Source organism: Rhamphochromis longiceps, linkage group LG20 (assembly GCF_057381845.1).
Source record: "Rhamphochromis longiceps isolate RC_006_pf linkage group LG20, R_longiceps_female_GT1.1, whole genome shotgun sequence".
Lineage (NCBI taxonomy): Eukaryota > Metazoa > Chordata > Actinopteri > Cichliformes > Cichlidae > Rhamphochromis > Rhamphochromis longiceps.
Genome location: NC_140576.1, coordinates 14690257 through 14819238, shown reverse-complemented (window position 1 = coordinate 14819238; position 128982 = coordinate 14690257). Strand labels below are relative to the sequence as shown.

Sequence of the window (128982 nt, the reverse complement as noted above, 5' to 3'; positions counted from 1 at the left end):
AAATGGGACCGAACAAGGTTTTTGACTTATTCAGGGTCCACCTGTTTATTCGGCTCATTGTAATACTAAATATAAAATCTTCAGAATAAATTTAGGGAATACTTTTGGTTGTTAGCTTCACTGTGTTGCTGCGCAAGCTAAAAGCTCACTGCACTGCAGTGGTCTGATCTCACTTATGAAAGTCAGTAATTTAAATGGTAAACGTGCTGGTTGGTGTGTTATATTTGCGCCGTATTGATTAGTGGATAGATGTTGTACACTGTTTCTTAAGCAATTCATTGAAGTTTGTCTGTCATTTTATTTAGTATAACCAGATGTGAATAGCACGCTAATCTTAGCGCAGCTAGCATAATTCAGCAAATCTAGAAAAGCCATTGTGGTTGTTATTTAATAAGTACCTAGTTATTTAAGACCAAATTTTCACAAGACGAGTCACTAGTTAACCTCCTGTTCCCATTATTCCGTTGACTTAGCTTAATGGGAAACGCTGGCTAACGCCGGGTTAGCTAAACGATGCCGGGTAGTCAATCTGATGCAATCCCAGCCAGCAACATGTCAAGTCAACGTCGCCCTGTAGTGTGACTACTGAGATAGTCAACATGATCCAGTTTTAATAATTTCTTCTGTACATTATTACAGGTATGAAAGTTGCCAAGATAGTGTTATGTTTATATTATTATTTTGGGCTGTTTAATACTTAGTTACTGTAAATCATGTCACCAGGTTATTAGACCAGCTGCTGTGGCACACACACAATCTCATAATGCACTGAGTCACTGATTTTACCCCCTGACAGGCCGCTTCACTGCAGACAACCTGAACAAAGCAAAGAACCTTTGCAGCAAAAGCATCGGGGAAAAAATGAAGGTATTTCAACATAACACTAAATGGGGACTGTTGAGCATTGTATTTGTTTTCCAGTCCCTTCAGAAATAAACAAGGTTTAGCATTGTCTGTCTTTAACCCTCTGCTTTGTTGCTCATGCAGAAGAAGGAACCAGTTGGAGAGGATGAGGCTGTTCCTGAAGAAGCGCAGAACCTGGAGTCTCTTACGGCTGAAGTTCTGTCGGTATGACTGACTGCACTCTTTTCTGTCTACACAGCATAACTGTTTGTAAGATGGCAAACAGATCTAACAAGCTTGTTTGCATTTTTTTTGTCCTGTGCCAGGCCCTGACAGTAACCCAGATTAAAAAGGTGCGTTTGTTGGTGGATGAAGCGATAGAGAAGATGGACAGTGAGAGAGTAAAGCTGGAGGCGGAACGTTTCGAGTACCTGAGAGAGATCGGCAACCTTTTGCACCCCTCTGTACCCATCAGCAATGATGAGGTGTGTGGTTTGGTTTGAGGGGGGGTTAATACTAGAGCCCAACATTGATCTTGAATGTCTGAAAAGAAGACCGCTAGACTTTTTTTTTTTTTGGTTTGGGCATCAATCGTACTACATGGTCAGTGCTAGAAGCAGCTTTTTCTTTGTAAATAACATCCACATGTCTGTAATGAATGTGGTTATTGATTTATCATCCATTAAATGGACACAGCCCACGCACAGATCAAAACACCATCATATCATGATGATTTTTCTGTCCTAATTTTCTGCCTTGTTCATTTACCACATCCATAGCAAGGGAAATAGAGCCACCATGAGGGGTCCTGTAAGCCAGCAGTGAGCTGGTGTTGTACACTGAAAAGTTGCAGGCAGGGGAAGAAAAGTATAATCATTTATTTAGCTAACCCTTCCTGTTATCAGCTGCACCTTCTAATGCTGATCACCCATAAAGTGAAAAGTAAAACTCGATGACACAAGACTGGATCACCAGCAAATAGCAGGGTGTCTCGCTGTCAAGTCCTGATAATTGATTTAATGTATTGTGCTGTGGGGAGTATTTGCTGGCTTAATCTGGGTCCACATCACCCAAAAGTGAAAGGTCACTCACCATTCGTGTGAAAGTTATTCATATGCTATAGTCTTCCCAGATAAACAGTGCTCTCCTCACAAACAACATAAAAACACTGATATAATTCCAATAGTTTTTCAGAGTTCCAGAGGTTTGGAGAGTGTGGCTTTCAGGCAATTCTGGCAGCATAATACAGCTTTAACACCTCATTAAAACCTTCAAATAAACTTTGAGCTTTTTGTGAATCTGAAAATAAAAACACATGTTTTCCTTATTAGTAATTCACAGAATCTGGTAGTATGATAAATGTCTTGTCAGTTCAAGATTTTCTGATCATACAATCAAATTGTTTATTGTTTGCTGTCAGGATGCAGACAATAAGGTGGAGCGTACCTGGGGTGACTGCACTGCCCAGAAGAAGTACTCCCATGTTGACCTGGTGGTCATGATCGATGGTTTTGATGGCGAGAGGGGAGCAGTTGTAGCTGGCAGCAGAGGTTATTTTCTCAAGGTATGTTTTCATATGAAGAAAAGTAAGTAGAGAAACAAAGTAACACATAGTAGCATGACCAGGTTTCCCTTTCCTCTTCCTTTCCTTTACTGACCAGCTGTTTATCTCCTCTCTGCTGTGTTCAGGGTCCCCTGGTGTTCCTGGAGCAGGCTCTGATCAATTTTGCCTTAAGGATCCTCTACAGCAAGAACTACACCATGCTGTACACACCTTTCTTCATGAGGAAGGAGGTCATGCAGGAAGTCGCCCAGCTCAGCCAGTTTGATGAAGAGCTTTACAAGGTATGGAGACTGTCTCTGAATTGGAGCATGCAGTATACTTGTTCCAAAGTGGTAAAAATATAAAACCTGTGCATTAGAGATGCAGCAGTTGCATTTTTGTAGATATTGTGTGAATAGTTCTCGTTATTAGATTTACAGTCCCAACCGTGTCAAACTGGTATCCTGATGATGATGACAGTGAGTTGAGTGGACTTGGGCAGCCTGCCTGCTCTGAATCCAGTAGAAGATAATTGGAGTGTGGCAGAAAAGAAGATTGGCAACCAACAAATATGTCTATACATGGATTTAGGTTCCCTCTTCAACCTCTCTACGTGTTTCTGTCAGGTCATCGGAAAGGGAAGTGAGAAATCAGATGACAGTTCCATAGATGAGAAATACCTCATCGCCACCTCAGAGCAGCCCATCGCTGCCTTCCTGAGGGAAGAATGGCTCAAACCAGAGGACCTGCCCATCCGCTACGCTGGCTTCTCCACCTGCTTCAGACAGGAAGTGGGTTCCCATGGCCGAGACACCCGTGGGATCTTCAGAGTGCACCAGTTTGAGAAGGTCAGTTTTGTTGAAATTGTGATATTTTTTTGTATAATTACACTTTTAAATTTATTTTTATTCAAAAACAATATGTCAGATTAACACTAATATAGTTTCAAAAACATTAATAACAAAAGTACTTTTTGCTTTTAATTTTAAACATTGTTTCTTCTACGTCTGCTTGTAGATTGAGCAGTTTGTCTATGCCTCACCGCATGACGGCAAATCATGGGAGATGTTCGATGAGATGATAGGAACAGCAGAAGAGTTCTACCAGTCACTAGGAATTCCTTATCGTATCGTCAACATTGTCTCTGGTAGGTCAAATACATGCACTCTCACTCCTCATACCACACTGAGCATTTTTAGTTGCTGGACACACACAGACAACACAATACAAGGAATAAATATTTAATTCAGGTCTTTTTATTTTTTAGGGATATTTTTTCTTCTCCATCATTTACTCAGATCTTATATTTTGTAGATGGTCTCACTTTGTGAATATCACAGAATCACTGTATTGCAATACAGTAATATTATACCATGAGACTACAGCTAACCATACCACAATTGAAAGTGACAACTTTAAATATATTATAAATATTACATATCCAAGTGTTTTGGTAGGAAGGAAGAAACACAACTGTTGGGCCATCCTGTGTACTACATATTACTGATTTCTTATATCCACACACATTCAGTCTCACCCTAAAGTGAGACGGAATAAATATCAGACGTGAATGTGGCCCATTCTTGAAGGTACAGCATCAAGTCTGTTTGTGTTGGAAACTAAAAGAAATCATCATCCAGCACTACCTGCTAGGCATTCACCTAACTGTGCTTCAAACAAGCAGAAAGAGTTTTAGATGATTTCTTTATAACTCAACCATGACATAAACCAGGGCTGCCCAATCCCGGTCCTCGAGAGCTACTATCCTGCAGCTTTTAGATGCATCCCTACTCCAACACAGCTGAATCAAATGGTTTGATTACCTCTTCAGCATGCCATCGTGTTTGGCAAAGGCCTGATAACAAGCCATTCATTTGATTCGGGTGTGTGGGAACAAGGATGCATCTAAAAGCTGCAGGACGGTAGCTCTCGAGGACCGGGATTGGGCACCCCTGACATAAACTAACTGCTCTCTCCTTCATGTGTACTGTAGGTGCCCTGAACCATGCAGCCAGTAAGAAGCTGGATCTGGAGGCCTGGTTCCCCGGCTCAGGGGCCTTCAGAGAGCTGGTCTCCTGCTCAAACTGCACAGACTACCAGGCCAGGCGGCTGCGCATCCGCTACGGACAGACCAAAAAAATGATGGACAAGGTGAGTGCTCAGTTCCAACACAGCGTACAAGAACTAATGCAGTTTGTGTGTCTTGTCTGCTATTTCGTAAGGGATCAAAGATAAAGCGAATTACTGGGAAGCAGAAAAATCTTAACTTGCTTCCCCCTGCACATGCGTTTCACTTTTCTGTAGCCACACTCTAAATTCATATCTCTCGTTGTCTGTGTGTTTTGTAGGCGGAGTTTGTGCACATGTTGAATGCAACCATGTGCGCCACCACACGTGTAATGTGTGCCATCCTAGAGAACTACCAAACTGAAGAAGGAATCATTGTTCCAGAGAAGCTCAGGGAGTTCATGCCTCCTGGTAAGCTGTGCTGGCTTTCTTACCTGTTTACTGCACCTAGAGACTTTTGATGTTAATGTACACTATCATCTCAACTGCGTTTGTCTCCATATAATACTTAGCATTTGGAACAAATTTCAAATGCTTTGCAGCTTTCTTAGAGGAAAAAAAATTGACATTTTTGGAAGTGCTGTCCAGCTGAGAGGTACATGTTAACATCCATATCCGTCAATCGTATGTGTATCCAACACTTGAAGCTGATCACAGGGACTGACTGCTACCCTGCCTCTGTCCCAAGTTAAACTAAGATGACTCCTAACATCTCTACATATCATATTTGACACAGTGTCATGACAGTGATTGTTTATATTAGAGATGGTTAGTTTAAAGGCTCAAGGCTTCCCCCTGCTGGCCATTTAAAAAAAATTAAAGTTTAAGAAACGTGACCACAGACTTCACTTCTCATACCCAGAAGCTGCATCCATGCTTTATATATTTATTATTTATTATTATTATTTATATTATTTACTTTATATGTAGTCTGTGCGCCATTAACATTCTTGTTCAGTGACTGTCAGCAAACAGCTTGCAGGAGCGTAGCTGTCACCCTCTGGTGCATTCTACCAGATGGTTGGAAAAACAAGGGAAAATATGTTTTTAAGACAAGAAATGTAAAATATTGGATATATTAAATGTTTGTTTTTGTTGTTTTTCCCATCTTCAGGTTTGACAGAGATCATTAAGTTTGTCAAGCCAGCTCCCATTGATCAGGAAATGTCCAAGAAATCAAAGAAACAGCAGGAAGGAGGGAAGAAGAAGAAGCAGGGAGGAGGCGGCGGAGACCAGAACCTGCCCGATGCCATAGAGAACATGTCCGTGAACGATTCGTAGACCCCGGCACACAGCAGCAGTGTCGCCTCACCAGCCTCACAGATGCACACTAATAGAACAGACTGTTGCTTGAATTGTAATGATCAGGGATTAGTTTGTCACGTCTCACAAACTAAACCTGAAATTGGCACTTAACGGTAATGTGAACGCTCGGCTCTGTTCCATCTGTGTCCGTCTGAGTGGGTGGTGTTATGTCATCTCATCATTCACATAAAGCTTGCCACAAAAAGGGATCCTTTAGTCAGCCATCCCCAGGTCACTTCACCCCTCTATCACTGTATGACATCACGAACACGAAGCCTAAAGCACAGCTGCCGACACCTCATGGAGCGTGTCGGCAGCTGTGCTGAGAGTCAGGCTTCTTTTCTGTCTATTTCTGTCATTGATTTGATACAAGCAGTCTTTTGGGAATATGTTATAAAAAGTATGTTTGCAGGATGTTGGGCATTGTTGATAATGTGTTCAAAAACTGTCTGAACTCACCGTTTGTTGACTGTGAGAAGTGAATGGTTGGGTATTTTAACTGTCTGGTTTAGGCTTCTCTTTGCGTTGTCTGACCACAATCATCATTTTCATCCACTGTTTAACACGATGCTCTTCTCCACCTCGAGACGTTGATGTTTCCTGTATGTACTTGCTAAGACAAATATATATATATATATATATATATATAATTGCGCATTGATGAAGTGGCACGCACTGTAAACAATAAATACAGTTGAACTGGAAGTTCTTGTGTTTGTTTGTTTGTTTTTAAGTATATGCACAAAGCAGACTAGATCAGTGGTGATGGTAATGTGACTAACTACACAGCAAGCCAGGCTGTTTATTAACCAATAAAATGCTTTAATAGGCACCCAGTTCACAAAGTGGAGAGATCTGGTTTAGGAAGGCAAATTAGATGGTAGCAGTTGTTTGCCTGTATATATGTGTGTCCAAGCAGCCGTGCCCCTAATGACTTCAAGCCTGACTGCATTAAAGTTATCAAAGCATCTGAATGTGGTGTAATGAGCTGTGACCGCAGTAAAGAAGGCTAAATCAAATCTCAAGGTGTCAATATGAGATCACCAGTAACCATATGAAAACAAATTCTGAGCTTTTTCTAACACAAACTTCAGTATTCTATAATATTATGGCTGTAAATAGATATGTTAAAGATGCTCTCAGTGTCAAAAGGTTCAGGGTTTTCCTTTGACTTGTCACCGGTCTGGATTTTCTAATACTGCAGAGGTGTTAGGGTGTGTACTACCACATGCCACATCCCCAGTTTCACTCTCAACCAGCGGCACCTTTGTTACCTGTGTTTACTCGTTTACTGTCTGTTTCTACAGCAACTATTCAATTACATCCCAAAAATAAAATATCTTAAAGAAAAAGCTTAGCTAAGCAAAGAGAAGAGTTAGTCTACCTCTACTTTAGAACAGTCCACACATATGTATGTATTTATATTTATATTTAATTATTTTTGTCCTGATCTTCGTGTCACGAAAGAGCTTTTAAACACAATAAAACATCTTGCTTAGATGTCTGGCTGGCTGGTTATCAGATAGATGTGCAATAAGCAATAAGGAAGACAAATCAGTTATTCATTAACTCTGACAGACTTTACACTCCCTGCAGTTGGAAGCCAATTCACTCCGTTTGCGGTATATTTACAAAAGGTAAGAAGAAATCTCCAGCACTTCTTTTCTTTATATAGTTGATTAGATCATTTGTATAATATATATTTATTTAAACCTAATTTATGTCTGTCTTTGACAGATCCAGGCTTTAGTTTGGTACGAGTGTTGAGATGAATGACGTGGAAGACGACGTTGAGATCTCCTTTCCAGTAAAGGTAAATGCTGATCTTTAACAGCCACAGTTTTGTTGCAGAGTGTTGAAAAATATTCTCAGCTCTGAGATTACTTATTTTTTATTCAACTTTATTTGTATACTTGATAGGTAGCAACCAAATATATATATAAAAAAACATACTGTGTAAAGTAAAATGCTAAGTAAAGTTCTTATTATTACTATTATTAAAAACAAAAACAACACTTGTTTCTGTAAACTGTAGTTTCTCGGTCGAGTAGAGGTGGTCCGCCCCGATGGAATACAGATCCTGGAAGAAGCCGCTCAGAACCTCAAGGTGAGCCACCGACATATTTAATACATTTACAATGTTATTTTTAGTCGTGCTGGTGTCATAGATCATGCATTCATGTAGTCAGCGACCATCGGCTCCACACTGACAACATGAAGTGTTGAAAAGAGCGCCCAACACCTCTGCCACGCCACATATGAGAAACTGTTATTGAAATCATTTACACTGCTCTGTGGATGTTTTACACAACTTTGAGATCATTTTTCACAACTTTGTAGTTGTTTTGTGTCTTTGTGGCTATTGTTGTCGCTTTTAAGTTGTTTAGTGCTTTGTTGTACGTTTTCATTGTTTGTAGTTGTTTTTCAGCACTTTGTATTTGTTTTGTGGCACTCTGTAGTCATTTTGCATCTCTTTGTGGTTATTCTTCCGTGTGTGGTTGGTTTGTACCCCTTTGATGTCCCATTTTAGCCTTTTTATGGTTGCTGTGTATTTATTTGTAGTGCCCCGTGCCTCTTTGTTGCTTTGCGTCTCTGTGATTATTTTGTGTGAGTGGTTGTCTTGTTCCTCTTTGTACTTGTTTTGCTCACTTTTATGATTTCTTCTCTGTGTTTGTGGTTGTTTTGTATCCCTATTTTGTTATGTCCTGTCTCTTTATACTCATATCAAGTCTCATAAACCCTTTTACTGCTCATAATAATAGAGCAGCGTCAATGTATCCAGTGCATTGACTCATGACCAAATATGTAAATACCACCCGCCTCTGCTCCACCTAATTGGGCAGCTGGTAAGTGCTAGCTTGCAGACATGCATATATTGGTTTAATTATGCTTGAGCTATTAGAGCCACCGCTTCAGCTCCTACAGGGCTGCTAACATGGCTGCAGACTCTCATTATTGTCTATAATGTACCCCTTTAAAATAGTCTTGTATTCTAGTAGGGAAAGGCCAACTTTGTGTGCATCTGCAGGATTATTTATACTGTTTAAATGAAACAATTTTGTGTGTTTTTGTCATTCCTAGACTTCAGATGAATTCTCCTCTGAGAAAGCTGCAAAGAAGAGCAAAGTCCATCTGTTCCTGTCTCTGAGTGGGATAGACATTTTGGAAAACAAAACCAAGGTGTGTGACAAAAGTGTCCTAATTACAAAACTGCTCATTCTCATGATGTATTCAGCTTTCATGATGTTTTAAAATGTTAATTCTCATCATCTTCCCTTCCCTCAGTTCCTATTGTACTCGTGCAACCTCTCTACTATTTCCTTCTGTGCTGTCCATCCTTCTTCACCCAAAGTTTTTGGGTTTGTGGCCAAGCACCCTGCAGCGGACACGTACCACTGTTATCTGTTTCAGAGCGCAAAGTTTGTGAGTATTCCCAAGGCTGAAACTAAAGACCAACTTTGAAGTTTGATGTTGGTAGAGCAGAAGACTACAAATCCACAGCTGAATGACATATTCTGGCTTCTAGTGTCCCAGATGTGATTTTTTCTGAATTACTTTTTAGTCTCACGTGCTGGTCTCAGTTATTGGGGACGCCTTTCGGGTTTCAAAGAAGGAGGAGACACACAGAGTAGGACGAGACATAAAAGTGGAGGCGCTCCAACATAAGGTCAGTCCTGAGTTGTCATGGCTGTTTTTTTTTCTATTTCTGTTAAAGAACTTACAGAGCTTATGAAATTAAATATTTCCAATATTCACGAAAGCTTTAAATGAGTCTCTCAGTCTTTTTAATACTTCTTTTTCAGAATAAAATGCTGCAAAGAGAGAATGATAAGCTGAAGAGGAGGCTTGCAGGAGAAACTGATGACTGATGATTGCATACAATGTTGCTGTTGTGGGTACATATAAGTACGTGAGAGACTGCTTCCTATTAAATTTTACATGATGCTGAAATAAATGTCTGTAATTTTCTTTTCTTTTTTTTCTTATTCAGCGTAGAATCCATTTTAGCTGCTTTACCCAAATCCTTTCTACTAGATGGCAGCAGCGAGTTGTCATTCTCACTATGTTGGCAAGTCTCTGGATGCGTTCAAGTGTTTTAAAAACATAATAAATATTGCACTTAATTGTTTCACTTACAGTTAAAATTAAAAAACAAACAAATGCTTTAACATCACTCAGAACACTGAGATGTTTGATGAAGTCTGTAATTTTAAAGAGCTGTCTTGTAAGAAATAAAAATGTGTTTCATTTAAACGGCCATTTGTAGTGTAGATGTTTCAAACTGTGCTGTGTGTCAATAATAGATTAAGTTCAATTTTCCAAAATAATTTATGGCTAAATGTCATAATGCTTGACTTGTAAAACACGACATAACTGAATTGAAAATTCGTTTCGTTACCATTGGTAGCAGTAGCATTTCGTTAGCTTCATAGCATAATTGCCTAAGTCAATGACTTAGGCAATTATGCTATGAAGCTAACGATTTGTTATGCATTTGCTGTGTATTGGATCGGACACTTAGGTTACGTGAAGGCAACAATATGTAAACTTTATTGAGAAAGTAACAGGGAGCGGCGGGAGTCCGAGGCTGTTTTGTTGGAAGATGTGACTTTATGCTAACGACAGCTAGTTTTGTCTAAAGGGTATTTAAAGTTTACTCAGTCATGCTTACGGACGTCTCCCATAACTCACCACAGGTGCTAACCGAGAAATTGTGCGTTAGCAGATTAGCTAGCCGAGAGACGTCACTCTGAGGCACGGCGTAAACTTTGCGCGTTCAGCGACATTTGGTGTGTTTTCGTTTACCGAACACAATTATCTGTAAATCACCGAGTCTTCACTTTTCTGGGGGGGCTCCTTATTATCCACCTCCGAACGGGAGACTCTGGCTCTGCTGTCTTTACCACCCACAAACACCCGCCATGGGGACGCGGTGGTCTCGTAGCAGCAGCAGCCAGTCTCTCCTCCCGGAGGAGCAGAGGGTAACGCGGTACACTGAACGCAGAGACTCCGATAACGACTCTTTGGATGGACTAGTCCGGCGGGAGGACATAGCCCAGTTCCCGTACGTGGAGTTCACCGGCAGAGACAGCGTAACTTGTCCGACCTGCCAAGGCACTGGACGCATACCTTCAGGTGAGTAGAAAGAGTTGATAAATCAGTAAGCGTTAGTGTCGGACAGTCAGTCTGTGTTGATATGAGGACAGTTTCTGCTCATTTAACGCCAGAGATGAGGCGCAGAATTCCTAAAAGGTGTTTTCAAGTGTTTGGCACGGAAAAAAACACGGTCAACATTTTAAGTGTCGTAAAAGGCTTGTTGGTCTCTAATCTGTGACGTTTAAATGTCCTAAAGTTTGACCAAGAAGGACTGGATTGTGTATAATGTAGGTACAGTAAAGCAGAGCCATATAGAGAAAACAAATAATTTCTTTATTTTACTTTTAACCCCTTCATAAATCCTGTTGACTACAGTCTAGTTACTAATATAAGAAAATATATTAGACATAAAAGATGCAGATATCAGCCAGCATGGTCAGTGTTGGCTCATACTGACATTTAGCTAAAGTTGTGCTGGTAATTCTGAACGAGACACATTGAGTTTGTTTTGCAAGGTTTTGAAGCTCTGTGAACAAATGGAAAAATCAAGAAATTACTAGATTGTCCAGAAAACTGGTCTGCACTTATCCACTAAGAAAACACTTAAAGTAATGTTTTTAATGGAGTTTATGACCCACCGTGCATAACGCAGAACTTTGACCTCACATGAGGCCATGTGACACCAGCAATAAGAAACGTGGGCGCAAACACTAGTTTAGAAGATGCTGAAAATGTACATTCGTACAGATATGAAGGGGCACAGCTGTACAATTATGAGCCTGTCAGACATCAGAGAGGCCAGGGGGTGATGTCGGCATTTAAGTGCCATTTATTGAGTTTTTGTTTTCTCTCACCATCCCTGATCCTCCCGTATGGAAAAACTGCTCTAGAAGGTGAAAGTGAAAGAGCTGCATGTACAGAAACAACCGCATGAGTTGTTGTAATCACACATTCCTGACTTCTAAATTCCAAATCTGGAATATCTTCAGAAGCATAATCACCTTGTCCATCACAGAGGCAGGAGTCCCATTGTTTGCTTGGCTAATGTCTGAGGATGATGGTCTATGAGATGTACCTCATACATCTGGTACTTTTTTGTCCATAGTACTCCCAGAGCAGATTAATGTAAGTAATGACATATAGCTATGCATGGTTCCCTGTGCTCAACATAAAATAACTTGGTACTATGCTGTATGCTTCATACAATTTTGTGTCTCACCTAAGAAAATGTGTTAGAGTAATGATTAGATTCATGAAGAGCTGCACCAGTGAATCTGTTAAACAGAAGCTATTATTTTAAGTTGGGGGTTCGTTTGCTTAGCTGTAAAAGGCTGACGGGGTATTGTCATCACCCTGCCAAGTGGGCGGGCAGGCAGGCTGTATGGACAAGTTTGTGAATGCAATAACGCACAAATGAGGGGAAGTAGGAGCTTCAAATTCAAATACCATTTGTGTTTCTACTAAGATGTCAGATGAGTTTGAATCTCAGTGACCTCAACATTAGGGTCAGAGTAAGTTTTCTGTATGTAAACAAGGTGACACAGGATCTTGAACTTGATACCACAGGTGTGTTACCTGGGAGGCGGAGGGGTAGCACTTTTAGCTGATGTCCTGTGTTTAATTTCTCCGTCTTTGTCGTGTTTCCAAAAAAACAGTTTTAATGGGAAATGCTAAACATCATTTTTCTTCTTGCTCTGCAGAACAAGTGAATGAACTGGTTGCACTGATCCCGTACAATGACCAAAGACTGCAACCCCAAAGAACGTGAGTAACTGCAGCACACTGATGTGTTCCTGTGTCTGTTCCCTCTGGACGTGTGGGTCTCTCACTCTGTCTGAGGTGATGTAGGAGGTGAGTGCATTGTCTGGAGAGAACCTTCCCTCTCTGTGTCGTAGGAAGCTCTACGTGGTCCTGTCAGTTGTGCTCTGCCTGCTGGCCTCTTCGCTTGTTGCCTTCTTCCTTTTCCCACGTCCAGTGGTTGTGGTGGACGGAGGGATCCGCTCGGTGACGGTGACGTTCGACCGCAACAACACAAAGGTCCTGATGAACATGACGGTAGGTTTCATATCACAGCTTCTAATAATCTACACAAACAGCATGACAAAGCATAACTCTCAGCCTCTGCAGGCTCAGGTCTCACTTCACTAAGAACTCCTCTGTGGGATCAGCACCGATGTGTTTCCATACAAATGTGTCTGAAGTGACTAATGAGTGGAAGGACGGGTTTGCAAGCTAGCAACAATCTTCAGCTTCTGTAACGCTCTTCTTTATCACATGTGGTCAGTGGGTAAATACTTAGACAGTTTCATTATTTCAGTTCAACTTTGGGAAAGTACAGCCAGTTAAGCAACACAACGACCACAGTGAATTTGAAATGCTAATAGCGTGATTCAAGTGTTGAGTCTTGGCTTGAATTCAGCTGCTACAACTAAAACATCACATTAACACCTTAGGAGTCATTTTTTGTCTGTTTTCACTTGCTCAGCATTAACCAGACAAATGAGTCTGGCAGTTTCATGGCTAGAAGAGCCCTGCTTTCTTATTATTCCACAACAAGTTAATGTAAACAGTGGTCAGGAGATGAATCCGAGTGTTGAATTAGCATTTGTTTGCTGTTCAGAGCCTGATATCTCGCAGTCTGAAGTCCAAGGAGGTGTGGCAGGAAATGATGATGCTGATAGAAAACAGACTGTATCAGGAAGATGACAGATGTTCTTTTAAAAAGCAAACAAAACACAATGAAGTGGTGAAATGTATTATGTTACCCTGCCTGGTTGCTTTAGAGTCTGTGGAAATAGAGGAATTGTCTAACAAGCACTTGGTACTTTGATTGCATGTTGATCGGAGCCTTTCAGATTCACTGTGGTGCTGTACAGAGGCAAAGCTTGAATAAGTGTCCAAAAACATCTGGACATTTATCTTTTGTAAATATAGACACACAAACAAGATTAAAAAAAAAAAACCTCCCCAAAAAACCCAAAACTGTAACAAAAAACATCAAACGTCACAGATGACAGCTAAACACATTTTAGTGCTTTCTCGTGTTGTTTTGTAAAGAAGGGAAAAGATTCCATTCTTTTTTTGACCTGGAGGAGCTCCACTTTATAAAACCAAATAAATATTTAGTGTGCAAAAATGACTTTGACAAGAAGGGTTTGATTTCATCTACTAAATGTGTATGCTCCCTTGTGCTGCCAAAACAGCCCTGAGCACTTGAGGCATGAACTCCATTTGACCCCTGAAGGTGTGCTGTGGTATCTGACACCAAGATGTTAGCATCAGACCCTCTAAGTCCTGTAAGCTGTAAGGTGGGGCCTCCTTGTTTATCCAGCACATCCCACAGGTGCTCTATTGGAATGAGATCTGGGGAATTTGGAGGCCCAGTCAACACCCCAGGTTCATCGCTGTGCTCCTGGAATGAGTCTTGTGGTGCATTATCCTGCTGAAAGAGGCCAAAGCCATCAGGGAACATGGTTTCCATGAGAGGAAGCACATGATGTGCAACAATGATTAGGTAGTTGGTATGTGTCAAAGTAACATCCACATGGATTCAGGACCAAAGGATTCCCAGCAGAACATGGCCCATGGCTGCCTCTCCTGGCTTGTCTTCTTCCCATAATGCATCCTTGTAGCAGGTGTTACCGAGTTTAAGCGATAGAAACGCAGTACCAACCGTTAGTGTGATTCATCAGACCAGCCTCCTTCTTCCATTGCTCCATGGTCCAGTTCTTATATTTGCATATGCATTGTTGTGCTTTTGCTGGTGGTTATGGGCAACCTGACTGCTCTGCAGCTGTTCAGCCTCATTCACAACAAACTGTGATGAACCTTATATTTTCACAACTTTTCTTTCAGAACAAACAGTAACTTATGTTTTTTTTTGTTTTTTTGGGGAAATTTAAGCTACAGTAGCTCATCTGTTGGGTCAGACCACAAAGACCAGCCATGGATCTGTGCCCATGATTCCTGGTTCTCTATTGTTTCCTCCCTTGAACCACTTTTGATAGATACTGACCGCTGCAGACTCAGAACAGCTCACAAGAGCTGCTTTTGTTTTGGGGATGCTCTGACCGGGTCATCTAGCGATCACAGCTTGATCCCTGTTAAACTCGCTCAAATCCTTACACTTGTCATTTTTCCTGCTTCTAACTCATCAACTTTGAGGACAAAATGTTCACTTGCTCCCTAATATATCACACCCACTAACAGGTGCCACGATGAAGAGATAATCAGTGCTATTCACTCCACCTGAGAGTGGTCATAATATTATACCTGATCAGTATACACATTTGCTTTCCTTGTTTTTGACAGAAGAGCAAATCCTGCGCTCTTGAATACATACGAGATCTTAGAATGAATGGTTGAGGTTAATTCAGAGTCGTACTTTGCTATGTGACTATCTTCATGTAAAAGTTGAGCGTGTGAATGACAAAATGTTGTCTCCCTCATCACGATAGTGGTTCTAAACCATCTGAGGATGTGAAACAATCGTCAGGTTTCATTTAAGCTGTGCACTGTGTAAGAGCTGCTTCACTAGTCTAGTTCAGATCTGCACTTTAGTGCACTGAAGCACTCTGCAGGCCACGCTTCCTTTATGAAACCGCAAAACGTGGCAACAGCGTTGACATTTTTTAGGATTTAGTTTAGAAAACATGTTGATGTTGCTGCTTTTGCCACTTTCTGCTTGTGTAGTAAATGGATGTTGATAATAATAATAGCTTCTGCCATCTGAGTGTCTTTTGATGAAACTTAACTAGAAGTGTCAAAAACAGGCTGTGTTGTAGGTGCTGTCTTTTTATTCCTCTGTGTGTCTTTTGTTCTTTATTTTACTCAGAGCACGCTCAACTTCAGCAACCCCAACTTCTTCTCGGTGCATGTGCAGAGCATCAGCTCCCAGGTCCTCTACATGAAGTCGGTGATCGGGACTGAGCTGCTCCACAACGTCACCACAGTGCTGCCACTCAGCGCGTGTCAGGTACAGGATTTCAGCCACTCAAAGTACAATCAATCAAGATGCTTGTCTCCTTTGCTGTTTTACACAATTTTAATGTTTCCGCTCCATCGATGCCGATACATTATCACTACTGCTGTCAGTGTTCCTTTCCATATAAGCCATATCACTCTTATGGCTATTTTTAAGCAATTTGCAAGCTCCCCTATTAGTGTTGTTGGTTTTTTGTGTGGGTGTGTGGCAGCTGGTGCCAACAGCTGTGCTAATCTCCCCACAGCTGAAAATAGTAACCATAAACATGACAGAACTAATAATCAGTGGTTGTCAGGACCGCTCACTCTAACTTCATAGCAGGTAAGGTGAAGTTAACTAAGTTAGAGGGGGATACATACAAACGCCCCTGCACGCTTGTGTCAGGCTTACAAACAAGTGGCACACTGAATATCGACAGCAGATCAGAGCACAGCAGCCGCAGCATGATTCATTCATCACACTTCTGTGGTTGTGTACAGCTACAACAGGATGCTGGATGGCAGCTTATTTAAGCATTCAATCACACAAGCAGTTTGATAATTAGGACTGTTTTTTGGCCTTTGATTTACAGTGAGATCAATAAGAACATTTCTAACTCCACCCTTGGCTGTCTTCATGGCATCGTGGCCTGGGCCTGTTCACCGTATGTTGTTGTGTGTCAGCTCGAGTGGAGCGGCCGCAGCTGCACATATCCACCTCACGCTGAAGTGCTTCTCACAGTACACTTGTTAGTAGCCCAGAATTTTTCTTGTATCATTTCCCCACATGTGATCGAGAACAGGTCTGCCTCAGTAAACCAGGCGCTGTACCAAAGCAGTCAAACTCCTTGTGCTAAAGAACTGAATGATTAAAATCTGAAGAGACGACTGATACTATTCCTCTAACACACAGCCTGAGGATGGCTTCAACCAGCATTTGTCACACTGGATGTGCCGGTCACTGAATAAGCCATTTGGCACTGGCAGAGAAGATTTGGCCAGTTTTTCACACAGCCCACATACTCAGCTCTGCTGCTTCAGTACAGCGCTGTGGCTCAATGAAGCAGCAGATCTTTAGCTAAAAGTAAACGCCAGATAAAATCACCATTTCCTCTTTTTTTTTTTTGAGTAATGTTTGTTGTTATCTACCCAGCATTTACAGGAAATCAGTGTTTTTGTTTTGTTTTCCCCTCTTGTTTTAACAACCTTCTGTCTGCAGATCACCTCAGCTGAAGCAGTAAACAAAGCTCAAAGAGTTGCTGTGGTTGCTTCATTCTGTAGTTTCACTGCTGATAATGGCCTGAATTGTCTTCCTGTGCTGCTCTTGAAATACTTCTGTTGTTGGTGTGACGTATTGTGTCAATCTTCTGCAGGTGAACTACACTGTCAGCGTGGAGATCGGCAGTAACGCTCCGTACGTCTAGTAAGTGTCTGCGCCTGAGCTTGTAGAGGAAATTAAGCTTCTTTGCAAACCTACACATGAATTCCAGTTCAGTAATCTGAGCCTTTGTGTTTTGTTTTTTCAGTACGTTATGCACCATGTCCAGCATCAAGGTTCACAACATTCTCGTACTCATGCAGTAAGTGTCCTTACCCCGACAGATATCTTTATCTTCATTTTACTTTGTTACTTCTGTCTTTTATCTTAACACTTGCAGCAGAAAAATCACTGTGATGTCTAATAGACTATGTGCACGTTAGCATATGCTACTTCCGGTGCGGAAACTCCTGTGGGGAGCTTTGTTTCCGGTGTCCTATTCGCGCCTTGTTTACAGTCCAAAACAAGTTAAGCAAATGAATGAATCAAGCGGCGATTTACATTTCTATAGATGTCTTTGGCATTTACCCAATATATCTGTAAATGATGTTCATCGACTTGTCTATATTTTTTCCCCGCGCCTCAGAGCAAAAGAGAAAAGGGATTCAACTGTTATATTTCTCAGCTGTCCCTTGTTTATCGCGGGTGTTATGTTCTAAAAATAACCAGCGATAGGTGAAATCAAGTAGCCAATTTTATTTTTTGACGGTGCAAAATGTTTCGTCGACATACAGCACTGCACTTCAGAGTCACACTGCTAGCGATCGATGCAGCGATTCTGTACTGTACAGGAGAGACGTCACGGAGGAGATCGACTGCAGCGATCAGGACGCAGGACACAATGTGACGTAAAAAAAAATAAGAAAAAAAAATAAGCATGCAAACTTGCACTAAAAAAATCTGCGAAACAGCGAGGTGAAAGGTGAACCGCGTTATAGCGAGGGACCACTGTAATTTTGAAGGTAAGTCACAACATACCCTTCGTAAATACTAATGTATAGAAACCGTTACCAGCAATCATTCATTTTTTGTGTACCTTTTTTTCACGGTTTGTTAACATGCTGTGTAGGTGTGTACTTGACTAGCTGATATTGACATAACGGGGGAAACATCTGGTTTGACTATTCTTCACCTGTAGTTTGAATGCTGAACATTTTGCCTGTTTAAATCATAATAACTATACAGAGATGTGCTTCTGAATGTGGACGATGTGTCTTCTGCTGCAGTAATGCAGTTCTGCTTGTGTTGAGTGATGTAAACAACTGATCGATCTAAACTCTTTAAACGTCAAAATCGATCATTAGATTTTTTTATGACACAACAGTGGTGAGTGTTCCCACCTTCTCCTCTTTGTAACTTAACATGATCTTTCCGTTTTTGAGTTTTGGACATGATTTTGGAGTATATCCTCGCAGTAGCGATTGATCGCAAAGTGAAGCTACCGGAAATGTACACCCCTACATCTTGTCTCAAACCAGGAAGTTAGCATTTTCTCGTGCACAGGGTCTATATGGTCATATGAAGCAGCATGCGGGGGCAGCCAATCAGAACAAGTTGGTCTAAAAGGGGGAGGAGCTAAAATGGCTTGTTTCAGAGAGTGGATGATCTGATGAGCTGTGCCAAAGGCCCACATAAATAAGGACGTTTTAATGAATCAAGAGTGAAGGAGAAAGAGTGCATCATGGGAAGCCCCCAGCAGCCTAGGGAGGGTTCAGGGTCACCTGATCCATCAGGAACTATATATTTAGAGGATTCAGGATTTATACATCGGGGAAACCAAACAACCTCTGGCGAAGCAGATGGCACAACACAGAAGAGCTACCTCGTCAGGCCAGGACTCTGCAGTCTATTTACACCTACAGGGCAGTGGACACTCTTTCAATGATGAGGATGTGCACATCCTGGACAGGGAGGAACGCTGGTTTGAGTGCGGAGTCAAGGAGGCCATTTACGTGAAAAGGGAAAGACCATCTCTAAATTGAGGAGGGGGCCTAAGGGTACATCTTTCACCATCTTACAATGCTGTGATTGCAGCCATTCCCCAACTCTCTGTGAATGGTACTCATGGCCACTGATCAGTGGTTATTGATCAATGGTCATGAGAATTTGCATAATTAAGATTAAGGAACTGACCTCCCAGCCCATTGTTCCTTCAGTGGGCTGGTTTCAGTCATTATGCAAATGTGCTGTTTATAAGAGTGGGGAAACCTGCAGTCAGCTGAGACTGAAGAAGTCACTTGGATGAGTGATCAAACGTTTCTCCCACTGAAAGTGCGACGTCCAGATGAATCAACTTTTGGAGATTTACTTACCTGGATGATTGAGCATGCATCAAGACGTTTTAAGCCTAGTCTTACAAGTACAGAGGGCGTCTGCCTCGTGAATCAAAAATGGGAGTTGGTTTCATAGAAGAGGGGCTTGAAAGAAATCACTGAGCTGAACCAGATTTACAGGATTTAAAATCAGGGACAGCACCTATTGCTGTCTGCATGCGCTAGCACATGTGATCAAACTTTTGTCGTGCCGTGCAGTTTGTCAGGGCGAGAACGGCGAGCATAATGGCCCCATAACAGTTATTAAGGGTCAGTTTGAAGCTTCCTGTCTTCAGCTCTCACTGGTTCTGTCTTGTAGCCAGTGGCTTCTGCACGAGTAGTGTAAACACAGCCTTAGATAAGAGATGCTGTTAACATATAAACCACATTGTCAGGGTGAGGTACTTTGGGGAAACTGGGTAACCCACTGCTTTTTCTTTCTTTTCCCAAACCCTTTAATTCTTGTTTTGCAGTCTAGAGAGAAGTCATTTGTGCAGGTGCAGTTTCGTGCCCTGTGGTTCTCGATATCACACTTACAGAGCTGTGAGAAATCATTACTGTGGCAACGTGCTTTTCTTCTGTGAGCAATTAACTGGTTGAGATGTGACAGCAACATGGTAAACAGCCTGATTCTTACATCTCTGTCCTCTCCTGTTTTCAGAACCTCAGTGAAAACCTCGTACATGGTGCGAACGTCCCAGAACAGCCTGGAGGCCTATCGCTACATCGACTGCGGCTCCAACACCACGTACCAGCAGCCGGAGAATTACAAGATCCACTCCTCTGGTGACACAACGGCCCTATCCCTCCGTCACTCACTTCCGTGAGGGGCGCAGATCTGGGACTACAAGGACTGTGTTAGTGTACACTGCAGGATGGACTAACAGCTCGGCAGCAGGGAAATGCTTAATATCGTCTCATTTTCTACACTTGCTAAAAAGAGCTGACATTGACCCGCTGTTATCTCGTGCTCATCCAGGATTTGGCTGTATCTCGGAAAACAAGGGCTCTGACAAGGGAATGTTGTTCTAGCCATCAACAGATAAAGGGTCTTTGATGGACTTGTGAAATGTGGAATTATGGCCTGTAATGTCAAGCTCAGCACTGTGTTTGTGAAATGTTCTTGCCTGACTTCCTGTCCAAGTCCAGAGAGCAGTTTTGCTGTTTCAGAGCAACACGAGTCTGAATGAGTCACTAGCAGCGAGCACTCCTTGTGTTGTAAGCAGGACAAAGGTCACAGAAAGCTCTTTCTTTAAGGGAACATTCTCAGCCAGGATGCTATTCGTGTTAATTATGGCTGCAGAGCTCCCTCTCTGTGCTGCTGCTGCAATGTCATTAGAATTCAATCAAAATTCCTTAGTGTGGCTTGAATGACTGTTACACTGTGATCACTACTGACTGTTGTTGGTTTTTTTGTTTATTTGTTTTTGGCAGCTTGAAACTGGTGTGGATTGTAGATATTTTTTAATGGTTCGATAAGTTATTGCTTGCCAAGTCTCATTTGAGCACATCTATAAGGAGAGAGGGATAACATCACATGTTTTCTTCCATTTAACTGCTTTTACTATTCACTTAGTAGAAATCTACTCACAGAATCCTTAATACAGATCCAGTTAAGCTACAAAAAGAAGTCCCACCACCATACCACATGAGTGCAATTTAAAAATGAAAAACAATGCCTTTAGATAGTGAGAGAGCTGATTATTTGCAGTGAGACATTATTTCCAGCTGAACCCACCAAGCTTTACACATGCAGATAAATCTCAGGCAGGCTCAGAGAAGACTGTTATAGAGGATTTAGAAAGTGGCCGTACCAATGCTAATAATTATAAAGGTAGTATATCCTGCTGTATACGGTTCCCTGTGATTCCCACCTCTTTGTGCAGAATAATATGCAGCGTCCCAACCAGAAGACGGCACGTCCTCTACAATCACAGCCAGGGTTGTGCAGGGAGTGACCGTCTGTGAGACCTGCAGTAATGTTCTGAGACGTCTGAGGGGCGTTTCATTCAAACATCTTCAACTGTAGTGCACACAGTAGATTTAAAAAGGCTGCAGGTATTTGGGCATCAACAAAATCTTCAGCCGCCTTAATATAAAACTGATGTTAGGATTCGAGTTACAGGTGTTCTTTAATGGGTTAATTGGTCAAACTTTGCAATAGAATCTTGCTGTGTGAAATTAGTGTTTTGTTGAAAATTGGTCTTAACAATTAGGATTTGCAGCTGCACTCAGCGTTTACTCTGCTTCTGCCAGACTGACTGTAATAGCGTCACATGCATTTCCTTCTGGTTCGCAGCTTTTCTAACTCCTTGTGTGATGGATTTCAGCACATTCTCACGCTGCCTGGAGGCTGACTGTAACTTTGCCTTTAGACCAGCTTCAGTGTGGAAGCAGTTTGATAGATTGATTTTTACTTTAAAGGGACAAATGCTGTAAATTTCTGAAACATTTTTACCTATTTTGTTTGTGGGGTTTTTTTTGTTTTTTTTTTATTGCACCAATTAACCTTTTGGTTTAAGTTATCAAAAAAAAAGAAAAGACATTAAAGGGATTTGTGAATTAATAAAATGAATAATGAATACCAATAATTGTTTTGTTCTTGCCCACCACTTACAGTGGACAGAGTACACCACGTATGAGCTACATTGCCCAACGTATTCACTCAACCATCCAAATCATTGAATTCAGGTGTTCCGGTCACTTTCTTGGGCAAAGGTATATAAAATCAAGCAGCAAGCATGCAGACTGCTTCTGCAAACACTTGTGCAGGAATGGGTCTCTCTCAGGAGCTCAGTGAATTCCAGCATGGTACCGTGATGGGATGCCACCTGTGCAACAAGTCCAATTATGAAATTTACTCACTACTAAATATTCTACAGTCAGCTGTTAGTGGTATTATAATAAAGTGGAGGCAACTGGGAACAACAGCACCTCAGGCACAAAGTGGTAGGCCACGTAAAATGACAGCAGGGTCAGCTGATGCTGAGGCACATACTGGGCAGGGGCCACCTGCTTTCTGCAGACTCAATCACTACAGACCTCCAAATTTCATGTGGCCTTCAGAATAGCTCAGGAATAGTGTACAGATAGCTTCATGGAGTGGGTTTCCATGGCCAAGCAGCAAGGCAAAGCGTCGGATGCAGTGATGTAAAGCACTCCGCCACTGGACTCCAGAACAGTGGAATTGTTTTCTCTGAAGAGATGACTCACACTTCTCCGTCTGGCAATCTGATGGACTGGTCTGGGTTTGGTTGCCAGGGGAACAGTACTGGTCTGACTGCACCGTGCCGGGTGTAAAGTCTGGTGTTGTGGGGTTGTATTTTAGGAGCTGCGCTTGAGCCCCTTATTCCAGTGAAAGGAACTCTTATTGGTCAGCATACCAAGACATTTTGGACAATGCCACATGGGAACAGTTTGGGGAGTCCCCTGCCTGTTCCAACATGACTGCACATCAGTGCAGTGCAGTAAGCACAAAAACCCCCCCAAAAAACCCACAGATGAGTGAGTTGGTGTGGAGGAACGTGACTGGCCTGCACAGAGTCCTGACCTCAACCTGAGTGAATCCCTTTGGGATGAATTAGAGTGGAAACTGCAAACCACATCAACAGTGTCTGACTCACAAATGGACTTCTGGAAGAATGGTCAGAAATTCCTAAATGTTGTGGAAAGCCTTCCCAGAAGTGTTGAAGCCCAGATCTAAGCGCTGCCTGTTGGTCCCACAGATCAACACTGGGTGTCCAACGTGATTGGGCCCCTGAAATCCTGGAAATGTTGGGCCAATATCATATTACATCTGCTCATGGGAATAATCTTGAGTACAGCAGTCATGACTGAAATAACGAGTGACACAAGGAGAGTTCGGGTACCACATCACTTCAGTTTAATTCTATTCTTCATCTTCTTCCATATAAAAAGAGCGTAATAACCTTTCCAGACAAACATGTTTCTGTTTTATATCTTATACACTGTCCTATAGCTGCATGTGAAAATATATTACTACATAATAGATCAACAGACCACAATATATTATCGCTGTAATACAAGTAGTGTTTTTTTCCTCTACCAAACAAGGCAACACACTAAATAAATGCATAGTAAAAATAAAAGAAGCAATAAGTACAAAAATATAACTGATAAAAAGCTTATTAATACAGGAGTGCTTCATCTTTGGTTAAGTACATCTTTCTTTAGGTCACTGTCTTATGTGTGTGTGTCTTCTCTTTGTTACATATTTGTGTGAATAACTTTTATACTGCCTTTGGTCATGACATGAAGCAGTTGGAGGGGTGGGGGACAACCCCCCCCCCCAAAAAAAAACCTAAAAGTAAAAAACCCAGCAAGCATTTCACGGCAATGGTGTGCTTATATCCTATACGTCCTCCCACAACTAGCTTTTTCCCCTTTTCACATACAAGTCTTTAACAGTGGACGTAACAATACCTGCCCGCATATTTACCTGAACACTCTCAACGCACACACACACGCCTCTCCCTAACACATACACTTGTTAAAAGGTAAAAAACCTCACATTCCTTTTTCCTTTCATTAGTTATTCCTCTGTCTGCTTTACTAGAAGTGTATGAGTGGAAAACAAAACGAAAAACAAAAACCCACGATTGTCAATTTCTGATTACACTGATAAACGAGCTACTGAAGGCAGGCGTGACTGTAAATGTGCTGTACATACATGTGAACACCTGAACATCTCAAAGATACAGAGAGTAAATTACATCATCAGGGCTTTGGTCATGGTTTAACAAAGAAAAAAATACATGCTTTTGTATCAGTACAAAATATGAACACCAGTCATTTTTAAAGGAAATCATTATATTTGAATGGTGACCTTCCTTAAGCTTTTACAGCCTATACTGGTGCAAGCACGCATCGTCTTTGTAACTGCTACCACAAAGCCGTTTGCAGCACTTCAGCGCTGTCACTGGTTTACTGGAAACTGGCAGGACTGAGGTCATAAAAGCTCTGCTTAACCATTAAAACGGGCCTGGACCAACAAAGACATTCTGACAGGGTTCAGTGAGCCTGGATACCCACAGTCATGAAGCTCATTATCAGCCAGCTCAGCTAAATCTGGTTTCCCGTCTATTCATCATAGAGCAGGAAAGGAGAGGCCAATTACAAGCCAGTTATAAAATGGTTTGTATCCATGTGTATTTCTGCAATTATCAAGGCTAAATGGCAAAAAAAAGTCTTTAGATGGTATTCAACCATGGAGGACTTCATGGCAACATAAAGGAAACAGTGAGACCTCCCCTAACATAAAACAAATAATTTGATTAGTACAATGGAATAAGATGCTCTTATGAAAGCCTTGAGAACCTATTAATGCTCCTTAATGAAACCGAGGTACCATAGATTGTATTAAAAAAAAGAGGACTTGGACAATCCAGATGGACTTTAAACTTGTATTCTCTCTCATGGCCAGTAGGGGGCGAACATCAGATTCAAATATACAACTCTTAGAGAAACCGACCCTTCCTCTGCCTTGATTCAAGAGCTCAGTGAACGTTCAACAGAGTTTCTTTTGTCCTATCACCCCCAACTGGTCGCAGCAGACGGCTGCCCCTCTCTGAACCTGGTTCTGCCGGAGGTTTCTTCCTGTTAAAAGTGAATTTTTCCTTCCCACTGTTGCCAAGTTGCTGCCTCACAGGGTTGGTTTGATTGTTGGGTTTCCTCTGAATTATTGTAGGCTCTTTACCATATAACGCGCCTTGAGGTGACTGCTGTTGTGATTTGGTACAGAATTGAAATTCCCTTACAGGTTTGTGATATCAGTTGGAAATTTTAGCTCTCCTGCAATAATTTTCATTTTGTAAATTACGGTACTATTTAGAGTGAAACAGGTGATAAAGCAGGGCATACTTTTCTGGGCTCAGTCTTATGACTGAGAAGTAATAAGCCTATGGACGTGGAGTATCCTCTGTCCTCTTATCCAAGTATTGTCTAAATGAGGCTTCACAACACTAGTCCTCTCACCTCAAGGTCCATATATGGGATACAAAAGACAAATGTGACCCAGGGCCTCTGGACTCTGGAGCCCTGTTTCGGCTGCTTCTGTGTAGGTCAAATAGGCCACTTGTAGCTACAAAAAACCTAAGACAGGTAAAAGTGAGCCGACTTTGTGATAGTGCAAACCTAAAGGTAGCTTGCTTCGTGATAGCAGCCCTTGGTAGATGCTTGTTTGCTTTGTTGGAAAGCCATTTCCTCTGAAGCCTCCTCAAACTTGGAGTTGTGACACTGTACATCATGGCTTGTAAAAGAAACAAATAAACAACCAGAAGGGATCTCACACTGATTTTAAGTTGGCTTTAAACACTCAACAACATTCCTCATCACAAAGGCACAGAGTCATAAATAGGGATGGGTATCGTAACCCGGTTCTTGTTGAGAACCGGTTCCCACTGTTTCAATTCCTTGGAATCGTTTGCCATTTTTGCAAACGATTCCTTTATCGATTCCAGTCGTCCCGAAGGACGTCACCACGTTGCGGAGCGTCATTTAGCTGGCAGGAAACACGGCGGCTCAAACGCTCAAAAGTTTGATTATACTTTACGAGAACGGATGACAACAGGGCAACTTGCAATACTTGCAAAGTAGATATTTCATTTAAGGGAGGAAACACTATGAATATACAAAAGCATTTGCTCACAAAACACGCGATGACCTTAAATGAATGTCGTGTTTTTAATTCCACTCCGGACTCGTGAATCTCAACCCAGCAGCAGCGGTAACGTTTGCACGTCCTCTCCCGTTAATGCGGCAGGTAAATAATCAACTAACAGTGCATATTATGTTAGCGCGATCTGCCTTATTACAAAACCTGCCATTACTGTGCGTTTAGTGACCATGATGAGACAGACAGACAGAGTCTGGCTCAGATGCTGGCAGTTCTCGCTGCAGTCTACCGGTAGCGTCTCCTTTCAGGCCAGGATAGTCACTGCTCGGTGACATTCGTCTAAGTTTGTGGTAAAAGGCTTGAACCCATTTGCCACAGCAGATGCCCCGATTTTCGGTAAGTGAATGTGTTTAATTGTAGGCAGGGACATTACTGGATATTCTTGTGTAATTGCTACAGAATAATTTATGTTACACTTTGTTATTGCTACAGAAGAATATTTCTTTTATTATTTTACATTTACATTTTTTTTCCTGGGGACCCTGTGACACCCCATTGAAGAGCCGTAGGCTGTGGATCTCTTAAGATCTCACTGTTGGGTTTGTAAGGCCATGTTACTCCTAAATTTCTACCTTGTTCAAAGAGAAGATATAAAACAAAGTTCTAAGCTAATCGACCTTAGTGTTCTCCTTTTTTAAAAAGAATCGATAAGAGAATTGATAAAGAATCGAATCGTTAAACAGAATCGAAAATGGGATCGGAGTCGTGAAAATCTTATCAATACCCATCCCTAGTCATAAATGAACAGTAACGGCCTTGGCAGGGTGACTGTATATGTTGCCCATGCCTCTTTCTCAGAGTGTTTTCCTCTCTTTGTCTCCCTCTATCGGCGCTGAGACAGCATGACCTTGTTGATGAAGTTGACGATGGCAGAAGCAGGTTGGTCGGGGTCCAACTCAGCAAATAAGTGGCAGACGTTCTCTGCCGTGCTGCCGGGCTTCTTAGCGACAAAACCAAACACCCTGAGATGGGAAGGGTGGAGAAAAAAAGAGAGGATGTGAAAAAAGGAAGAGACAACAAAAAGAGAAGCAAAGGCAATCACACAAAGACTCTTGAGTTTGTCCAGTCTGTGACAGCCTACTGCGTAAAACTACCATGAAACAATTAGTGTAACGTATGGCGTGATCATGTAGGACTTATAATTTACTAATTAAATCATCAAAAGTTTGCAGGATAAATTTTGCCAAGATGCACACACAGTTTGATGCCATGCAGCGGCATACACACGTCTATACTTCCTGTCAGCCTTTAAAACACAAACAGAGCACTTACTTAACAGTTGTGTTGTCTGAGTTAGTCCACCTAAATCCAAGAGACAGACAAAGAGAGAGAGACAGAAGACTCAGGCGTGCACATTCACACAGGCAGAGCTGCCAAACAAGCTGATGCATCCGCAGCCTCGGCCGCAGTCCGCATGCTCGCGTCTCTCGTGGACGCTCACGCACATTCATTAGCCCCACACGGGTACAGACTCACGCGAGGACTCAAGGCAACGAATGATCATGATGCAGTGATCTGTTCATTAGCGACAGTACTAACTAAGGCTACAAGACACAAAGATGTCTTTTTCTTCTGAGTTTCCCACCTCCTGTCCTTTGGATCGATGCTGCTGAAGGTCACACTGTTCACTGCGTAATGTCTCCTGAAGAAAACTCTGGAAGAAGACAGACGTGTAAAGAAGTGCCAAAATTAATGTAAATAGTTTTCTAAAAATAAGAATCCAGGGGGGAATCTCTTACCTGCGCTGGTTGTCGGTCAGCGTGATACCCTGTGATGTCACTTTGAACTGGACGACTGTGGCAGCAGGACGCGGGCTACGACCCAATGTGGCATCTGTTGCCTTGGCAATGGCCTGGGGGCCCGTCAGGGACTCTGTTTCCACAGAGTTCAGATAGAGGACGTTACAGGCTGAGGGAAGAAGGACAGAGAGGTCAGCGTGTTGACCACAGACTGTATACGAACAATGGACGTATAGAAGACATCGTGACATCACTGGTTTATGGAAATGCATTTTGAAACCTGTCCCTTAGCTTCACAGCCATCACCGCCTGCTCGTTTCTGGAGTAAAGTCGGGCATTTTAACATGGCAGACTTTTGGAAGCACACTCAAGTGTCCATTCAAGGAACAGCAATTTAAAAAAGAAGAAGAAAAGAATTAAATCCAGGAATAATATGATTGTAAAACATACATGATTATAGCCAATATGCTAATGAGAAAACGAAGGTTTTGTTGTGAATCAGTTCCAAAGATGAGGCGCAGCACAGTTAAAGGCTCTGACACCCGTGGTCTTAAATCTGAAGCGAGGAGCAGTGAGAAGAGCAGCTGAAGCTGAGCAGAAGGAGTGTAAGGATGAAGGAGGTCTGAAAGGTATGGCAGTGCCAAGTCACTGAGACATTTGAAAACGAGAAGCAAAATCTTCTTTTGGATCCATTGAGGAATGGGGACCCAACGCTGGATGAAAATGGGTGGTAATGTCACTTTTATTGCCACTGAATTTGAACCATCATCCTAGTGGTGATGCCCTGTAGGCAGGAGGTGAGGATAGTAAGGGGAAAACAAGTTCTGGGTTTTATAGACCAATACAGTTGTGTGTCATCTGCATAAAAATGAAACTGTAAACCAAAGTGATGTAAGATATTTCTGAGAGGATGAGTTATAAATAGCAGGGGTCCCAGCACTGATCCCTGTGTGACTCAGGCTGATGGAGAGTGAACAGTCTAGCCTTGAACAAACTGTAAACCACTGAAGGGCTGCGTCACTAAATCCAGTGTTAGCCAGTCGTTCTAACAGAAGACGACACGATGTGGTGTCAAAAGCATCTCTGAGGTAAAGGAGGATGCTGAGAAGGCCAGCATCAGATATGAGGAGGTCGTTTAAGAGCTGTTTCAGTACTCAGCTCAGAGGCTGTTATTAACTAAGCAGGGCTGGAGTTGAGATGTTACAGTGGGTTCGAGAAGAATTCAGCTGAAAATGGATGTTGGAAATATTACTGGAGAATAAATTCTGGAATACTGCACACTGTGTCATGGAGGCGAGATGAGAAGTAGTTTCTGTGGGCTTGAATAGCTTGTGTACAGTTTGAGTAATATGATGATTCGGCAGCATGCAGAGCATTCTTATTGAGGAACAATGATCAAGGCGAATTTTCTTCGACAGCCGTTAGTTACTGGTCGACTGTTTGGCACTTCCTCTTTGGCTTCCTCTTTTTTTAAACCGGACAGAAGTGCTTGCATTTTCTCTGGTGCATCTATTCCTTGCATGTTACATCATTTCTCAGCCAGGCTTTATGTCCAGTATTGCATCAGTTTCCTATTATTTGACCTGTGCAAAGGTTTTAGAAACTGAAAACTAAAAAATGTGACGTTATAGGAAAGAAAAAAAGTACCAATTTGGTACTTATTTTGTAATCTAAAAAATAAGATTTAAACTTTAAGAGTCTTCCTTTGCACTTAACTGTTCATACATGAATACATAACACAGTGTGTTTCAGGAATAGAGAAAGAGAGAACTTACCGGCTCCCTGCTTCAGCAGGTCAGCAGCTGTGCTGATGTTACTGACTGGTTGAACCTCCTGCACCTCTCCTATGAGATCTGACAACAGACAGATAAACCATGAATTATATCTGATAGATTACAAAATACCTTGAAACACATGATTTATTTATTTGAAGGCCTGTGTGGCCTTCAAATATTCCATTACCCTTCTCAAGGATTTTAAGAGCACAGGGCAAAGAGATGGGTGTGATGGAGTGCTGGTAAACGAGTGCAGACAGACTCCCTGTGAAAAAACAGAGGAAATCATTAATAGATCTGAGACAGCAAGGTGCACAGGAATGCCCATTTCTAACTGGAAATAGATGGAATGAAACGTACCAAAGTAGGGCTCGTTCTGACAGCCTTTAATCTTCACTCCTCGAGGACTAGTTTCAATCAGAAAATGTCTCACCAGCTGCTCCAGAGGGTCGCTCACTGTAAAACCAGATTCATAAAAAGTTATAAAGGAACAAAAACAGAGCAGAGGGACAAATCTGTCAAAATGAGACATCTATGTGATGGAGGCAATCATTTTTCACCTTTGTTGCTGTGGTTGCTGACATTGGGAGGAGGTGTAACCACCTTCAGAGCCAGCCCATAGGCTCCCTGGAACGAGTTACTATCCCTGATTAGGAAAGTGCCAGGCTCCCTCTCCTTCAGTGCTGCGATTGCTGTGCCCAAGCACAGTGATAATTTAGGAAATTTACTTATGTAGGCTTTTGAAGAAAAAGAAACAAGTATGAACTAAAGAGCTTACCTTGCTCTCTAGAGATGCTGGGCTTATACCAAAACTTGGAACTATCCTGGACAAACTTCACACTGACCCTGTTTGCAGTTTCTGCCTCTACTTGGTCATTTTGGTCAGCAGGGGGTGCAATTTCCCCCACCGTGGGAGAAAACGTGACGTGGTGCTGATGCTGAGGAGCAGTGGAGGCAGGCACGTGACCCACAGCTGGCTTTACCCCATTGCTAGGTGAACCCGAATGTCCGGGCAAATGCCGCTTCTCTGGCAAGGGGGGTTGAGGGTGAGGAAGAGGGATGGAGATTGTGGTGTAGCTCGAATAGGATTGTGGGGTGTGAGGAGAGTAGCAGGGCCTCTTGTTGGTGTCCACAGCTGCACTGTGCTCCGTGCTGGCTTGGTAGTTGTGATGTGGGGGCCCGTGCGTGTGGTTTAGGTGGTTGTGGGGGTCGGACCCACTCAGCATCAACCTTCTACCCAAGGTGGCGAATCCGGGAACTGGTGCATCAGACACAGGGGAGCCGTCCATGCTGCTGGGCCCAGGCTGTGGGGATGATGGTGCAGGAGAAGATGTTGGGTTGGTGGTGCTGGTGTGTTTAGGAACCTCTGCGTGAGACTCCCTGGTCGGAGAGGATCCATTAACCAGTGCTACAGATGGTCCCACAGAGCTGGTAGCTTGGGTGTGGCTCTGAGGCTGTGACATTTCAGATGGTGGACCACCAGCTCCTGCAGGAGAAAAGGTCTGCAGTGGGCCAGTGGGATGAGGGTGTGCATCTGATATAGGCGAGGTATGGACAGGGGAAGAAGGTGTCTGGCAGTGTGCTTGGTTTGTGGTGGTTGGTGTCACAGAATCACGAGCTGAGGACATATCTGAGCTACAGTGCTGCTGTTGAGGAGCAGCTGGCGACAGGTTTGTTGGTGCAGGGCACTGATTGGTGGATTCTGTTTGTTTCGGTGAGGCTGTGTGTGACTGTGCTTCTTTGGTGTGTGGCTCCAGGCGCTCTGTGCTGCTTCTTTGCCTGTCTGGTGATTCCTGGATGACGTTTGTGTGACAGTGGGCCTCGTGAGTCTGGGGAGCCTCGTAGTCACTGATGATGTCTGTGGTTCGAATATCATACTCTCTCCTTCCTGGACTGGGGCTAAAATGGACACATGTGAGTATTATTATTATTAAAGACTAGCAATTTCTTCACTGTAATATCAGAGTGAACTCTCATATATTAAAAACACCTGAGCGATATACTGTATATGTAAATTAATCAAGAACAAATACAAACCCAAAGCCCCCAACATGGGCACCCTGCGTGAAATGCTTGAACAGAAGAAAATCCCCTTTTCTTTCAACAACAGTCTGTAAATTAGAGTTGGGCAGATCGATACACTGGTATTGGTAATAAATTGATACTAGGGCGTCAGGGTGATTACTTTGTTTCCATCCAGTTCAGTATGTAGGACACTGAAATGTGTTTTTTCTTTTTGGAGCATGACAAAGTAAACCTCAAACATCCACTATGAGAACTATCTGAACCTTTGTGTGTTGACTGTCACGTTTACTGTTATTTTTACCCCACATTTAACCTCCTAGGACCTGGTGTCCCCATATGTGAACATCACATCACCAGGATATTAGCGAGTGATCCCAAAAACAAGCTGCATGTTAGCTGGCACCCCCGCTCCTTCATGGCGTCTGACCGCTCTGTTCTGTGCTGTGTCTTCATCATACTTTCCCCATGAGCCATGCCACCAAATATAAATTCCAATAGAAAGAAATAAGCTTTTGACTATGGTGTTCTAATTAGACTAACATTATTTATGATTCACTGTCATAGCTACATATTTATTTCCACTACGGTTGTGAGAAACAGCTCATCCGACACTACCAAGGTTGGGTAGCAGTGGAATACCTTTCCTGTGTGCGTAGAGGACTGCTGGTGTGAACGGGAGTGGGCGATCCAGACATGTCGGATGGTGTGGAACACGCGGCATGGCCGTTTCTGTGCACCCTCTTAAAAGAACCATGGGTAATGTGATCCCTCCAGCCCACGCTTTCACCAGAACTACGGAGGCCATCTGACAGAGGATGGAAACAATGAAGCATTTTTACTAAAAATGACCTCAGTAAACAGCATCAGCTGTTACTTAGTTAATATGTTCCCAGCTGATTCTTATGCAAGTTCCCTGTAAAAACCCAGTCTGTGCTTAAGGCATGTATCAAGTTAAAACCAAATTTTCAGTGCATGCTGTTCCTCATTATTCCTACATTACTGAGTGTTTTTTTTTTAATGTGACTCACCAGTGTGTGAGTCAGAGCTGTATGACTGCTGTGAGTCTGGATGGTGATGATGGTGGTTGTGGTTATGCTCTGCTGGTCCGCTGCTATGGCCGCAGTGGCCCATCACAGCGGAAGCAGGAGGCAGCGGGGATGTGGACTCGGACTGGTAGCCTGAAGCGTAGCCCCTGCTCTCAGATGGCGAGGGTTGGTAAGGTGAGCAGGGGCACACCTGACGTGGTGTCTGGTAACCGCTGCTGCTGCTGCTGTACTTCATGTCCAGGTGGGAATGAGCGTGGGACCTCGATGCCTCTGGATAAGCTGGGTGACCTGATGGCAAGGGGTCAAAGGTAAAGGCTAGAAGATCTTGGCCCTGTGGGCCATAGGAGGCTACGGTGGCTCTCCTGTGCCAATATTCAGCCTGTCTGTCCCTCTCCCACTGCAGCTCCGCCTCCCTGTCTCGCTCCCAGTGAAGGGACAGTTCTCTGCCTCGTCTCAGCCCTGGGTCCCTCTCCCAGTGGAGCTCTGACCCCCTGGGTAACTCCTCCCTCGTTCTCCTAAGCCCCACCTCCCTCTGATGAAGCTCCGCCTCTCTGTCCCAATGGAAGTTGTCGCCACGCTCCATCCTGAGGGTGTGATAGGCCACCGAGTCCTCTCTCCTCATGCTGCAGTCTCTGCAGGGACAGCCAGAGGGCGGCAGACCATCCATTAGCATGATGTCATGGTAAGTAGGGCTGGTGGCTGGTTTCTGGTGCTGGTGGGGATGGTGGTGGCTGTGAGGTGGAGGAGGGTGGTGATAGGGTGTGTACTCATCTTCCCGATAGCAAAGGCGACCTGGGGCAGACATAGGGTGGTGATGGGGGTGGTTGTGAGCATGAGGGGTAAGGTCTGCTGATGGGTAAGGACAGGTATGACGCGATGACGGAGCCTCTGAGCAGGAGCGGTGCAGGTAGTGTGGCGAGCCACTCTGACGGTCCCACACCAGATCTGGAGGTGGGAGGGACTGGTGGGAGTGGGGGCTATAGTGTTGGCACAGATCCATGTGTGATGGTGGAGCAGCGGGGTTGGGGCTAGCTGAAGGAGGAGCCCCGTGATGGCCGTTGGTCCCTGGAGCCCGATCAAGGCAGTAGCCATTAGGCATGAGAAGGGTGCGGTCGCATCCTGGCTCTGCACAGCGCTGCGACCGGTAACCATCCCGGCAGGAACAAGACCGACTGAGCCTCAGCGTGCCCGTTCTCTCAGACTGAATAGAATCTCCATCATCCAAAATGGCGGTCTCTCGCTCTCCATCTCGGCTTCCCTCGATGCCGCCGAGAAGACGTTCGAGCTCCTCCCTTTCCTGTCTGGTGGGCGGCGGCGGACGATTGGACTCCTCCTGATGGTCTGGATGGATAGAAGACTGGTTCAAATGGAGGGAATGTGCTGAAAGGCCGGAGTCAGAGCCTTGGGTGATGCGGTGATCGGGCCTGTCTTCTGCAGCTACTCCCCCTGCGATGCTGCCGTTGGCTGAGGTGAGAGAACCAGAGCCTGGACCTCGCCGCTTCTTTATCTGAGCGTAGAGGCTACCATCCAGAGGACCTCTGGTGTGGGCAATATCTACGACGCAATGATAGATAAACTTAGTTTTTAATCTCACAATAAACATCAGCTACTGTTGGAGCTTTAGTAGACTAGCACCATGAGTGCTGCTGTTAAAGGCTTCTACCGCTCCACCATGACGACTATGAAGACATCGGTTACCTTCCAGGCTATCCTGGTATCGCTGGTTAAAATTTTCATAGGAATCCCAGCGAACCACGGGGTCAGCGGTGTTGTAGTCCACTGTGACAGCCGGATCATTCTTGTGGTATTCACGGCCTGAGAAGACATATATTACCGTGTAGTTCTGTTCCTCAAAATATAATCAAAACATTTTTTTCCTTTTTGTAGGAGCCTATCCCAGCACAGGGCTAACAAACAAACAACCATTCATACTCACAGTCACACCTACGGGCAATTTAGAATCACCAGTTAACTTAACCCCACCAACTGTATGTCTTTGGACTGTGGGTGGCTTGATTATTTATTATTATCCCTCCCAGAAGAAACTGTGAACTAACCTTTGATCCGCTCTGGTCCGGAGGAGAAGACAAACTCCACTGTGGCATCAGATGGGAAACGCTCATCTGGGGAGAAGGAAAAAGGATATTCCCCGCGATCAGGATAAATATTTTTGTTCCTAGCTTAAGAAATATACCCACAGTCTACAAATATACATGATGCATTGAGTTTTTCCTTTCCAGTCACCTTTCTCACTCACTATGTATTAACAGACCTCTCTGCATTGAATCATATCTGTTATTAACCTCTGTCTCTCTTCCACAGCATGTCTTTTATCCTGTCTTCCTTCTCTCACCCCAACTGGTCGCAGCAGATGGCCCCGCCCCTCCCTGAGCCTGGTTCTGCCGGAGGTTTCTTCCTGTTAAAAGGGAGTTTTTCCTTCCCACTGTCGCCAAAGTGCTTGCTCATAGGGGGTCACATGATTGTTGGGTTTTTCTCTGTCTCTATGAAGCGCCTTGAGGTGACTTTTGTTGTGATTTGGCGCTATATAAATAAAATTGAATTGAATTGAAATATCGGCGTAATCTCCACATGAGATCCAGATTCATGAAAGCATACTGGTGCTTTTGAGACATGTAGAGTATATCTGAAGGAAACAAACTGCTGCTTCAGGATATCAAACACACTAATGCGTTTCACAGATGTGTTTGGAGTTGTATTTACCCACAGTCATGTGTTCATGTGTAACGGATCGACTGCCACAGAGCTTTAAGAACATGCTTCCACACATATTCTGTCATTTCAGGAAAAAAAAACGATGCGGAAATGAAGTAATGAGCATATTCATTATGGGCTTAGGCAGCAGATAAGCACTTATTAGATATGATTCAATCTCTCTGTGGGATATTTGGCGATGTACGGTATTAGCACAGCTCACGCTCACTACCCTCTCCTCCAGCGAGCTGCTATTATATCCTCAATGTGGATTAAGCTACTACTATTGTGGGATTTATTTAACCATGACATTAAGAAGCCAAACCGCTGTGAATATATTCCCACAATGCCAATTCAAAGAGCTGCTATTATGTCAGTTAGTTGTAAGTGGTGATTATCCAACCACCACTAACAAGTCGTGCCAGAGTGACAATTTCAAAGTATCCACAGAAGCAAAATCGGGCATGTAGGGAGCTTTATCATTTGTTTCTGAATGTTTAAAGTGAGATTATTTTTATACTAAGCTAATTCCAAAAAGCTGGGATGCTGAAATCTCATAAACTCATAAAACATAGCATAAAACACACCTGGAGGAACTCTTAGCAACTAATTAGTTTAACTGGCAACATGACAGTAACATGAATGGGTATAACAAGAGCTTCTTAGAGAGGCAGTTTCTCAAAAGTAAAGCTCGAAGTGGTTCAACAATCTGAAAAGCACAAACTATGGGACTTTTTTAGAATAACGTTTCTCAACATAAAACTGAAATCCGTGTAAATGTCATCATCTACAGTACATAACATCATCAAAATGCACAGAAATGTCTGTGTGCAAGCGAAAAGGCTGGATGTACATATTGGATAACAGTGATTTTTGGGCTCTCAGCTGACACTGCATATTACTGGCTCTTTTGCTATTATCAATATAATATAATACCTGCAAATTTTCTACTTATCACTTCAGTTTCTCAAACTTTGACCCATCAGGCGGTGCTCTACACAGTGTGCACAGGCACCTGCAAGCTTAGAAGCTACCAAACACAAAACGCCAAAGAAATGTGTTCCTGATCAAATTCAGTCAAGTGAAGCCAAGCAGAACTGACTGTACAGAAATCTGTGGATCCATTTGTCACGATTTCTATTTAACATCTTCATTCTTGAATCAATAATTTTAAAATATGCCACCTAAATTTTAATAATGTGGACTGTAAAGTCGCTGAACTGAAAAACAGGCATGCAGCTACAGCAAAATGTCTTTCTTTGAGCACAAAGCAAAGAAAAGTAAGCTTCATTTTCATGTGCAGCTAGTTTTGTGGCAGAATAGGCTGCATAGTCCAGATAAACAACATCTTTTATTTTCTTTTTTCTAAAATGAAAATTCCTGAATTGTCATTTTGCTTTAATTAGCTTAAATTTTAGAGTGCATGCACTTTTACTGAACTGCACATACTACACGTAGCTGTCTTAATCAAGGTTTTGAAACAGGTTCCTCTGAGTTGTTATGGTAACCTTCTTAGAACTATAATCAGAGTGCTGTATTTAAATGCTAATCATTAATAATCATTAAATTAACACCGCCAACGAATTTCCCAGAGTGGTCCAGAGTGACGCACCAGTACACGCTTCGTCCAGCTCCCCTTTGCCAAACCACAGCTGGGATCCGTGGATGGTGCAGGTGTGGAACTGCAGCCTGAACACGGTGTCTCTGTCAGCACTTTGAGCTCGCCTGTGGTAGCACTTGACCTGCAGAGGGTAGCAGAGAGTGAGGAAAAAGAGCTGCAGAATAAAGTGCATGTGGGATAATGATAGCTTGGCGCAGTAAATAAAGGGATTTGTGTTCCACATGAGTGACACCTACAACTTTGGAAATGGCGGAGCACACAAAACAAATTATGACTCCGTGTTAACAAAGGGAAAAGAAACTTTTCCAGACCAAAATGTATATTTTAGAGATTTTACCACAGTTGTTTCATGTTTGTTGAACATAAATTAAGTCATTTAGTCATAATCCCACCCCCACCCATAACTGGGGGCTTCTGGTTGTCATTTCCTTCCCATATGACTCACCATGATGTCACCCTTTAGCAGCAGTGCTGGTTCAATGGTCACACACAGTCTTCTGCCTCCAGTGCCTTGAAGATCACTGTGGACAATAAAGGGTACACAAACGAGCCTGTTACGTATCCACGGAAAGCATGGGGGTGTACATGGGGGTGTAAGGAGTGTGAAAGATCGATTGTTTACACTTGTTTTATACTACCACAATCTGTGACCATGTTCTCTCAACACTTTTAAACCTGGAAAAAGCCTTGAGGTAAAAATGAAAACATGATAGGAGGCGGAGTAAAGGAGAAGAAACGCATCCCTTTACTCCCGTCTCTTTAATTACGCTGTGATGATGCTGAAACTTCAGCGCATGAAAGAAAACATCCCAGAGCAAACAAATACATTCAGCTTATCCGGGCTATCAGTTGGCCTCACGACAGAAAGATAGACTCACTATATGCCTGAAGTGTAGACCAGCTGCATGGACTGGTAGATTTTCAAGAAAGGGTAGTAACCTGGAAAGAGGAGAGAGAGATTTTAGACATGGCAGGCACTATCAGCACGAAGACAGGAATGCGCTGACTCCTTGTGGACTCGATCATCAGATTAACGTGTGTGGGTAGAGGCTGTATGTGACCGTGCATGTCATCTGCATTCAATAACACTGTCCCAGCACCTAGCCAAGAAAAACATGGCGCCGCATGTGCATTTTATCTGCGTAAGGAAGCAGAGTGAGGACGGACTGGAGATAATCAGACAGGAGATTAGATACCTCAAGTCTGTTTACACTTTTCGCAGCTGAGGCGGGGTACACCCTGAGGGGTGAACTGCAGTTCCTCCAATGGCCACTTGAGGCCATCCCCAATGCCTGACTTCGACCATAAAATGAACACAACTACAGCAACGATTCGGATCTCTTCAGCTAAACAAATATACTTTTAGTACTTTATAATAATCCAGTTGGATTTTGTTTTGGCTTTGATGTTAGGCTTTGCTGAACTGGACCTCTCGACTACGTTTGCTCAGTTGACACCTTTTCAAGCGCATGCCTTTTTTTATCTAAATAGACAGTAATGCTCAAACTGTTAAAACTGAAGCTTCAAAATGCAGAATCAAAATTCCACACTGAGTATGAGAGAGAGATTTGGGGTTAAGAACAGGCAGAAATAAAATTTTTATTCAGTGATTTGGCCAAAAGGTCAGGAAACACACCTCCTTCCCCCTGGAAGTTGGGGAGCGACGGGATGAGTACTTGATGAAGGAAGAGAGGGCTGCTGTTCATCTTGATCGCCCCAGACAGAAGGCCTCCAAAATAATATATATACCTGGAATATAAAGAGGGATTATGAGAAGTTCTTATCATGGAAAATTACATTTACCACCTCTGAGGACAAATGATAAATGTAAAACAGCCGCTGAGCCATGCTGCTGTCAGACAGCCCCCAACAGCGGAGAGCCAGGTACGAAAGCAGCAAGGAATATCTAACGCCGGCTGTGTGGACTCCACGTTTCCATTTCCCATCTGTCTTCTTGTCTCCAACACAGCTGGAAGTGATTCGATATTCCTGAATCAGTTGTCATTTCCTTGAGCTCTGTGTTGGCCTTTAATCGTTGTAAGACGCGAGTTTCTTTTAAAAGTATCTATGTGTGAAGCTGCACACTCAGCAGGCAAAGAGCTCAACTCAGCAGTTCTCCAAAAGAAGCGGGCAACCAGGTGACAAATATGAAAGGAAACTAATTCAATAAGAATTTTGCAGACAAAATAAAATTATTATGGTACTGTGCTGACCTCAAATTGAATCTGTTTATATAATTGAAGGTAAAAATGACTGGGAGTGATACATTTTTCATTTTCTGAAGTAAGACAGCACAACATCAGAAAACCACCTTAAATCCAGTTACAGCATGTACATGGACAGTTTGTTGATTAGAAGTATGAAATGTTCCCTCTGTTTAAAGTGGATTGCACCCTACACAACTTCTGGCTCTAGTTTCTTTTTGTAAGCATACAGAAATACATGTTATATACACATAAAGATAAGTCAGAAAATGCTAAACTCTTTCCTGAAGTATTAACATTTTATTAAAGGGGACATATATGTAGAGTTTTGGTAGAGTAGCTCTAAATGATTCACACTTCTATATCTTATGCTGGTTGGACCTTCCTGAAACCCATGGATTCTCCCTCTCAGTGAAATATCCCCTTTTAGCTCCTGTATTTTTAAAAAACACCCGCCTTCAAATTCCACTTTCTTCTAAACGTAAGCTTCCTGAAGAGCTGCACCTGGTGCTTGGTAGTCGGGTGCTCTGTGCATGCTGCAGATAACCGTGTAAAAGTGTCAGCTCATCGCATCAGTAGAAGCCAGTATTCAGGGCAATCTGAACCCTGAGATCTTTGCTCATAGGGATTCATTTTATACAGGATTATTTGAGTATTTGGGGATGGAATTATTATTAATATCCAATACTGTAAAATTAGATATTTGGCAGAAAATAAGGAAAAACAAATGAGGTCCCCTTTAAAGTGTCTGGGGTAAGCGTACTTACTATTCCATGTCAAAGGGAAAGGATTATATTCCATCTAAGGAGCCAAATTCACTTTTTTATTCAATTTACAAGCTCCATCTTTCTTTCATTTCACCTTTTAAAATCATTTTCATACTAGGAAAAGCATGATTATTACTAACAAGATTGACAATAGCTGTGTTGTTCTATTTAAATGCCCAAAACTCTGACAGGGAGCCAGAAGCTGAGGCAGCTAAATGATATGGAGCTCTGATTCATTATATTATTTGTTGAGCTATAAATCCAATCCAGAATCCTAAAATACATTTCTTTCCCCTAGAGGATGGAAGGATGATGCATTTAATAACTTTAGTATGACGTGGGAAACCCACACTCACCACTTCTCCCCACCCCCACACCCACTCATTTTCCACTCAGATCATCCCGTGGCCTCTACCTGTTTTGGGACGGCTGGAGAGACGAGGACACCTTATCTTCACAGAACTTCCTCATGGCAAGAGTACTGAGAGCCTGGTCCGCCCTGTAGATGAATGCACAAATACAAACACACACACACACACACACACACACACACACACACACACACACACACACACACACACACACACACACACACACACACACACACACACTTACTTTTAGCCAACAATTTCCATCATGGGACTTGCACCAGACTCTCTAGATGCCAGAAAGTACATGGAGAGGATACAGCTGGCATTGGCCACAGGATAAACCAGTTTCCACTGTTCCTGTGCAAAATCCGGAGGGCTTCATTTATCAAATGACTTATCATCCAAGTCTGAATGGAAATCTTTGTCCTGCACGTACATAAACCTGCACACATCAGCCTCACTGCTGGAATATGTTTAAAAGCATTTTAGGTTATGCATGTTTGAGTAGCTGAATTTAAGCCGAACATGTTTTTGCTAGTTGCTTCAAACTTCAAGTGCTGACGCATCGATGCTCCGATAATATTGCTTGTTGGGTACAAGCCTCCACTGCATGTGCTGCAGTCTATTATACCTGAGCCCAAACAAAGAACGATACGGCAAAGTATTGCGATATTTTATGTTGCGATTTTATATCGATAGAGATACCAAATATTGACATTTAATTGAATACATTAAAATATTCTTAGTATAATATGAATCAGAGGGCACCAAAACCCTCAGATAATGTTAGTCGAGCAAACGTGGACTGACTGCAGTTGCTCAGAGACATTACGAGCACAACTCGAGGGGACTCGACTTTAACCGGCTGTCGGCTGGTTGTATTCTGTTATATTCTTAGAAAACGTGAAGGATGAAGAGCACAAATGTGATAATTACATGTGGCTTTCTGTCCATGTAAACAACATGATATATGTGATTTTTAACCATTTATCACAGTTAATTGCTGTATCATCACAAACAGACTGCATGTAATAGCCAGCTTGTTCCCATTCAATTGCAGACTGATAACAGACCAGTAGCAGACAGACTCCGACTTATGGCAAGATTTATGGCATGTTTTAGGTTTTATAATTTACAGTTGAATAAAGGTTATAAATAGCAATACTGCAAAACTTGCAATAATGTTAAACATTGCAATAATATCAAATCATGAGGGACGTGTGGTGGTAATCTGTCACAATCACAATACTGGATCACCCCAGTCTGGGCCACAACATCCTAAAGGTAAAACTAAACAACCAAAACAAAGCAAGTGTTTCATGCAGCGGAGCATATCAGTCATTGCAGCCCCTGCACATGATCTCTTTCCCCCCAAATGGAAGCCAGGACAGCACTCTTGATTGGAACATCTGGGAGCACAACAACACTGACCACTTTTAGACTGTTTTAACTGTGTTTGTTTGCTTTTGGGAACTGAACGTAAACAGGTTATTGCCCCAGACAGTCTTTAACACATTAAATGTGCAGATACTCTGATTGATTGCTCTGATTGTCTCTGACATTAACAAACACATACTCACCCTGCAGAGATCTTGCTGTAGTGCATGTAGGCTGCGATAATGACGCCAGTTTTACCTTTGTTACCCTGTAAGAGGGAGAGGACAAAGAAATGATGACGATGTGCTGATCTCACCCTCAGGTGTTATGGACAGCTCATTTTCACGCTTTATAAGACCAGATGGTTTTAACAGATTTTTCATAGAAAAAAAAAAAGGAGCAAAGCAGAAGAGCAGGACACATGGGAGTGTCACGGCGAGATGTGAAAAAGGCTGCTTGACTTCAAATTAAAAAGCTCCCTGTGGTGTTTTTTTCACACTGGTTGCTCTTTACTTCCTGACACATTCCAAAGACATTCCAGCTCCGAATTCCTGAAGTGACCCTTCCAGATCCCAGTAGGGAGGCTGCACCTCCACACGCTGAGCACAAATTAAAGCTTGTTTTGCACAGCAGATCTCTCAGCGGAGGACGTTTCATTGACAACAACTTGTTTATTCACGTCCCTGGCGTGATCTGCAGCTGGCAAAGGATTGCTTGTAGCTGGAATGTTCTGGAAAGTTGGCAGACCACAGAAGTAGTCTGGTTTTAAGATTTCAATTCTCCTGACCAAAACCAATAAATAAAACATCTAGACGAGGTCTGGGAGCTCAGACACCACCAGCATTAGCTGGTGACTGTTCAGTAATGGTCCAAGCGTTCAAATCACCACCTCTCTTCTGATTGGACGATGGAAAAGAGTCTCTAAACGATGTGCAAAGGCGTGGAAGTTAAATGTCAGGATGACAGAGTTTGATCTTAATTGCATGGTTAATTTTTTTTACCATGGGTGGAAGGAGCTTATTGAATTATATGGTGCACTCTGCAATTTTGGTTCTAGTCAAGTTGTGTGAACAGCAGTATCTAATAAAGTGTTCTTTACGGAGCAATTATGTCTGATTAAACATGCACAAGCAAGCAAGAGAAATACTAGACTGTAACGTCACATGCCCAAAGGTCAGCTAGCCATTTGTTTCTATAATATTGCTGCTCACAGTTTCACAGGCTTGTTTCAGGCATCTGGTAGTGTTGGGATCCGATACTGCTAAGTATAATTTGGATATGCTTCACTTCACTATTTCATCTTTATACTACTTCACACTTCTAGAATGGTACGCTACAGTAGAAAACGTTTTCCTTTTATTCATTAAATTAATTTGCTGAATCCTAATACTAGCTGCTGGTTGAGATTTTAGAATTCACAAATGCTGCTGATTTATAAATGTGGTGCACATGGATGGTAAGACCCAAGGTTTCTCCTGGAACATAACCCAAAGCATCACACTGCCTCCACCAGCTTGCTTTCTTCCCATAATGCATCCTGGTGCCTTGTGATCACCAGGTAAGTGACACACCTGAGCATCCACGCTGATGTCAAAGAAATGTGATTCATCAGACCAGCCCACCTACTTCCATTGCTCCAATGGAAGAAGGTGGGCTGGTCTGATGAATGGGCTGGACTTCTACTCCACATGCTGTAATGATACATAAGTTCTGATGGCCAAGTGGCGGAGGGCTTTCGCTTTGGTGGCCTCAGAATCTCATCTCTGATTTTTGCAGATGATGTGGTTCTGTTGGCTTAATCGGGTGAGGGCCTCCAGCTCGCACTGGAACGGTTCGCAGCCGAGTGTGAAGCAGCGGGAATGAGGATCAGCACCTCCAAATCTGAGGCCATGGTTCTCAGCCGGAAAAGGGTGGAGTGCCCACTCCGGGTCGGGGATGAGTTCCTGCCCCAAGTGGAGGAGTTCAAGTATCTCGGGGTCTTGTTCTCGAGTGATGGGAGAAGGGAGCCGGAGATCGACAGACGGATTGGGGCTGCAGCTGCAGTAATGCGGACGCTGCACCGGTCCGTCGTGGTGAAGAGGGAGCTGAGTGTAAAAGCGAAGCTCTCAATTTACCGGTCGATCTACGTCCCTACCCTCACCTATGGCCACGAGCTGTGGGTAGTGACCGAAAGAACGAGATCGCGGATACAAGCGGCAGAAATGAGCTTCCTCCGAAGGGTGGCTGGCCTCTCCCTTAGAGATAGGGTGAGAAGTTCGGCCATCCGGGAGGGGCTCAGAGTAGAGCAGCTGCTGCTCCACATCGAACATTGCATGTGCCTGTTTTAAAGCCTGGGAAATGGTGTGATGTCCGTCTGAGAAACCTCAGAGGGCCCCTAAAGTCTGACCTTGCAGTGTAAGACCACCACGTGCTGGGGGTCAGAGTTCAACCAGTTCTCCATGGCCTTGCATATGGCACAGATCTTATCCAGCGGTGGGGCGTGGAGGTCGGGCCAGCCAAAGTCGTGGACCTGATGGTGGGTGGAGACGGGAGAAGCAGATTAAATGAACGTTTCTGAAGTGAATTCTTAACATGAAGAATTACAGGAAGTCCTACCTTTGGGTTCAGTCGGGTGATATCGTGGCGCCTTTCAGAAAGATTCAGGAGCTGAAAACAGAAAGGTTTGTTTTTTTTATATCATCACTACACTGCATCACAGTAACAAGCTGTCATCACTATTATTTTATTATGGGCGTGACAGAAAAAAAAACAAACAGACTGCTTATTTGTGGGTTTCTATTTTGTCGCTTCCTGTGGCTATATGCCAAAGTGTATTGTGCAACAATGCTTCAAATGCTTCAAATGTATTTAGCTGAATGCTCCCAGGAGTAAACAATGTCTTGCAAAGGCTTCTGTACTTACGGTATAACTCAGCTGAGTGTATTGCATTTCTCTTCACTCACCAGAAACTTTTCCTGGTGTTTGGACTTGAGCATGGCAGCCACCTCCTTCAGGTTCAGCCGGTATCTCTGCTCTTCCAGCTTCGGAGGGAAGAAGACGGAGATGATCCTCTCGGTGATGTAGGTGAGGTCAAAGTCGTAGTTTCGTTCCATCACTCGCTCCATCACACGGTCCACGCTGAAACTCCTGGAGGAACCGAAAAGAGACAGCAGGGGTCAGTGGGTTGTTTGTGGTAGCTTAGCACAGACCCTGAGACGCACTCTGAAGAAGCTCCTAACTGGATGAATGGAGAGAAACCATCACGTAAGAGAGAAACTGGGTAGTGCTTCACAAGCAGGTCACGCAATAAAAACATTTGTCTAAGGAACAGGTATAAGATGGTGCAAGTTTCAGAGCAAGCAGAGCGTTGTGCCAGTGTAGAGACATTATTTACATTTGTATTTAATGATTTCTGTAGAAACTTCCCCAACGTGGAAAATGAATGAAATGGTGTTACCTTGGCAGGGTGTTTCTCTGTTTGGTGTAGGTTAAAGATTTGGTGGATCCCTGTAGAAAAAACAAATATGCAATAAGACACAGTCAAAGCTCATCTATACCTCATTACCACTTTAACAATGATGTACTTTGGGCCCTTTTTGATAATGATAACAAATGAGCAAGTTACTTATCTATCCACATTGGATATGGACTACCCTCAAGTCCCTGAAGTTTGCCTTTCAGGCCTCCTTTGAAAACTTGTTCATCTCTTCTCTCACAGTAAACTGGACACTCTCTAGTCAATCTTGTACACAGTAAGTTAAGTAAATTATAATAAATTAAGATGTCAAATCATGTCATCGCATTGACCTGTGCATTGTTTTAATGTTCCACTGGAGATATAATTTACACTGAGATAAAACGGCAGAGAGCAAAGGTATGGCATTAAAGTTGTGGAACCACGATCCTCCTTCAAGATTTCAGCCTAAAGGCAGGGCGATCGTGGCTCAAGAGTTGGGAGTTCGCCTTGTAATCTGAAGGTTGCCGGTTCGAGCCCCGGCTTGGACAGTCTCGGTCGTTGTGTCCTTGGGCAAGACACTTCACCCGTTGCCTACTGGTGGTGGTCAGAGGGCCCGGTGGCGCCAGTGTCTGGCAGCCTCGCCTCTGTCAGTGCGCCCCAGGGTGGCTGTGGCTACAATGTAGCTGCCATCACCAGTGTGTGAATGTGTGTGTGAATGGGTGGATGACTGGATATGTAAAGTGCTTTGGGGTCCTTAGGGACTAGTAAAGCGCTATATAAATACAGGCCATTTAAAGCGAACAGCTCCAGAACATAGACTGTACATGAAAGACGGTCACAACCACAGTGATTTCAGCCATTGGTTAGTGAGAGGTTTTGTTGCTGTGAACCTTTTGTTCTATTGTTGACCAATAATGTTACAAAATAAACATAACATAATAAACATAATGTTTTATACATTACATATAATATGTTGCCACGGGTTTCTCTAGAACCAGACTTCTTCTTGAGACCAAAGCCCCTTGATCGCTCTTTAGGTTTAAGGCACTTACCATGTTTTATTTACAGTCTATGGGATGAATTTAAAAAAATCTAATCTGCAGATTATTATTAACCCTTTCTTGTTCTGAGGCACTTTGATCCTTTGTTTGCACATTTACAAAGCTAAAATATGTCACGATGAAGAAGTAGGTTAAATCTGCCCAACACACTAGTTCTTTAAGGGATAAATCACTTTGAGCTCAATTACATACTTCATGGCCTTTAGTAAAGTATCTGCCATCGCTCTCTCTTCGATTTGTTTAGTATGTGATAAATCAAAATGAGTGAAGCCACAAACTTTTTATTCCTTGACAGGTTTGGACATTGCCCAGACAGACAGCTTGATACTGGCGGCGTGTAGGAAAAAGGGGGAAGATACAGAGCGAAAAAGCATGAGGGTTATGAGGAGGACGAGGAGAGAGCATGGAGGTCAAAGTATGCTCACCAGGTGTTGGATGTGTCGAGAAGGAGCCGTCCCTCTACGCTGCTGGATGTGAGGAAGGAGCGGTGATAGGATGAAGGTGAAGTGAACGAAAGCGAGAAGAAGAGGGGCAAAGGGAGGAGGTTGAAAGGAGGTGAGAGTGGGGAGAAAGGGGAGAGAAGAGGAGGCAATACAGAGGAAGGAAAGGAGAGTTAATTAAACAAACAGACTCCCTAATAGGTAAACATTACTACTTCCTACATCAACTCTTTTTTTTTTTTCCTCTTGTGGACTGAAATCCCACAGAGCTCGAGGAATGAGCACTAACTGGGCTGAGGGCTCGGCTTCCCAAAAGGAATTCAGCAAGAGGAAACCATACAGTGGTTTTGGGGAGCCATGCCTCCTAACTATGGACAGACAGGGTGGGAAAAGTTTCTTTTGAGGAAAAGAAATGAGGAAATGGAGGGGACTTACCAGATCATTGGAGGGAGCTGGGGTGCATGCAAAGGTCACCTAGAACACACAAATGCAGACACATCTGAATACATGAATGACACACATGCCCACACACACACACACACACACGCACACACACACAAAGAGGATAAAAAAGCAACAAAACCAAACATCCTTTTCGCTTGAGGACAGAGTGATGAGGTCGGACGTGGGAAGCAATTGCTTCCTAAAACAAGATGATAGGGAGGAAAATCCACAAATAAAACTGAGAAGCCGTTAAGTAGAAGCTGGAAGGTTTACGATGATACAGTCCACTCATACACAGCATCTGTATTTAATATGAAGATTAAGCTGCGACATGATTAGTCCCATGACTGCAAGGCTATGTTCATCAAGCTCTACACTTACATTTCCATTTTGGTTTTTGCAAATTACAAACAAAGACATAATGAAGGTTTGTGAAAAGTATTAAAATTGTACTCGAGAAGATGTAACGTGCATCACACTCAAGATCCACACAATTAAAATCCTATTTAACATTCTCACAGTCAGTTATATACTGATCAAACACAACATTATGGCCGCTGACGGACGACATGACTAACACTGATTATCTCTTCATCATGGCACCTGTTAGTGGGTGGGATATAACAGGGAGCAAGTAAGCACTTTGTCCTCAATGTTGATGTCTTAGAAGCAGGAAAAACAGACAAATGTAAGGATCTGAGCAGTGGTCACTGACTGCAGTGTTTAGTGTCTATCACAAGTGGTCCAACGAAGGAACATTGGTAAACCAATAACAGGGTGATGGGTGGCCAAGGCTCACTGATGCATATGGGGAGTGAAGGTTGGTGCACGTGGTCCAATTTGAGCTACTGTAGCTCAAATTGCTGAAAGAAATAACAAATAAAATGCTGGTTCTGATAAAAAGGCATCAGATTATACAGTGTATCACAGTTTGTTGCGTATGTGGCTGCATAGCTGTAGACTAGTCCATGCTACAACCTGTCCACCACTAAAGGACCATCAATGGGCATGTGGGCATTCGAACTAATGCAAAGGAAGAAGGTTGCCTGTGTGATGATCTGGTCTGCCACAAAGCAGAAATAGCTTGAGGAGCACACCAATGAGTCTGAGGTGTTGAGTCCATGCCTCGATTGGTTTAGGGCTGTTTTGGCAGCATAAAGGGGACAAACACAACATTAGGCCATGTTATGTTTGATTGGTATATGGTGTCTTCTTGCCAAGATCTCACTCAACAAGGCCTTTAGAAAAAGAAAAAAAAAACAAAAGGAAAAAGGTTGTACATGGTTTTGGGATCGTTTTGCTGACTCACAGACTGGGCAGCAGGTATATATCCAAAGGTTTGGCACAACTTCACCTACTTCCAAGGGACACGGAGAAAGATAAAGAGCTGGTGGAAAGAAGAGTTTGTGTTAAAAATAAAACAGTAGACTCCAGAAAAAAATCAAATAAACCAATCACCCATTAACGCATAAATAGGCTGAACAATCAGCATTCAAGGGGATGATGCTTGCTGGCTGGTTAAACCAAAGGGTCTGGACTGACTCATTACAGATTTAAAGATGTTTAAAGAATCCTCACGAAACGGCAACTTATGAAAAAAGGTAAAACATTAGGGTTCGGGTTGTTAGAGCTTCACATGATTGCCCAACAACAACTGTGATATAACCTACATAGCCTACAAGGTAATTTTGAATTTGGGTCTTGCATAAATTACCAATACACTTAAAATCATCTAAAGACCCTATAAGTGGCAAGATTATTTATGTAAAAAGCTTTATTAATAAAATATATATATATTGTGTCCTCTCAAAGGCTACGTTCACACTGCAGGTCTTAATGCTCAATTCCGATTTTTTGATCAAATCTGATTTTTTTGTCTGCTCGTTCACACTACAAATAAAATGCGACAGCAAACACGCTCTAGTGTGAACACTCAAAGCGGCCCGCATGCGCAAAAGAAGTTTAGACCCAGAGCAAACAATATTGTTTGACTGATGGCCCTTAATATAAAGACTTCGGACTTTACGTTTCCCAGTTTTTGCTTTAAGTTATTTTGTTATTTACATAATAATGTAAATTACCTAATAATTATCCTTATTGCTGTTTTAGAGGAGCGGTGCTTCAAAGGATAGTTGCAGATTCCTGTCAGAATCTGCAGATTATACAGTATAAATAAAATGTTCACGTTTCTCCAACATTATCTTCCCAACAGTTTCACTGACATCTACGCTGGACGCCCAGGAAGCATTCGCGATGTCTTATCGGGCGCTTCTCCAGAGCTGATAATTGCCGTCTGTCTTGTGTCAGTGACTTAAAAGACGGATTTAATGCGACATGACCGTTCAAACAGCAGTCGCTTTCTAAAACATCGGATATGTATCGGATTCAGTACCACATACGAAAGTGACCCAGATCGGATTTGAAAATATCGGATTTGTGCCGTTCACACTGTCATACCATGATCGGATATGGGTCGCATAGGGTCAAAAAAAATCGGATTTGATGCGCTTTCGCCTGCAGTGTGAACGTAGCCATAAAAGGAAATAAACAATACAGAAGTTCTATTTAAAGGAATGATTGCAAGACATTTTAATGAAAAACACTGTAGCTCATCTTTATTCTTTATAGGTATTAAAGCTGTTAAGCCCAGTCAAAGAGATATCAGTTTTATCAGGAACAAGAGAGAGCTATTGTGGATATTCCATTTAAAGAGTTTATTTCCAACAGGTATGAATGAGGATCTATTTATTAATAAGTTTACTCATTTTTGTTTTTATGTCTCTAAACATGTTTTTGACATTGATTTTATATATTTATAGTTTGTTAATTGTGAGGTGAGTTGGACTGGATGGACTGGTTCTTATATAGCACTTTTCTACTCTTCTGAGCACTCAAAGCGCTTTACACAACTTGTGCATTCACCCATTCACACAAGCACTTTTTCTTTGTGCTTTCTAACTAGCATTCACACTCCGATGGATGCATCGGAGAGCAATTTGTATCTTGCCCAAGGATATTTGGCATACAGACTAGGTGAAGCCAGGAATCGAACCACCAACCTTCCGATCAGTAGATGACCTGCTAAGGTGATCAAATTCTTGCTTTTCACTAGTAACATTTTTTACGACTGGATGTTAACTAGTGAGCAAGCAGCTTAGTACATTATTTAATGGCTATAACTAAACAAACAAACAAACAAACAGAAAAGCTAGACTGAAAAACTAAAGCATGCTAAAGAGGTACGAGCGAGAGCCTGCTGACAGACTACATCACATTTTGGTATAGGGATAAATCTACCAACAGAGCCTTCCTGCTATTATAAGAACATCTCCCTCCAAGGTCCCTGTGTGAGTCCACTTTATTATCAAGGATCATCCAGCATAGTAAAAAAGAAATTTAAACCGGGTCAAGTTGAACTACAAATACCACCAAGTGTGGTTCAATTTCTTACTCTTAAACCCCCCAAATTACTATCCAAAATATACAGAATGCTTTCTAAAACAGATGAATCAATATCACTTCCTATTGCAAAATGGGAAGCGGATTTATCAGTTAACTTAGACCTAAACTTCTGGTCTCAGATTTGCTTAAAAACCTTTCATCTAATTAGAAATCCCAGTCTTCAATTAATTCAATACAAAATATTACATAGAGTGCACTATACAGGTCATCGGATGTTCAAGATGGGCTTTTCGTCTACCAACAACTGCTCACACTGCCAAACCAATTCACCGGACAATTATATCCACGCTCTTTGGTTCTGTCCACCAGTTCAGAAGTTTTGGCGCGAGATATGTGAAGACTTATCGAAGTGTCTGAAATGTAACATTCCAACTTCCCCCTTAGTGTGTTTGTTGGGCAGCTTAGATAATGTCACTTCAGAAAAGAATATCGCCCATATGGTTTTCACTGCCCTATGCATAGCCAAGAAAACAGTCCTCATGAACTGGAAAAATAAAAATAATCTTAATTCTAACCAATATAGAAATTATCTATTAGATTACATTAGTCTTGATACAGCCTCTGCCACCACATCAGATCAATTGCTCTGGGCTCCTTTGATCAGCTCCATCACCTAGTGGGGGTGGGGGGTCATAGTTTGGTCCCGCCTTCACTGTTGTGATTGGTGTGGGGGTAGGGACAGGCTTAGGGCGTCGGGGGGTTCCCCGGAGGCATCTTCCTTGGGGGGCTCAACCCGGGGTAGCGGTCATGTCCGGTTAGGGGCTCTGTTGGCTCTCAGGTGACTGTTTCCTCGCGGCTGCGTGCAGCGGGGCTAGGGGAGGGTCTGTGCTGATGGACGTGGGTGTCATGGTCCTGGGTCGGTGACCCAGCGCTTTTAGTTTATCATTTTCTAGATGATTGTTTAAGTTCTGTGTTATTTTCGATCTGCCTCTGAGTCTGCGTCTGTATCTGTCTGTCTATGGTGTCTCCCCATCTGTTTGTGAATCTGTCTGTTTAGTTCAATGTCTTGTCTGGTTCCATGTATCTGAGTTTCCTGTTTTATTGTGAAGGTCCGTGTCGTATGTGAGTGTGATCAGTTTACGTTTCCCCTGTCCCGTCAGCCCAGATTCCTCCCAGCTGTGTTGCCCTCCTGTCTCTCATCCCCTGATTACTGGTGTGTGTATTTAAGCCCTGTGTGTTCTCCTGCCTGTTGCCGGTTCGTCTGTGTAACTCTGTGTCAGTCTGTTACCCTGTGTTCCACGGTGTCCTGTTCCTCGTCTGCGTCTCTCTGCTATTCATCATCCGTTGTCATATGCTCCCAGGTCTGTTATTTTAGTTCTCCCAGTTTAGGTGTCTTTAGTTGTTTGTTATGCCCCACTGTTTGTTTGCCACTACACCTCTGTAAATAAAACCACCGGTATCTCATCCACTGCCTGCATCTTGGGTCCTCCTTCTAAATCCACACGGCTCGCCTCGGCAGCCGTGACAGTGGGTTACTGACCTGGTAGCCTGGCTGCCCCTGGGTGGGTCCGGGATGGGCGTGAGGTTCTGGGGGCGCTCCGTCTCTGGGCTGGGACCCGGACCGGGCCTCGGGGGCTTGGGTCCTGGTTGGTGTGTTGCCGGGGTTGTGGGCGGGTGGGTGCATGGGGGCCCAGCCCTGGAGCAGGGTGCCGCCGGTGCGTCGAGCCATCTGGGGGGCTCTTCAACTGGTGGGGGAGATTGTCACATCTTGCAGGAGCTTTCCTCTCCTCAGGAGCTCCCTCTGCAGGAGGGGGAGATACAGGAGAGGTGGAGGAAGATCTCAGCCTGGGTGTTTATTGTCTTATGTAGTCTGGAAGATGAGTGGATGGTGGGGTGGGTGCAGTTTTCTCTGTGGTGGGGTTGGGTGGACTGTCCCGGGCTCTGTGGGGCCGGGCGGCGCTGCTGCACTGGGCCCGGTCTGGATGGGCCTGGGCCCCCTTTCCCTGGCGGGTCGCGGAGTATGGGGGTGCCTACTGGGGTCAGCGGGGGAGCTGGCCCCAGGGAGGGGTCACTTGCCCCTCCCTTCCTTCCCTCCCCATCTCCAGCTGCCTCCCTCTTCCCGCTCCACCACAACCACCCACACATGCAGGGCCTTGGAGTAGGGGTATGTCACCAGGGTGCAGAGGAGGCTACCCCCCCCCCGTCCCCTTCTGGCTGCCTCTGCCTCAATTTTATCCCACAACTTAGACATTCACATTACTCACACTCTCATTACACATACATATAGGATCTTGGGGGTGGGCACGATACACGGAGTCCAAAGTACCATCAGGGTGTACACCCCACCCCTGGCATCGTTGCCCACCTCTCAATTTTAAATACACGTAGACATTGAGGGCTAGCAGGAGGGACCATGCGCTTACCTGCTGCTCTCTGGCAGGTAGCTCCATGCCCTCCTGGGTTTTAAATGCACCTTAGAACACACATGCATCAACATTACAATGAGCGGGTGGAGGGAGGTTTGGAGTCTTCTCTCACCCCCGTTCTCTGCGACCTGCTGGAGCAGGGGGGCTAGGACTAGGAGGAGGAGTTGGCCGTCCGATTGCGGTCTGGAGTGTGGAGCCTTCCTGCTGCTGCGGAGTCGGGGCGGTCTGCCTCCCCCCACCGCAGGGAAAAGGGAAACACCACCTGGGTCTGGGTGCAATTCCCCCCTCCAGGGGCGGGGGCACCTAGACCCGGTTTGTAGAGTACGCTTGGGGAGTGTGATCGTGTGTACAGCGTCTCTTTATGTCTGTCTCCACGTTGGTTGAGTGTGGAGTAAGTGCATATGAGAGCATGAGGGTGGGAATGGATGTTTGTATCTGTGTGTGCCTGTATGTCTGTGTCTATATGTCAGGTTGGGTGTCAGGCGCCACCTCTCTGGGGACATCTCAGGCCCTCCAAGGTTTGGAGGCCTATCTCCCCCTACCACCACTTCCCCTGCCAGTGGCGGACCCCCTCAGACATCGGTGCGTTGGTGGTTCTTTGTGTCCGGGGATGGGCGTCCAGGTACACACCGGCTCACTCCTTGGCGGCCGCTTATCGGGGCCTGGAGCCTGGGGCTCGCTCGGGCCACTTCGGAGGTGATGTGCCCCCGGCCTCTCGGCCTGGGGCTCGGTCACTCAGGCGCAGCTGGCTGCCGGCGGAGCTCACGGGCGCGTCACTGCAACTCCCCCTGGCTTCTGCTCCGCGGCTGCTGAGTGAGCCCTCATCTGGGACTCTCCTCAGCTCTTTCCGGGACAGTGGCGCAGCTGCCCCTCTGTTGGTCTTCCTTGGTCTCTTGTGTTCTGGGGGCCTCTGGATGTCTGGAGTTTTGATCTCCTCCACACCTGCTTCACGCCCTGGAGGACGGGGCTGTGGCCCCCCCACACCCTCTAGCAGATTATTACATGAAGGAACCTTTTAAAAAACAAAAAACAAGCGCGTCCATGCTCACAGGTGTACACACGGGTGATCACACCCACAAACTACACCCTTTTTGGCTCCTACCTCAAAGCACACTGTGTTCTGTTGATCTTATGTGCTGCACAATAATGTTTAACATTTAGTATTTACTGTCATATTCCCTATATCATTGTGATGTTGTTTATTCTATTACTCTTGTTCTCTTCTGCTTGCTTTCTTTTTTCTTTCTCAGCAGGTGATCCAGGTGATTGATATATGCATTTTTTTTTCTCTGCCCGTTCTGTTGGTTTTTGTTTTTTGCCCTTCTCCCCCGTCCCTCTTCTCAGCTGTTTCTCTTTCCCTCTTTCTTTCTCCCCTTCTTTCCCCCAGTCAAGTCTGTCCCGTATTCAGTAAGTGAAAATAAAATAAACAATAAAAGGTGAATCAAATGGACCATTACGGCAAGGCTGGGATGGTCAGTTTGGTAAAGTAAATCCATTGGGCATCTTTCTTTGCCTTTAGACAACAATTCTGATGGCAAAAGAGCCAAACGGGACAGGCCAAAAAAAAAAAAAAAAAAAAAAAAAGGATCATCCAGCACATAATCTCTTCTCCTTATTACCACCAGGCAGGCTGGAACAGCAACGGTTGTTATTGCCGAGCCATCATGCTCCTCAGCCGACGTTGTGGTCAATTACTTATGAGAAATAAAACTGAAACTCAGCTGTGCCTCAGAAAGGTTTCATTATGATGAGAAGGTGTCTCTGACCATCGTGATGAGGCAAAACTGTTTTGCAATCTTAGAGAAGAAATAATGTCAACAGGACTTTGGATCCTTAATCAACAACAAACCAACTCGGTATTCTTGTGAAAGAACATGTAACTGCCCAAAAGTCCCACATTTTAATCAGGTGTTTAAATGTATTAACCACGACTGGGAGAACTGCCCGTCCTATTTTAAGATCACTGATATCACGCAGGATGCAAAGACAAAACCAATGCACATGATAAACACAGCACAAGATCGAGATGTCTTTGAGTTCCGAGTAATTACAAGAACAACTCGTTTTTGAGAGTGTGTTTACAAAATGTGAAGCATGTGCAAACGCGAAGCCAGATATCCTGGCTACACAGCTGGAGGAGCACTGAGACAGAAACGCACACACACTTGGAATGACACATCCGATTCCCATGTCTGTTATGGGCCTACAGGTCAATGAACTGTGACCAAAGGAAGCAGGGGCTGAACAGCAGCCCTAATGAAGGGGGCTGAGGGCCACAGTCAAGCTTACGTAACGTACGACAACACGTGTGCACGCACACACATACGCAAAAGGCAATGTTCCACCGAAAGAGCCCTTTTTGGACTGTTTATTTGGACACAGGAAAAGGGCAAGGGCTTGTGTATATCTCATTGTGCACAAAGGGGAAGTTACACAGGCCCTGAACCCAGGGGGCGTGTCACCACAGTGACTATGTGCTGTGGAGTTTGTGTTAGGCGTTCTTTCTTTAGAATAAAGTGCAGTCTCTTAGTGTTGCCTGTGTGTGACACAGACATCAGCAGGAAGGCAGAGGAGCAGACAATGAGCTAAATTGAGGGACAACGTTGTTTGATAAGTTGCAGGAAACTGGTTCAGGTTTAACATCGGCTATCAAATGACTAACTGGACAATGTTCCTGTATGACTCACTCTAAGAATTAATGTTTCTTTTCCATGTCCACAGGGGACTGAATCTCAGATCTTTTCCTGTGTACTTTTTTAAAGCTGAGTCTGAACCCACTGCATCAAAAGGCAGAGTTTGGGCTGGGCCAGGATCTAATTTCTCTTAATTCCCTCTGGCTGGTGAAGGTCAGTTTCATTTTAAAAGAGTCTTTTTTCCCGTTTTTTTCTCCCCCAACTAGAGCAAGTGAAGCAGCACATTTTCTACTGTGTGGTCCATTCTGCTATTCTTAAATAACACAAAACAGTCTTCTTACAGCCCCAGTCAAATATATCTTTGGCTCTCACATGGAAGAGAAATGATTCTTTTCACATGTTATCAAATTCTCTTTTCGGGACATATTCTAAAGCGTTTAAGATAGACACTGCCTGCATTAATTTCTACATCCCTTCCTTTGGGTGTGGGTTTGAACTCAGAGTCAACGTTCAGGGCTCAAAATTTAGGCTACTATGAAAAAAAAAAAACAAGCGCCATATCTGAAAATCTTAAAAATCTAGTTCATACGTCGGCCATTTTTTTTAGATACAGGGCTGAACAAGAAGATCTGAGATCTGTCCTCTCACACAACTCTTCCATAAATTTCTTCCTGTTGATGGATATGGATGTTAGTATTTGTTTTTAGATGAATGGATGTAAACAGTAAAAATAATCTGTTAATATATTCTATCCATTCCTCCTCTTTTGCTTCTCGTGGGGGAGCTGGAACCTATCTCAGCAGCCAGGTACACCTTGGACAGTATATTACAGGGCTAACACAACCATTCACACCTATGGGCAATTTCGAATCACCAGTTAACCTAACCCCACTAACTGCATGTCTTTGGCCTGTGGGAGGAAGCCAGAGCACCTGAGAGAACCCCTACAGACACAGAGAGAAGATCCAAACTCCACACAGACAGATTCTGGTTGAATGGTGATTCAAACCCAGGACCTGTGAGGCAACAGTGCCAATCACTGCACCACCGTGCCCTATTACAAATTACTTTATTTTTTTGAATAAGTGCAGGGCTTGCAAAATCGCTAGCCCGACGTCCCAGGGCTAGTGATATTTCCAGTCGGGCTACCAAAATCTATCTCAGCCCTGCCCGTCGGGCTATCATAGGAAGTAAAAATATATGACAATGCCTTTGCTTTCTTTCAAATGTAGCTGAGTAATTAGCTGAGTCCTCATCAAAGAACAGTGCTCTTTAATGAATGCAGCACATAACTTTACATCGTAGAGGTAACAGGGAGACATATCGAGTTATCAGATAGCCGTCTTAACTATATTCTAACTCTACAATTTCCCGACTGCACTTTCCTCTTATTTCACGACACCACCCTCTAGTGGTGCAATATGGTATAGTCAGACAGGACACAACATCACTCACTAGCTTACTCTTCAAACGTGGCACGTGAAATCTCCCGCAGCAAGCTTAAACGTGCTAGAGGTTGACTGCGCAGAGAATTTTAAAAAAAAATCTCTGGCATGTGTAAAGACAGATGGATTTACGCAGGTATTTTAGTTCTGCTGAGCCAAAAAAGACAGGTCAGGATGAAGAAGGGACAGGCAAAGAAAGGCCTACCACAAAGCGGAAAAGTTATGATAAATCAGATTACGAGGCAAAAAGAAAGCACAGTTTTTTGGATTCATGGACAAAAGAATTTCTGTGGCTGGAATATGACAAGGTAAATAACATGATGTTCTGCCGGGTGTGTCGTGAGTTTCCCTCTATTGCTGAGTCGACAAGCGCCTTTGTTACTGGGACCAGTAATTTTAGGAAAGACCCCATCAGAACTCATGAGAAATCTCTGCATCACAAGAAATGCATTGGTGCTCAGTCTGCAGCATCTGTCCCAGAACAAACACCAATTGCAAAAACCATACTAAAAATAAACCAAGCACAACAAGAAGTCCTGAAAAAGCTGTTTAGAACTGCGTACTATGTGGCAAAGAGTGAACTACCACTGGCAAAATTTAGCAGTCTTTGCAAACTTCAGAAAGCAAATGGCCTAGATCTTGGTTCCACTTACCTCAATGACCATGCTTGCAGAGAGTTTATTGGAGCAATAGCACAAACTTCAAGAGACCAGATTGAAAAGGAAATTCAAGAAAGCAGGTTCTTATCCATTCTTGCAGATGGCAGTACAGACACTGGTATAATAGAACAGGAGTTGGTTCACGTCAGGTATGTGAGGGATAATGGTGACATAGCCACATACATGATCAAATGTCAGCCAGTCAAGAGTGCAAATGCTGCAGGTATTTTAGAGGCTATTGATGAAGCAGTGAACACCATGGGTATCAGAGAGGACACATGGAAAAAGAAAGTAGTGTGTGCAAATTTTGATGGTGCTGCAGTGATGATGGGTGAGAAAACAGGAGTAGCTGGGAGACTGAAACAGAGGATACCCCACATCATAACAATCCACTGTGTGGCACACAAACTAGAGCTAGCCGTGCTGGATAGCGTGAAAGGCTGTGAGTACCTGGTGAAATTTGAAGATACACTGAAAACCATCTTTAAGATGTACTACTATTCCCCAAAGAAGCGAAGAGAGCTGACAGAAATAAGTGAACTGCTAAATGAGAGGCTGGAACATTTCAGTGGGCTGAAGAGCACACGGTGGCTTCCAAGCCGGCTGAGATGTCTAAAGGCTGTGGAAAAAAATTACACTCCCACTGTTGTTCATATGGAGAACATGGCAGAAGGAAGTGATGTCAAAGCCGAGGATGCAGCCAAGGCTAAGGGGGTGGTGCAGGAGATGAAGACTGAGAAATTTGTTCGCTTCCTGCATTTCATGTTGGACTACAGTACCATCTTATCCAAGTGCTCTACTGATTTTCAGCATGATAACCTAAACATCACACGAACAAATCAGTTAGTTGAGAGCACAACATCACGCTTACTCAGCCTAAAAACAAAACCAGGAGAATATCAGAAAACCTTGGACACAAAGTTCACAGCGAACCAGGATGGTAGCATTTGCTACTGTGGAACTCAGCTAACAAAAAGTCAGCGACCTGCTAGAAGAGGTGAGGGAACAGACAAAGACACCTTTGGTGCAGAGATCCAGAAGATTATTGACAACACAGTCAAGTACATGGACAACAGATTTAAAAATCTCCATGAAAAGCCTCTCTCTTGTTTCAAGGTTTTTGACCCTTCCACTCTTCCCTACCCCAGAGAAGAACTAGCAAATTATGGGGATGAAGAGGTGGATTATCTTGTCACACATTTTGCCTGTTTGCTAGATGCAGAAGAGAAAGAGAAAATTCCACAAGAATGGATGGATCTAAAAGTGTGGCTTGCAGAACGCCGGGGTCGCAAAGTAGATTGCTTGTACAGAGATCTCCTCTCTGAGAATCCAGAACATCTCTCTCATATCTTGTTGCTGCTGAAATTAATGCTGACACTTAGTCCATCGACAGCCATCTGTGAGAGAGGATTTTCTTGCATGAACCGAGTGAAGACAACACATCGTACCTCTCTACACCCTGAAACACTGAATGACTGCATGCAACTCTCCATTAATGGGGAAACAGTTGAATCTTTTTGCCCTGACAAGTCGATTCGTTTCTGGATGTTTTCTGGAAAAGGTTCAAGACACCTGGATCATAAAACCCCGACAAGAACAAAGAGCAGTGAAATGGAGGGCAATGCACAGGAAGAGATAGCTGATGAAGGAGATGCTATGCCCTCAACGTCGAGTGGCATTTTCTCATCCGAGACTTCAGTGGAAATTTCAGATTCAGGATCTGACACAGACTAATTCATGTTCTACACAGTTCTAACAAGTTCACAGAAAATTCTGTTTAATTAGAACCAGATATTTGAGTTGATTGTAATGTTTACACAGTTGTTGTAATTTGTGTTTTAACAATTTTTTGATTGATGTTTTGTTTCCTTTACAATATTATACAATAAAAATAATCTTTTTTTATTCGGGCTACTCAAATTTATTTCGGGCTACCAAAAACTAAAGAGTGCCTGCCCGAAGGGCTACCAGGGATTTTAAAATTTTGCGAGCCCTGAAGTGACTCACATTCTTTATGTGATGAGTCATCTTAAGCATGAGGCCTGACCAAACTGTACTGTCCACACATTTGCTCAGTTTTTTGTACATTTCAGACACTGTCCATAATTCAGTCTCATACTGCAGAAGTTGACAGTCGGTAGGAGGGAACAAGATGGCATTACTGTTACCATAGCAAGTGTCCGTAAGCTGTTTAGGTCTGACGCTGGAAATTTGGGGGAATTCTGCAAAAATTATGATCTATAACATGAAAGACCATGAAAGGATCTTTAATATGGTCAAGCCAGTATTATACAGTACAAATGTTGTGCATCTATTCACGTTATGTAATAAAATGCAGTACAGTAGTTCCATCTCTTCTCATTAGATCATCATTCAAATATCAAATTATACTTTAATCGCTTGAACGTGACGTCCAACGAGTGATGCCACAGGTTTAAAGAAAGATATAAAATTGGTGCTGTTACTGGAACAAAAAAATGAATAAAAATAAAATAAATTTAGTAGTTCAACAAGAAAATCAAAGCCTTATGGGATCATCCAATGCTTCCAGTTTGCAGTCCTGGAAGTGATCCACACTGTTTCAGATTTCCATTTGTTATGACTACAGTTGCTCGATTTTCAACCCGCACCCTTTAGTGCTTTTGTTTCTCAAAGCAGGCTGTACCTCGTTTTGGCGCTTGCGCACTGGTTATCGACTTTTCAAAACCATTTTCTCAGTTTTTAGCCCTCTGCATCCCTCTCTCCCACAGTGCCCAGTGAAGGGGCCTGCTGAGGGTGGCCGCTAAGCCAGAACAAACACACCACACCGCACCAGATTCCATCTCCCCAGGCCAACACTTACGCACAAACTTCCTGCTAACAGACCTCCACCCATCACTTCGTTTCTCTTTTCATCCTTCTTGCATCGCTTTTCTCCTACCTTGTTACCTTCTTATCTGCTCATTTATCTCCTCTTCCTTCTTTTCCTTTCTCAGCTTGCTCCCTTTATTTTCCACGCTTATTCACTTCCCTCTTTACGGTTTTGTTTTTCTTCTGCTTCCCTTTTCTTTTGGTCCATATCTGTTTTCCTCTCCAGCTTTTTAACTTCTTCCTTTCTCTTTCCTCTGTTTTTCTCAGTTCTACTCGATCAACTTTCTCCTAATCGCAGACTTTCTTCCCTTGGATATCCTCTCACAATCCTGGTGTTTCCTTCCTTTTCTTCTCTAATCTGTTTCTGACAAAACCATTCCTGTTTGTCTTCCTCTCACATCTCCAACTTCTGTGCCTCCCCCTACTTTTATTGGAATCTTTTTATTCCCTGCACCCTGCTTCTGAACTTCTGACTTTCTTACATCTTTACAGTCCTTGTCTTTGTGTGTTTGAAGCAAAGGAAAGTCATAACGAGTGACAAATGTTATTAAAATGACAAAAATCAATATGCCTACTCTGTCTTACTAATATACTTGCTCTCTGTACTCCATCATGTACACACACTCAGTGAAACGCTGCCTGTCGTTTTGCCTCTGCTGCCTCTTTTCAAATGTGTCCTGCTGACAATGTCCAGAAACCTCTGACCTCCATAACCCTCTCCACCATCTCCTTCTGCTAGCTCTCCATCTTCTTCTTGCCTGTAGTGGCCCTGGCTCCTAAACCTCCCAACTTGCCCTTTGATCCATCAAAACCAGAAAAAACATAGTAAATGAATAAAGCACAGGTCTCTCCTCTCAATGCATTGCTTAAGAGCTGTGGGCTGTGACAGGAGTAACTACAGAGTGAGCTATTAGCCTTGGTATGTCATTACTGTAAGAAACAGCGTCAGACACAGTCTGTGCGTGAATAGCTACGAGCTAAAGTACTTTTTTGCCGCTTGTAATATTTCCTTGCATATAAATAACCAGCAGTGCCTTTAAGAAGCACACACAAGCAACAAGGCCATACAGCAGCACTCACTGCTCATTCTGATACATCAAATGAAGCAACGTAAGTTTTACTTTAAATATTTTTCATCTGATTGACATTTAGCTGAGTACTTGGTGACTGTTTTTCTCTAACCAATCCAAACCCAGAACACCGGGGTTTTAGTATTCTCCCAGCAAATGATGCTATCAGTCTGAGGCATTGATAAGTATTGATTTCTAAGGCTAGCTGGGAACATTTGGGCTTTCTTTCCTTGGGGTATCCTCATGAGTGCTTCTGTGACTACACGTAGCCCTTCCAGCTCACAGCAGATCTGACAGGAGGAGCACTGTTGCTGCCAGCTGCAGGGGGAGTTGGAGTATGTCCCACTACAAAATAAGATGGGGAGGCAGCTCAGTTACATTAATGACCACTACAACAACACCCTTGCCATCAAGCCTAATGGCAGCAAAGAAGATCTTAAAATACCATGGTGTTCCCTCAGGTAGTGTTGAACGGGAAAACATCAAATCAATGGATTAATGCAAGTGAGATCAGTGTGCAGATGAGGAAACTGTGGACAAAGTTCCCCAAGCATATAAACCCACAGTGACACTAAACCATGACTCAAGGGAAGCAGTGGAGACCTCAAATGATCGCAGATGTTAAGGTGTGGGAGCCATACCAATTACATTCTTTGTCTGTAGGGTTTTTGCAACAGACACCCAACAATAGATGTGTCTGTTGTCCTTATGACAAACCAACAAAAACTACGTCTATGAGCAAAGCAAACTGTACCAACCAATCCGGACCCCAATCAAGCCACGTCCAGCTACATATGAACGCTGTTCACATGCACCATTTCCTTTGATGTTAAGCCTTAGGCCTAACAGGCTCCTCATTCCTTCAGCTCCCTTAGGAGAGCCAATCAGAGGACACTGATGAAAGCAGCAAAGATTCAGCTGTCAAACAAAATGCTGGCTGTGACCTTGTGTGCTTTAGTGATCACCATCATCACCTACATCAGTGAGCGAGCCTGAGAAGAATGCAGGGGGCCTTATAAAGTGATGTATTACACTCATATGATCGCAGAGGGGAAACTTTTTCAAGCTGTAAGAGAAATGCTGATGAAACATTGAAGCACTTACAGAAACGAGGAAGCAGGATGGATACAGCAGCAAGCTTGAACTGTCTGTGCTCATTTGCTCAATCTGACATTTTGTAATAATAATTTATTTAGATTTTTTTTAAACAAAGGCTCCCTTTAATGCACTTAAGGGGGTAATTACACAATCCTTCACTGATATACAAATACGGATATATAAAGTTCACCAAATTAAAGCACATCATTGCACACCAGTTGTTTTTACTATAGCTCAACAAAAAGGTCAGTTTTTCAGGGCTTATTCTGTTATTGTGCGCAAATAGAAATAATTTACGCTTTCTAAAGAAACTTATATGTTTAAAGATGCTATGTTGAAAATCCCTTGCTCTGTTAAAGGAGCGCTTAGTAGTGGTAGAATAGTTATGTTAAGCTATATAGTTTATGTTTTGCATATTTCCACAACCATATCCTTAATCACATACTGTGTATGCTACTGTTGTATATAGTGTATTATCTTACTTATTTTTTATTTGTTTGTATTTTATTTGTATTTTCCTTCTGCTATCTGTACCTGAGCTGGGGGGTAATAACTTTGTCCTCATCTGTAACTAATGTAAAACTGACACATAAGACTGGGTTTTGTTTTAAGACCGTTTTGGCAGTCAGAAACACAGATGGTCACTCTTTAGCACAAACCTGCCTGACTTATGCTATGGCACTTTTGATAGTTACCTGGCTTAGCTGTATAACTGCCCTTTAAATGCAACCCACATGTCCAATGCCTCTTAATCATCACAAGATGGTCTTCATGAGAAAACCAGAAACCCGACCTAACTCATGAGGGCTTCAAGACCATAGCTAAGCAAAAACAACACCTATAGGTGAAAGACTTACATCCAGCAGATTTAGGAGTGCAATATTGTGCTCGTCTTTATACGAGGCCATCTAACAAAGCATTTGTGTTTTCCTTCCCCCCTCCTCACTCTTTGTCTCTTGTTCCCACACTTTATTTTGACCCCAAAAGGAAAGAAAGAGGTCTCTGTCTATCACGGTTACATTTTCGGTCCAAGCAGCTGAGAGGGCGGCTGAAGATCTCATAGGTCACATGGGTCCCTGTGGTGGAGCTTTTATGACCAAGTGGGATGCAAATCCCTGTTATGGATTTTGAGGTTCTGACTACACAGACTAAAGTTAAGCAGATGGAAAACACAAACAGGAATGCTGCTTGTACAGAGGGTTGCTAGGTACATGCTCAAGGTTAAAGCGCACACACACACACACGCGTGTGCACACACACGCTGTGCACACACACGCTGTGCACACACACGCTGTGCACACACACAGCATTCTCATCCACCCATCTTTAACTTCCACCCAACCCAAACAAGCGCGGAGAGCTTGAAGCTGGATAAAAATAAACATGGGTAAATAAACAACACAGGAAGGCCGGGGTCATGATGTGATTGGGAGAGATCAACAATGGAAAAACCTCTTGTGAGCCAACCGATGTGGGGCATCATTACAGATCTTCATTCCACGTCTACGCTCTGCGGCTGGGCGCCGTCTCTCATTCATCTTGTCGATAAGCAGGCACTTGCACAATTCCCAAAAGCACAGTGTCTCCTCCTCTTTCTATATTTGCAGTCTTCGCATTGTTTACCATATGCACAAAAATGCATTTGCATTCTTCAGATGGGCAATGTCAACCACCGTTTTAGGACCCATCTCCTCCTGCACTACACCACAATTCACAAAATAGACGCCACTGTGGTCACAGTCTTCCATCTCTTCCTTTGACTTTTGTTTTTTTTAGGTTTTTTTCAGTTATTTCTTTGAGGTCTGGGGAGGTGAACTGACTGGGTACAACAGCCAAAAGAGGCAAGACAGGAAAACCCAATTAAACACAGGCACACATATGACAGACCCTGCCGGAAAGTATTCAACTTGCTATAAAGATGGTTTGTCTCTAAGAACGATTTACTCTTTTATACCAAATGTACAAAAGTCCATTTTTCTTTCCTAATTTAGTTTTAAGTGTTGATATTATTCAGACATGTTAAAATATAATGTGGACAAATGTTTCTTTTTGCACAAACAGTAGTAGAAACATGAAAAACGCATGCAGCCATTATACAACTAACCTTTTGTCAGCCAAGTGAGTTGTCCTATAGCAGCCACCGTAGCTAGGATTATGCACTTTGATTGGGAGGGGTAAGAAAACAGAACTCACCTGATTCAATCTGCAATCTAATGACATCTAACAGTGAAAATTTTATTGTAACTTTCAAATTAACAGGTGTGCAGATACAGGCAGTCGACGCCAACAGTGTGCTCAGCCTCATCTGTGCTCAGGGCTGGACTGGGATGGCTCCTTTAACCATGAGCAACTGCTAGTAGCTAAAATGTAGTTTTTAAATTGTCACATACTATAGATGTTTTTTACGCAAACATGAAATTGCCGATATTTTTTGTGCCAGCCCAGCCCTGCCTGTGCTAATTCATGGACCCATTTCTTTATAAGTGAAAAAATACACACACACACACACACACACACACACACACACACACACACACACACACACACACACACACACACACACTTTGGGATTTTTAAATAATTAGAAACATTGTGTATTAGACAGGCATATTTAAACAGATTTCAGATTTTATAATCAAAACAGATGTGAGCTGATGATGGTGGTAGAAATTAAAAAATATATATATTTTTTTTCATCTTCCTATTAATTGTTGTACGAAAATGATTGAAATGGTTGAAAAATGGCAAAGGCTGTAAACTGTGAAGTCGAAAATTCACAGTCATGGTCTATCTTATGTACAGTTAATAATTATTCTCTATAATAGTCTTGGGTCTTGCCCTCACTATAAGAAGGCTCCTTGAATGATGTATGAAATACCAGATACAAATGAAGTGAAGTGAAATATGCAAAAGTTCTGAGAACAAACCCATCGGCCAATTAGAACAGCTTATGTCCTAGCTAAGACACACACGCACACACATGTACGCATACACACACACACAGAGTGGACTGGCTTAGTCCCAACTTGGCTAAGTAAGCTGTCATGCTTATGGTTTTAACTCTCATCAACAATGCTCACTCGCTCCTTCTCTCGCTTAGTCTGTACTGGACACAGACACACACACACACACACACACACACACACACACACACACACACACACACACACACACACGAACTGAAAACATGCCAACTTATCTCAGCAATTACCAGAGCTGTCTGTGATAAAGTTCGTTGAGTCAGAAGAGACGGTCATGGTCCCAGTAATGTTAAAATGATGCAGTTGGATCCTGTTATCCTGAATGACTCATGCTGACTACACGAGTATTTAGTGAAATACTGGAACTGCAGGGGGGGAACCAGAGGCCCGGGCTAGACGCCACAAGAATGACTTGCTGCTGATGTCACTGAGGCCCCCCAAAAACAACCTACTGAAACAATTAAAAGGTTTCTTACAGTAAACTGCTGCGATGGATATTTCTTATTTAAGCCTCCCTGTTACAGGAGACTGCTTAAAAGCATGCTGCAGCTGGCATGCTCTAATAGCAACGAGTGACATATTCCTATAGTGATGGGAAGTCTGTAGAGTAACAGGGATGTCGGGGTCAGCTGCATGTTGGGAAAACAGGGAATCTGGTCGACTTTTTGTTTCTGACATTGCTCTAAAATTCCATCCACTCATCGCTTCTGTTAGCCTGCAACTGCTTGATGTTTTTGAGAGTGTCACGTTAGTTAATGCAAAGTTAAAAAAGGAAAGAAAGTGGCAACACAGTCTTTTGAATCCTTCAGGAAATTTGTCACAGTAGAGGAAGTGCGCAGGAGACACTTCAAAGGGTTCTTTTCCTGAAAGTACTTCTATGTTTTGAATTTCCTTATTAGAAAAAAAGAGCCCCGAGGAGCACAACAGCAACCACAACTGTCTTGATGAAAGGCTCAGAGAAACATCAGGCGGGTTATGTTGCTCTTCTCCCCCATCCCTGCGTCCTCCCCCACTTCCACTCTATCTGTACTTGATTGTACAGCCTCTTCTTGTAAAGAGAACAGCAGGCAATGCAAACGGCACACAGCTTAGCCTCATGTAAAATATATTTTGACATGTTCAGTGGATGAGAGCTGTGACAAGGACGAGAGACAATAAGCAATCCCAATATGTGGGGGGCGGGGCCAGAGAGTGTAATTACTGTGATATGCAGCCCCACTTTACCAGCATAAGCATACACCATCTGCAGGACGACTTACCCCTAAAACAATGAAATTCCATTCTGAAATGTTTTCCTTTACTCACTGAACTGCAGTCGCAGACAGTCAGTGGTGGAATAATACTTAAAACAGGGAAAGTGAATAACGCTTATCTTGTTCTGCTGAGAAATCTTGCTTCATGTGGATGAAGCAGTACAACAATACACGCATGAAACTGTGAAATGTGCAATTTAATTTATATTTAATTTGGAATATTAGGCTGGCAACATGTCCAGAGTGTACCCTGCCTCTTTTCCCATGACAGCAGGGATAAGCTCCAGCACCCCCATAACCATTAACTGGATAAGCTGAAGAAAAAGTATTTATGGATGGATAGATGAATGGATGGTTGGCAACACCAGTTAGGAAAAAATGTTATCAGATTTGACCTCTTATGACCTTATACGAAGGGTTTAAACAAAGTTAAAACTTTTAGATTGCCTTTGATTTCAGATGTCAATTCAAAGCACTGCTTACAGTAAGAAACCATCAGCAATCTACAGGAGCTCTTTTCAGTCAGCTCTGTTTTGTCTGATACAGCACATCTGGCAGTCAGCCACACATCCATTGATCCTGCCTGACTGATCACTGGTGGGCGTGACTCGGTTTGGGAACCAAGTAGTTAGCCACCAGCCCGTAGTTTGACCAGCGGAAATGCCTCTTCTTGCCTAATTAGACCAGACGGGCCGGTCAAATCGTCACGGGCTGCATTTCACTAATTTTAATCCTTCCTACTCCCACTGTTCCTCTCTCGCCCCCCTCTCTCTTCTCTCCCCGCCATCTCCTTCCCCACCACCCCCTACAAATTCTCTTCGGACTAAATTTTCCACTTGGGATCAAAGATAAGGGAGACTATTCTCTGAGAGAGAACATGGTGAAGTAAAACTGTTTATGGCCTTCTGCTCGTCTCTGTGAGAGTCTGTTCTTTTTAATAGAGACAGAGACGAGGCAGCTGGAGGCTGCTGACCTCATGGGCAAAGAGCAGGGAGCAGAATAACTGAAATTAAAAACATGCAGAGTACAATCACTACCAGTCAATCTTTATGAGATGTAGGTTTATGATTTCTTTTTTTCCCACCGTCACAGAGCTGAATTCTACTCTGACAACATACTGAATGGTGTGGTAAACAGGATGCCTTACAGATGACAGACCTCCAGAAGTGCTTAGGCGTGTGTGTATGCAGGAATATCACACACATACAAACACAGACACACACAAACGGGAGGAGAGGAGAGCTGGGCGATTCAAAGACAATGTAATTGTTAACAAAATCAACGTGAATGGCATGCAAAGTAACTGCTCTAACACAGGTAACTACACCTGTTTACCACAAACCAGGTGACACGCATTAGCTTGTTCATTTTTATTCAGTTTGCTGTGTCACTGTCTTTACTTCAAATATCTGAATTCACATTAGGAAAGACCAATGCCAATCCTTCATCCCTCCTCAAGTCTCTGCGTTATACATAAGGTTAGATAACAGCTAATATGTACAGAGAAGCCAGTCCTCCACACCCTCCCTTATCCGACCTCTCCCTTCCTGGGCAGCAGCGATGGATATCACAGTTTAACTCCCAGTCAACAACCACACATCAAACAGTTATAGTAAGGCTGTTTAAGAACATCCCGATCTTTGTTTTTTTGTAATAAATCTTAAAAATATAAAATATCTGTGGAATAATCAACTTTTTTCCTAATAAATTGGAAAACACTGGAACATTTCTCACCATTTAAAATATGTACTGCTAAATGAGGAGCATAAGTAGCCAAACTGCTGATTTGTACAAATTGACACAAACATTGTAATTATTTTATTCTCCCAAGTCTTTATTTACATTTTTCCCAAAATAATTGTCGCTCGTGTCCAGAGCAAAGGGTTAGGGTTTAAGTTCAGGGCTAGAACTGTGGTTAAAAAAATCACATGACAAGATAAACAAGAACACTGACACAGCCTTTTATGGCTATACAAACACATAGCGCTCTAGCTAGCACCTAGCCTAGCTTAAAAACAGATTAAATCTCTGATTATGTCTAAAGGTGAAGTTAACTGTATCTCTTAATTAACCAGTGAACACATTGTACTGTATTTTGTTTGTCTAAAGTCATTAAAAAGTAAAGTTATATTTCAAGTTGTGGTTTTACATCTAAACACAATCATGCTAGCTGTGCTGCTATAATGCTATGTTGCATTACTTTTAAGTTAAAATAAGAAACCAGCTGCGTTACTGAAAACTCATCTAATCCTTGAAGTTTCTCTTTCACAACAACGCATACAGACAGACAGTTCCTACAATGGAAGAAAACAAATACTATTTTCAGTCAGCCACAACATCAAAACCATCTTCCTATATTCTGTAGGTTCTCAGCTCTGACTGTGAAAGCATAGACACAGATAAGGCCTGTTCCTTCACCTCTGACAGTTTGGAGGGGTAGTTCCACTGGTATAGGAGACTACTGTAGTCAGTGATGTGGTGCAGCAATATTTTAGGTGGATAGTATGTAACAAAGGTTGTTTCCCAGCAGAGCATTCCATTGTAAAGACATTTTTATTGTTCTTTGTTTCACCTGTCGGTGGTTTTAATGTTGTGGCTTACTGGTCTATGTCCACTCTAGAGTCATAACCAACCTATAACTCTGTGCGACCAACACCACAAGCTGTCCTTAAAAAGCTGATTTTACTTTTTTATTGCGTGTGCTGTTTCAAAGCCATCCTTTCATCTCTGAACTCATCCCCAAGGCTCTCCGCAGATAAAAGACAAGAGGACAGAGGGATGCTAGAGGAATGATGCTCGTCTTTGCCACATGCCTTCACCCCTTAGCTTTATCTCAGTCAGCTGCTGCCTGCCAAGGTTCCCTGCCTCAGCCTTCTGCGCCTTTCACATTCTCCCCCTCAGCATCACTCTGTCCATTCATTATGCCATACTTCCATCAATGACTCTTTCACAGAGCCAGCAGTGTGGTGTTCGAAGGAAGGCTCGCAGCTTACATTGAGGAATGCAAATGAACAGGCTTCTTTTTAGAACGGCTCCTGAGATGTCTGCTTTTATAGAGATACTGTCATGTACCTATACCTTTATTTGAGGTAAAAGTTAATCATAAAGTAACATTACCTTTCACTGTTATGCTTTATAAACTTGTGATATTTATTTAGCACGTCATTAAAAAAACAACAACAAAAAAAGAAGTCTATTTCATGTTATTATCACTCCCATGATCCTCTTCAGCTCAGAATGTGACAGCATTATGTTTGGACAACCCCAAAGAGTTTCCTTAATGTCATTTATCATTTCAGTGCCTGGGAACTGGCTTAATGAGTACATGCAAATGCATTTAATTTAGTGACCTTAATAGGAGTCAAGTTTACAGCAATTAATATCTGTATCCATCTAAGTTAGACCTCTCCCCAATCCTTGCTCTGGCCATTCAGAATATGTAATTTTTGTTCTTATGAAATTGTTCTTCTAAAAAAACAAAGACAATAATCATTCAAATGACACGTCAAAAACTATTCACATTTAAAAAAGACTAAAAGTCATTTTTATCTTTCTCCAAAACACAGTGTTGGGTAGACTTGGGGTTAAGAAGGGATGCTAATAGTAATTATTCTCACAAAAAATTCATGTGTTGTTTGTTTAGCCATAAGTCCAAAGCCCCAAAACTCCTCAGAAAACTGAACAAATATTTGGGATTTTTCTTTGAAAAGCTGCTGAAGTAGCCTTCACCTCAGTGTTAACCCCGTCTTTGCAATCAGGGGACAGGAATCTTGTTTTTCCACAAAACATCAGGGTTAGGATGAGGACAGTTGCCAAAGTATTTGCTGTCAATCAAGCCCTAAAAACTGGGCTCTCTGACACAACCAGCTGCCACTAATTCTACAATTGGATGCCATGAAATGTGAATAACACACATCATGGAAAACTGGCATTTATCCTTGTTGTGTGCAGTTTTTTGTGAAACATTAAGTAACATAAAAATTTCCTCTGTATTGTAATTTTTGTGTTTAGCGATACAGAATTTATTTTTCTCCATCTAAGTCAAGCCTGAAACTATTTCCTTTGGCGGTCGATCCTTACCTTTGCCTCGCACTTCCTGTGGGTGGCTGTTTTGCATACTGAGAAAAACACGTCAAGTGGGAGGGGGAAAAGAAAACAAAGGTTAGGATTAGTGACCTTACAGTTGTGTCCAATTTCTTTCTTTGGTTTTATTTTTAATAACAACAAAATTAGTGGGAGAAAGTCAACACAGGAGCACTCTCACCTCTGCAGAAGGAGCCCACGTTATCGACGCTCTGCCGACACACACTGCACTGCCGCTTCTTCTTGAAAGTCTTCTCCTTGAAGACGTGGGGCTCTCCTTTGCCTGCCTGCTCACAAACACACACAGAACAAAGGTTTACACTGTATTACATGCCTAATACTGGACTAGACATGCTACTGTTAGAAACACTTAAGAGTCCTTGTTTAACCTTCATCCAAGAGTTTCGACTTGGCAGACGTTCAATGTTTTCAGTCAGTCATCCTTACACCAACTATAGCAGGGGTGTCGAACTCCAGGCCACGAGGGCCGGGGTCCTGCAGGTTCTAGACATCCCCCTGGGTCAACACACCTGATTCAAATGATTAGGTCGTTACCAGGCCTCTGGAGAACTTCAAGACATGTTGAGGAGCTGTGTTGGATCAAGGACACATCTAAAACCTACAGGACACCGACCCTCGAGGCCTGGAGTTCGACACTCTTGAATTATAGTCATTTCACTGCAGCGTCCAGTGTAAATTAATTAATTAGAGACAAATAAAAGATCAAATAAAAGTTGGGTGAGTAAGTTGGTTATAACAGTAGCAGAAGCTTAAAGTTTTAACATGCAGACTTGTGTATGAATGAAGGTGCTTCTTTTACTCCCTTTGCCTCTCAAACTTCTGTTCTGGTTGTGTAACTGTCTTCCAGTAATAATCCATGAGATTCCCGCCCATAACCAACTCTAATCCTTAGTGTGTGTGTGAAGATTTGTGAAAAGAGAGGGGAAAAAGCAAACGTATCGAACTAGACAGATAATTAATAATAATGGATTGGATTTATATAGCGCTTTTCAAGGCACCCAAAGCGCTTTACAATGCCACTATTCATTCACTCTCGCATTCATACACTGGTGGAGGCAAGCTACGGTTGTAGCCACAGCTGCCCTGGGGCAGACTGACAGAAGCGAGGCTGCCATTTTGCGCCATCGGCCCCTCTGGCCAACACCAGTAGGCAAGTAGGGTAAAGTGTCTTGCCCAAGGACACAACGACCAGGACAGAGAGCCAGGGGATCGAACCGGCGACCTTCCGGTTACAGATACGGTTCCCAACCCCCCTGAGCCACGGTCGCCCCAAGTTAAAGTGAAATTAAAGTGAAAGTACAAGAAAATCCCATCTTTTCTTTCTTACATTTCCAAGTGTACATGTATGTGTGTTTGATTTCATGCGTGTGTGCCAGTGTGGGTACATTAATGTGTGTCGTGTTGTCATTTCCACCCACGGAGTCTTTGTTTCTCAACATGGGATCAAATCTGCATATGACTCTGTGGAGGTTTGCAATACGAATCCATGGGCCAAGTGTGAGGATTGCTGCATAATGGGTCTTATCTGACATCAAATACGAGTCCCTCCCCCTCCACATATACACCGAACACGCACCAGTGCTGTCGTCACCCAGAGTAAACAGCTATATTTAAGAAAGCAATCGTGCTGCTAACGTGTCCATAACGTGTCCATAGCCTTGGATAATTAAAGTGATACAGAGACAAAAAGGGTTTTGTTGCCTCTGCTTGTGCTTTTACTCCTTGGCAACAAAGAAAGGGAGCTGTTTGCACACTTCTTCCATTATCCTGCTTCCCTGGCTCTGTTCTAGGGACCGGACAGTGTTTGGACAGCTGCCTCGCCTGGCATCACCCTCGTGCCTGCTGTGTGCAGCGGCTGCTGGCCTGCTGCTGTACAAGTGTACTGCGACCGCAGCACCTTGGATGGTGGAGGAGGATAGGGTGGGTGGCTCAGGGGCTGGTGTATGTTATATAATAACACATGGCTGGAAAAGCTCATCTTGCCAGTACTTGTGGGTGACGTATCATTTTAAATGCTGGGACTTTTTATTTTATTTGACTCATATGGTCTATTCTTGTTGGTGCTTTTATCACATTAGCAGACCAAAATCCACTCAGATTTCATTACAGTTTAGCATCATCTTATCTAGTCCCGTTTTGACGTATCTTCTGACTCAATACAATGTTGAATACAACAAACGCTCCTTTGCCTTTCCTCGTGACCAGTCTTGCTGCCTTTATGTAATGCACGTTCTATTTCTATTGCTTCGCAGTGACATTCAAGCCCACTGACAAAGCAAGTTAGTTAAACTCCTCCTGGACTTTAGCATGCATCTATAAAAGTATGCAATAGACCTTTAAAATATACATTATTGTACACAAGGGGGCCTACACTGAAATTTAAAAAAGCAACTAGTTACTGTCAGCTGAACCACAGCGGTGATGTGGGCTGAGAAATAAACACACTGAGGAAAGGCTGGCAGCATTCTTCCTGTTCCAGACACAATCAAGACCACTATATAGTCCCACCACAGGCAATCATGGTCAGACAGTGATACGGGGCTCTGCTACTGAATTCTTTGTTAAGGTGTTTAAAAAGCCTCTCTCAGGCGAGAGGACCTGAGGGTAAAAGCATGAAAACCAAGAAAGTGTAACAAAGGCAACACAATATGGTGATTCTATATGCAGAATAACCTCTGTGTAACAAGAACAAGGGCAATGAATGGATACCAAATGTTTGAAGTGTGGCATTTGCTTGGTTTTAAGATTGATTAACTGATTAACTCACAGAGGTTCCAATGTCCTTCTTCAAACTTGGAAGCAGTTGTTGACCAAGCAATCTCATCCCAAGGATCATTTAGTAGAACAAACTCATGCTTTAAGCCAACACGGATGAAAAGTCTTTCAAGCACTATGTAAAACATGACCATCTGCAAACTCATTACCCATGTGATCACAAGCTTCAGTCATGGTACCAAGTTGACTTGAAGTGAGGTGGTTTTGCACGCTGTAATTATTATGACTCGTCTGTTTGCTGTTAAAAGCAGCAAATAACTGCTGTTTCATTAGAGCCCACAATAGATGGCACCATATGCCTCCAACAGAAGAGACAAAGATAATAAATAGTGATCGAAAAGTTAAATATGTGTAATATCTTACTGTAAAAATGATGTTCTTTTACAGTTGCACACAGCAGCTGCTACTTTTGTTTATTAGCCAACTTTCCTTAAATCAACACTACAAGGATGCAGAGGTGGGCGATTCAATTCAAATATCAATCTAATCAATATCAAAGCCAGTAATGATATCATACTTTCTATCCAGTCCAGGATGTAACCCACTGAATTGTGTGAAATTAATTATGTTTTAGAAATGAAACATTATGCATCAGACATACTCTAAAAATCAGCTGTCACACGTCTGTTTTATCGATGTCCTATAGCAGCGGTCCCCAAACTTTTTTTGCACCACGGACTGGTTTATGTCCAACAATGTTTTCACGGACCGGCCTTTAAGGTGTTTTTTCTAATAAATTCAACAAAATAAAACCAGTACCGGTACCCAAAAATAGAAGATTTATTCATAACACAAGGGAAAAGACCCAGGAAAACCGAGTTAACAATAAAATAGATAAAAAAAGAAAAGAAAAGAAAGATAAAACATAACAACAAAAACCCTGAAAACCATGAATTTCACACCTGAGCCGGGTACCAAACGACTCACACACCGGTATCGGTACGTGGCCCGGAGGTTGGGGACCGCTGTCCTACAGAACATTCAAACAACAGAATATCACCCAAAGTGCTTTAGAGACAGGCATGTTTACATTCCAGGTCTCCATAAAACCCCAAATAACTAAAAGCTGAAAGGTCTGTTTTTTTTCAATAACTAATTATCATGGAAACAGATTTAGTGGTCATTAAAATGTGTTCAGAATTTCCAATAGTGATTCATCTCATAAATCGTGACACACTGCTCCCTTTCCTACATAAGCTGGTTAAAAGTATGACACAAATGACACAAAGCAGCATACAGGTACGCCGATGCTAGCTGGCTAACATGCTAACTTGAGTTGATGCTTCTGGAACACAAGGCTAATATTGCTCCATAACACTCAGTAACCTGTTGATAATTTTTGGTATTTTAAAGAATGTTTTAATCTCAAATTAATAATCCCACATAATGAAATTTGGTAAAGGTACAGTCAGTCATTTTTTGAGGCTTATTTAATAGAAAAGAAAAATGTTATATTTGCTTTCTTAAATAAACATTGAATATATAGAGTATATAGGAAAATACTAGCTAATGTAGCTGTTAAGCTAAATGTTTTATACTGTGTTAGCAAGCTCAGTTTAGCCCCTTTATCTTTCCTTACCCAAAAAATGAGTTTAAAATCACTTAAGAAGATGGTTTGTATGTTAAACAATATGTTGAGGCAGTTTCAGGATATGACAGATACTGCTTTACCTGACTCCTCAGAGATACAGTGTATCTTGCTAATAACATTAGTGTTCTGCTCTATGTAGCGCCTTAATTATTGTGACAACTGTGTTTAGCTACTATTTAACAAAAAAAAAAAAAAAAAAAAACTTGTCTAACCGAGCTTAGTACGTCTATTTTGACAGTCACAATCTAAAACAATATTACAGATTAAATTTGCTTTTACCTACATAATATCAGCATTTTCCTAAGCTCTGAAGTTTTTCTTTATTTTCGATGGCTCTTCCAAGTTGGGAACTTATATCTCCCATTATTCAACAACAAATGACTGCATCGTAGGAAAGAGCTAAGCATTAGCCAAAAGCATTAATGTCCATCTGTTGTTAGCATCTCTTTTTCATGTATTTGTAAGACATGCCGCTGCACTGATGGAAAGCTGTGTGCAAACTGAGTTCAAAACTCAAATCTCCTGAAACATTCAGCTCAACTTGGGAGTCCAGCAGAGGAAACCACAGTGAAGGAGGTTTACAACTTTGTGTAGGATTACAACAGAAAACAGCTGGTAGAGTCTGAGTGCATGAGCACTAAAAACAACCTGCGATGCAGAGCCTGGTCCCCAGGATAGCAATTACTGTCACTGCTGCACTGGATAAAAAACATCTTCCTCTGGTAAAGCATGTGTTATCCACCATTTAGTACTCAGAGCCCCTAAAGAAACAACTTGTTAGAGAAAAGAACCACAAAACTCTCTGAACGTAATAATAATAATAATAATAATAATAATAATAATAATAATAATAATAATACCACCAAATCGATTGACTCCGTCTCACTATAGATGCTCATTTTAATCATCACAGTTACTGATGGACAAACCCTTATAAGAATAGGCTACATGTGGCCATTCAAGCTCCAGTCCTAACCAGCTGAGGCCTGTCTACATTTCCAAAGCACTAACAGAAGTTGCAAACATCTACCTGAGACCTCAAGAGGAAAAACTTTGCTCACACATACACACTCACGTGCAGACGTGTATCCCTGCAGACAGCTGGAGAAAACAGACACACGTCCGCTCTCCTCTTCCCGTCCCCGTGTGCTGCAGGAAAGACCCCACCTCCCCCTCTGCAACATCTGCTACGCACAAGTGGGTCCTTTTTCTAATATTTTTAGCCTTTTGGCAGAATAAGGAACGGGGAGTTTAATGTTGTCAAAGAGATGCTTTCTAACCAGAGCTCCCTCCCCTTTCTCACTGCGCCTCCTGTCCACCACCACAGAACAGTAGCTGGATTGAACGAGGGAGGGGTTGAACACACAAACAAGACATGAACACAGGCCTACAAATGTAAAAACAAATGCGCACATAGAGCAAGCCATTTGCAGCCACACACACACACCCACACATCTCTGGAAACTCTCTTGCCCCTACCCTTTCGTTTCTTACTAAAAATAGTCTTGATATTTGGACAATGATGGGCATTGTGTGGGAGTGGTTCATTCCTGACAGCAGGACTGGTGACTGTGACCTCGGCATCAGATGCAGATGGCCTCAGTAAGAGGACAGATTGAACATGCCCCAGAGGGGGAAAAGTCTTCCTAGTGCTTTTAGATGAAATGGGATTTTTGTCTTTACATCTTTAAATCATTATTAAAGCCTTTTTGCTGCACATGACATCTGCACTAGAAAAAGGAGCAGGTGTTTCAGAGTATAATCTGGAAAGTACCCGCAGATACGCCTGGGTTTTCAGTATTACTTGTACATCAGTGATTTTAATCTGATAGACTTAGATTGGTTCCTGGACTGTATTCACCAACCCCAACAACACATTCATTGATTTAAACTGCTTTTCTAATGAGCTACAAAAATGAATGTTCATCATTAATTTTGCCATACTTGCAAATCAATTAATAACTGGGACTATATAAAAAGACTGTAAAAGAAAGCCAACTATAGCATCACCAGATAATTTGGTGTTGTTATAGTGACTTAGAGCAGGGGAGTTAACAGGTTTAGAAAATCTACGACCTAGAGAAACAAAAAACAAAAAGTAGAGGCAACCATTTTTAATATTTAGTGTTGTTTTTGAAGGAGGAGTGTAAGTTTAAAATTTAATTTGGTGATTTACAGTCGACTCAAATGGAAGGGTCTTTAAACAAGGAATTCAGGCTTGATGCTCAATACTAATAAAAACAGTTCTCAGCATCTAGAGTCTATCTGGAAACTCAAATAAGTTCATTTTTCAACTTAGAATTATACACACAATACCCCATAATGACAAAGTGAATATTCTTACTTGAAAATCACAGCCTTTGCCATGACACTCATAGTTGAACTTAGGTACATCCTATTTTTACTGATCATCTTTCACATATTTTCTACAACTTGGTTGGAGTCAATCTGTCAAATTTGGTTAATTGGACATGATTTTGAAAGGCAGAGTGGCCTTCATCATGCATAAATGGAAGAAGTTTGGTCTCTTCCGAGAACTGGCCATGCTGCCAATTTTTGAGTGATCGAGATAGAACGCAAGGTGACCAAGAACCAGATGCTTCCTCCACAGGACAACCATTTCTGCTGCACTCCACCAATCGGGCCTGTATGGTAGAGAGGCCAGACAGACACCACTCCTCAGTAAAAGGCACACGACAGCCTACCGGGAGTTTGCCCAAAGCCACCTGAAGGACTCTCAGACCATGAGAACCAAAATTCTCTGGTCTGATGAATCAAAGGTTGAACTCTTTGGCCTCAATGCCAAGCATTATGTCTGCAGGAAACCAGGGACTATTCATCATCTGACCAATACCGTCCCTTAGAGCTGGGCGATAGAACGATAACGATATGTATCGCGATATAACTTTTACTCGATAGAGAAATTAAGCTATCGCGATAGACCTCGCCGCTCTTGTCCTCTTAAAAAAAAAAAAAAAAAAGGTCAGCCAATCCAAATCAAGTAGCGCAGAGCCGAACCAATCACAGCCGCAGTGTCACGTCGCGTCACTTGTTACGTACGGCACAAGTGCCAAGCCGCACGTGTGTTTGTTTGGGAAGCAGCCAGCGGGTAATGGAGCCAGCGCATAATGGAGGAAATGAGTGTGCCGACTAGAAAAATCAACCGAGCGTGACCGAAGAGAAAACAGATGATGGTTCCAATGCCGGAGAGATTGTCGAACGGAAGAGCCATAGAAGTTCCGTAGTGTGAAGGTATTTCGGCTATTTCAAGTCTGACAAAAAACAGAGTAGCGTGCACTGTAAATTGTGCCGAAAGCAAGTCTGGAAATACAATAAACTGGTGCATGCGTCACACTGTGCGCCACGTTATTGTTTCGGTGAAATGAATTTCTACAATACTGTTACTGTTAATTCTACTCTCTGCAGTGTTTAAATGCTTACACATACACACAGTTACTGTCCCTCCACACATACGACTCGGTTCTGCTTCTATGCCCCAGCTTTGTTTACTTTTTCCCACCGAGGCTTCTAGACTTCTGATTGGCCAACATTTCTGCACGGTTAGGAATCTAGCTCCACCTGCTGCTTTGGCATGTTCATAGCAGCGTTTTCCTTCATTTCTCCCTTTATGTGCGGACGGGATTATTTTTTAAAACGAAAACGGAAAATCTCCGTTTTCAAAAATACCCGTGTACGTGTGGACGTAGCCTCAGTCTCTGACTGGAAGCGCTAATTCGTCATTCGGCTTTTGTCAGACTAAAGTAACTGTTAAAACTGTTTGAAAAGCTCAGCTATACAACAAGGAGAGATTGAGAATTTCCTTTTAGTTCTCAGTTTATTTGATACTGACAAAAGTTAGTCAGTTAGTCAGTTTTGTCTGTTCTTCTGTAAAACAAACTAAGATTTATTTTTAGAATTAATACTTTGTTTCTAAGTGGAATTGACAATTTAGTCTGTTTCATTTGTTCTATTTTGAAACTTAAACGCTTTAGCGGCTGTCTTTTGTGTAGTTTGCAATATTTGCCTTTATTTATCTGAAAAAGTCTCATGTTAAGTACATCTACCCTGTTGAACTTATTATGGGAAATAAATATTTAAAAACAAGCTGCTGATTATTTCACATTTTACTTGTGAGCAACGGCACATTTAAATCTTACAAATATAGTTATTTGGCTTATATCGTGATAGATATCGTTATCGCCTGAAATGAAAAAAACATATCGTGATATGAAAAAATCTCATATCGCCCAGCTCTACCGTCCCTACAGTGAAGCGTGGTGGTCGCAGCATCATGCTGTGAGGATGGTTTTCAGCAGCAGGACCTGGGAGACTAGTCAAAGTTGAGGGAAAGATGAATGCAGCAATGCACAAAGACATCATTGATAGCAACCTGCTCCAGAGTGCTCCGTTCCTTGGTCTGGGGCAAAGGTTCATCTTCCAATAGGACGACTACCCTAAGGACGCAGTCAAGAAACAAAGGAAATGCTTTGGGACCGCTCTGTGAATGTCCTTGAGTGTCCCAGAGCCCAGACTTGAATATGACTGAACATCTCTGGAGAGATCTGAAAATGACTGCTCATCCAGCCTGGTGGATCTTCAGAGATTCTGCAAGGAAGAATTGTAGAAACTGCCCCAAAATATTGGGATCAAGCTTGTAGCATCTTACTCAAAAATAATGAGCCTGTAATAGCTGCCAAAGGTGCTTCAACAAAGTACTGAGCAAACACTATGATTACTTATGTGCATGTTGTTTTTGTTTTCATTTTTAATACATTTTCAAGAATTTCAAGCAAATGCATATTTATTTTTTTTTTTTTTGGGGGGGGGGGGGGGGGGGGGGGGTTGAGGTGAAAAACAAATATAATCCATTTTGTAATAAGACTATAACAAGACAAAATGTGAAACAAGTAAAGTTTTCTGGATGGACTGTACCTCTCTTTATGGTCTATCAGATTATGAGTTTACCTTACAAAACACAATAACCCAAATTTGTTCAATTGTGGGCATCTAGTATTTACATTATGTTCATTTTATGCACCAGATCACACGGCTTAATGGTCGGTTTGTGACTAACTGTAAACCTAAATCCAACCCTCTACTGAGAACATCTCATGGGTATCTGAGTTCCTGCTTCTTATTTGTTGGCATCAAAGCTTGCATGTGTTATAAGCGCGTGTGTGCATGCATGTGTCCGAAGGGTGGGACAGGCAGTGGAGGGAACAGAGTGACTCCCTGTTCCAGAGGTGATGTCAACATGCTGCCATGATACACTTCCGTTCTCTTGTGGAACTCCTGCTGCAAGCGTACACACAAACACAGAAAGGTCTTATTGCAGCAAAACCACCAACACCCTTTGTTGCATTTGCTAAATAAAAATGTTACCCTTGTACTGCGATGTGGCCTCAGCCAGTGCACGACATTAAGGGATGTAAAGTATGCTGCCGTAGTTCCAGATCTGACACTTGTTTAAGAATCCCTGTTGCAACATCTGCTAGAGTATAAAGGAGTCACTTAGATTCATCCTGTGTTTACGGTGAAGAATTTTCCAGGTGTGAGTGACTAGCTGTTACTGCGGCTTTATATCCAGGGGAACGTGAACCAGCTTCTGTTTCAACCTCTTGACTTGGCAGTGGCCAGGAGGTGCCGCAAGCACACAGAATGTGTCGTTCCTGGGCCTTCAAGCTTCTCAGTTACACCCAGTAATTATAAATATAGTATAGCTGCTGTACACTGAAAACAACCACAGCACTGTACTGCTGGTCACTGAACATCTCCACTAGAGCAGCCGGCTTACATGCTTACACCGAGACAGTTATTTGAACAAGCTACTCAAGTTTTTCCAGAATGCTGGAACGTTTTTTTTTAAATCACCAGCTTCCTCTCTGATCTGATCGAAATGCAGCCCGACTTCCACTTATCTGCACTGAATATAGTTCACACAGGAGAAAAGTGACCAAAGGAAAGGTCGCACAATGTTATCTTGTTATTAATGCGTGGCTGTTTCCCTCATGTTGCAAAGGAAGATAGGAACTCTGACAAGCAGGAATCACGATGTGGAGCCAAAGCTAATTGTATGAACAATCATCAATCACCTGTGTGCACACTATACCTTGCTTTTGAGTTTGCACGATGAAGCCTGTGTGACAGATTTTTGTTCACAGCATCCCTGCAAACACACATGCATAGGCTCCGCATTGGCTCATTGCCACGAGACTGAAAGCGGCAAATTATATTCGCCTGAGTGATTTAAGCCTACTCCAGTGTGAATACAAGAAATGAGTTTTTATTAAAATAAAGACGGTATATTCCACTGGATAGAAATCATTGTAAAACAGTCATTTTGTGAGTCATGAATGAAGAAAAGCAAGCAAAAGGAAAGTCAGACTGAAGTTCCCAGTTGCATTTCCAGCTGTTGTTCTTGGCCAATTTATGTTGACACAGCTGGGAATACACTGGGAATTCATTTTTAATAAAATCTATGTGCTTTCCTCAAATTCTTTTAACTAGTTCACGTTTAGAAAGTAAACCTTCAAATACTTTAAATACTGATTTCATTTAACTTCAAAACTCAACGGCGCACATGGTTGAACAGGACAGTATAACTCTGCAGCTGTAAAACGACAATCAAAATTGCATGTCCACACTGGGACATGCATTGGTGTATGGAGCGCACATCAAGCAGGGAGCAGATACTGAAAAACACAGGCTGAAGAAAAGTTCAAGCTAGTTTTTTAACCAAAATGACAACAACAACACTTAAACCAATTTTTGTTGTTTGTTTTGTTGTTTTTTTGGAATTGTGTTGTTTCCGGTTTGTCCTGTTTACCCAAGAAAGTTGGGAAAGTATGGGACAGCTTTTCAAATGAAACGAAAATGTACATTGCTTTTAAAAAAGCATCACGTATACTCAAGATCAGGTATTCCCCGGCTATTTATGTGTGCAGACTCTTAGATATTGCTAACCCTTAAGACTTCTACAGTGCCATTTCTTTGGAGCTGCTGTAGTAGTACAGTTCCCATTCTCAGAGGTGGACACCGGACCAGCAAGGGTGGCAGTCTTGCCGCAACAATACCAGTTGCACTGTAAGGGACTGTACAGTGTAAGGAAATCACTGCTGTAAGGAAAGACAGCTTTATGTTCTACAGATTGTGGATGGAACTGGAAACTACTGGGCCCTCTGACCAACACCAGTAGGCAACGTGTGAAGTGTCTTGCCCAAGGACACAGCCGGGGCTCGAACTGGCAACCTTCCGATTACAAGACGAACTCCCAACCCTTGAGCCACGGGCCCCGAATAATTCCTGGCTGGCGCTGACGCAGAAGCGGTGGGGCTATGTGGGGTGGGGTGGGGGGACTAAATGCGTCACATGACCCTATTCAAGACCATTTTATGTCCGTTTAATGAAGTGCGACACATCAAGAAACTTCCCTGAGAAAAGCACAAAGTCCCCGAAATCACTGAAACTTCAATGTTGACTCAATAGCTAAAAACATTAGCGAACATGTGACTGTCAGAGAGCACGCGCAGATAGGTATGTCAAAGGTGTATTGAAACTCTTAATGAATCCCACAAACTTATTAGTTACCGACTTTCTAAAAAAAAACACATAAATAAAAATAAAACAGTCTACAGACGAAAGTTAACGTAATTTTACATCTAAGCCAGTCAAATTGTCAAAAGTGCGCAACTGCTCAGCCAACACATGTGCATGAAAACCCAGCATCATACACCCACCCAAAACTCCTCCGCGCACACTTACACTGCAGATACTGACTATTAAATCATCAGGAGATCGATGAGCCAAGACAGACTAGATCAGACCCTCGAAACTTTCTTACCAGGGCTTTAGTAGACCTTCTCCTCTTACCTTGCTCATTTTCCCGCTAATCATATCCGCAGGCTTAAAGGCTGCCCCTCATTCTCAGGAAGGCCATCAATAACATGGCCTGGGACTATGAGATAACTTGTTTTCTTTACTCCGGTCCACCCTCTCCAGAGCTGGAACTGCGGGGTGGAGCTGCAAAGCGGGGGAAAGCGTGTGTGGAGTACTATTACTGGAATTTGTAACCCCCGCTGATTGGTCGGTTTCTGGAGGGGAGCGTAAAGATCCTAACTCCCGATTGGCTGAATTAAGCATATTAATATTTCCATTAGAAGCTCTGGAGTGATTGAGGTGTTTAATCCAGACCGCAAATTACAATTCAAGCTGTTTATTTGATCAAATAGTGCATATTTACTGATTATTAAGGCATTAATACGTTTGATTAATAACAAGCATGTAAACAAGCAGAACATGAATGGAGACAAAAATGAATATCATCTACACACAGTTTACATCAGTACGGTTGTAAATGTGTGCAGTTGAAAGGGTTTAAATCTAATCGAGTATTTCTGACACATACGCGAGTGTTGCAGCAGTATTTTTTGCAAGCCTTGGCTCTTTGTATTTTTAGCTCTTCCAGCTTAATAACTGTCACATTTCCTGCACTTTACTTGGACCTAAAGTTGTGGTTGTGCTGTCAACCTTTTCATATCCTGAGGGTTATTTTAGCAATAAATACACAGATCAGCATTTCGCCAGTTTGACCTTTCTTTGCAATGTAAACACGCGGATATGCATTGTGCAAAAACGTTCTTATCAATCTTTTTTTCTTTCTAAAAACAAATCCAACCCAGCCTACTGTTTAAAAGTTTCTTTCTTGACTTGAAATGTGTCTGTGGTCAGCACCCCTGTGCCCCACACTAAACCTCCCTGCGCACCAGTATCGACTCAGCTGCTAAACAGTAACTCGTGTGTTAGTAGCGGCACCTAGTGGCCAAACAAAAGAAATACAGCAGGTGAGCCAGCTTCTTTTCCAGGTATTTTATGAACATAACGTGTTTGCAGCTGAGAAAACGCAGGGTGTCTTTTGTTTCAGTATTTGAGCTTCTTATTCAAGCTTTCTTTCTCTTTGTGTGTTTTCTTTTTGTTGTTTTTGGCTTGTTTTTTGTATTAAACCTCAAAAGGAGACCGAAGTCTGGTTTTGTGTGGTTCTAAATCTATTTAAAACAGGAAAACAACCAACTTTCTGGATTACACCCCATACATGCCCATATATTCTTATATGTGGATTCCTCTGCCCTAAACTGTAATCCATAATATTCTCCTGCCTGAGACTGCAAATCCAAACAGCATCATGTCTGCCCGCTGCCTCAGTCCTGTAGTCGCTTCCATATATGTTAGAATGACATTCAGGTATTAAGGCTGTGCAGTATATCCCTACCAATCAGTGCAGAATCCAACTGTGAGTCATGACATGTGCTACAACCCCTCCAGTCACCCACCTACCTACACAATCACCAACTAAACAGCACGTGCAATTCTATTAGCTCATATTCCAAGAATTTCATAATAGAAAGTGAGGATTGATTTTTTTTAGTGGGGGTTCTTGCAAAGTTTAAATATTTGATAGATTTTCAGCTCCCTCTCTTTGGAGGGAGGTGAGGAGGGAAAGAGGAGGAGATGGAATAAGAAGTGAAGAACAAAGCAGTGAGGTGAAAAAAGGTAGACTAACAAAATGTCGAGGGATCATGAGAGACAGGAAACTGGTGCTTGGGATTGGAATGAGGGGTCGGGCAAAGTGGGGGGGGGAGGGTCATGTTGGGGGAAAAGATGGAGAGGAGAAAAGAGGGGGATGAAACAGAAGAGGTGAATTCTAACATTTCTGGCAAACACTCAAACAAATCAGCAAGCTTTTAATGCAAGGTGCTGCACGCGTTCGTTTGACCTGCAGAAGGACAGAATTTTAGAGGCTTGATCATACTCGGAGGCAAACGAGAAAAACGGGGGAGCCCAGGCAAGAGGAAATGAAGGGAGGAGGAGGCTAGAAAATGGGGGCTGTGTGGCAAGACGATGGATTGTGTAAGACAGTGCTAAGCCAAGGCCTGATAAGGTGCAGCTGTTGAAGGAGCTAAAGAGCGAGACACAGAGATCCCGAAGACTCGAAAGAGCACGTGTTTGCATTTATTGCGTTGATGAATTCAATAAAATCCTATCTGTCAGCCAGAGCTGCTTAGACATTTGTGGAACTTACCCGAGAGTCAGGCATCAACATTTTTGTGTGGAAGCTAAGAAAATATTTTGTGCATACTTTGCTGGGAGGTGTTTCTTTAAAGGGTGGTGTTGGGATTTGTTGGGGACTTACTGAGGGAGGAAATGGTTTATGTCTTTCCCATTTTCCCTCCATCAGCTTTCATCTGCATGACCACTATGCACAAACACGCGCGCACACATACACACAAAAAGGCATTCCTCAAAGCCTGCGCAGAGTTTGGGACAGATCATTGTTTGCAAGCCACAGCAATCTAGTCTACGACAGCCACCCCCTGAGCCCGGACTTTACACAGGAACTTACCTTTTTCCTTAAAGGCAGGAGTGTGACAATTCTATTTCTCCTCTATTCTTTTCCAGTCTATTCTGGGTTTGGGGGGTGTCTATATTTAACCCCAACCAGTCATTGTTCCTTCCCCTGTTGGGTGTGTGTTTGTAGTGAATGCCTGTGGCTCACAGCCTCTGTATTGGTCATGGCCAATCTAAACTTTGTTGCTCATGAGAAATTATAGGGAAGCTACACAAATACATATAAAAGTGTTGTTGCAATGCCAGGTTTATATATACAGTACTTCAACAGCCAACAACACACACAAGAATAAAAATAGTGTGATTGCATTTTTTTCTCAGAAGTTGACCCCCCTCCCCCCAGTCTGGCTGAAAAAAACAAATTAAATTACTCACTCTCAACTGCGAGGGTTATATCTGATTGTTTTTACAATCTTCCAAAATAGGCAGTTTCATATTTGCACCATTGCCCCTCTGTAATTGCACAATATGAACTTCATTTGATACACTTCATTTGACCTTGTGGGTTGAGTTGCACCATTTCAAAAAGCTACTTTTTGTTACATGTCAGATGGAGTACTTCTGTCAAGAATCCAAAAGAGGACCCAAATGCATACAGAGAAACTGAATGAAAAAATGGTTTATTTAATAAAAAAGGTGAAACCAAGATACCGCAATAAAATGTGCGCAGGAAACAATAGCTCAAACAGGGAGTCCAACAAAGACACTGGGACTGACAAAATAAACTACAAGAACTGAACATAGGACTGACTGGGAAATCAGTCACAGATGAATAAAACTTGTTCTTAAGAACAATTGTACATCTAGTAATGAAACTATTACTTAACAAGAGCACTCAGAGAGCACGACTCCTTCTGAATCTCCTTCCTTATAACTTCGACCTTGGCCCATCATCCCAAGCTGTTATTGGTATCTACCATCACATAAAATGTGAACATGATATATCTTGAAACCTGTTGATGTCAGACTGCTAACAAATACACAAACAAGCAGAATGGATTACATACTCTGTCCCATCAGGGGGAGAAAAAGCCGTCAACCAAGCTGTTTTAGCTAATTAGCCTACAGGCCAGTCTTCAATCTTCCTTTTATTTCAAATATTGTGAAAGTCTAGTTTTAAAATAGCTAACTGATCATATGCAGGTAAATAATCTAACAGTGGACTGCGCTGCAGTGGTTTGAATCATATCTATTTAATAGACTCCATTTGTTAAATCCAAGGTTAATTGTGGAGTTCCACAGGGTTTAGTGCTAGGAACAATTCTATATACATTAAACATGTTTCCCCTAAGAACTATCATTAGAAGGAATCGCATGAAATTTTAGTGCTATGCAGATGATACTCAGCTTAATCTATCCATGAAGCCAGATGACACAATGGCTTCTTATCATTTACTCCGTTATAAATGCAGAATTAAATTTAAACTCCTTTACCTCACATATAAGGTCTTGAATGATCAGACCTAATCTTAAAGACCTCATAGTACCATATTACCCCAACAGAGCCCTTTGCTCTCAGACTGCTGGCTTACTCGTGGTTCTTAGGATATTTAACTGCAGAATGGAGGCAGACTTCAGCCTTTAGGCCACTTCTTTGTGGAACCAGCACAGTGGTGTGGTGGTTAGGACTGTTGCCTCACAACAAGAAAGTCCTGGGTTTTAATCCAGGGTCTTTTTGTGTGGAGTTTGCATATTCTCCCTATGTCTGTGTGGGTTCTCTCTAGGTACTCTGGTTTCCTCCCACAGTCCAAAGACATGCAGTTAGTGGTTAAGTTAAATGGTGATTCTAAATTAGCTGTAGGTATGAATTGCTGTCTGTCTCTCTGTGTTAGCCTTGTGACAGACTGGCAACCTGTCCAGGCTGCCCCCACCTTTGTGCTATTGCAGCTGGGATAGGCTTCAGAATTCCCAGAATCCTGAATAGGATAAGCGGGAGAAAATGGATGGATCTCACTGAGTGCTTGGTCATGGGGGCGTTGTCTGATTATTGAGGTTTTCTCTCTGTTATTATAGGGTATTTACCTTTTGGCTGTTGGACATGGACATAATGTGTAGACTCTCAGCTTTCATTTGAGGGTATCCACATCTAAATTGGATGAAGGGTTTTGGGGTTTCAGCTCCTTAACATGTTCCACCCTCTTTTTAAGGGGACCAAAGGTAATTGGACATTGGACTCAAAGGCTATTTCATGGGCAGGTGTGGGCAGCTCCTTTGTTATGTCATTATGAATTAAGCAGATAAAAGGCCTGGAGTTGATTTTACGTGTGGTGGTTGCATTTGGAAGATATTGCTGTGAATATACAACATGCGGTAAAAGGAGCTCTCCTTGCAGGTGAAGCGAACCATCCTTAAGCTGCAAAAACAGAAAAAACCCATTCGAGAAACTGCTACAATATCAGGAGTGTTAAAATATACAGTTTGGTACATCCTGAGAAAGCACTGGTGAACTTCAGCAATGGAAAAAGACCTGGACACCCACGGAAGATAACAGTGGGGATGATCGCAGAATCATTTCCATTTTGAAGAGAAACTCTTTCACAACAGCCAGAAGCAGCCAAATGAATTCTGAGGTGTTCAGAGAGATACTGTCTGCTCAAATCCAGCTTAATACACTCAGATTGATTGGGGGGCGTTTCCTAATACAGATAGACAATGACCCAAAGCACACAGCCAATGCAACCAAGGAATTCATTAAAGCAGAGCAGTGGAATATTCATGAATGGCCAAGTCAGTCGCCTGATCTTAACCCAATTGAGCTACATTTCACTTGGTGAACACTAAACAGCAGAGCGTTAAAAAGGAGGAAACAAGGGATCTGGTGATGTCCATGAGTTCAAGAAATAAGGCTGTCATTGCAAATAAAGGGTTTTCAACCAAGTGTTAGAAATGAAGATTTTATTTTCAGTTATTTAATTTGTCCAATTACTTTTGAGCCCCTGAAATGAAAGGATTGTGTTAATGCAATTGTTTTGTTCAACCCACTGAATTAAAGCTGAAAGTCTGCAACTCAACTCTATCTGAGTTGTTTCAATTAACATTGATTGTGGTAATGTACAGAACAGCAATTTGAAAAAAAAAAGTGTCTGTCCAAATATTTATGGACCTAACTGTAAATAACACCGAATTATATGAAAAATCATTCCTACATTCTGAAGGTTGTGTCATTTATGTCATATAAGTGGAACCTGAACAACATGTTCCTCAGCTTTGTTTTGACCTAATATGAAATTGTTGTGTTTAGGAAGGTAAATACTGCACCGGGGAAGACAGGACCCTGTGAACACGGATACGTCACTGTCATTACAGTTACTTCCTGAGTATTTGTGTCTGCTTGGTTTCACTCAGAACCTAAAATGATATTTGGCTACATCAGTGGGAAACTTGGCCTGCTGGTGTAGCTAGGGGAAAAGTCAGAGGACCACCAAGTCATTAGGAATCACTCTCCAGGAACCATGAACATTGACAACAGAATTCCCTTGAATCCCTGCAAAAGGTACTGAAATGAAGGGTAGGAATCATAGACTAACTAAAGAAACAATACTGATGATATTGTCCTCAATAAAAGAGGTTTCACAATAAAGCAACTTTATGTTGTATCACATTAACTGAAGAATTAAAAAATACTACTAAATTGCCAGTATATGTAAAATATATGTGATAACGATGCCTGTGCATTAGCTATTGTATTGCAAGAGGAAGTAACATGATATGTCATCTAAATGCACTGTTCAACACCAAACTGAAATATTTCACTGTGGACCAAAGTAGCTGACAGACTGTTGGTTTGTAGTCATGCTGCTAACGTGGCTCAAAGAAACCCTGCTTTTCCCCTTCTTTGTCAAAGGAAGCTGACACAGAGTACATGTCATATTAGATTTAACTCCCAACTGATTTCATTAATGACTCTCAGACTCTGTCCCTTGGCTGTGCCTGTGGGTAAATTAAACACATCTTTATCAAGACACCTGCCAAGATAATAAGACATTTAACTTTCAGCACCAGTATGCTCTAGCATGCAATCACAACACACTATGAGACAACTCAGAAAGGTAATTTTATTATATGGAAATCATGCTGCTCAGGATCATCACACAACAACAGTGCTTGCTGCTTTGCTTTTTTTCTAAAGAGAACCACATGTACTGCTGACTCTCGCTGCCAGGAGTTGTTTAGTTCAACAAATCATCTTTAGAATGTTGTTTATTGACGCTGAGCTACTCTCAAGATCTGCAACTGTCCAATAATCGCTGGACGAGGAGGTCAATTTGGCTCTGTCGAGTATTTTTGGAGCATTCTGAGCACAAGTGAATGAGAATCTGAGAACTACATGTGGACCATAATATTTTTTGTTGCTAAGTGTTTCCAGTAAGTACTTGGCATGGGTTTGCTTAGGAATGTATATGTGTGATTCTTGCCAGAGTATAAAGGCATTAAAACCTCATTTATATTCGTCAGGCTCTCACACATAGTTGCATCTGGACTGCAGTACCCGTCACATGGATGCTAGTTCAAATCTGAAAGTCCCCAAGAAGTGAAAAACAAGTTTATATATATAAAAAAAAAATAGACCATAAAAATAGATAAGGCAACTACATCCTCCTACTCCTTGGATAATTGGGATCTAGCTTGTTCCCACACCCATGCAGTGGGGTCAGTCACAGCAGGATGACGTAATCCAGAGGGCTCCACATTCCCACGCTGCTCAGCATGTGATATGGAGCCACTGGGACCAAAAGCTTGTACACACATGCACAGATGCAAAACAAAAGGGGATGGATGCATGCAACCCAGCAGACTTGGGCACTGTAAACAAGTGTTTGAATCTGCACGAGCCCCAGCATGATATGAACTAGTGATCAGAGATCAAGCTTCTCTGTGGCCCTTTAAGATCCCCCCCCTACAGCCAGCTAGCCTGCCTCTGTTTACATGATGGTAACTCCCAAGCAGTGGAGGCTATCACAAAAGTGCTATTGTAGCTGCACAGCTTGAAGATGCCAGTGTCATCCTCATCATCTTTTAAGACAAGTCACACACACACACACACACACACACACACACACACACACACACACACACACACACACACACACACACACACACACACACACACACACACACACACACACACACATACAGAGCCTCCTTGTAGGGAACCAATATAAACAGCCACTTTTCCTATCTTTGGATCAGCACGTGTCTGTGACTCAATCAACAAACATTTCACTGTGGTGCAACACTAACGTTGCAGTTCACATTGACCTTTGACCCCTCTGCTTGCCAGTGGGTTTTAAAAGTATAACAAGTGAAGAGCCCTTGTGCTGTTCTGAGAGGGAACTGCAGTAGGATGCTAAAATTATTAAATCGGCATACTAATAATAATAATGATGATTTTATGCTGTTTTGTTGTTTCTGTGATCAGAAAAACATGTTATGTGTGTGTAAAAAAGGTAAAGAGGCCATGGTTCTATGTGTCTGCACTAAAGCTACATGCTAACTGGTGCATGGTGAAATGACAGTATGCTGATGTTTAGCAGGTGTAATGTGAACCTGTCACTATAGGCAGTTTAATATTTTCTCATTAGCACAAGTTCAGCATATAGCTGAGGTAGGCTGCTATATTATTAGCTACAGTAGGCAGGTTTTTGCTCATGAATGCCCTCCTATTGAAAAGTAAGGGGCTAATCAAAATGATTACAGAACCTGTTTAGTATGATCCTAATATTAGTGACAGAAGAAAGGGCCTGTCGTTTTTCAGGGATGTTAGGATTCATCCTTAAAAGAATAAGATAAATATTTAACATTTGATATATTTTAGTCTGGGTCAAAATGGAAACCGTGATTTAGCAACATTTGTTGGGATACTTTAGTGGATAAGTAGAAACCTAACCTAATTTTAAGTTAGAAATGTAATGGACGTTAAGATTCATCCTCAGATGGCCATGGATATTTGTATCAAATAAATATTGAAGTAATAAGACATTTTAGTCTAGACCATGGTGGGAATAAGAAACAGACTAGAACCAAGCTACCGTAGTCAGAAATCTCTGCATTGTGACACCTGACGTCTTGTATATGATCTAGGAAGGGCATGCTCACAGAGATTTATGTACAGTTTCATGAACATCACCACACTGACCTTTGTAAGTCTCATCCTGCCACTCTCACTCCTCTCCAGGCTCCTTTTCAGAGATGAGTTTCTGACCACTGGCACCGGTTGCACCTCTTCCTCCCCGCACCAGTCTGAACTCAGGACGCAACCCATATAGGTGGACAGGGTCCTGGACTTGGGGTTGTTTTTCACCTCCTCTCACTCTCTCTTCCTTCTGTCCTTCCTCCACCTCCTCCACTTTCTCTCCGTGTCCTCGTCCCCTCGTCCTCTAAACAGGCTCCAGGCTCCCTGGGTTCCTGGGCAGCTGTTTTTGTCAGCTGGAGAGGAGGAGACGGAGGCCCTTCCCCTTTTCCTGGCTCTTGATCAGCCCTGCTCCGGGGACAGAGGGAAGGATACACTCTGCCCCTCTCTGCTCACTTTAAAAACACCTCTCTCTCCAACTCTGTCCTGCTGCTTGTGGACTCCCCATTTTTCCTGCCTCCGCCCCCTCTCACTGCTCCTCTTTGTTTCCCACACGCAGTTGCAACCACTCAACTTTCTTGAGCACACCTAGGCCTCCAATTTTTCACCCTATTTCTTTGTGCCACTCAATCACACTCTTCACATCCCTCTGCTCTGTGCTCTCACTCTTGATCACTGTTCAGATATGAAGACTCAATGTTTCATCTTCCCATCTTGTGAAGCTCCTCTGTTTTTTCCTTATGCCTCTTCTTTCCTCTTGTTTTTTCCCTCTTGTTGTTTTGCAGTCCTCCCATCCCAAGAACACGTCTCTCCCTTCCTTCTTACTCCCATTCCTCCTTCTTCTACCTCTTCTGCCAGTGTTGCCTCACTCTTACATATACAATTACCTCTCTGTTCTTACCCCCACCCATCTCTCCTTCTTAGCTCCCCTCTGTTTCCTGCTCCCAGATACAGACAGACTCTCCTTAGCCCGTGCAGCACATTGTTGGTATTGTCCAGAAAACAAGTAAGAAAAACCCTCTCAACAGTGAGGGCAGCTGTCAGGATGCTGCTGTGCAATGTAATGATTCAGAGTGCTCTTAGCTTTTGTTAGACTGAGCCTTTCCTTGTTTATGATGCAGGACCCTGTCTGTTGAAACTGTGAGGCAACATTGCTTTTCCCACATAATGCAAACCAACTAAATGAAGGGATGTCAGATATATTATGCCATCATCTTACTCATATTACTAGAAAAATCTTTGCATCTTTGCCTGTTTTTCTTCACCTACCTTAACAACCATGCTGAGCTTGACATCACTGAGATCGTTGCTGTCTGTGGTTTCCCCCTACAGTGACTACCTGCTCCCCTCTGTATAGGGGGAAGGGGACCAATACACACACACACGTTTTCTACTTTTGTGAGAACATTTATTGACATGAGTATATTCTCACGGCTAAGGCCTTACCTTTACCCTACCCTGAGCCTTAATTATAACTTTACAAGCACGTTTGCACTCTCCAACACGCCTTCAAAGTGTGAAAAATGTGACCTGGCCAGAAGGTTTGAACTTTATAGTATTTAGCCAATCAGATTGTCTAAACTTAAAACTGCCTCTCACAAAAGCAGGTGGATGTGCTTTTTACTAAATTATATTTATCTTGGCTTTTGTGTCCTGTAGTCTCCCAAGAAAGCTGCGGCTCACAATCTTCTTTTGCACGTATACACACACACACACACACACACACACACACACACACACACACACACGCACGCACACACGCACACACACACACACACACACACACACACACACACACACACACACACACACACACACACACACACACATGCATTCAGTGTATCCGTGTGGCGTCCTTTCCTGAAAACAGTGACTTAATGATTCCCTGTAGGTGATGAGTTTAACGAACATCTTATAACTGTAGTAACAAAAACAGTCATGTGTTGCACTCTCCCCATTTACTGCATAAGTTATGGATAAAGAAGAAAACTCCAAGCACAATGTGCTCCTGTGCCTTTTTAATGTGGCTGGTGTGTGAAAGATCTTAGGATTCCTCGTGTTTCTTTTTTCCTCGCAGTCTCTTTGCTGTTGTTTATTTCTTCTCCCTTTTTGGCTGCTGCGCAAGGCTTGGAAGAGTGAGACAGTGCCCCTTAAAAGGCAAATTCTTGATGCTCCTCCAAAAGCCCCTTCACTCCTCCCAATTTTGTAATGACTCTTTTACACCCCCTCCTCCCACCCCCCATTCCTCTCATTTTGTTTTCTTCTTTCTTTCATTGTCTCCCTTGCCTCTCTCTTCACACTAAAACTACTAGTGAGCCATTTTTTTTTAGTTGGAGGTACTTTGGCTGAGAAACCTACCAGGTGTCCTTCTTTTCCTCCCTTCCTGTACCCTACGATTGATCCATCCCTCCCCCAAGCCTTGTGCATTAGTCCCCCTTCCAGTTGACCCCAACCCTTTCTTACTCTATCCCCTCCTCTTTATGTATGTCTTTCAAGGCAATGTTTCAGACATGAGCTCAGGCTGTAGACAGTGTTTACAACAAGCCCCCTCCTGGTTTTACATGCCGTGAAATTAACTCCTTCTAATCAAGTGAGGTCCGGCTAGTTTTGCATCTGGAAAATATGGGGAAGGACACAGTAGTTTTCAGAGTGAGCCATTATTTACGGCTAATTTAAAAGCCCCCACACCCCCACCACAAAAATAATCATCTGATTACAGAAAATATGGTACTAAAAGAAGCCGAAAGCCCGGGCTTTCTGGCAAAAACATGGCCGCCATCCACTGCAGAATACTTGGCACTTGTAAGTGTACTTGGCGGGAATCACTCTCAGTCTGGATCAGTGATTAAGATAAATGACAGATTTCTGGATGGAGGTTTGTTAAGGAGGGGACAGACAGAGTGATAGGATGACTGAGCTCGCTACTATCTTCAAGAAGAGTCGAGAAACAACAACAACAACAATCTTTATTTATAGAGCACATTAAAAGCCAGGGGCATGCCAAAGTGCTTTACATAAAACAATAAAACAATAAAATGATTTACACTAAAACATCGGAGTCATATAAGTGTGGGATTATGTTCACAGGTAAAAACCACTAATAGGAATAATCTATAGCACACAGCTATAGCAAAGTAGAACTGTACCATCATACACAGTGATAGAGAACATAGACAACGCAACAATAAAATAATAAAAATAATTAGCACTATAACGTCAGAGTCATATAAGTGTGAGATTATGTTCACAGGTAAAGACCACTAATAAGAATAAACTATAGCACACAGCTATAGCAGAGTAAAGCTGTACCATCAAACACAGTGATAGAAAACATTGACAGCGCAGGACAACGCAAAACAACCAGACACATTAATAGAATAACTCACTAGAAGCGAGGCGAGAATTTAACTAGTAGAAAAAGCAAGTTCAAACAAATATGTTTTAAGCCGTGATTTAAAAGATTGAATAGAATCAGACGCCCGGATGCCAATCGGGAGATTGTTCCACAGCTCAGGTGCAGCTAGAGCAAACGCTCGATCACCTCTAGACTTCAAGCGAGATCTGGGCTGAACCAACAATGACTGTGAGGAAGATCTTAAGGCCCTCGTAGGAAGATATGAATTTAAGAGTTCCTTAAGATAACTTGGCCCTGTGTTATTAGTAATTTTAAAAGTAAACAACAGAATTTTAAATTGAATATGAAATTTCACAGGCAACCAGTGCAGATCAGCAAGGACGGGAGTGATGTGAGCAAACTTCTTAGTTTTAGTTAGAATGCGTGCAGCGGCATTCTGGACTGTCTGTAATCTATGTAAAAGGGTAGAGTGGAGACCATAATAAAGTGAATTACAGTAATCTAGTCTTGACGTTACAAAGGCATGGATAAGCTTTTCCAGGTCATTGTGCGGGATGTAGTGTTTGGCCTTGGAAATAAGGCGAAGTTGGTAGAAACTAGATCTGACGACAGCAGATACTTGTTTATCAAGTTTAAATGAGCTGTCGAGTAGCACACCCAAATTCCTAACAGTGTCAGGGAAAGAACTAGTGAGAAAACCAAAAGCATCATGAAGTTTGGCACGAAGAGCGTCACTGCCAAAGATCATAATTTCAGTTTTCTTATCGTTAAGGATAAGAAAATTTGCCAGAAGCCATTGCTTGACCTCACACATGCACTCTCGAAAGTTACTCACGGACATAGCTAGATCATCATTCAGCTCAAAATAGATCTGGATGTCATCGGCATAATAGTGAAAGGCAATGTGGTATTTCTCAAAAATGACACTTAAAGGAAGCATATACAGTGAGAACAGGGTAGGGCCTAACACAGATCCCTGGGGGACACCACAGCAAACAGGTACAGCGGAGGAGGAGGAGGTGGCCAAGTGAACCGAAGAGAGCCGATCGGAGAGGTAAGATTTAAACCAATCCAAGGCAGCGCCCTTGATGCCTACAGTGTGCTCTAGTCTCGCCAATAGTATGTTATGGTCAACCATGTCAAATGCCGATGAAAGATCCAATAGCACTAGGACAGAGGGGCGTCCATTGTCAGCCATTAGTAAAAGGTCATTAAAAACTCGGAGCAGTGCTGATTCAGTGCTGTGGTGTTGTTTAAAGGCCGATTGATATTTATCATTAATGTTATTCTCATCTAGGTAGGTCTGAAGTTGAAGCAGAACCACCTTCTCAAGAATTTTAGCCACGAAGGGAAGTTTGGAAATCGGCCTATAATTGGCATAATCATTTTGATCGAGATTACTTTTTTTAAGAACAGGTTGGATTATAGCATGTTTAAGAGTTGATGGTACATAGCCGGACAGCAAGGAGGAGTTCAATATGGACAATAGACAAGGTCCAATTGCACTAAAACAATCCTTGACTATACGGGATGGAAGAGCATCATGTACAAGATTAGTATTGTTCAGTTTCTCAATTAGATGCTTCAGAGTAGAGAGAGAAACAGGTTCAAATTGACAAAAAGTAGTAGAACAATCAGGGGTGGGCATACGGTCGGTCACCAAAGGAAGGGTAGATTTAAGAGATGCGACTTTATCCAAAAAATAACTTGAAAATTTTTCACAAAGGCCGGGGGAGAACGGCAGAGGCATAGAGGGGCAGGGGTTGACCACAGAGTTGAAAATTTTGAATAAAATTCGAGGGTTGTTTCCATTGGTGGTGATAATTTTAGATAGGAAAGCTGCTTTAGCCGCTCTGGCAGCTGATTGAAACTTCGAGCGGCTAATGCATAAAATGTCATATGATGACTGGAGATTATCTTTCCTCCACCTCCTCTCATCCCGTCGACACATACGTCGTAAGGCGCGAACAGAATCATTTAACCAACATTGTGAGTAGGTTCTGGGGCGTTTCATTTTGATCGGTGCTACAATGTCAAGGATAGAGGAACATGTAGTTAATAGAGTATTGGCGAAATTCTCAAGCGTATGTGGGGTAAGACAATCTGACGTAGTAAATGAAAAGTTCACAAAAGAATTAGAAAATTTCAACAGAGTATCAGCATTCACAGTACGCGTAGGGCAAAGAGGAGCCTCAAAGCGTGATCCGGTGTTGCCAAGGTCAAGATCAAAAATAACCGGAGAATGGTCGGAAAGTCCAGTGTTTCTAATTTCCTTAATACATATATCCACATCGTATGAAAAAACCAAATCAAGGGTGTGGCCCTTAACATGGGTAGGCTCATTCACCCACTGGGTAAGATTAAAAGAAGCAGTTAGTGCTAGAAAATCGTTAGCCAATTGGTCATCCATACAACAGACATGAATGTTAAAATCACCAGAAATAATAACAGAACCATATTTAAAAAGAATGGATCCCAAGAAGTCAGCAAATTCAGAAAGGCATGATCAACCGACTCCACAGAGAGGCAGCAGGAAAAAGAAGGGATTGTAATGTGAGGAAACAAAAGCTGAAGTAACAAAGGAGTACAGAAATAGCCACAGTTGTGATGATGTCACGTATTATACTACCCGAAGGCTTCATAGACATCACGGTGTTTACTGAAACGTTAAAGTTGATGACATTCGTCATCTCCAGTAGTTTGTTTTTCTGGAAGTTGTGAAATAGAAGTGTGTGCACACGATCATTCTCTTGTGCTAAATGATTCTCTCTCGCCCTCTCCCTGGCCTCTTCAAGAATCTGTTTTTGTGGGTCAGTCTTGGACTGTTCCACAGCTACACTGTGTGTGTATGATAAATGTACACAGCAATAACATGTTAGTCAGGCCACAGGCTAACCAAGGACATCTGTGCCAAGGGTGTGTGCACTGGTTAAGCTTTGAGATCCCATCCAGACATCCACACCACACCACTGAAATCAAAGGAAGACTATTGCAATGTCACTTACAGGCACTTGGGCCCAATTCAGATCACCTCCACTTTGTGTTTGGACAAAGTGTAGTCCATATTTGTAGTTTTTTTTTTTTTTTGGTCCACAACCGGACTTGACTGGTTTCCTCAGGGTATTTCTGCCTCAGCTCAGCCGCAAGTCCATCTTACATGGGAAAATCTCAGGTGTGTTATAGCAGTACGGCCACATCTAACCTGTTACCCAGGTTAAGCCAAGCTCATGACTTCTGGGCCACTTCTGGCCCACAAAGCACTTGCCAGTAACTGGCATGCAAGTCCCAGAAGCAGCCCAGATAAAACCTGAATTCATCTGGGCTGCAAAGTGAATGTTTTGGGTCTTTTCCTAGCACTGATACACTTTTTAATAGGTTTGTTTATCAATTTATTTGTTTTTTTTACAACCACTTGGCAAAAGTGTTTATTAGATAACTCTGGCCCAATATCACTGGCTAACCAAAATTGCAGGGTAGCATCCTTTTAGTTTTCACATCAGCATCAAAACCCATTACAAGTCCAAAGCCAGCAATAAAACTACCCTTTGAACATCTGCTGTGTGTGTTATGGTCAATCAATAAATTATCTGTAGCTGTGAACAGTTTCTCTCTGACCGATCCAAGTTTATAGTAAAGAGCTCTGTGTAACCTGATTGAATATTGGTTAAGGAAAGAGGTGTAGCGATAGATTAGCCCTGTATAAATTCCAGTCCCTTTGCTGTTACAAAGAAATGTTAATGTCCACTGCCAAAACTAACCTACACCCCCTTAAAAAGAGTTTCTCCTTATTCTTCTTATTTGCTGAAAACACAGCGCCCTGCTGTTTTAGAACAATTACTGAGCATTAAAAGATTATGCACTTGCAGAAAAATGAAAAATGGCTCCCATCTTTTATAAGAACCATTAGTAGGCAGGTGAGAAGTATTAAGAGATGTAGGGAATTGTTTGTTTTAGCTTTTTCTTGGATTTGCTGACAATATGAAAACTGTACAGTGCTGCCAGTCTTATCCTTTAAATCACACTTAATTCTCACCAAATGTTTTTGGTAAAACTAAAGAGGGTTTAAATAGGTTTAGGACAAAAAGTTAGACAATCAGCACAAGACAGAATAATGGGTTCAAGCTAGGCAGGATGAACGTTTCACACCTTGGCTGCCCTCTGTGGCATTGTGCCAACTTAACACCACAGGCTCATGAACAGGAACGAAATGAAAAAGAAGCCTACAGAAAGCCTACAGAAAGCCTACAGAGCCTACGTACAGAGAAACTGTGCAAAACTGAAAACTTTAGCTTAGGCGAGCTTTGCATTTTAACGTTTGCTCATGTTGCAAGGTCAGAAAGATTTGCCTTGATCTCTGTAATTGACGTCAAATTTTACAATGAGCGCACAACAAATACAAAAGCCGGAAAGAGAGTGTCTGAGTTTGAAAGACGCCTAGCTTAGTCATCATGGAAAAGATGGAGAGGAAACAAAAAGGAAAGCCAGGATGGACAAGTGACATGTTCATAGTTTGTGGCTGGTCCTGCAGACAGAAAATCATTCCAGTGCTGCATTCTCTTGTCTGGGCAGCATAAATCATTGGGCTTAAAGACAACAGGAGCGCCTCTAAAAACTGGCCTCTTGTATAAACATTAAATGCTTCAAACTGCAGCTCTCAGGAGGGTCACTGGCTAAAAAATGTGTATATATATATATGTATAACACCCAGCACGCCCCTGCGGGCGGTTTATCCTTCAAGCTCGGGTCCTCTACCAGAGGCCTGGGAGCTTGAGGGTCCTGCGCAGTATCTTAGCTGTTCCCAGGACTGCGCTCTTCTGGACAGAGATCTCCGATGTTATTCCCGGGATCTGCTGGAGCCACTCGCCTAGCTTGGGAGTCACCGCACCTAGTGCTCCGATTACCACGGGGACCACCGTCACCTTCACCCTCCACATCCTCTCGAGCTCTTCTCTGAGCCCTTGGTATTTCTCCAGCTTCTCGTGTTCCTTCTTCCTGATATTGCTGTCATTCGGAACCGCTACATCGATCACTACGGCCGTCTTCTTCTGTTTGTCTACCACCACTATGTCCGGTTGGTTAGCCACCACCATTTTGTCCGTCTGTATCTGGAAGTCCCACAGGATCTTAGCTCGGTCATTCTCCACCACCCTTGGGGGCATCTCCCATTTTGACCTCGGGACTTCCAGGTTGTACTCGGCACAGATGTTCCTGTACACTATGACGGCCACTTGGTTATGGCGTTCCATGTATGCCTTGCCTGCTAGCATCTTGCACCCTGCTGTTATGTGCTGGATTGTCTCTGGGGCATCTTTACACAGCCTGCACCTGGGGTCTTGCCTGGTGTGATAGACCCCAGCCTCTATGGATCTTGTGCTCAGAGCTTGTTCTTGTGCTGCCATGATTAGTGCCTCTGTGCTGTCTTTCAGTCCAGCTTTGTCCAGCCACTGGTAGGATTTCTGGATATCAGCCACCTCCTCTATCTGCCGGTAGTACATACCGTGCAGGGGCCTGTCCTTCCATGATGGTTCCTCGTCTCCCTCCTCTTTCTTGGGTTTCTGCTGCCTGAGGTATTCACTGAGCACTCGGTCAGTTGGGGCCATCTTCCCAATGTATTCTTGGATGTTCCTTGTCTCATCCTGGACTGTGGTGCTGACACTCACCAGTCCCCGGCCCCCTTCCTTCCGCTTAGCGTACAGCCTCAGGGTGCTGGACTTGGGGTGAAACCCTCCATGCATGGTAAGGAGCTTTCTTGTCTTTATGTCAGTGGCTTCTATCTCCTCCTTTGGCCAGCCTATTACCCCAGCAGGGTACCTGATCACGGGCAGGGCGTACGTGCTGATGGCCCGGATCTTGTTCTTACCATTCAGCTGACTCCTCAGGACTTGCCTGACCCTCTGCAGGTACTTGGCGGTTGCAGCTTTTCTAGCGGCCTCTTCATGGTTCCCATTCGCCTGCGGGATCCCCAAGTACTTGTAACTGTCCTCTATGTCTGCAATGTTGCCTTCTGGTAGTTCAATCCCCTCAGTTCTGACTACCTTCCCTCTCTTTGATACCATCCGACTACACTTCTCCAGTCCGAACGACATTCCAATGTCATTGCTGTATAGCCTGGTAGTGTGGATCAGTGAATCGATGTCTCGTTCACTCTTGGCATACAGCTTGATGTCATCCATGTACAGGAGGTGGCTGACAACTGCTCCGTTCCATAGTCGGTATCCGTAGCCAGCCTTGTTAATGATCTCACTGAGGGGGTTCAGGCCTATGCAGAACAGCAGTGGGGACAGAGCATCTCCTTGGTAGATCCCGCACTTGATGGTGACTTGTGCTATGGGCTTGGAGTTGGTTACGCCAGGGGGACCGCCTCCTCTTGTGTTGTACGCCACATCCCCATTGAGTTCCTGATGAAGGCTCTTAGGGTCCCATTGATCTTGTACAATTCTAGGCATTCCAGTATCCAGCTGTGGGGCATTGAGTCATAGGCCTTCTTGTAATCAATCCAGGCAGTGCACAGGTTGGTCAGTCTGGTCTTGCAGTCTCGGCTGACTGTTCTGTCTACCAGTAGCTGGTATATATATATATATATATATATATATATATATATATATATATATATATATATATATATATATATATATACCCAACATCCACAATGACGGCGAAACAACTAGTAGCTCAGTGTTCCAACATTCGAAAGAAGGGACTGCTCTCACAGCTAGAGATTGACGAGGTACAACACAAATGCTACGGCAAGGAGGAGTCAGGACGCCAGGTCAGGGGGGAGATATCATCACCCCCACCCGAGATTGGGTACATGAAGGACCGTTGAGTGCGAGAGGAACTGACCTGAAAAATAGGATCATGGCCAAGCTTGAAACCTGGATCCCCCGTAGCCGGTTACCAAGATTACGTGAAGTACCCACAGAAGGTCTGCTAGATGATGTTAATGCAGCACTACGGACAATACCTACAACCACGATTACCGACACTAACAAGCTGATCTACAATACGGCAGCAGTGATCAGTGAGATGCTTGGCTACAAGTTGAACAGCCACAAGGGGCAGTACCCTCCATGGAGAAGGAGGCTAGAGGACAAGATCAAAGTAGCACGGAGGGAGGTTAGCCAACTAACGGAGTTGCAGAAAGGTGCGACAAAGAAGGTGCATAAGAAATACAGCAAGCTGTCCATACCTGAGGCCTTGGAAACTGCCAAGCAAAGACTCACAGCCTTGGCCAGCCGCTTGAGGAGGTACACCAGAGAGATAGAAGGCAGGAGAATAAACCAGCTGTTCTCCACAGAACCAGCAAAGGTGTACTCTCAGTGGCAAGGGAACAATAAGAGAACAGCACCACCAAGGCTGGAGACGGAGCAATACTGGAAGGGCATATGGGAGAAGGACGCAACCCATAACGGCAATGCTCAGTGGCTAGTGGATCTGAGGGCAGACCACAGCGACCTCCCTGAACAGGGTCCAGTAACCATCCCAGTGGCAGATATCCAAGAAAGGGTCTCCAGTATGAAGAGTTGGACAGCACCAGGGCCCGACATGGTTCACGCCTATTGGCTAAAGAAGCTGACTGCACTCCACGAGCGCCTGGCAGCACAAATGAACCAGCTGCTAGTTAACGAGAGACACCCGGAATGGCTAACCGAAGGTCGGACGGTCCTGATCCCCAAGGACCACAAGAAGGGACCGGTCCCCTCCAACTACCGACCAATAACCTGCCTCAGTACTACATGGAAGCTCCTGTCAGGCATCATATCGGCTAAGATGAACAGGCACATGGGTCAATACATGAGCAGGACACAGAAAGGAATTGGCAAGAATACCAGAGGCGCAAAACACCAGCTACTGGTAGACAGAACAGTCAGCCGAGACTGCAAGACCAGACTGACCAACCTGTGCACTGCCTGGATTGATTACAAGAAGGCCTATGACTCAATGCCCCACAGCTGGATACTGGAATGCCTAGAATTGTACAAGATCAATGGGACCCTAAGAGCCTTCATCAGGAACTCAATGGGGATGTGGCGTACAACACAAGAGGAGGCGGTCCCCCTGGCGTAACCAACTCCAAGCCCATAGCACAAGTCACCATCAAGTGCGGGATCTACCAAGGAGATGCTCTGTCCCCACTGCTGTTCTGCATAGGCCTGAACCCCCTCAGTGAGATCATTAACAAGGCTGGCTACGGATACCGACTACGGAACGGAGCAGTTGTCAGCCACCTCCTGTACATGGATGACATCAAGCTGTATGCCAAGAGTGAACGAGACATCGATTCACTGATCCACACTACCAGGCTATACAGCAATGACATTGGAATGTCGTTCGGACTGGAGAAGTGTAGTCGGATGGTATCAAAGAGAGGGAAGGTAGTCAGAACTGAGGGGATTGAACTACCAGAAGGCAACATTGCAGACATAGAGGACAGTTACAAGTACTTGGGGATCCCGCAGGCGAATGGGAACCATGAAGAGGCCGCTAGAAAAGCTGCAACCGCCAAGTACCTGCAGAGGGTCAGGCAAGTCCTGAGGAGTCAGCTGAATGGTAAGAACAAGATCCGGGCCATCAGCACGTACGCCCTGCCCGTGATCAGGTGCCCTGCTGGGGTAATAGGCTGGCCAAAGGAGGAGATAGAAGCCACTGACATAAAGACAAGAAAGCTCCTTACCATGCATGGAGGGTTTCACCCCAAGTCCAGCACCCTGAGGCTGTACGCTAAGCGGAAGGAAGGGGGCCGGGGACTGGTGAGTGTCAGCACCACAGTCCAGGATGAGACAAGGAACATCCAAGAATACATTGGGAAGATGGCCCCAACTGACCGAGTGCTCAGTGAATACCTCAGGCAGCAGAAACCCAAGAAAGAGGAGGGAGACGAGGAACCATCATGGAAGGACAGGCCCCTGCACGGTATGTACCACCGGCAGATAGAGGAGGTGGCTGATATCCAGAAATCCTACCAGTGGCTGGACAAAGCTGGACTGAAAGACAGCACAGAGGCACTAATCATGGCAGCACAAGAACAAGCTTTGAGCACAAGATCCATAGAGGCTGGGGTCTATCACACCAGGCAAGACCCCAGGTGCAGGCTGTGTAAAGATGCCCCAGAGACAATCCAGCACATAACAGCAGGGTGCAAGATGCTAGCAGGCAAGGCATACATGGAACGCCATAACCAAGTGGCCGTCATAGTGTACAGGAACATCTGTGCCGAGTACAACCTGGAAGTCCCGAGGTCAAAATGGGAGATGCCCCCAAGGGTGGTGGAGAATGACCGAGCTAAGATCCTGTGGGACTTCCAGATACAGACGGACAAAATGGTGGTGGCTAACCAACCGGACATAGTGGTGGTAGACAAACAGAAGAAGACGGCCGTAGTGATCGATGTAGCGGTTCCGAATGACAGCAATATCAGGAAGAAGGAACACGAGAAGCTGGAGAAATACCAAGGGCTCAGAGAAGAGCTCGAGAGGATGTGGAGGGTGAAGGTGACGGTGGTCCCCGTGGTAATCGGAGCACTAGGTGCGGTGACTCCCAAGCTAGGCGAGTGGCTCCAGCAGATCCCGGGAATAACATCGGAGATCTCTGTCCAGAAGAGCGCAGTCCTGGGAACAGCTAAGATACTGCGCAGGACCCTCAAGCTCCCAGGCCTCTGGTAGAGGACCCGAGCTTGAAGGATAAACCGCCCGCAGGGGCGTGCTGGGTGTTTTTTTTTTTTTTTATATATAGTTATTAACACATTTTATATACATATACATATATTACACAGCTACAGTGACATCACTGTTGGTTACTGAAGTCTGGATTTGAAGTCTCGAGATGAGTACTTTGTCACCATCTTGGCTGCAAAAAACTGGATGTGACAGGGCGGGGTGGATTGAATTGTGAAGCTACACAGTCATTGGCTAAAGACTTGTGAATGAGAAGTTTTAATCCAGTGTGCATGCAGTTTCATAGCATAGGTATGCCTTCATTTGAAACATAGTGTGACCAAGATTTACAAAATATACCCATTTTTCCCCCAGTATGGCTTGAAATGACTGACCCAGCCCATAAAGAGGAAAGCTGTTTACAGAGGTGAGACAGAAAGCCATTTTCTGATAGAGCCCATACTCACACCACCACCACACATTTAGACTGTGTTTGTCGCAGTCCTCAGTTTTTCTAGTTTTCTAGAAAACTAGAAAAACTGCTATGACATTACTCAGTTAAGAATGAATCAGGCCGGGGTGGGTCTTTTTCTTTTTTCTTCCAAGAATGGGCCTTTTTCTCAATCCCAGAATATGAGTTTCAAGTATGAGTTCACAAAACCGCTGAATCTTTTGTGGTAATAAGCCCCACCACACACAAATACACACATTCAACCGCACAGTGGTGTGATCTCATCAGCAGTCGCACAGCCTCTTTTCTGGCAACATGCACATGCAGGCAGGTTGGGGAGGAGGTCGGATATCAACGCACTTTAAAAGAAAGACGTACAGCCGAGTAGGCTGGAGCCACAGTTTATCAGGTGTTCAAGTATTTCTGCTTTTTTGGCTAAAACAATACATCCATCATTGTCTTCCGCTTATTTAGGGTCATGGAGTTTATCGTCAGGTTCCTCAAAAACATAGCCTGTTAGCTCAGGACTCTCCCTCATTCATCTTCAACTTGGAAACACAAAAGAAGACAGAAGTTTAATCATGGTTATATTAACGTCAATTCAGCAGCTATAGTAAAAACTAGGAAATTTTAGGAATAATTATTTAATTAAAAGTGATAGAGGATCAAATATATGAAACCAATATTGGTTTCCATTTTTCCCCCTTCACATGAATAAAGAGATTTCCAGCCACAAAAAAGCCCAAATGCTCAAGATTTCCTGGCTGATGAGCCTCGAGCATCCCACTAATGTGCTCAGATTAAATCCAACTATGATGGTAGGTCATCAAAACAAAAAATCCTAACTTCAAAGCATATCTCGAACACATACCAAAAGTTCCACAGCTCCCCAACTATCCCCTCAAATTCCTCAGATGTAGCTGAGAAATATGTCCCTGTAATACAGGGACATAAATCAAAGCCTAAATCTGAGGGGAAATGAATGCTGATTAACTCTTCTTCTTTTAATAATAAAAAAATTAAATAAAAAAGAAGTTACAATGGCATTTCTATTTTGGGAGATGAGAGCCTGGGATGTGTTAACGCTGTGCCTCCAGGGGTTTGGCCACAACATGGGAAACAGAAAGGAAACTAGGAAAACGTGGGGATGGTTGTCCCAGTGAAAACAAAGAGTACTGTGGCAGACAAATTGCCCGGGAATTTAAAAGTCTGCCGTCTAACTGTGCAGGATCCCATACCCCCCAAACCATCTTCTTGACTTGTATGATGCGGTTCAACAAGCACTGAATATCTTGGTATCATGCAAAAGTCCCAGCTGGCTGTGGTTTCCCTCATTTTTGAAGGTTTCAATAGGCTTTCACAAGATGACTGGCGTATGTGGTCACCCTTTTCCTTCAGAGGACGAGTAAGTAATAAATTCCTTACATCCATTTTGGTTAACCCACGTCACTCCAAAACAGCTTCATGTTGAGGTGATTAAGATGAATTTTGTAAATTCCCATGTGTGATGTGCGGTGTGAGGAGCTTTTCCCATTGGTATTGATTGGGGAACACTGAATGTGCAACTCGGTGTAGGGCGAAATAACTAAATGCACCGGGGCCAACATGTTATTTTTTTTTAATCATGCTAATAATTGTTTATAAAACATCTTTGAACTGGGATTTTCAAAAAAAAAAGAAAAAAGGACTAATTACAATGTGAGGTTTTCTTCCTGTTAAAGGTTTTTCCTTCCCACTGTCGCCAACTGCTTGCTCATAGAGGGCTGTGTAATTGTTAGGGTGTTCTCTGTGATATTGTAGGGTCTTTATCTTATAATATAAAGTACCTTGAGGCAACTGATGCTGTGATTTGGCGCTATATAAATAAAAGTGAATTGAACTGAACTGAAATGTAGTTTATCCTTTGCAGTTGTTTTGTAAGAAAGTCTCTTGCTCCCTCTTGTGGTTGACATGCAGTTTGTGGGGATAGGTTATTTGATTAATCTAAATTGCCCATAGGCGTGAATATGGGAGTGAATGTGAGCATAAATGGTTGTCTGTCTCTGTGTGTTAGCCCTGCGTCAGACTGGCGACCTGTCCAGGGTGTACCCCGCCTCTCGCCCTATGACAGCTGGGATAGGCTCCAGTGGAAGCGATGGATGTATGGATGGATGAAAGTTTGTCCTTTGCAGCTGTTTTGTAAGAAAGTATCTTGCTCCGTCTTGTGGTTGAACTCAGACATTGCAAATTTTCGTTCATATTTAATAGTCATAGTTTTTTCTTTGTTAGTTATTCTCAGGGTTTTCCTTTCCTCCTATGTTCCCTGTGCGTAGTCTCTGTTTCTGTTCGGTCTCCCATGTTTCATCAATTTTTGTCTTTGTGTTTACTTTGGTCTGTCAGGTTTGTGTCTGAGTCTCCATCTCAGTGTTTAGGCTTCCTGTTTTATTTTAATAGTCTCTCGTCTCTGCATAATGGGTTAGGAGCTGAATTAGTCTGCAATGCAAACAACATCAGAAACAAATGATCCAGTCTTGTACTTGGCTTGATCCATGCATGGTTCTGCAGAAGCACCAGCAGGCTGTCTCAGCTCAATGAAAGAAAAAAGAAAAAGGTTCATGATATTTTATAGGTCCCTTACAAGAAATACTAGAAACCATAATTGTAATATTTGTGACCAAAGCAAACATTTTATATATTTGTTTATATGGTTGATGGCGTGTTGTGCTGTTTCATTATGAAATATTGAAGTTAAGTGGTACGCCTGACCATAAGGCGTAATGTGGAAGGGGATTTTATTCTCCAGTGTTGCATCTCTTCTTACCACATAGTAAACCAGGAGCTAATGCCACCCATGGTTTTGTTTTGTTTTTTGGTTCAAATACTAAACTCATGGGTGTGGACAAGCCATGAAGGCTGTTGTAACACACAGATTCTAGGTCTGACCAACAGTCCCAGAAAAAAAATGACAACCAATAAAAATTCTACAATATAATTTATTACTCACATTACTAAGATCAGTGGGAAACAATCCCAGCTACATTTGTCACATAAAAGTTGAGGAATAAAACAGTCCAGCATTCCACTTGCAAAGGGATAAAACACACAGTTCAAGAACAGGGCCAGCTGTGCCACAAATCACAAGTCCACACGCTGACAACTTCAACAGGGAGCAGCAGTTATCCTCCCAGACCCACTGCGCTGTACAGAATAGGCCAACAATCACCCCAGCCTTAGCAAGCCAACTCTGCCACAGCACGTGGGAGAGCTGTACCAGTATTACACTGGTATTTCCAGTGTGTAATATCAGTAAACGATTATGGGTAGAGTTCGGTATTCCATTCTGCTTGACAGAAGTGACCCAGAAGTCTCTGTTCCAATTCTCCAAATACTGTTATAATGCTGTGTTTACTGCCCCTTTACAATAAAATACACTAAGACTATCCTTTTTGAAAGGAAAGGAGAAAATGCCATCCCATAATTCGTAGTGACCATCCATAAAAAAAACCAGCATAATAAACTGCTGCAGATTATGTTAATGCTAATTATAACAGCATTTTCCATTTGATGCCATAAATCACTGATATATTTCAAATTCTTAACATTGTGGAGGTATGTAATAACGACAGGAGAGGTCTCTGTGTCTCACTCCAACTTTATTAACTGACTCTCAGAACTTCACATATAGTGAGCGCCAAAATCTCCACCCCAACACTTCCCTTCAACTTGGGTGTGAGTGGAGCCACCTGGTGGTCCGCCACACATACCCACCCCCCGAACACACAGTTAGGTCTCTATTCAGTCCAGGACCCTGGGTCTAAGCAAACGACCCGAACGACTGAACCTGGGAGGGAGAGAACAGGCAGAGGAAGGTCCATCCTGTGAACGAGGCTGGTGAAGGCGAGCAGGAAAGGCAGGAGGAGGCTCAAACGCCGGTGGTCCGGGGGTAGTCCTGGGGGGAAAACCAGAGTCTGTCAACCCCATCGAAGGAGGGCGGCCACGGCGAGGGGCCTGGGCCGGCACTACATTACTGTCCGGAAGAACATGTGCAAGTTTAAGTCTGTCAACACACACAGTCTCCCTTCGACCCCCAAAATCCAAAACAAAATGTTTCTGGCCCGGTTCAATAACCCTGAATGGGCCGTCATACAACGGCCGCAGCGGTGTCCTGTGGGCATCGTGCCTGACAAAAACAAACTTAGCAGTCTCTAAAGTCTTTGGAACAAAGGTGTCAGGCACGCAATGGTGCACCGGACCAGGAACCCGAAGCGAGTGCAACAGCGGATTGAGAGATAGCACCGATGGATCGAAGCAGGGAGGAGGATTTTCGGGCAAGAATTCTCCAGGCACGCGGAGGGGCTGACCAAACACTAGCTCAGCTGGGGAAGCGCCGAGATCCTCCTTAACCGCAGAGCGCAGCCCAAGCAAAACCCACGGGAGGAGGTCAACCCAATTGCCATCCTTTAAGGAGGCGCGAGAAGCAGCCTTAAGCGACCGTATGTTGTATGCGGTTGTGCGGTGGACTTTAGCCCCCAGTCCATCAGCCATGGCTGACCAAAGCTCGGAAATGAACTGGGGGCCTCTGTCTGACGTAATGTCCGCGGGTGGGCCGAAACGCGAGACCCAGCTTGACAAAAACGCCTTGGCCACCACTGCTGCGGTAGTGGACGCCAGGGGGACCGCCTCCGGCCACCTGGTGGTCCGGTCAACAACAGTCAAACCGTGCGTAAAACTGTGTGACTGCGGCAGAGGACCCACCAGATCGACATGCACATGATCGAAACGTTTGCCGGGTATGAAGAACGGCTCCAGGGGCGCCTTGGTGTGTTTATGAACCTTCGCACGCTGGCAGGGGATGCACGCCGACGCCCATTCCTTAACAGATTTGCGAAGGCCTGGCCAAACAAATTTAGAGCTGACCAGTTTAACAGAGGCCCGGACCCCTGGATGAGAGAGAGCATGTACCGAGTCAAAAACTTGACGACGCCAGGAAGCGGGAACCACTGGGCGAGGGCGGCCGGTGGAAACGTCACAGACGAGGAGGGGACCACCGTCCTGCACGGGTCTGTCCTCTAGTATGAGGCCCGTCTGGGGCGAGGATGTCCGGGTTATCGCTCTGATCGGCAGCCATGGCGGAGTAGTCTATGCCGAGAAAGACGGGAGAAACCAGCGCACGGGACAAACAGTCAGCCACATGATTGGATTTACCAGCCACGTGCCGAATGCCCGTGGTAAACTCAGAAATGGCTGCCAACTGGCGCTGCTGGCGTGCACTCCATGGATCAGAAACCTTGGACATGGCAAACGTCAAGGGTTTGTGGTCCATGTATGCGGTAAAGTGACGACCCTCGAGAAAAAAACGGAAATGACGAGTCGCCAGGTGGAGCGCCAGTAGCTCCCTGTCAAAAACGCTGTAATTGCGTTTGCTGTCACGTAGCGTACGGCTGAAAAAGGCGAGCGGTTGCCAGACACCCGAGATCCGCTGTTCCAGCACCGCACCCACCGCTATGTCCGACGCATCGGTGGTCAACGCAATCGGTGCTGAGGGGGATGGGTGGGCCAGAAGGGCAGCATTAGCTAACGCTGACTTAGCATCAGAAAACGCTTGGATGCTTTCCGGAAACCAGTCAACGGAGTCATTAGCTTTCTTACCTTTTAACGCCCCATAAAGGGGCTTCAGCAGATGTGCCGCTCTGGGGAGAAAACGGTTGTAAAAATTCACCATCCCCAAAAATTCCTGCAGTGCCTTAACATTTGTGGGACGTGGAAATTCCGAAACAGCTCGGACTTTGTCAGGCAACGGAACCGTGCCCTCGGCGGAAATACGGTGCCCAAGAAAATCGAGAACGGGCAACCCAAACTGGCATTTAGACGGATTAATAATCAGTCCATGCTCCGCCAAACGCTGAAAAACCTGCCGCAGATGGAACATGTGCTGCTCCTTCGAGCTGCTGGCCACCAGTATATCATCAAGATATACAAAAACAAAGGGCAGCCCCCGCGCAAGACCGAGTCCATCAACCGCTGGAAGGTTTGGGCGGCCCCTTTCAGGCCAAACGGCATGCGCAGAAACTCGAAAAGGCCGAAAGGTGTAATTACGGCGGTTTTGGGGACATCCTCCGCGCGCACGGGAACCTGGTGATATCCCCGTAACAAATCGATCTTCGACAAAACCGAGGTCCCCGCAAGATGGGCGGAAAAATCTTGGATGTGGGGAATGGGATAGTGAGCGTTCTCTGTGACATTATTAAGACGGCGGAAATCCCCACAAGGTCGCCACCGACCATCAGATTTAGGCACCATGCGTAACGGAGAAGCCCAGGCACTGTTCGAACGCTGCACGATGCCCAGACGCTCCATGGTGGCAAATTCTTCCCGAGCGACAGCCAGTTTGGCAGGGTCGAGGCGGCGCGCGCACACCGGAGGCCCTACTGTAGTTATGTAATGCTCCACCCCATGCTTCGTCACCGTGCTCGAGAAAGTGGGGACAGAGAGTGAGGGAAACTCAGAAAGCAAACACTGAAAAACGTCACCCGAATCTACTGAGTTAGCATGCACCACGGGCTGAGCACCCCGAGTCAAACAGGGTAATGAGGAAAATGACACAGCATCAATTAAACGTCTGTTAGCAACATCAACCAGCAGTCCGTGAGCACAAAGAAAATCAGCGCCTATTATAGGCACAGAGCTAGCAGCAACAACAAAGTTCCACTGAAAGTCACGGTCGTGAAAGCAAACAGTCACCAACCTTTCACCGAAGGTTTTGATGGGAGAGCCATTAGCCGCTGTTAGCAATGGCCCGCAGCCCTCAGCTAGCCTGTCCGAGCCAGCCGGGGGAAGAAGGCTCTTCTGTGAGCCGGAGTCCACCAGGAAACGCCTCCCCGAGCGTGAGTCCTCTAAGAAAACCAGCCTTTCCTTGTTGCCAGTGGTCGCGGCTGCTACAGAGCGCTGACATGCCCGTTTCCCTGGGTCTGGAAACTGCAAGGCGGGAGACAGCGCCGTGCCTTTGCTCCAAAACGCTGGTGATAAAAACAAAGCCCCTTTCCGCGGTGCCGCCGTGCAGCGTGCAGCCACCGTGGACGAGTCGGAGGGCCCCTGGAGCGTCGGTGAGGTGGCGGGGGAACACGCTGGTGAGTCCTGAACAATCGCCTGGACGCGAAAGTCCTGGTAGCCAGGAGGATGCGATCCGCCTCTTCCGCAAGGGAGCGGTAATCCTTCGTGGCCAATAGCGGGGAGTTGGCAAGGCCAGCGCGCACTGGAGCCGGCAGCTGTCGGAGAAAGAGGTGGGTGAAGAGAAATCCTCCATCATCCGCGCCCAGCAAGGACAGCATGCTCTCGAAGAGCTCGAGAGCGGTGCCGTCGCCCAGGCCCGCGAGAGAAAGGAGTTTCTCGGCTCGCTCAGCATCAGAGAGGGAGTAACGCCGCAGCAGCAGCGCCTTGAGGGTGGTGTACTTGCCTTGGGCTGGGGGGTCCCGGAGGAGAGTCATCACGCGGCGGGTTGACAGCGGGTCAAGTGAGGCCACCACATGGTGGTATTTAGTATCGTCGGCTGAAACTCCACGAAGAGCAAACTGAGCTTCTACGTGCACGAACCATGAAGGAGGATCGTGAAGCCAAAAATCCGGCAATTTAAGTGCCACAGCAAACGCAGCCATCGGCGGAGGTGAAAATCCGGCGGCAGCCGATGCTTCCAGGCTGGAGCTGGCTTCGTCGTCGAGCCTTAGCATGTTTGCTAAAGGGGTCACCAATGTGGAGGTATGTAATAACGACAGGAGAGGTCTCTGTGTCTCACTCTAACTTTATTAACTGACTCTCAGAACTTCACATATAGTGAGCGCTAAAATCTCCACCCCAACACTTCCCTTCAACTTGGGTGTGAGTGGAGCCACCTGGTGGTCCGCCACAACATCAGCCTGTTAAACGCACAGCTGAACTGTGAACACCACACTGCTGTGATAAAAACTACTACCTGTTGAGTTCTTATCCACCCAAAGTGCTGATTACATACTCGTTCTGATAACATTGCCACCTAAAATAAACAACTATCACAGCCACAACAGTCATAAGACATGATTTTTTGGTGTTTTGTTGCACTAAATTACATGCCACAGACTTTGTAATTCACATTTGCGTGACTCATTTAAGGAAAACTCTTACAAATACAAGCTGCAAAAATTCTCCTGTCTACAATTTTCAGTCACATACTGACATTGTGCCTGTTTAGTAATGGGGCTGCATAGCCATAGACCAATCAGGGTGTCCATGTTGACCCATGTCGACCACTGAAAGCGTGACCAATGGGCACGTGAGCATCAAAACTGAACCAGAGAGCAATGGAAAAAGTGATGATCTGATGAATCATGTATTCTTGATCCCCAAAAGTTGATTCTGTGGGAGAAACATTTCAACACTCATCTAAGTGACTTCTTCAGTCTCAGCTGACTGCAGGTTTCCCCAGTCTTGTAAACAGTACATTTGCATAATGACTGAAACCAGCCCAGTGAAGGAACAATGGGCTGGGAGGTCAGTTCGCTGATCATTAATATGCAAATTCTCATGACCATTGATCAACAACCACTAATCAAAGCCTGCCGATCAATGGCCATGAGTACCATTCACAGAGAGTTGGGGAATGGTTGCAATGACAGCATTGTAAGATGGTGAAAGATGTACCCTTAGGCCCCCTCCTCAATTTAGAGATGGTCTTTCCCTTTTCACGTAAATGGCCTCCTTGACTCCGCACTCAAACATCCTCATCATTGAAAGAGTGTCCACTGGCCTGTAGGTGTAAATAGACTGCAGAGTCCTGGCCTGACGAGGTAGCTCTTCTGTGTTGTGCCATCTGCTTTGCCAGAGGTTCAAATCAAATCAAATCAAATCAAATCACTTTTATTGTCACATCACATGTGCAGGCACACTGGCACAGCACATGCGAGTGAAATTCTTGTGTGCGAGCCCCACAAGCAACAGAGATGTGCAAACACAACAACACAAACGAGCAAAATACAAGAATGGCCAACCTGAAACTAATAAATATATGTACAATATATAATAGTGTATGCATTTCTGGATGTGTATACTAAATATTTTCCTACGTGTGTGTGTGTGTGTGTATACACACTTTTACAAATTAAATAGTTAAAAAAAAAAAAAAATAATAATAATAAAATATATAAAATATACAGAGTTGAATATGTGCAAAACAAGTGGCATTTATATACAGTGTGGAGTGCATAATGTTGAAGTTCCAGTAGTGAAGCTGAGGTGTCTATGACGTGTTCAGCAGTCTGATGGCCTGATGGAAAAAGCTGTCTCTCAGTCTGCTGGTACGGGACCGGATGCTGCAGAACCTCCTTCCTGATGGAAGCAGTCTGAACAGTTTATGGCTGGGGTGACTGGAGTCCTTGATGATCCTCCCCGCTTTCCTCAGGCAGCGCTTCCTGTAGATGTCTTGGAGGGAGGGAAGCTCACCTCCAATTATCCGTTCAGAGCACCGCACTACTCGCTGGAGAGCTTTGCAGTTGTAGGCGGTGCTGTTGCCATACCAGGTGGTGATGCATCCAGTGAGGATGCTCTCAATGGCACAGTGATAGAAGGTCCTGAGTATGCGGGGGCTCATGCCGAATCTTTTCAGTCTCCTGAGAAAGAAGAGGCGCTGCTGCGCCTTCTTCACTGTTTTGTTTGTGTGTACTGACCACGTAAGATCCTCAGCCAGATGTACTCCAAGGAACCGGAAGCTGCTCACTCTCTCCACAGCAGCGCCGTTGATGGTGATGGGGGTGTGTACTTCTCTGCACCTCCGGAAGTCCACTATCAACTCCTTTGTCTTTGCGACGTTGAGGGTGAGATGGTTGTCTTGACACCAGTGGGTCAGGGCGCTGACCTCCTCCCTGTAAGCCGTCTCATCGCCGTTGGTGATAAGACCCACCACTGTAGTGTCGTCCGCAAACTTCACAATGATGTTGGAGCTGTTAGTGGCTGTGCAGTCGTAGGTGTAGAGTGAGTACAGGAGAGGGCTCAGTACACACCCCTGTGGAGCACCAGTGTTCAGTGTGATGGGGGATGAGGTGATGCTGCCCAGTCTGACCACCTGGCGTCTGTCAGACAGGAAGCTAAGGATCCAGCTGCAGAGGGAGCTGCTCAGTCCTAGATCCTGCAGTTTCCTGTCCAGCTTCGAGGGAACGATGGTATTGAATGCTGAGCTGTAATCTACAAACAGCATCCTCACATACGTGTCTCTCTTCTCCAGGTGTGACAGGGCAGTGTGTAGTGTCAGGGCTATGGCATCATCAGTGGACCTGTTGTGGCGGTATGCAAACTGTAGAGGGTCCAGTGAGTCGGGTAGTGCAGAGCAGATGAAGTCCCTGACCAGCTTCTCGAAGCATTTGCTTACGATGGGGGTCAGGGCTACAGGTCGCCAGTCGTTCAATGAGGAGATGGTGGAGGATTTGGGTACAGGGACGATGGTGGCCATTTTGAAGCAGGCTGGGACTACAGACAGAGAGAGGGAAAGGTTGAAGATGTGCGTGAACACTCCAGCCAGCTGAGCCGCGCATGACCTGAGGACGCGGCCGGGAATCCCGTCCGGACCAGTAGCTTTGCGTGCGTTCACCTTCCTGAAGCACTTCCGCACATCCTCCTCAGACACAGTGTGCGCACTGACGTCATCCGCGGTGCGCACACTCACCCCGATGTATAAATCCTGGCAATCCTCCTGGCACTTAACGGCGTACACTATGTTACTCTGTTTGTGTCGGGGGACCCGATCCTTGGAGTGGACCAATTTTTGGCGCAGCGTGTTTTGGGGTTTAAAAGCTAGAGAGACGCGGTGTTTAGAAAAAATGCGTTTCAACTGTTCTGATACTCCTGACCAATGTTCCCTCTAATTTTTCATGTGTCTGAGCGAAAACACAAACTCCCTGAGCGATCCCTTGGACCACTGTGAGCAACAGCAGACATGTGCACTGTAGTCACGCCTGCAAAATACAGTATATAAAGACCAATGCTGGGCAATTAATTATATAGTTACTTCTTCAAAAAAGTTACAGAGTTTTGCATAAAACAAAGTTTTTTGCAGCTGTTTACCTAAAATGCTGCCAAGGTTTTTTTTTAACAAACATTTCAAACTATTTACAGAACAATCAGCTGTTCTGCATCAAATTTGATGCCACACAAATTATTTGTGCCACTAAAAAAAAAAAAATTTCTGTCCACTATGAGATAAAGGAGAACAACAGCCTGATACCTGCAGGCCTGACAACAGGAGATGTATCACTCCTGTAACACCTGTAACATTTAGTTCTGACACACAAAACAAAACTATTGACTACACTACACACTAACTACACAATATTTGCGCTAAACGTCCCAAATCACTCACATCTCAAAACCGCCATCACTTCTAAAACTTCCTTCCGTTTCTTAACAACTAAATACCATGTTTTGATTGATTGACATGGTACATTTTTCGACCAATAGGAAAGGGTGGGTGTTTTGGTTTTGTCTTTGCTCACAGCGCGTAGGAACGTTTTCCTTATAAAACACCGTTTTTACCGTTTTCGGAAGGAAGAAGAAAACCAAACATTGTACACTTCTTTCTTTTTTTATCACAACTCTGGTTTTATGTGACCTATCAACACAATTTAAAAACTGGTATAAAGTCCACGCGTTTTCCGTCTGTCCTGCTCACATCTCCAATGGTTGTACACGTTGTCATTAACGTGGCTTCACTCCACATCAGCCACGCCACTTTGCTAGCTAAAACACCGGTGTCGGCACATGAGGACGCTGTCATAGCCTGTCAACGACGTTGATTAGCTGCGTATATACGAATGTGAATCGCATCATTGGCTGGACTATGGGATAAGGTGGCATCGTTGTAATCCCATATGGGAGCAGCCAGTCACTTACTGACTAACATTGCAAAGCAGAATTGTTAACATATTTACTTTAATTTCAATTCAGGTTAGAATTTTTTTGTGTGCGCAAGCTGGCTCCTTATCGCAAGCCGTGGGTTTTTTTTCTTTTCTTTCTCTCACCCTCTCTCTCGCACTTTTTTTCTGCTTCACTCCGCATGCCAGCCTTGTGCTGGGCAGAGGGGGGAGGGGTGGTAGTTACACTGGCAGTAGCACAGGAACAGAGCAGGAGGGAGAGAGAGAGAAAGAGAGCCAGGAACAACAATATCACATTAGAAAGGTATAGTAATCATCCACAACTATTTTCAGTTGCGGATGATAAAGGATTCAGAAAGTTTATTCATGCGGGCCCATATGACAGAGAATATGCATGTTCTTTTTGTTTTCATATTGTAATTTATATTTAATTGTGTTGTGGTTTGCAGTGTTTTGTGTTGTTTCACATTAAATTTGTTTAAAAGGAAAAAGCTGAAAATTTAAATAGTTAAAAGTTGAACTTTGACTAGTTGGTTTTTGTATTATATGATTTATTTATTACATTTTAATGAATAAATAAAAGTACAGTTACGGTGGCCCATAGAGACAAAACACGTACAAACTCCAAAACACGTACAAACTCTAAAACACGTACAAAACACAACAGAAGTTCTCCAGGATGCTAGGGCGCAGTATTGAGCTTTTGTTACCTAGTGGCTACACAAGCCAGCAAGTACCAACGACCGGATTTGGTGTGTGGTAGTAACAGGTAAATGAACTTTTTAAAAAAAATTATTTAAATATATGAGTGCTTGTGTATAAATACACAAACAATACACATATGCTTTCATGCTTTCAATTGTGTAATTTAAGTGATCTAGGTACCTCTGTTTTGGAAATTCAGTTAACGCTAGAAATGTGTTTTGGAGTTTGTACGTGCTTTGTCTCTGGGGCCACCACATATATTTATATATAAACATATATAAATAAAACCACTTTTTTTACATTAGTAATTCCTTTTGTGCATAATTTTATATTATTGTTAATAATAAATTAATTAAAGCAACAAAACAACCTGAAGAGCCGGTTCGGAGCCGAAAGAGCCGGGTCTCTAAAAAGAACCGGAAATCCCATCACTGTCACTGACTCACACTACAAAGCAGCACAGAATCAATTGTTATGTATTTATTTTAATTTCGATCAAGGTTAGATTTTTTTTTTTTTGCGCAGTGCAGGTTTTCTGTGCGCGGAGACCGTGCACACTGCTGACAACTTAGAGGCGGGGGGGGGGGGGGGCAATCGTACAAGTGCTGCTTAGGTGGATTCACCTCTGCACCATTTAGTTATGAGCTGTTGCATCTGTGGATGCCAAAGAGAAAACTTTCCACTGGATACTGAGCTGACTATACCTGTCTTCTGCGTGTAGCACAAGCGTTTACTAGTGTAAGTCTGTAGAATTTCAATTTACAAAGTCAGTTACCAAAACTGTTAATACTTCCATGAACCATTGAGCAAGGCATATTACTTGATAGATGCTATTAGGAATGCTTTCAAAAGGCATCAACAGCACAGATATAGTAGAAATCATTCACAGAACAATGTTTTCAAGTAGCATGTAAACATTTTTATTTATGCTGTTAGATTGTTCTAATTTGACATTTTTATATGTTTTAAATGAGACAAAATTACAGGTTCAGACAACAGATGTTTTGGTTAATCCAATTTTTTATTTTTATGGGTAAGATGTTATAATACCCTGGTTCACTCTGTGACTTACTTTGTCTCCTATAAATCTTCTTTAATTCAGTTCAATTCAATTCAACAGTATTTACATACAAATGAATTGAACTGAACTGAATTAAAGAAAAAACCCAACAATCCCCTATGAGCAAGCACTTGGCGACAGTGGGGAGGAAAAACTACCTTTAACCCTTGTGCGCCCGCCTGTTCTCGGGGCGTGGGTCGTGGTGACCCCCCGAGGGGTGTGTGTGTGTGTGTGTGTTGTTATTAGGATGGTATTGATGATGGTGATGATGATGATGATAGGGTGGGGGTCGCTAGGACCCCCTCGGGGCATATATGTGTTATGATGATGATGATAGGGTGGGGGTCGCTAGGACCCCCTCGGGGCATATATGTGTTATGATGATGATGATGATGATGATAGGGTGGGGATCGCTAGGACCCCCTCGGGGCATATATGTGTTATGATGATGATGATGATGATGATGATGATAGGGTGGGGGGGGTCGCTAGGACCCCCTCGGGGCATATGTGTGTTATGGTGATTAGGGTGGGGGTCGCTAGGACCCCCCTCGGGGCATATGTGTGTTATGGTGATGATGATGATGATGATAGGGTGGGGGGGGGGGTCGCTAGGACCACCGTGGGGCGCTTTTGTTATCACGACGTCGGTGGCGTCTGGGGAGCGGCGGCGCGGGAAGAAGCGGCGCAGTTGGGACAGTACGTGACGGCGCAGTTTGTACACACGTGCACTCGGCACTCGCGGCACAGGATCTTGGTCTTGACATCTTTGCTCCTGGGACACACGCGGCACCTTCGCCTCTTGACCGGAGAGGAGTCGCGTGGCGTAGCGTTAGAGGCTGCCTCGGCGGTAGCGCCTCGGGCCGCGACTCTGCCTCCTCCTCCTCCTCGCGCTAAAGCCCTGGCTTCGAGCATGGGGCGCGCGAGCGCTTTGCCCAGTCGCTCGAGGAAGAGCCGTTGTCTGTTGAGCTTGCCCGGCATCCAGTCGGGGTGAATTTCCCTCCTGTAGGCCGCCACGTCGACCATGTTGTGGAAAAGGGCCACGGGCCACCTGCGGGTCTTTCTCCTGCAGCTGTACGTGCTCACGACCTTGTCCAGGTTGTCGACGCCTCCCTTGGTGCGGTTGTAATGCAGCACCAAGGGCGGTTTTGCGCCGCTTCTGTCGCTGCTTCTGTTGCCGCCACTGCTTCTGTTGCCGCCGCCGCTGCTGCTGCTGATGCTGTTGCCGATGCGGCGGCTAGGCCGGGGCTCGGGGCCGGAGCGATGGTGGTAACGGGGAGCTGTGGTGAGGAGCAGCACATTCTTGTTCTTCTTGGCCACGTAGGAGAGGATGATCGTGTCGGGCCCTCGTCCTCCTCCTCCTCCTCGTCCCGCGGAGCCGCCGAGTACCACGGATTCGACGGAGCCCACGGCCCTGCCCTTGACGCAGCGCAGCTCTCTGGGGATCTCGGGTCTGTTCGACCGCAGAGTGCCCAGCACGGTGTGGCCTCTCTCGCGATAGAGCCTGTCGGCGAGCTCGCGCGAGGTGAAAAAGTTGTCGCACGTGACGTTGCGTCCCGGAGTCAGTCCCTCGGTGAGGTCCACGACCACTTGAGTGGCCAGGTGCTTTTCGGGAGGGCCGCGCTTGTCGGGCTTGCCGGTGTAGACTTGCATCTTCCACGCGTAGCTGGAACGTGCGTCGCACGCCACCCATATCTTGATCCCGTACCTGGCCGGCTTGCTGGGCATGTACTGTCTGAACGGACACCGTCCTGATGGAGAGAGAGAGAGAGAGAGATGGAAATGGGGAGAGAGAGATGGAAATGGAGAGAGAGAGAGAGATGGAGAGAGAGAGAGAGAGAGAGAGCGAGAGAGAGATGGAGATGGATGGATGGAGAGAGCGAGAGAGATGTGAGAAAGTGTGGGGGGAGATTGGGGCAGAAACGCAAGGAGAAGAGACGTGAGTTTGACAGAGAACGCGCTTGCTTGCTTGCAAGCGTGGAAGACATAAAGAGTCATGCGAAAGCACAAATGCGGAACCCAACACGAATATACAACGAAGCGAACTAGCCTGTTTTCGCCATTCCCGCTCCTATTCCTCCTCTCTTATCCCAGTCACACACACACACACACACACACACACACATATACACACACACACACACACACCACGTACGTACCTCTGAACGGCACCAGTCTCTCGTCGACGGTGACCTCCGGTCCCGGGCGGTACATGGCGGGCAACCTCGCGCACCACTCATCCCACACGGCTCTGATGGGGGCCAGTTTGTCGTAGCTATCGCCGCCGTTGCCGTCGCCTCGCCCGGCTCGTCTGGTCTCCCTGTCGTCGAAGCGCAGCGCGCTTGAGTAGGCTCGAAAAGTCTTGAGCGGCATCGTGGCTCTGAACACGGACCTGCCGCTCTCGGCGTGCCACAGGCTCTCGCAGGCCTCTCCCCGGGACCTGTACACGCCGGCGAGCACGAGCAGCCCCACGTAGGCTCGGAACTCGATGCGGCCCATGGGCTTCCATCCGTCGATGGCGGGCCTGCGCCTGTCCGCTTCCAGGTTGGTCATGGCGATCACCGAGTCCTCTATCTCCGGCGGGAAGTAGGCCATGAACGTGGAGGCCTCGTCTCGCGCCGCCGCCACGGCCTCTTCGGTGGGGCCTCGTCCTGGCGGGTCGAGGTCGTCGTTGTCTTCTTCTTGCGAGCCGCCGTCCTGGCAGAGTTGCGACGCCATTTCGTAACCGCGATCCTCTTCCCCGAAATACCTATCCACCCCATTGTTTTCGTCCTCCTGATCCTCCGAGTAGCGCTCCTCCTCGTCGTCTGCGAGCGTTCGGGCCGTCGGGTCGTCGTTGTCGTCCCCCTCGGCCTCTTGCTCCTCTTCCTCCTCACTCTCGTCCTCCTCCAAGTTCTCCTGTAGCTGCTGCTGCTGCCGCTGCTGCTCTTGGTCTTCCTCGACCCCTAGCCCTCGATAGCGAAACGTGGCCGGTCGCAACAACGGAGCGACTGGAGCCGACCATGCAGCGTATGCCAAATGCGCTGGCGATGGCGATGGTGACGGTGAGCGGGAGGAGGAGGACACCGCCGGCGATTGCGATCCGCCTGTACCGACCTTAGTGCTCTTTGGCTCCCACGGTCTAGTGCGTGACATTGTCTTCTTCGTCTTCTTCTTCTTTCTCGTTGGCACCTTGTTGCCGTTGTTGTCGTCGTTGTAGTACGGCACGCGCCCGGACATCGCCTCTGTAACCCGTAACCCCGACGCGCTTAGTACCCGCCATCCGCGCTCTTATCATCTCTCCGCGCAACGCGCTGTGCTTTCGCCGGGGTGTTTCTCGGCCACCTTTTACAAGACTTTATCGTCCGTGCTTGCACGTGTGCTCTCTGTCAAACTCATGTCTCTCTCTCTCTCTCTCCCTCCCTCCCTCCCTCCCTCGGCGGGGGATCCGCATCCCCCGGCCCTGCCCTCCCTTCCCATCCCGTCCCATCCCCTCGGGGGGGGGGGGATCTCGCGACCCCGACCTCCTCCCTCCCTCCATCCCTCCCTCCCTCCCTCCGTGGGGGACCCGCATCCCCTGGCCCCGCCCTCCCTTCCCATCCCGTCCCATCCCCTGGGGGGGGGGGGGATCTCGCGACCCCGACCTCCTCCCTCCATCCCTCCCTCCCTCCGTGGGGGACCCGCATCCCCCGACCCCGCCGCTCTACCCCTGGTGAGTGCATCAGGGTTAAAAAGGTAGAAACCTCCGGCAGAACCAGGCTCAGAGAGGGGTGGAGCCGATGACAAATGTATACACAACTAAATATTAAAGCAAATATGCTTTAAAATTGATCTTTAGGGACTTGAAGTAACTGTTAATATTTTAGTTGTATATTTTATAGGAACAGAGTTGAAGTCACTTAAGTGAACAGTCTCAGAAACCAGTTGTGCTTCTTTTTCTTTTTTGGCTTTTCTCTCGGCATGTTGTCATCTCGGGCCTCTGGATTTTCTGGTTTGGTAGTACTGGCCTCCTCTTTTTCTTGCTTATTCTCCTGGAGTGTCTCGACTTGGGCTGGAGAATTTTCTGCTTCGTTAACCCTGGTCTCTTTTTTACGGTGGCCCCTAGAGACAAAGCACGTACAAACTCCAAAACACTTGCAAACTCCAAAACACATGCAAATTCCAAAACACATGCAAACTCCAAAACACTTGCAAACTAAAGAACACATGCAAACTCCAAAACACGTGCAAACTCCAAAACACGTACAAACTCCAAAACACTTGCAAAATCCAAAACACTTGCAAACTAAAAAACACATGCAAATTCCAAAACACGTACAAATTCCAAAACACTTGCAAAATCCAAAACACTTGCAAACTCAAAAACACATGCAAATTCCAAAACACGTACAAATTCCAAAACACTTGCAAAATCCAAAACACTTGCAAACTAAAAAACACATGCAAATTCCAAAACACGTACAAATTCCAATACACTTGCAAAATCCAAAACACTTGCAAACTCAAAAACACATGCAAATTCCAAAACACGTACAAATTCCAAAACACTTGCAAAATCCAAAACACTTGCAAACTAAAAAACACATGCAAATTCCAAAACACATACAAATTCCAAAACACTTGCAAAATCCAAAACACGTACAAATTCCAAAACACGTACAAATTCCAAAACACGTACAAATTCCAAAACACTTGCAAACTCGAAAACACATGCAAATTCCAAAACACAACGGAAGTGCTCCAGGACACTAGGGGCAGTGTTGAAATCGATTTGCAAAATAAACGGCAAGTTTGTCTGTATGGGACGGTCTAGTCTCCGTCGCGCTTCCCAGGTTGCCTAGCAACCATGATACTAACCGCTGGAAACGTGTCATGCAACTTGGTTTGACAGAAATGAGGGAGAGCATATTTTGTTCATTTGTTTGTTTGTTTCTACAAGAGCTTTGTGTGATTTGATAAGTATCTGAGGCTGAGACCACAGGACAGTAAAACATGATTTTTGGGCTTCATTTCTGTACTGAACAATTATTTCAAGATTAGTTAGTAAATAAGAATTAGCTGATGTTGTTCATGAGACTAAAGTCATATCACTTTGGTAATGTAAATATAATATGGCCAATATTAAAGTTATTATATTAATCATTATTAGCTATTACAGCAGTGAACATGAACTCTGTGTCAAATACTGAGCTTCAGTACAGATTCAAGTTGCAGTTATTTATATGTCTTATCACCTTAAATCTTCACTCAAAGACAAGTATCTTTGACAGTGCATATATAGGTGTATCATATATAAGAGACAAATGTTGTTCCTTCAGTATGCTGGCATTACTAAATTTGGCTCATTGCTTACATATATTTATAAAAAGAAAATGTACAAGCTGTGATAACTGTTTCTGATAAAATGAAGAGTAGACTGATATATGAAATATTCCTTTATTGGGTGAGAAAATCAGACCATGTCATAACTGCTTTCAGTCATACAGAATAGATATCAGAGCCTTAAACAGGCTGGCTTCTGCTAAATGGGTCAAACTGGGCAGAAAGTCTACAAACACATAACATCCTTATAGAATATGATGTAACACTATAGATCAACTTACCTCAGAATATATAAAGCATATAAACAATTACAGCAATATGATGCAACAAACACAGCAGTGCTACTGATCCAAAATACTCAAAGCTTCATAGAACTGGAACAAACATTTATTTTTAGGTCCATTCTGCTGCTGATACATACTTTAGGTTTCTGAATATTACACTTGTTGCTGCCTTTCATAGTGTGTAACTTGAAGGCCCTGAGTACTTTCTCCCACACTGAAAACACTGGAATGATAAAATTATTTGAACATTACCTAATAAGACTGATTCAGGACAGACAATTAGTTATTTTAAACTTTTCTAGCAGTCCTTCACAAACAGGGAACAGTCTGTCTATTCTCTCCATCTGTCAGCTGCTGCTGGCTCTTCCTCCTCCTCTTCCTCACACACTGCTGAGTTTGTCCTGGTGGATCATCAGGGGTGCAAAGCCTCACAGATGATGTGCAGCAGTGTGTCCCTCAGTCTGTCCTCACTCTGGACACTTGCAGTTGTCACACATGGAAATCAAATGTGTGATAAGCTGCAGGATTCAAACACAAGTGTAACTTATAAACACATGTTCATACCTTTATTACACAATCAGAGAGAAAGAAACAGAGAGCGAGTGCAGGACAGACAGACAGGTGAAAGTCTCAGGTGTATACACTGCTACAAAACAGCACAAAAGAAGGAGGATTTAGTGTTTGTGTTATTACGAAACAAGAGGAGTTCCCAGATGGTACAGTGAACACATGTGACTCCTGCGATTAAAGCATCTTTCTTTCAGCTTAACGAGTGAACCGTCAGCTCGTTCAAACACACGTTAAAGTCCGTTTGGCTCGACGCCACCGAACAGAGGCAGCAATATAACATAGCTAACATTAACAGTGCAGTGAATCCTCCTTGTGCTGTGATATTCAGGACTGCAAACCGAGCAGCATCACTGACTTTCAGCTTGTTGTGTTTGTGGATATATGACTGACTTTAATTATCCACAAAATCATCACAATCTCTGTAAGATTAAGGTCGACTATATATATATTTTTTTAAAGTAAAGGCTTTAAAACCAAGTTAATTCTGAAAGTACAGACATCACTAATGTCACATAACTTTCCCAACATGTGGCCAACAATAATGGTTTAATGTTCTTCATTAAAAAAATATTTGCGCATAAATAAGTGACATAATATTCAGTACTTACTTCTGAAAGTTTACTCTTCCTCCGCTCCGCTTCCACCGTTTTTTTTCGGCAAAATTATCCACACCACCACCGCACTATGAAGTCTGGGATATGTTGGGCCATGAAGGCTACACCGACCCATCCTTAAAATTCAGGGAAATTATGGACGCATTTGAGGGCCGCATTTCGAGCAGCCTTTGACTTGGGAAAGCCTTCTCTTGTTGCTGTGACGTAATCGGCCTTAAAATGCGGCCTTTAAGGCTGCAAACCCCAAATCCGGTCATTGGTACTTCCTGGCTTGTGTAGTTACTAGGTAACAAAAGCTCAACACTGCCCCTAGCGTCCTGGAGCACTTCCGTTGTATTTTGGAATTTGCATGTGTTTTTGAGTTTGCAAGTGTTTTGGATTTTGCAAGTGTTTTTTAGTTTGTACGTGTTTTGGATTTTGCAAGTGTTTTGGAGTTTGTACGTGTTTTGGAGTTTGCATGTGTTTTTGAGTTTGCAAGTGTTTTGGAGTTTGTACGTGTTTTGGAGTTTGCATGTGTTTTTTAGTTTGCAAGTGTTTTGGATTTTGCATGTGTTTTGGAGTTTGTATGTGTTTTGGAGTTTGCATGTGTTTTTTAGTTTGCAAGTGTTTTGGAGTTTGCATGTGTTTTGGAATTTGCATGTGTTTTGGAGTTTGCAAGTGTTTTGGAGTTTGTACGTGCTTTGTCTCTAGGGGCCACCGTACTTTTTGATCTATTGTCTCTTTTTTGGCTGGAGAATGATCCTGATTGCCAACATTGGACTCGGTTTCTTCCTTCTTTCTTGTCTCTTGCAGGGACCGCAAAGACTCCTGAAGAATGATCTTTTCATCTTCTGTTTGCTTGAGTTGTTTGCGGATTGTTGTGTTCTCCTGGTTTTTTCTCGTTACAATCTCCAGGTAGAAAGCTGTTTTTTTCCAGCTCTTCTTTTAAGTTTTGCACCTCCAAATTATTTGCCTCACAAACAGCCTCACTGAGGCAGAGTTTGACTATGAGCTCAGCGAACTCACAGAGGGCTCTTTCTTCCTGTTCTTTACGTTTTGCAACTTCCTCTTCTAGGTTTTTCTGTGTTTTGAGGAGTTGCTCGCGGAGTTGTTCGATCTCTTCCTGCTGTTTTTTACATTGGACCTCCAACTCAGCTTCCTAAACAGTTTTCACCTCTGTAGAGTCTGTGTGCGGAGCTTCTGTAGTTTGTGTTGAAGCGTCCACACTCAGCTCTGCAGCTGTGACAGCTGTGTTGCTGTCTTGAACAGGAGCCTCACTCACATCAGGGGTGAGATTCTCCTCGGGTCTGCTTCTGCGAGCCTGTTCCAGTTGTTTTTGGAGCTCAAGAATGGTTTTCTCAGCATTTCCTCTGCAGCACTGTAGCTGCAGGCGAAGCCAATCATTTTGGGTTTTAGCCGCAGTAGCTTTGTGGTTCGTGGCTGTCATAGTGTAGAGATTGGTTTTACTCATGTGCTGAGCCTCCTGCAGGTGGAATCTCAGTGCAGCCATTTCATCGGTCTCACTATATGGACGTCTGCCATCATTTGGCATTAAGTGAGGATTAGGCTGTGGTTGAGATGGTCCATCATTGGTTCTAAAGTCAGGCTGATGATGCACAGGCCCTCAGTTCGGTAAAAACTGTGGCTTGTACCAATGCTGCCCAGGCCCATTATTGGGGTTAAAGTGGGGATTGGTCTGATGTGGCACAGGCCCTCGATTGGGTCCAGGGTTTCTGGTTCTGGGGTTTGCATTTTTTGCTTTTTATTCTTGTTTTTACCCTTTGGTTTGTCAGATGGAGTCACCTCATTTGGTGCCTGGTTTTTCCCTCTTTGCTTTGGGTTTGGCTGCTTCGCTTTTGTGTTAGGGCGAACAGCGGCCGATGAGGTTCCTTCCTGGGGATCAAGGTTTTCCTGCACACTCTGCATTCTTCTTGTCTTTGCTCTTACAATGTACAATGAAGATTTTTTCTATTCGATCAGGGTTTGGACTTGTGTTCGTGGCATACACTGAACGTTTCAAATCTTTTTCCTAAAGGTTGGCTCGCGGTGTGTTCCTAAAGAATCGCACAGTTCTGAGACATACTGAGAGCACGCGGTGGTCCTGTTTAAGGACTTTTGAGATGATGTCATCTGAAAAGATGACATCATCTCCTTTGATCATGCTCCTTTGATCTGTTTCCTTTGATCTAATAGAGCAAATTGAGTGTGATGTCATCTGCTTAGAATGTAGAATGTGATGTCATTAACTTAGCAGAGAATCTTGTTTGTCTTTGAAATAGAATTCTACCAAACTTAAATTAAAAGCTTTAATTTTGTACGAGATGTTAAATTCCCAATCTAAAGGCCAAATCTATCTGAGATCTTTAGGAGAAGATTACACAAATAGCTCAGAAGCTTCATTAAATGTTTCTGCATCAACATGTTTTCCATATACATCTTTAAAAATATTTTCTATTCGCCTAAACAAATTTGAAAAGAGTCTTTGTCATATTAATTTCAGTCCTAATGCAAAAAGGAGAGTTTTTCAAAGCTTCAAGTTTAAAAGAAAATCATTTTATTTAACACTATTCCATTGGACATTTGCTATATTCTTTAGTATTAAACTGCAAGTCTGAAATAGGCAGTGTTGGGTAAGTTACTTTAAATTAGTAACTTAGTTACATTACTAGTTAATCTATCAAAAGTAACTCAGTTACTTCAAATTACTCATTACTTTCAGAGTAACTAGTTACTAGGGAAAGTAACTTTGGTTTTACTCAGAATTCTCTTGTTAATGTGTTGCTTCCATAACTGGATACCCAGGCAGACTGCCAGTCTTCTAACTTGCTTACTTGCCACAAGTGCACTGTGCCACCTACCAATAGAAAGGAAAAAATAATGTACACATTACCACGAGAGAAATCCCACGCCTGATTCTATCCTAGCCTGCTTTTTACATCCAACACAAAAACTGCAGTCGTGGTGCTTTCGATTGTACTCAGAACTCGGAAATTCTGCCTTCTGAATAGGAAGATGTAGGTAACACCAGACTGCAGATGAGCTGCATACAGGGCTGGACAGGGACAAAAAAATCGTCCCGGGCATTTTGACTAGAGACCGGCCCACCATTATAGGAAAAATCATAAAGCCTTTGAATGAAAATAAACACTGTTGTGACAGTGATGTACACTGTTCTGATGGTATATATGTATCAATCTATCAATTGTTTGTTGCAAGACTCAGATAAT

The 128982-nt window shown here is 43.7% G+C and overlaps 4 protein-coding genes across 12 annotated transcripts in view; 3 read left to right on the top strand and 1 right to left on the bottom strand.

Annotated features, from left to right (window-relative positions):
* The window catches only part of sars1 (seryl-tRNA synthetase 1), a 6831-nt gene extending 368 nt beyond the window's left edge, over positions 1–6463 (top strand). The window contains exons 2-11 of the mRNA XM_085394288.1: positions 797–867; positions 988–1068; positions 1170–1328; positions 2264–2407; positions 2533–2688; positions 3013–3234; positions 3404–3533; positions 4380–4537; positions 4735–4864; positions 5568–6463. Of these exons, the coding sequence (XP_085250414.1) occupies positions 797–867; positions 988–1068; positions 1170–1328; positions 2264–2407; positions 2533–2688; positions 3013–3234; positions 3404–3533; positions 4380–4537; positions 4735–4864; positions 5568–5734 (1418 nt within the window). The 3' untranslated portion in view covers positions 5735–6463. The remainder of the gene's footprint in view (positions 1–796; positions 868–987; positions 1069–1169; positions 1329–2263; positions 2408–2532; positions 2689–3012; positions 3235–3403; positions 3534–4379; positions 4538–4734; positions 4865–5567) is intronic.
* An 874-nt stretch (positions 6464–7337) lies between these two features.
* LOC146645088 (PTB domain-containing engulfment adapter protein 1) lies at positions 7338–9904 on the top strand. The gene is made up of 7 exons (XM_085394639.1): positions 7338–7395; positions 7496–7571; positions 7794–7865; positions 8840–8938; positions 9044–9181; positions 9321–9425; positions 9562–9904. Exons 2-7 carry the CDS (start codon positions 7527–7529, stop codon positions 9625–9627), a joined length of 525 nt encoding a protein of 174 aa, XP_085250765.1. The 5' UTR covers positions 7338–7395; positions 7496–7526; the 3' UTR covers positions 9628–9904.
* Positions 9905–10255: 351 nt separating this feature from the next.
* LOC146645087 (transmembrane protein 106C-like) lies at positions 10256–20434 on the top strand. The gene is made up of 7 exons (XM_085394138.1): positions 10256–10894; positions 12556–12619; positions 12751–12910; positions 15690–15830; positions 17191–17240; positions 17344–17397; positions 20109–20434. The coding sequence occupies exons 1-7, from the start codon at positions 10681–10683 to the stop codon at positions 20272–20274; spliced, it is 849 nt and encodes a 282-aa protein (XP_085250264.1). The 5' UTR covers positions 10256–10680; the 3' UTR covers positions 20275–20434.
* Positions 20435–23659: 3225 nt separating this feature from the next.
* Positions 23660–92760, bottom strand: tns2a (tensin 2a). 9 transcript variants are annotated; one of them, XM_085393214.1, is made up of 29 exons: positions 83316–83644; positions 71241–71346; positions 71057–71094; positions 48469–48546; positions 47151–47189; positions 46701–46742; positions 45215–45264; positions 44721–44904; positions 44374–44424; positions 44165–44287; positions 41982–42046; positions 40446–40529; positions 38696–38808; positions 37938–37998; positions 37505–37580; positions 37051–37180; positions 34784–34849; positions 34425–34541; positions 32709–34280; positions 32320–32485; positions 30434–31554; positions 30216–30347; positions 30016–30111; positions 29843–29920; positions 29656–29733; positions 27881–28049; positions 27727–27795; positions 27414–27443; positions 23660–27103 (listed from the first exon to the last, which is right to left on the bottom strand). In XM_085393214.1, exons 8-29 carry the CDS (start codon positions 44880–44882, stop codon positions 26965–26967), a joined length of 4698 nt encoding a protein of 1565 aa, XP_085249340.1. In that variant the 5' UTR covers positions 44883–44904; positions 45215–45264; positions 46701–46742; positions 47151–47189; positions 48469–48546; positions 71057–71094; positions 71241–71346; positions 83316–83644; the 3' UTR covers positions 23660–26964. The 9 variants fall into 9 exon arrangements, with proteins under 9 accessions (XP_085249340.1, XP_085249341.1, XP_085249334.1 ...); XM_085393215.1 differs by having other exon boundaries at positions 46701–46739; XM_085393208.1 differs by lacking the exons at positions 48469–48546; positions 83316–83644 and adding an exon at positions 91984–92760.
* Between the last annotated feature and the right edge of the window lie 36222 nt (positions 92761–128982).

Bases quoted from the DNA above. Each gene is read 5' to 3' on its own strand.
- LOC146645088 (XM_085394639.1), top strand. From the start codon at position 7,527: ATGAATGACGTGGAAGACGACGTTGAGATCTCCTTTCCAGTAAAG. The intron at 7,866-8,839 runs GTGAGCCACCGA...TGTCATTCCTAG, and splicing joins AAGCCGCTCAGAACCTCAAG to ACTTCAGATGAATTCTCCTC. The intron at 8,939-9,043 runs GTGTGTGACAAA...CCCTTCCCTCAG, and splicing joins TTTTGGAAAACAAAACCAAG to TTCCTATTGTACTCGTGCAA.
- LOC146645087 (XM_085394138.1), top strand. From the start codon at position 10,681: ATGGGGACGCGGTGGTCTCGTAGCAGCAGCAGCCAGTCTCTCCTCCCG. The intron at 17,241-17,343 runs GTAAGTGTCTGC...TTGTTTTTTCAG, and splicing joins AGTAACGCTCCGTACGTCTA to TACGTTATGCACCATGTCCA. The intron at 17,398-20,108 runs GTAAGTGTCCTT...TCCTGTTTTCAG, and splicing joins AACATTCTCGTACTCATGCA to AACCTCAGTGAAAACCTCGT.
- tns2a (XM_085393208.1), bottom strand. From the start codon at position 92,109: ATGGGTTGCGTCCTGAGTTCAGACTGGTGCGGGGAGGAAGAGGTGCAA. The intron at 37,999-38,695 runs GTGTGTTTCCTG...TCCTCTTTCCAG, and splicing joins CAACTTCCAGGGGGAAGGAG to GTTACTACCCTTTCTTGAAA. The intron at 27,796-27,880 runs GTAAGAGATTCC...GTCTTCTTCCAG, and splicing joins CTGACCGACAACCAGCGCAG to AGTTTTCTTCAGGAGACATT.